General features: G+C 38.3%; 4 protein-coding genes and 1 long non-coding RNA gene across 9 annotated transcripts; 3 read left to right on the top strand and 2 right to left on the bottom strand.

The window, feature by feature from the left end:
• The first annotated feature begins 31,477 nt into the window (after nt 1-31,477).
• Nucleotides 31,478-68,039, top strand: LOC131702154 (uncharacterized). The gene is made up of 3 exons (XR_009309313.1): nt 31,478-31,541; nt 66,113-66,184; nt 67,892-68,039. It is a non-coding gene; the product is annotated as an uncharacterized LOC131702154 (long non-coding RNA).
• Nucleotides 68,040-74,461: 6,422 nt separating this feature from the next.
• On the bottom strand, nt 74,462-105,091 carry LOC117432297 (junctophilin-2). 2 transcript variants are annotated; one of them, XM_034905761.2, is made up of 6 exons: nt 104,006-105,091; nt 97,847-98,660; nt 85,533-85,651; nt 82,038-83,062; nt 79,269-79,364; nt 74,462-77,653 (listed from the first exon to the last, which is right to left on the bottom strand). In XM_034905761.2, the coding sequence occupies exons 1-5, from the start codon at nt 104,382-104,384 to the stop codon at nt 79,284-79,286; spliced, it is 2,418 nt and encodes an 805-aa protein (XP_034761652.2). In that variant the 5' UTR covers nt 104,385-105,091; the 3' UTR covers nt 74,462-77,653; nt 79,269-79,283. The 2 variants fall into 2 exon arrangements, 1 of the variants encoding a protein (XP_034761652.2); XR_009309282.1 differs by lacking the exons at nt 74,462-77,653; nt 79,269-79,364 and having other exon boundaries at nt 82,931-83,062; nt 85,533-85,646.
• Nucleotides 105,092-109,370: 4,279 nt separating this feature from the next.
• Nucleotides 109,371-127,122, top strand: LOC131702077 (ganglioside-induced differentiation-associated protein 1-like 1). The gene is made up of 6 exons (XM_059003763.1): nt 109,371-109,726; nt 115,324-115,516; nt 118,997-119,170; nt 121,742-121,836; nt 123,018-123,132; nt 123,438-127,122. The coding sequence occupies exons 1-6, from the start codon at nt 109,547-109,549 to the stop codon at nt 123,779-123,781; spliced, it is 1,101 nt and encodes a 366-aa protein (XP_058859746.1). The 5' UTR covers nt 109,371-109,546; the 3' UTR covers nt 123,782-127,122.
• Nucleotides 127,123-128,218: 1,096 nt separating this feature from the next.
• On the bottom strand, nt 128,219-130,616 carry LOC117433253 (acyl-coenzyme A diphosphatase FITM2-like). Its single transcript, XM_034055359.3, has 2 exons — nt 130,326-130,616; nt 128,219-129,474 (listed from the first exon to the last, which is right to left on the bottom strand). The coding sequence occupies exons 1-2, from the start codon at nt 130,496-130,498 to the stop codon at nt 128,835-128,837; spliced, it is 813 nt and encodes a 270-aa protein (XP_033911250.3). The 5' UTR covers nt 130,499-130,616; the 3' UTR covers nt 128,219-128,834.
• A 73-nt stretch (nt 130,617-130,689) lies between these two features.
• Nucleotides 130,690-137,994, top strand: LOC117429729 (uncharacterized). Of its 4 annotated transcripts, none has more exons than XM_034049566.3 (6): nt 130,690-130,795; nt 133,522-133,640; nt 134,112-134,299; nt 134,943-135,014; nt 135,634-135,739; nt 136,626-137,994. In XM_034049566.3, the coding sequence occupies exons 2-6, from the start codon at nt 133,523-133,525 to the stop codon at nt 137,417-137,419; spliced, it is 1,278 nt and encodes a 425-aa protein (XP_033905457.1). In that variant the 5' UTR covers nt 130,690-130,795; nt 133,522; the 3' UTR covers nt 137,420-137,994. The 4 variants fall into 4 exon arrangements, with proteins under 4 accessions (XP_033905457.1, XP_033905473.1, XP_033905464.1 ...); XM_034049582.3 differs by lacking the exon at nt 130,690-130,795 and adding an exon at nt 130,802-131,417 and having other exon boundaries at nt 136,692-137,994; XM_034049573.3 differs by lacking the exon at nt 130,690-130,795 and adding an exon at nt 130,802-131,417 and having other exon boundaries at nt 136,677-137,994.
• Nucleotides 137,995-138,196: the final 202 nt, after the last annotated feature.

The raw sequence follows: 138,196 nt of genomic DNA, 5'->3' as shown, positions 1-138,196 counted from the left end.
TAGCTGTCCTGTGTGAGTTAGGGACTTCAATATAGTGAAGTTAGTATCTTCAAGTGAAGATAGGCTTTTGGTTTGTTCTGTTTGTAAAAGGGTTTATAGTATTTTGGTTCAAATATTTACTTTGTTCCTGTGTTTTGTTTTATTTGGTGAGAATAAAAGTGCGCCAAGGCGCTGAACAATAACTCTGTCTGTGGGTGTTTGCTGTTCCTGCCGCTAGTCAGTCTTGACTGCCCGCCACGCTACCACATATGGTGGCAGCGGTGGGATTCTAGTGCCCTAGAGAGAGAAAAAAAAAAAAATACACATAAATTATGGAAGATGTTCTCAGAGCCTTGTTGCAGGCCACTGCTACTCAGCAAGAAGCAAACCAGCGTCAAAGAGAGCAGACAGAGGCACAACAAGAAACTAACCGGCTGCAAAGGGAGCAAGCAGAGACACAGCAAGAGACAACTCGGCTCCTGTTGACCCAGATCGCACGAGGGCAATCCGAAAGGCAGGAACTGGCGAATCGGCTTGCCACGGTAGAAAACAACGCACCGGGTGGGAGGCCCATGATGAGACCGAGCCACGTTCTGCAAAAGATGACAACCGGTGACGATGTAGAGGCTTACCTGCTTGCTTTTGAACGAGCTGCTGCTCGAGAGTCCTGGCCCAGGGGACAGTGGGCTGGGATAGTAGCCCCGTTCCTGATCGGGGATGCCCAGAAGGCATATCATGATCTGGAGGCAACAGCAGCGGAGAACTACGACAGCTTGAAAGCAGAGATCCTGGCCCGAGCTGGCGTAACCCCAGTAGTTCGTGCACAACGTTTCCACAACTGGAAGTTTCAGGAGAAACTTGCCCCAAGGTCTCAAATGTTCGACCTCATACATCTGGCTAGGAGGTGGCTAAATCCGGAGGTCAACACAGCGACCCGAGTTGTGGAGATTCTGGTTATGGATCATTATTTGAGAGCCATGCCTGCCTCCCTCAGGAGATATATTGGTCAAGGGGACCCAGGCACAGTGGATGAGTTTGTAGCTTTAGTTGAGCGTCACTTGGCTGCAGTAGAACTGTCTCGGTTACCCAACGAGACACTGTCAAGGAGCACCGAGCGACCCTCTACCCTGAAGGACTGGTCTCGCAATGGAACCGGTAAGAGGGAAATGGGGAAAAGGGCCTCTGAAGAGCAGCCACAGGCTGTGAAGGGACTGGGGAGTAACAGGCATATAAATCTAGAGCGGTATAAAAATGTTAAATGCTTCCGTTGCCAAGAGTATGGGCATATAAGTGTGCAGTGCCCAAACGAACACGAGCCCATGCAGTGTAACGTGGGTCTCAATGAGTATGATTGTGGGGTCGTAAATGTGGTGAACATGGCACTAGGAGTACATAAATTTCTAATGCCTTTAAAAATTAACGGGAAGGAAGCTCTGGCACTCGCAGATTCAGGTAGTGCAATTACATTGGTCTCCACAAATTTTGTGGAATCAAACCAATTGGACCATAATCTTAAAACTGGAATTACTTGCGTACATGGGGACGTGAATTTTTATGCAACCAGTATGGTTACCCTTGAATGTCAAGATTCAAAGTGCAAAATGAGAGTTGGGGTCGTGCCTAAGTTGCCGCACGCAGTAATTCTAGGAAGAGATTATCCAGGGTTTGATGCACTGGTTAAAGTTGAAGGGGAATTGGCTCCCCCGGCTGGAAATTTAGTGTCAGGCGAAATTGGCCCAGAGGAGTGCCTTGAACAGATCTTCCCGTTTCCAGACCCGACACTGTTTGTAAAACCCCAAAGAATTAGAAAAACAAGAAGGGTTAAAAGAGAAGAAAGACGCAAGGGCCCCATAGGGGAAAGAGTACCAGAAATGTTACTTGGGGAGAGGGCAACTGGTACAGAACCAGTAGAAATTCGAGACCAGGAATTACTGGGGCAATGGTCTCTGCCAGATTTACAGTTTGGAAGGGAGCAGTTAAATGATCTCTCACTAGGGAATATTAGGAAATCTGTGGTGGAAATAAATGGGGTGCCGGTGGAGGGTAAAACCAAAAATCCTGTAGAACATTACATTCTCAAGAATGATTTGCTGTATAGAGTCGTACAACAAGAGGGAAATGAGGTCACACAGTTACTGGTCCCACACCCCTATAGAAATATAGTAATGAAGTTAGCCCATAGCCACTTGTTTGGAGCACATATGGGGGTCAAGAAAACTACACAACGGGTTTTAAAGAGGTTCTTTTGGTTGGGCATATATAAAGAAATAGAGCAGTATTGTTTGGGGTGTCCAGAGTGCCAGTTAGCGAGTCCCCGGTCCCATTTTAGAGCGCCTTTAGTTCCCCTTCCAGTAATAGATGTGCCGTTTGACCGTGTAGCAATGGATTTGGTGGGGCCCTTACCTAAGTCAGCCAGGGGTCACGAATATATTTTAGTGATTCTAGACTATGCCACACGGTATCCAGAGGCTATTCCTTTGCGAAACACCGCCTCAAAAACAATAGCAAAAGAGCTAGTCCAGGTTTTTTCGAGGGTGGGAGTACCAAGGGAAATTTTGACGGATCAGGGTACTCCCTTTGTATCGAAACTTATGCGAGACCTATGTGACTTATTAAAGATTAAACCCATCCGTACGTCTGTGTACCACCCACAAACGGATGGCCTAGTTGAGAGGTTTAATCGCACCTTAAAGCACATGCTCAAGAAAGTAGTCGGGACGGACGGGAAGAACTGGGACACCCTGTTGCCGTATTTAATGTTTGCGATACGAGAGGTTCCTCAATCTTCTACTGGGTTTTCCCCATTTGAGTTACTTTATGGGAGACAGCCCAGGGGGATACTAGACATGGCAAGGGAAACTTGGGAGAGCCAAATAGACACAGGTAAGAATGTGATAGATCATGTAATGGAGATGGGGGAGAGAATTAGGAAGGTGACCCCCATAGTAAGAGAGCACATGGAGAAGGCTCAGTTAGAACAGATGGGAAACTATAATAAGAAAGCACAAGTTAGAGGGTTCCAACTTGGGGATCGTGTGCTGGTTTTAGTTCCAACACCTGAAAGTAAACTGTTTGCCAGGTGGCAGGGGCCCTATGAAATAATTGAGGTTATGGGTCCAGTAAATTATAAAGTGCGCCAGCCAGACCGCAGGAAAAAAGAGCAGATCTACCACATTAATTTGTTGAAGCCGTGGAAAGATCGTGAAACCGTCTTAATCGCAGAAGAGCCAATAGCTGAGGGTGATAGGGCACCAGCAGATATAGTTCACATAGGCCCCAATTTAGATGCGACACAAACTAGAGAGGTACGAGATTTAGTGAATAGAAATCAGGACTTATTCACCACATTACCAGGAAAGACAACGTTAGTGCACCACGATATAGTCACTGAACCAGGGGTAAAGGTAAAGCTCAGACCCTACAGGGTACCAGAAGCCAATAGGGAAGCCGTAAAAAGTGAGGTTGAAAAAATGTTACGCTTGGGGGTAATCGAGGAATCCAATAGTGAGTGGACCAGCCCCATAGTCTTGGTTCCAAAGCCGGACGGGTCTTGGCGATTTTGTAATGATTTTCGCAAAGTAAATGAGGTATCTAAATTTGACGCTTACCCAATGCCCCGGGTTGATGAGCTGATTGAGAAATTGGGCAAAGCCAAATTCTTGTCTACACTGGACCTTACCAAAGGTTACTGGCAGATCCCGTTAACAGTTCAGGCTAAGGAAAAGACAGCTTTTGTGACCCCGGAAGGTCTATTTCAATACACGGTCATGCCCTTCGGATTACACGGTGCCCCTGCGACATTTCAGAGGCTTATAGATAAAGTCTTAAGGCCTCATATTCAGTATGCCTCGGCATATCTTGATGATATCGTGGTGCATAGTGAGGACTGGGAGACTCACTTAGCTAAGGTGGAAAATGTCTTAGACAGCTTACGTCAGGCAGGGCTTACAGCTAACCCCGAAAAGTGCCATCTGGGTTTAACAGAGGCAAAATACTTGGGCTACGTTGTCGGTGGTGGGTTAATTAGGCCACAAGTGAGCAAAGTGGAAGCCATAAAAAACTGGCCGAGGCCCATAAATAAGAAGCAGGTTCGGGCCTTCCTGGGTATCGTAGGATATTATCTGAGGTTTATTCCGGACTTTGCTACAATTGCGGCGCCATTAACCGAAATGACTAAGGGTAAAACTCCAAATATGGTTAAGTGGACAGGAGAGGCTGAAAAAGCCTTTAACCAGTTGGGAAACATATTGTGTAGCGGCCCAGTATTAATAGTCCCTGATTTTAAAAAGCCATTTGTGGTGCAGACGGATGCCTCTGATGTGGGTCTCGGGGCAGTGTTGTCACAAATGATAAATGGTGAGGAACATCCGGTCATCTACCTAAGTAGAAAATTGTTACCAAGGGAGCAGCGATATGCCATAGTAGAAAAAGAATGTTTGGCAGTAAAATGGGCTGTAGAAACCCTAAAATATTATCTACTGGGTAGAGAGTTTTCTGTGGTGACAGATCACGCCCCACTCAAGTGGATGAGTCTGAACAGAGAGAAGAATGCCAGAGTGACAAGGTGGTTTTTAGCCTTGCAGCCATACCGCTTTACCATTAAACATAGAGCTGGTTCAGTAAATGGAAACGCGGATGGTCTATCCCGAGCACATTGCCTCTCGGCGGAGGCCGCTCTAACCAGAGGGTTTGAGCTGAGGGGGAGGATATGTGGGGCAGTGAGGGCTAATAAGTATGTCAGTCTGAGGCTGACAAGATCTATGTTCCCCTGTTAAGGTGAAAAACTTGTAGTTCATGATAGGCGTCATGGCCGAAGTAGCTGGGGAAACTACATTTCCCAGAAGCCTTTAGGGCTGATGGCATTCAGCCAGAAAAGGGAAACACCTGGCTAATTGGGTAGATAGGGTGTTGATTGTCTGAGTGTTTGCAATTATCTGTGCTATATAAACTGTCCTTTTGTTCTTAGTGTAAGAAGGAGGTGGCAGGAGTGTTGAATGTGGAGAACGTAAGTGCAGAGTGATTAAATTGATAAACTAGATTTAAGACAGGGAAACAGCTTAGCTGTCCTGTGTGAGTTAGGGACTTCAATATAGTGAAGTTAGTATCTTCAAGTGAAGATAGGCTTTTGGTTTGTTCTGTTTGTAAAAGGGTTTATAGTATTTTGGTTCAAATATTTACTTTGTTCCTGTGTTTTGTTTTATTTGGTGAGAATAAAAGTGCGCCAAGGCGCTGAACAATAACTCTGTCTGTGGGTGTTTGCTGTTCCTGCCGCTAGTCAGTCTTGACTGCCCGCCACGCTACCACAATATATATATATATATATATATATATATATATATATATATATATATATATATATATATATATATATATATACACATGGGTGTTTAAACAAATAAAAAATAATGACCCCATAAATCTGGGGTTATAAACCCATTGAATGGAACATTATTAAGGTGATCAGTTTGATTCAACCATAGATCAGATTTTGAAATGTTCAGTTTTCAGTTTGCCTTTCTCAAAACATCAGCCTCTGTTGTTGCTGTTATCATTTCCAGTGGGCTAAGCCTCAGAAGAGATTTGTTTTTATATAGATTTTATTTCTTCAGAGCCTTACTTCAGGAGATGAACAGGCTTTGTACCTAAATCCCTGTATTCATTCCTCTTTAAATAGGCTTTTTTTATTAATCCTGCACCGTGTACTGGTTTCAATGATTTCCGGAAGACAAAATAAAGTATTTAGAATGAATTAAGTGCAGACAGCAAGTGGAAGCAGGTAATGGTTACTTTACCAGTAGTTTGCTCTAAATCTATACCAATATGTCTAAGTCTACCACTGTGTATATATAGTAGAGTGACTGCATCCAAATTAATTAGGCATTGATTTCCTATTCAATATGCCGCCAGTTTGAAATATAAACGCATACTTTTAACAGATCTGTTTACAAAACACATATTTCAACCCAGATGTTTTTCTTTTTCTAACCAGCTTTTTCTTTTCCTCCAGCTTGTGAGCCAACAGAACTAATCTGATGCACAAAAAGGGCAAATGCTTTTTATTTATGAGCTGTTGAGCCTACAAAAAAATGCAATAATTCAGATTATTAAAATGATGCTTAAGTGCTGTTGTACAGTATTGTGTTATGATTTTAAGAATCTGGTTGTTAATGTGAAAGGATTTGTACTAGTACTGAGTATGTCACGTTGCACTTCAAAATGAAAACTCTGATGTTTCATTTATTTTATTTTGTTTCATTTCTTCAAGCTCAGCATGTGTCCAGATATAGGGATCTATTTTAATGATCTAAAGCATGGTGGATCTAAATACCGCCACTCTAACTCTGAATTAATCCAGCAAGGGTTTTCCCTCAGGAATAATTTATAGACCTGCTTATCAAAATAGCTTCTTCCATTGTTTAGATTATTGAGTCTTATGTTAGCACCCACCCCATGACAGTTTCTGTTTTTCGGGTGCTGTTTGGATCAATTTAACACTTACAATATGTGTACAGTGGATAAGTTCAAAACTGTCAATCAAAATCCTAAAATAAAACTTAAAAATGAATAGACAAACAGTTTGGCTTGTGCCTTCTTCATTGTACAAGGAGACCTTGACTTGATAAAATAATTATTACCTTAAAACATGTAATTCAGCTGTATAACTGAGAGACCTTCAGTCAATATCATCAATAAATCCAGCTCTGGTATCTCCCAGCAGGGCATAGGTTGATCAAATCAACCCCTTAGTCAAGTAATTCAGTTTGAACAAGTCTTGCATTGGCTCCACAGTTATCATGTGTTAATCATAATTTGCCCCACAGAAGTATGTGCAGCATGAGCCTGCACAGGTGAGAATGTGTCTGTGTTACAGTTTAGTGTTACAGCTAGCTGCAAACCGTGTTGCTTTGTTTCTTAATCGTTTTACGTTACAACCTATGATTGATTGTTATACAGCAGTGTGCAAATGCACTAGAACACCCCATTGCTTCTGTTGTTTTGATTTGTTGTGCATATGAAATCAAACCACTGTAACTGAAAATCTTGGAAAATTATAAAAATAAACAAATTAGTGATTGTCCAATTTAATTGAGGACTTTAATGGGCCACAAATGGTAAAATGCATGAGACTTTTTAGATACCTAATTAAAACACAAAGTGGTCGAACATGTTCACACATGAGTGTCTATTGTTTCTATAACATTACTGACCGAAAATTGAAATTCTCACACCCAGAGGTTTTTAATGCAGGTAGGTATACAAAGGCGATACATGACAAATCTTGAGGTGTTCTTATAAATGTCAACACTACTGTTGATGTGAATATTTGTGGTCCCAAAGCCAGGGTTTTTTGGGAAGCATTGACTCAAGTCTACATTCAACGTGTGAAAACACACAGGCTCACAGGTGTGTATGATTGTCTTCAAGCTGACCTTGAATATTGACTAATGAAGTGTCACCACAATCCAGAATACTGGGGATAAAGTAAATTCCCTAAATGAAACGTTTTCTTAAACTATTTGATAAACAGCTGGTTTCACAAGTTGTTCAAGGTCTGTGCTAACGGGGGTTTGTGAAACCAGAGTTTTATAGAAATGTAGATTAGTACTCTCAGCTGAATTTTTCTTGAGGGTTTTTGAAAAACCCTTAATATTGAAGGCAGAACAGCTGTAAGAAAGGTGGAGTGTCAAATTCTATAGGGAACTGTGACAGGGTTTTACGTCACGTGCGTGGATAGCCGCTGTTTACCAAGTACAGAGAGACAACTGGGGGTGGAGTTGAAACGCCGGCACAGGCGCGCAGGATTTATTAATACAAACATAAATGAAAGTAAAGGTGGTCATGTGACGTTACCAGCCATGGTAACGCACAGAGGACACATACAGAAAGCTGTACAAAAGGGAAAATAAAACACAATACAAAAACTACAAATAAAGGTGCCCCAGAGGGCGAGCGCTAGCCTTATAAACGAGGCGACCCGCTCCAGGAACCGGCTACACTACGTAACCCTCGCTATACATCACATGGGATCACTATCCCCTAACTAACCTACTCATGAGCCGGTATTTATACAACGACTCGTGCTGCTTCATACGGCCTTGGCTGGGCATTGCCTTCACAAGCACCGCTTGCAGTCTCAGGGTTGCGTAGCTGTCGTTCCTGCAGACCGGACCCTCTCCTCCCGAGTATACGCCGCTCCCCTCTGGCATGGCGTTACAGTCGCCTCAAACCATCTCCCACGGATGCTTTTAAACTGACGGACACTCGGGTCAAGACCCGCCCACCTGCTGATTGAGGTCCAGCACAGCCAATCACTTGCTGCCCTTCCCCTCAACCAAACCTAGCAGGCAGCAAGTCTCAAATCGAGCGCACGTCTGTAAACAAAAATGTAATTAAACAAATCAACTCCAAAACGACATACAACAAACCCATTTCCCCATACAACTTATATCCACACTAAATACACACATGCAGGGCAATCACCCTGCTACATGAACCTAAAGTGGATGTTTGATGGTGCATAGCCTGACAAGAATGTGTACAGAATCCTAACCAATGGACAGATTGCACATTGCAGCAATGTAGGAGGACATATTCTTCATAGGCTCGGGGAAGGGACTGCATCCTTTTACAGAATGTGGTGTGTATAAACTGTTTTTGTCAATAAAGCTTAATAAAAATTCAACATCATTTTTAAATTTGGCAGAGTTAGGAGTCAGTTCTTGTTCTCCAGCTAGGTTGAGAAGGTCCAACTGAGAGGCTACAGTAAAGATAATATATAAATAAAGACTTTTAATATTATTCATCATATATTTTGAAGGGTGGATAGTGTTTGTGGTGCGGGAAACTTTCTGTTCAAGTCTAAGGACATGGCAAATGCTTGAGCTGGATGGTTTGTAGAACGATGAGATAACAGCAGAGGTGATGTTCATTGACCTTAAAAAACCAGTCTGATCAGTAAAACCAACCTTTTTAAATTGTTTTTTATTAGCAAGTCTAATCGATAATAATAATTGATTAAACACAGCAATAATTCAGAATGAATTGAGCTCAGTCGGAATAACTTGCTATGTATTTCATGGACACAGACAGGATCAGCAAAATGATTATCTGCCTATTAACTCTAAACTGAGTTGTGATTGCACAGCATGATCATTCAAGATGATAATGAACGTGATAGGGTTTAGAACAAGTATAAATTCCCTGCCCAATCAGCTATCCTGCTATTTTGGTCACACATGATTTTAATGAATGTGACTTTCAGAGTAATTAATAAGGTAACCATCTTTAATTTTCTCAGTTTCCCAGTAATAACTTTTAATAAGGCCAACATTTGACTTGAGGCTGGGGTTAGGATAATCAAATTAAGTAAAATGAATTACTTAGTGATATATTCTAACCTTGGTATTTATCTCATCTATCTAGTAACCCTAATAACCCCACATATTTAATTTGCTGCTTATGATTGAAAGTATGTTGGCTAATGGGATACAGGACTCATAATAGATTTTGTATTGGGATAACAGGACAAGGCAACCTGATGTGTCAGTACTTAACGCTCCCGAGCCGAGTATCCAGTATCACTGCCAGCTTGTTTGCTTGAGCAGGTATAGAGCTTCTCAGCGGTCAGTCTTGCACTGGCTCACGGTCTTCCTTCTGTCCCTCTCTCCTCTTCGACTTCAAGAAGGTTTGTAATAACTGCACCCCTACACACAACAAGTCCACTTCTACTCAGAAACACCAACTTAACTAATAATAATAAATGACCTGTACTGCAAGTGGTAATTCAACAAACAGAAGAATGCAGCACTGCATAGCACTTCACAAGCCTCACCAAGAAATGTCAGCTGGCTGTATCACATGACACGTATCACGCAGGTCATTATTGGCAGGGCTCAGATTTATTGTGTGGCTTTTCAACCTCGCAACCCTACACTAAACACCACTGTCTATGGTTAGGCAGGCTGTCTCAGGGATGCAAATGTGGCGCTATGGCGCTAGATTCTATCGCCAGGGTACCTCATATAGCACCAGCAACATTTAATTCTGGGAACTGTTTACATTTATTTTATTTATATATTTTATTCCTTAGCAACCATAGATGATGATTGTTTCTCAGTGGGTCTGGACTGCTCACGTGACTCACGCACACGCATCCACATACACAGAAGAGAAGGTTTGTGGCTTGATAAGGGCAGGTTTCCTTAGCACCAGTAGGCTCTCTGGTGCTAAACTTTCAAAACAGTTTAGTACTAATTTTCAAAAAGATTTGCACCCCTGCTGTCAGTTCCAGGGCAGAAGGGGGAACTCGTTTCAGAATGGCTTTATTTGTATTTAAGAGAGTCAAACAGAGCATAGGAAACTGTCTCCAGGGGCACAGAGGTTCAGAAAACAACATGCTATTATCAAGAGGAAAGGAAGAAAGCAAGCAAAATAAAGTGTAGCTCATTATCTTCTTGGTTCTTCATGTCAAACAACATGCCTCTTAGATCATCAGTTGTCAGCCGGTCTTTGAGCAGGAACTCAATGTTCATTCAGAAACATCCTGAAGTGTCTAGTTTAATAATTCTACTTCACTTTCAGCCTCTGATATCTCAAAAAACAAAACATCTATTTTAAGCTTTCACCAGCAGCATGTAATACAAAAATCAGTATCCATTCTCTCTTACTAATAACTTAGCTCTGTGTAAGGTAGCCCAACCCATAATGAAGGCATCTAAAAACCCACAAATCAATCGCTGATGTCTTGTGGTTATTTGATAATAACATCTGCACATTTACCTAACCAGATCATTTGTTATTTACTATGTTTGCATAGTAAAAGTATTCTGAATAACTAAGTTCTTATAAGTTTACATAAAAACAAACATACAGACGTGCTCAAATTTGTTGGTACCCTTACAGCTCATTGAAATAATGCTTCATTCCTCCTGAAAAGTGATTAAATTAAAAGCTATTTTATCATGTATACTTGCATGCCTTTGGTATGTCATAGAATAAAGCAAAGAAGCTGTGAAAAGAGATGAATTATTGCTTATTCTACAAAGATATTCTAAAATGGCCTGGACACATTTGTTGGTACCCCTTAGAAAAGATCATAAATAATTGGATTATAGTGATATTTCAAACTAATTAGTTTCTTTAATTAGTATCACACATGTCTCCAATCTTGTAATCAGTCATTCAGCCTATTTAAATGGAGAAAAGTAGTCACTGTGCTGTTTGGTACCATTGTGTGCACCACACTGAACATGGACCAGAGAAAGCAAAGGAGAGAGTTGTCTGAGGAGATCAGAAAGAAAATAATAGACGAGCATGGTAAAGGTAAAGGCTACAAGACCATCTCCAAGCAGCTTGATGTTCCTGTGACAACAGTTGCAAATATTATTAAGAAGTTTAAGGTCCATGGAACTGTAGCCAACCTCCCTGGGCGTGGCCGCAAGAGGAAAATCGACCCCAAATTGAACAGAAGGATAGTGCGAATGGTAGAAAAAGAACCAAGGATAACTGCCAAAGAGATACAAGCTGAACTCCAAGGTGAAGGTACGTCAGTTTCTGATCGCACCATCCGTCGCTTTTTGAGCGAAAGTGGGCTCCATGGAAGAAGACCCAGGAGGACTCCACTTTTGACAGAAAAACATAAAAAAGCCAGACTGGAATTTGCTAAAATACATATTGACAAGCCACAATCCTTCTGGGAGAATGTCCTTTGGACAGATGAGTCAAAACTGGAGCTTTTTGGCAAGTCACATCAGCTCTATGTTCACAGACGAAAAAATGAAGCTTTCAAAGAAAAGAACACCATACCTACAGTGAAACATGGAGGAGGCTCGGTTATGTTTTGGGGCTGCTTTGCTGCGCCTGGCACAGGGTGCCTTGAATCTGTGCAGGACACAATGAAATCTCAAGACTATCAAGGAATTCTGGAGCGAAACGTACTGCCCAGTGTCAGAAAGCTCTGTCTCAGTCGCAGGTCATGGGTCCTCCAACAGGATAATGACCCAAAACACACAGCTAAAAGCACCCAAGAATGGATAAGAACAAAACATTGGACTATTTTGAAGTGGCCTTCTATGAGTGCTGATCTGAATCCTATCGAACATCTATGGAAAGAGCTGAAACTTGCAGTCTGGAGAAGGCACCCATCAAACCTGAGACAGCTGGAGCAGTTTGCTCAGGAAGAGTGGGCCAAACTACCTGTTAACAGGTGCAGAAGTCTCACTGAGAGCTACAGAAAACGCTTGATTGCAGTGATTGCCTCTAAAGGTTGTGCAACAAAATATTAGGTTAGCGGTCCCATCATTTTTGTCCATGCCATTTTCATTTGTTTTATTATTTACAATATTATGTTGAATAAAAAATCAAAAGCAAAGTCTGATTTCTATTAAATATGGAATAAACAATGGTGGATGCCAATTACTTTTGTCAGTTTCAAGTTATTTCAGAGAAAATTGTGCATTCTTCGTTTTTTGTGGAGGGGTACCAACAAATTTGAGCACGTCTGTATGTAGAATTTCATATGCATGTGTATAGAGATAGGAGAAAACAGATATTGGAATAAGATGTTTGCATGAACTGGTACTCAACAGGGGTCTATTAATTTGAACTAAACAGTGGCACTGCTAAAGGCCACTATGCAGATAGGTAAAAGAACCAACCACTGCTGAACAAGATTATGAAAGGCTTACAAACATTTAGCAGTGTATGTGTCTCTTTTCCGTCTGGTCACATGTGTAAAATGACAGGGTCATATTTTGTGATTTAAAGTACGCTGGTAATTAGACACAGCCTGTTTAGATTAATTGAATAAACTGCAATGACCTTTAATAGCAGAATCGTTGGTGTACTTTATTCTGAATACCGATTACGTTACTTTAAAAACTCTAAATATGCAGTTAATATGATGGTAGCATATTCTGAAATGTCAGTTTACTCACCTAGTTTTCAGTATTGCACCAAAGGTGAATGGAATATGAATGAATTATGTTTAGGGTTATGGTTGAACATGGCCATCATAATTTAATGAATGCACCTGACCATACCAAAATATGGTGTCAAGTTCTGGTACTATACTCTGCAAATCTACTTTTTCAGAATGATGGGATATTAGTGTGCATGTCAACATAAATATTCAAACCGAGTGTTTTCTCGGACGGTATTTCAACACATACGTCAATAAATCATACATACTGTACCAGGCTTATCCAATTCCTTCAAAATTGACTCCCATATGTTATCTTTCAAATCTACATCTTTGTGATATTCTTTGTCATAAAGCTCTGGGTATTTTTTTCAACGAAAGTATTATTGTTTTCTCTGTCATTTTGGATACTGCTTCATCCTGCTGGACGACGTGCATTAAAGCTGTTCTCTGATTGCTCAATGCCTTAGTTGACGTGTGTCAAACTGGAAAAAAACAGAATTCAATCCTATTTATTTTGCACCGCTCCAGTGCCGTCCTGGTGCCGCTCTTGCATCGCCTGTTGCGTCGCGTGTGGTGTGAAAGATACTTATCAAAAGTATAGGTTCTATTCATTTTGACGCATCGCTGCACAGTTCCGCTTGCCGCATCGCGTCTGGTATGTAGCAGCCTTAAGGTTTGTGTCGGGGTATTTCATTGTTTGTTTATTGTTGTGTTGTCTCCCTGTGGGATTAATAAATGTGGGCTTTAGCGCTTAAACTGCAGCTTTCTTGACTCTGTCTCATTATTGACACAGGGGGACTTGACGACGACTAAAATATGATTTTACAATGAATACCAGGTTACTGTACGGAATGCTATAATATGCCTACATTTACACTGTCCATATTGCCAGTTAATGCAATTCATCTCAACCATCTATTACAATTATGGGTATTTAAATGGATTGCCAATGTAATTATATCACCATGTAAGATAGTTTTACACTACCAATGCACTTTCTAATTACTTGTCCATATGGCATTCTACAGTATGTAATAAATAAAATACATGTTGGTATAAGAGTTGGTATAATTACAATTCGTAAATCTAATGGTTTCAAAACATCTACATACCCGCCTTGCTCTCTCATGACTCATAAGTGTTCTCATTTTTAGTCCCACTCCGCTTTGCTAAGCCTTTTAGTTATTAAGCTCGAAACTAGCCTAATTAACGTACAAATGACGAACAACAATAGCTGTGCTGCATGGAGGACTGACTCATTCAAACTTGAGATCAAGATGCTTATTATAAAGCACTCAGATCTCGCTCTTTTGGATAATAAGATATATGAAATGAATAATTTGCATCACTCCTACTTGGATGACGATTAGTATGAAACAGAACAGCAACGCCCAGCTTCAATTATATCAGTTATATAACAGTATGACATCTGCATAAAATGGGCAGGTGAAAACAACTAACATTTGAACATGCTTATAACTCTACATGCTTATGTATATGAATGCATATGCACTTAATCTGTTATGTGTATGTGTGCAATAACAGAATACAATAAAACATTCATTATTGAAGAGGCAGATCCTCGTTACAGAGACGTAGTGGAATGATTCATTATGATAGCAGGTGCCTGTTGTCTATCAGGTTGCTACAGAAACTGCTTCGCCATTTGATTATTGTTCTCGTCTTTTAAGCGCAGAGAGTAGAATAATAAAAAATAATAAAACAGCAAGTTCTCACTGCTTTGAATATCGTGACAGACAGCTCCTGATATAATGAGACAGCTACCATTATGTGAACTTCAGCGAGTTAGTATCTGACTGAAGAAAAAAAAAAGTCCCTTAGCTTTGGACTGACAAGCTGTTTTGTATTAGCAAGTAAAGGTTTACTCCATTATGCTGGGACAGCCCTATTCTTAACAGCTTTTATATGATATTTATATGACTGACACAATTTAAACCTTTTTTGCACATATGGTTTTGGACAGATATTATTTATTGTTTCTTTTTAATTGAACAGATAATGCCAACAGAAAAAAATATGTAATACAATTAAACAACACAAACATACTCAAACCATAAACTTTCTGGCCTTACTTAAGATAGCTGCTTACTGGGATGAAACTGATATGAATGACAAATTACAAAATACCTCATCTGAAACCGTCTGTGAGCTTTGTACCGCGGAGCAGGGTACAGCGTACAGTGTGAAAGATTTACAGCTTCTCTACCAGGCAGAGCCACATGCATAAAACAAGTTGGCAATGGGCCAACCGCTTCCTGCAGTTATTTATGTGCTGTCTATGGTGAGGAAGTACAATTTTAGGTGTGCAGGGTCATCGAAAAAGACATTTCAAAGGGAAGTCTCTTTCCAATGTATTTCTCCCATCTGAATTCTGCTCCCCTGTTTTACTTGGTATTCACCCCTAGTGAATTCTGGTTCGCTGACATGAAAAAGCTTGCTGCTTCTTCCTAGAGTGGAAAATGACACTAGTGCTTTGTGGGTTAACAAACACGCACAATACATGCAGTATCCCAAACCAGAAATAACTAGAGGTGGTAAACTAGATTAAGTCAGTCAGTTCCAGTGTCCCTGCAGAGGTAATGTGCAGAGTTAGTGAACACATATACAGTACTGAGGATCCTCATAGGCACATACTTATAGTTGCTTTGTTATTTAATGATAACAGTAAAATAATTCAAATATCATTTAGGGGTTTGTCATAAACTAGAGCACAGCAGCCTGTAATTACTTTTTAGAATACTGGCAGTAACTAAAACTACTTTAAAAGCAGGTTAAAAGTGAATGTGTAACTCCAGAGGATTAATCAATAGTACTATTTAGGCATTTGTCCACTTTGAGAAAGAGCCATAGTAATTACAAATGCTCATTAATCGAACTTCATTAGGAATAAGCCAATAGGCTAGTTTGTTTGAGTGCCTTTTACAAAGCACCTGCTAATTACTTATACTCTCATTGAAAAACTCATTTCTCATTATCTGTGCTTTCAGCATCATGGTTTGACATTTCAGTTGTTGAGGGTATTTCTAAGCCAAATGCAACAAAAGTCCATAATAATCTACAGCACAGAATGCAGGATTTATATCACAGGGTAATAATGTGGTTATCATATGCTCAATACATACTGCAGGTTAAATTTTTCCATTAACTAACAACCTCAAAGTTCTGAGTCCGAATATAGTAGTATTCATTATGCTATTACTGCAATTCTATGCATGGTAAAGCCACCCACTGTATGCACTTGGACCTTTAGTGATCCAGTCAGACTTAAACTGTAATCCGCCAAATACCAGCATATCCAGGCCCTTGACTGGCCAGCTACCCATTGAGTTATCTACTGCTGAACACCAGCAGCTGGGCTTTCTACACCTCCTGGGTAGGTAAAAGTTCCTGTTCCAGAGATTACTTAGCTTAGTGAGACACATTGTCCAGCTTTCATCATTCAGATAGCCTTCGGAGAGACAACCTTTTTATCCAAACTCCTGTGAGTCTCACTTTTTATTGGGACTCGCTGTGCTGTGTGGGTACAGTAGCACTTATTAGCGCGGTGCAAGTAGCTGTGAAAAAGGTCCATATCCTGACCTTCTCTGTGGTACAATTATTTTGTGGAATTTACTTATCTGTTTGGTGGTACATCTTTCTAAGGTTATAGATCCCAAAGCTGCACCTATTACCCCAACAAGAAAACAAAATGGGTGTATGTCATTGTGGCAATGTGCTCCACCCCTGTGTGCATTTCTGTGTTGTATGTTGCGTGCGTGTGTTAATGTTGGTGTATAGAGATGGCTGCACGCGATATAAATGGGTGTGTGCAGCACGAGTTATTGAAAATGTATAATTGTATTTAGGTACGGGATTGCACATCACTTCACGTGCATTTAAAGTATTTAATATGTGAGCACGAGGTTGCACGTAATTAATTCACGTGCTGGGATTCAAGTGAATAATTAATTAGTAATTGAATCCCAGCACAACAAAGTATATATATAGACACATTTCATTCACTCGGGGTTGGGTGTTCAGTGAGTGGAGAACGGGATTGGAGACGGAGGTAATAATAATAATAATAATAATAATAATAGTTAAAAATAGAAGCTCACCGTGTTTTGTCTGTGTAGTCCGTTTTTGTTTGTCTGTTTATTTTGGCTACCAGTGCCGTGCCCTGTGTTTTGTTTGTACAACCTTTTTATTTTCTGTTCTGTCTGTTTATTTATTAAATGCTGAGCAAGACCATTCGCTCAGCTCCACCAAACTCCACCTCTCTCTTGTTGTTTTATTTCCTGGCTCTGGTCTGACGCCACCCACTCCGGCCGTCTTTGTGACAGTCATGCATCAGATACATGTTATAGATACTACATTTTACCAAGGGCCACATTTCAATTTGATATTTGATTAATAGCTGCTAATAATAATAATAATAATAATAATTAAAAAAAACATGCAATATAGCCAACATGTACTATTTTAAATAAAGTTGAGATTATAAAGTATTTATTACTTTGCCACTAGAGTAATGTTGTTGGAAAATGTGAAAACATGAAAGACTTGATTTTTTTTTAAATGCAGACATGAAGTATATATGAACAGTCAAGAAGAACTAAATACCTTTTTGTTATTAGTTTTCTGCTGGATTTCACACTTCTGTTATTGCATGAGGGATATGCCCTTGGTCCTCAGTGGTGAGCTTGGGTTGACATCTACCTCATTCACAAAACTACACAATACAGCACACTAGCAGAATAATTAACACAAGCCCATCTTAAAGACAATTTCATACTTGAAAATGTAAACGGCTTGTTAGACCTGGTTATCTGAAGGAATAACGCTATTGAGTTCAGGTAATGTATTATACTGGGGCACTTATGGTCTTTTCTTTTTCAAATCACTGCTTCTCAATTGGTTTCACATGCAGTAAAGTAATGATTTGGGATCTTATTGAGAGTAGGGACTGCCACATTACTGGAGCTCTTTGGGAGTACCGGATGCCATACAAACAGTGCAAGCACCATTGCACTAGAGGTTTTTAAAATCCTATGTTCTACAGTTTTTGTATAACAGAAATGGAGATATTTGCCTATGTTCTGATCCAATGAGAAGTAAGACCCATGTTTGATCGTAGGATCCCCTTCTTATCTTGTTACACTTGCTTGGTAATCAAGCCATACAATAGATGTGTATTGCAGTCCCAGGCTTGAAGTAGTTTCCAGTTTGTACACAGCTTGGTACAAGATATCTTGGTCCTAGACGTGAGGCTTGGATACTCTTTCAGGGTCTGTGGCAGACTTATGATAAACTTAATTCTGTATTGCTGCCTAAATAATCGGTTTACAGATTTCTTATTCATACTGCAACACATCTTTCTCAATGAGTTTTACTACAGTATTTTTGTTGTATGTGGCGTACATCATTATTAAGAAACAAACAAAAAACACAATTTTGTTTAATATCCATTTCTCTAAGCTATTTACTCTAAATAGTCCTTGCCAAACTAGAAATAAACAACTCAGACATTTAATTTAGAGGCCTGCGAGTAGTCTAATGCAATTGTAAATGGTGTTTTTCTTTCCTTTTTGTAAAAAATATGAGCTAATGGCAATTTGTAAGTGAATAACTAGTAAAAAAAATGCCTTAAATTAAACTACCCCCCTTACGTTATGATTAAGTATTTCATTAATGTTTCTTATTTAATACTTTTTTAAGTGTCTCCCTCTCAAAGAACTATTATGCTATTTAAAATACATGATTTTACTTTGCAGCATAATAACAACACTTTATCAAAAAGATATACAATAACTGTATCTATTTCATTGAACTGCTCTGTTCATTTAAAAGTACAGTTAACCATGACGTTGCTCTCAGAATGGTAATTACTTGTCGGTATGTAGGATGCTATTGCCACTTCACAAATCTGTTCAGCTCGGAAATAAATCATTTACGATCTGCATAAATAAAATCATTTCCTTGGTAAGAAACAATTAATTTTTACACATTTTATTTTTTTATTCCAGGATCTTGTGTGTGGCCTCTTTAAAAAAAAATTTAAGTGCATGGTTGCCCTTATTATTGCTGAGTTTATTGGCTGTATGATATTGTGCCAACTGCATATATAGAGAGATTTTTATTTCCAGTCCCTCTCTGTTACGATGTGGCCAACTGAAAACTACTCGTTTGTCAATCACTGCACGAGAATTGACAAAAATTTTAAAAATAGCACTTGCTAGTCACTTTGATGCCATTACATTTTTGTAATACTCATGTATATTTTCAACAGGCAAAATATGGTAAACTGCAAAATTAAATTACATTACATTTCCCATGGCAAACGAGATAATGGGAGACAATCAAGTTTGCTTAATATATATTTCAATATATTTCCTAACCTGCTATTAGCTTTTTTAACATCATCACTGATCTACCTATTACAGTGATGTGAATCTTTTAGTTCTTAGTTTTTTTTTTAAATGCATGCTTTAATGTTAATTCAGGATATGCAAACATTTCTAATAACCATATAGCTATTTCACCCATACACAACACTCAACAGAGGTGCATTAAGAAACACTAAAAGAAACGGTGTGAATTCAAGGACTATCGTTTCAAGTATTATGTCTTTCTTAAGACATTGAAGACACCGAAAAAGACGTTTGTCATTGAAAAGTCGTCTTTTAGTGTTTCTGAGCAATATAAAGATAAACCGTTGCAACCTGGTAACTTTGCTGTTCGTCACAAGGTCAGATTGCAGCAGAACCACTGGACCGAGTTTAAACTACAATAAAGACAGACACAAGGTGCCAGGAAGCAGCAGAAGGTTTCAAGCTATAGCAATGTCTTTGACATATCTGAATATTCCTAACAAAGTAGATTTTAAAATCATGGCTAGCACTGCTTTAAAAGCATTTGTTTGAATGACGTTAGTTTAAAAGCTAATCCTATATCAGCTGGTGCAGGATGTCGATAAACTCTTTGAAGACTTCACAGAGAGTGGAGGTGAAATCAGTTAGATATTTGATAGTGGAGTCCAGAAGCCTAAAGAAATCCAAGTGAAGGGCTGAAAGTTCCAGCTGCTTTGATCTGTTAAGCATAATGATCTATCGAGAGGTATAGATACATATTGATCCTAGGGTGCTAGAATTGCACCATTTCAGCTAATCATCTTCTGAATGTTACAGTATCAAAGTGAAATGTATACCTGTAATTCTTAACATTCAGTGTACCCCTGATACTCTGCTGAGCAGATTGGATACAGGCAATTGTATTCCCACTGTATGAGCCTTATAATGTGGAAAACAGGATCTGTACCCAATATTGGGCAGTCTGATACTGGAAACTAGTATCTGGAAACTACTGCTGTTCTAGTGGTCAAATTAAATCCCAAACTCCTTCTGCTTAGTATGTGTCATATGTTCATTAAAATGATAACATTAATAATTTTGCTCCAGCGGATATTTGAAAATACCACTTTTGGGTACACTTTACATTAAGTGTCTCTAATTACTGTGTATTTACATAGTAGTTACATGTAAATACCGCAATACTTACACATAATTACAATATTATTATGCATTTATTATTATTATTTATTTCTTAGCAGAAGCGGGGAACATCTATTATGCATTGTTTTAAAAATATATAAATTAGCGTACTGGTAGTTTCACTCATATTAAAAATGAATACATGTTGCACCTGCACACATATTACAAAAAAAAATAATTGGTGACTGCTACCATAGCAACAAAAGGCAACTCTCTGATGGCTATATTGATGAATTGTATTGGTTTCCATGACATCTTTTCACAAACTTCCATTAAGCCAAGCTCTAAACACATAAATCTATAATATTCTAAATTTAGCACACCCACATCCTAAATGGCTTTCGTGCTTCCAGAGAAGTAAAGAATTAATAGCAGTTCTCAGAAAATAAAAAAGAAAACTTAGTTTTACAAGGAAATGGAGCTGAAGCATTATCATACTACACAGAAGAGCTATACTATCTTTATTTGTATATAGCACCTTTCATAGTGGACCACCATGACAAAGCGCTTTACAGAGGTAGGCTGTGAAATGTGCATTATATGCAGTCACTGGGACATTGATTTAACATCTCATCCGCAGGAAGGAGCACAAGGAGGTTAAGTGACTTGCCCAGGGTCACACAGTGAGTCAGTCAGTGGCAGAGGTGGGATTTGAACTGACCTTCTGGTTACAAGCCCTGGACTTTAACCACTGGACCACAATGCAGCAACCTGCTCTCTCAGCATAGGCCAAGTGCTCCCTGGAGCGACATCAAAATGGAACTTGATAGAACCATACTGGTTACTTCAAAATCAGAGCATACAGTAATAAACAGAATTAGAAAACAAGAGTGAAGAATGACTTCAATGCGATTGGAAAGAAACCAGCCTCCTACTCTATCTTTAGCTGAACACATTGAGAGTGTTGGCTTTCACATTCAGGGCTCTTACCAGTTGTTGTCAATGTGCTGTGGGACTAAGAATAATGCCTGAGCTACCTCCTGTTTGCTGGGGCAAGTTTAGGATGTTCAGCAACCTGTTCTTAAAAAAAAAAGAATTATAGAATCAATCCTTTTCGCAGGACACAGTACCCCAGAAATGCACTCCAGCAGAAAGCTGGAATTCAATAGTGCCGGCAGCTCGAAAGCCCACTCATCCCAACGTATTCTCAATCACAGCTTGTCCCCACCAGTATGAGACTGGGTCTTCAAGTAAGGTTCTGCTTCCTTCATTAAAAGTTTTGAGCATGTTATTATATATTTATTTATTTATTTATTAATATTTATATAGCGCTGTCACAAAGACGGCCAGAGTGGGTGGCGTCAGACCAGAAAAGGAATACACAGACAGACGGTGGTGATGATGAGCTGAGTGCAATGGCTGCACTCAGCGTTTATTAACAAATAAAAAGGTTTAACAGTACAAAAACACGGGACACGGCACTTGCGCCAAAATAAACAGACATACAAAACGACTAAACACTAACACACAGGTGAAACGGAGACAAACAAACACGGTGAGTACAAACAACTATTATATTTACGATCTTACTTTCAATTACTCCTCTCTCTCTCACCCGTTCTCCTCTTCCGAACACCTAACCCTGACTGAGTGCTACGTGTCTCTATATATACTGTTGTGCTGGGATTCAATTACTAATTAATTATTCACTTGAATCCCAGCACGTGAATTAATTCTGTGCAACCCCGTGCTCACATATTACATTTTAAATGCACGTGCGTGATGTGCAATCCCGTGCCTAAATACAAATATACACTTTTTAAATACACGTGAAACACAGACCCGTTTATATCCCGTGTACCAATCTATACACCAACATTAACACACGCAACATACAACACAACACACAAATGCACACAGGGGCGGGGCGCATTGCCACATATACCCCCCCTTGTGCGCAGCACACATGGCCTCAACGGCCACCTCCCCCCTTAAAAATCCAGCAGTCCAGGCCAAAGTCTCGGGCTGGGAAGGGAGGCTTCAGTGGGCCCATGGCTGGCCATGCTGTCAGCACCCCTGCCGGTAGTGGCACGGCTGACAGCCTGTTGGTCCCGTCCTGCAGCGAAAAAGCTGCGGGGGCAGGTGGTCCCCCGACCTCCCCCTTCTTCGTAGCCGGCAGCTCCCTCCTGTGGGGCTCCGGCCACAAGAACTCCTGCAGCGAAACTGCTGCTGGGGAAAGTGGTCTCCAGACCTCGTCCCCCTTCTTTGTAGCCTGTAGCTCCCTTTGGTGGGGCTCCGACCACAGTACTGCCGGCAGCAAAGAAGCTGCAGTGGGAGCAGGTCTCCGGACCTCCCCCACGATCTCCGGCAGCGAAACTGCTGCTGGGGTTGGTGGTCTCCAGACCTCCTCCCCCTTCGTGGCCGGCAGCTCCCCTTTCTGGGGCTCCGGCCACCGTACTCCCTGCGGAGGTACGGGCAGCAGAGGCAGCTCCTGCTCCTCTGCTCCGGGCGGTGGAGGAGGCAGAGGCAGCTCCAGCTCCTCTGCTCCTGGCGGTGGTGGAGGCAGAGGCAGCTCCAGCTCCTCTGCTCCTGGCGGTGGTGGAACCAGCAGGCATTCACCCTCTGCTGGTGGAGGTGGAACCAGCAGGCATTCACCCTCTGCTGGTGGAGGTGGGACCAGCAGGTATTCACCCTCTGCTTGTGGAGGTGGGAGGGGCAAGCAGTCCTCCCACTGCAGTGGAGGTGGAACCAGCAGGTATTCACCCTCTGCTGGTGGAGGTGGGAGGGGCAAGCAGTCCTCCCACTGCGGTGGAGGTGGCGGAGGTAGAGGCGATGGGGCTGATGCTGGCCACTCAGAGGGAGGCTGTGGCGGTGCTGGCTCCCTCTGCTGTGGCGGCTGGGCATGTGCGCGCCGTGCTGCCTTCAGCAGCATAGCTAGAGGCTGCTGGGGGACACCAGCATCCTGCCCTTCTCCCCCCCAAAAATTTTCAGGGGGTTGAGCCTGTAACTCCTCCCCTTCTGGCTCTTGGGACGGCACCAGCAGGCATTCACCCTCTGCTGGTGGAGGTGGGACCAGCAGGCATTCTCCCTCTTCTGGCAGCTTGGGTCCTACGGCTGTGGAAGCCCCGACTTCCCTCTTTTTGGGCTGTGGACGCACCGACTCCTCCCTTTTGGGCTGTGGACGCACCGACTCCTCCCTTTTGGGCTGTGGACGCACCGACTCCTCCCTTTTGGGCTGTGGACGTTCGGGCTCCCCCCACTCAGGCGTAGGACGTTCGGGCTCCTCCCACTCAGGCGTAGGACGTTCGGGCTCCTCCCACTCAGGCGTAGGACGTTCGGGCTCCTCCCACTCAGGCGTAGGACGTTCGGGCTCCTCCCGCTTGGGCTGTGGACGCTCAGGCTCCTCCCATTTGGGCTGTGGACGCTCAGGCTCCTCCCATTTGGGCTGTGGACGCTCAGGCTCCTCCCATTTGGGCTGTGGACTCTCAGGCTCCTCCCGCTTGGGCTGTGGACGCTCAGGCTCCTCCCGCTTGGGCTGTGGACGCTCAGGGTCCTCCCGCTTGGGCTGTGGACGCTCAGGCTCCTCCCGCTTGGGCTGTGGACGCTCAGACTCCTCCCCATAACTGCGGAAGGGACAGTGGGCGAACAGGTGATCCTGGTCGCAGAGGAGGCACCCCGACGATGGCTTGTTACATCGCCGTGGATGCCTGGCCCTTAGGCGGCACTCCTCCTCCCTGTCCTTCACCTCTTTATCTGTCTCCCGCTTGGGCTGTGGAGACAAAACCAGCAGGCATTCACCCTCTGCTGGTGGAGATGGGGACAGCAGGTACTCCTCTGCTGGTGGTCCTGCTACCTGGGCTGCTGTTCCGTTTATCGTTGCCTCCAGGTAGCTGAGGAGAAACTCCACACCTTCCTCCAAGGTGTTTGGGGTGTGTTCCTGCTGATAGGCCTCCCATCTCTCACTGTCCATCATCCACAGGGCCCGAACGACTATGGGCAGAGCCTGGGCCTCCAGCCCAGCATTCTCCAGGAACCAGTCCCGCCATTTTGTGGCGTCTTCTGCCATTATATATATATATATATATATATATATATATATTTTTTTTTTTAAACAAAACCCCTCCTGGTCTGACACTTGGAGGCGCGGCTATCCCACGATGACACCACGTGTCACAAAGACGGCCAGAGTGGGTGGCGTCAGACCAGAAAAGGAATACACAGACAGACGGTGGTGATGATGAGCTGAGTGCAATGGCTGCACTCAGCGTTTATTAACAAATAAAAAGGTTTAACAGTACAAAAACACGGGACACGGCACCTGCGCCAAAATAAACAGACATACAAAACGACTAAACACTAACACACAGGTGAAACGGAGACAAACAAACACGGTGAGTACAAACAACTATTATATTTACGATCTTACTTTCAATTACTCCTCTCTCTCTCACCCGTTCTCCTCTTCCGAACACCTAACCCTGACTGAGTGCTACGTGTCTCTATATATACTGTTGTGCTGGGATTCAATTACTAATTAATTATTCACTTGAATCCCAGCACGTGAATTAATTCTGTGCAACCCCGTGCTCACATATTACATTTTAAATGCACGTGCGTGATGTGCAATCCCGTGCCTAAATACAAATATACACTTTTTAAATACACGTGAAACACAGACCCATTTATATCCCGTGTACCAATCTATACACCAACATTAACACACGCAACATACAACACAACACACAAATGCACACAGGGGCGGGGCGCATTGCCACAAGCGCCTTTAACCAAGGCGCTTAACAGTTTTTAAACTAAACGGTACATATATATATATATATATATATATATATATATATTGTGACAGACCGGGGTAAGTCTGCCACTTGCAGGACCGTCTTCACTGTCTTCTTTGGTGTAAGATAGAATCACAGGACCACAGAAATGAAATAAAACAGTACGGTGCCTGTATATTTATTTGTACCAAACAAAACAAAACGAAACAATATCTATCTCCGTTTGGAGATCTGACTTCACTCCCCCCTCCCCCTTTATCTATCTTCTCCACTGGGTAGCTAAGCTACTTACCAGTTTTAAACTTGTTGCACCGTATTTCTTTTTGTCTTTTCCTTAACTTCTCCTTTCTCCACAAAGTCTAACCGCAACCACCATAAGCCTCCCCCAGCTCGACCCTGAACAAAGGAGATAATTTCCTTTTATTGCCAACCAGTCCAGCCACTTACAAAACTAACACCTCTTAAACACCTGCAGCTGTGCTGGTTTACATTTCAATTAAACCCTATGTACTCCTGGCCCTTGTAGTTTCTTTGGTGGCTGCCATTTTTGTAGGCCCTATTAACTACAACTCCCGCATTGTTTCATGGGAGATGTAGTCTTTCCCTGCTCAATCCGGCACTTTCCAGTGCCCCGGTCCTGTATACCATAATATGCTAGGACCCACATATTTACCATTCGTGACCAGCCCACGTCTATGGTCACAATATATATATATATATATATATATATATATATATATATATATATATATATATATATATATATATATCATTAAATATAGACATTTAGATTTAAAGAGCATCTGTAAAATAGACTCTTGTTGTTGATTGAGGAGCTGTTTGAGCTGGTCTAAGGAAACCTAAATCCTGTCAATCTTGTCCAGTAAAAGGCCAGTAAATTTCTGTTCCAGTTCCACACAGTATGCTGGACTTATTATCAGGACTTTTTTTCCACATTTTCCATTTTTATTTTTGACCACAATGTTAAAAATCTCACTACAAGTTAATTAAACTTTATAAGGCAGATAAATAACATATTGAGTTCAGAACACTCAGTTTCTCATGTTGGCTAAGACTGTTTTATTCATATTACATTTTTGGAGTTAAGAAGTTAAATCAAGTCACTGCAGAGATGAATGACATACATTTTCATTTTGGATGGTTTGCCAGACTTTATAAAGGAGACGAAAATGAAATTGTTTACTATTCATCAATAACAAACACAGCTTATTGGGAAGGGTTCCAATTTTACATTGGCATGAAATAAATATAATGCATTCTATTAAAACCATGAATGAGTTTGTTTAATACAGTCTACAACAATACCTTTATCTGGATACAGCCGGTATAGTACATAAGTTAATTGGTATGATTTTCAGACATTTTCTCAGGAGATGTTAGCTGTTTCAGAAATTAAATGATTTTCCAGTTACAAGTTGTTGCAGTACTCGTCACCATTGTGAAAGTCAATTCACCATTGCAATATTTTTGCAATATATATTCTCAATTCAACCACTTAATTGCTGCGAAAATAAAAATTAGAATAAAAAAAGCTAAACAGCATTAGGCCTTCTTTATAACTATAATCCTTTTGAATGGACCACTCTTTAGTATAATCGCTACTAAATGTTAGCTCCTATTAGATACAAGTTTTGGATAAAGATTAGAACCTTCTTTTTTATTTTATTTTGATCTATATCATACATGTGTGCTTGTTAAAAAGCACATGATATATACATACTTCAATGGAAAGATTCCACCCATTCTAAATACGGTTGAGCCAGAGGGATATAATCCCTGATATATGCCCTTAGAATCTTTGTAACTGCATCACAAAAACAAATCAAATAAGATCACTCCATCAGCTATTAACAAAATGTCTTTAAGTAAATGTCAACCTTTTTTAATAAGATGTCAATTGAGGAATGGCTCAATCAAAACATCCCAGAAAATAGGAGCACCTCTGAGATGTCTACAGTCGCTGTAAGTAGTAAAGAGAGAAGTACTGTCGGACAAACTGAAAAACCTACCATCAGCACTAATAAGCAGGAAACGTTCATTGGCTTCTTCATGAAGCTCTTCCGAAGGTCACGCTGCGTCTGCTGTCCAATTACAAGGCAAGCCGGAAGCATTTTTAATTACGGCTAGATATCTGGACATATTCTAATCAATTATCAAGGAAAAGTTGACTATTATTATTATTATTATTATTATTATTATTATTATTATTATTATTATTATTATTATTATTATTAAAATTGCACAATCTTTTTTTTCTGATCTTTGTCCTCAGTTTATTTTCACGGAAGCATTTTTAATAACTGTGCACTCAATAATAATAGTAGTAGTAATAATAATAATAATAATAATAATAATAATAATAATAATAATAATAATAATAATACATTTTTAACAATGTTTTGCTCTCTGTTTATTCAAATAAAAGTATACAGTTTTAAAAAAGCTGTTTTGTACACTCATTTTAGAGAAGATCATTATTATGGAGGACTATGTTTATAGAACGTTAATTTTAGAAGGATACATAAAAAAGGAAAACCTAAATAAATTCAGTTAAAATCAATACAAATTATAGTTAACTGTGCTGTAACATTGAAGTATATAAGCAATAAAACCCTCCACATCGGGCATTACCAGGCATTATACGACCGTTTGGGTAATGGGGCCCGAGACGCAACATCAAATCTGAGAGGTTCTGTTCATTTGTTGTTACAAGTTTCATTGGGGCTTGTCTCTCCAGGAATACAGGTTTGGAATGCCTCAGGTAAAGGTTCTCTTGGGGGATGTTGTGTTGTTTTAGGCAGCATGTCCTGGAGCTGTATATGACTGCCATTCTGTGTCATCTCATTATAGTGATGACTCCTGGGGGTGATTGTCACAGTGCGCACATCTGTTCTCAGTAAACATGCTCTCATAAATCAAATAACCTTTTTTGGCTGAGCACTTTCCTTTTAATCAGGTTAGGATTGTTTCAGACAAAAAACACATTGTCACGTCTTTTGAACTCTGAAAGGTAAAGGAAACAGTAGACTGCTGTTCTTTCACTTAATAAGAAAGGGTACACATCAAAGATCAGAGATTTTATCACCATGGCCACGAGGTCTGGAATATTGCTATCTTCTAGTTTGTGCAGACATAACAGTTTTCCATGTTCTATGTGTAATAGCAATACATTAGTATGCCTGGTACAAAATGCTGTAATTAAGGGGTAGTTGCCTGTGTCAGGAGAGTAAAAGCAACCATGTAGGCAAGCTTATCTTCCAAGATAATATCCAATAATAACGTTTGTTTTCTTTAAGGTTGTAAACCAGTGACATAAACAGTGCCATTATTTCTATTGTAACAAGTTTACATATTTAAATAACATGTATTTACCTTTTCAGAGTTTGGCTTATCGTGCTGTGTAAATACAGTGTAATTAAAAGACACAAGCAACTTAAGACATTTTTACTTTGTAACTAAACATGCTGTTGCATTGTAACGACACAAGACTATGTGTAATTACCTTGTTTATCACAGTGAAATTGCAGTATGATTTGAGACACAATGTAAAATGTTACCCTTTAAAAAAAAAAAAACAAACACTGAATCTATACATTTACTTACCTGAATGAATTGCAACCTGCTATGACAGTTGTGATTTAGCCATAATTCTTGTCCATTATTAGAGGTTAATCCTAAATGATGATCTTATTCGAAACAATGCCGTAAATCTTTCAAACTATTTTTTATAAGCTTTAGAAAGTGCTATGTGTAACTTTGTTCTTGAGCTAACAAGCAAAGACAGGGGAGGTGATGGATGTTCATATGCTTCATGAATGTATAATTTAAAAGTATTGTTGTTCTGTCTGCAACCTTGGGAAGCCAGATTCAGGTACCTTCAAGGAGACATGTCAGTTTTTAATTCTAATTCTATACTTGTTTATATAAACTAAGCAACCGGTCCTTGTGAGTGTTTCAAGATTTTACCCAGTTTGTTTTAGACGGAATCTCCCATTGTTTTATTGTCACACGAATGGCTATATAATTATCTTAGACAAAATACTTAGCATCAATTAGATGTAATAAGTGAAAACCCTGTTTAATTGCATTTCTCATTTTAAATACTGATTCTGTATATATATATATTTGAAGGATGGCAATTTTATGATGTGCAAATGACGCGCTTTACAGAGTTTTTAATAGGATCTCTTATAAAAGCTATGCAAAGTTTCTTCTGGCAGATTATGCTAAAAAGTTTATATAAAAACAAATAGTTCTGTCGACGAAACCTCTTGAGACTATTTCAAAGCATAGCCTGGTGGGCAACAAAGACTGTCATGCAAATTAACATTCCACTAGCATGCATAATAAAATAGTGACATTTAGTTTTATGTATTACACAGCTTTAAAATATACTTTTAATGGGCTAATTTATTTTTCAATTAAAACTGTGCAATTGAAAAATTGCCAGAAACATGTTCTAATTGTTTAAACACCTCGTGTTGACTACTGTCTGCCATAAAACATGAATAAATAAACAAACAAATGCATAAATAAACTGTTCATGACATCACAACACAATTGTATGTGAATCATGCTTCTGCTTTTAGGTCCTGGGCTTTATGATTCCTCCTACTGCTGTCGTCATTAATATTGTATGATTTTATGTCATTAGAATATAATTACTAAAACATTTTAATTTTGATTAAAGATTGACAGCATTTTGACGTGTAAAACCTTTTAATATACAGTAAATAAATCTTTGCAATCACACATCAACTACATCTGCTTAACAATTACATTTTTACAGGCAGAAAAAAGCTGACAAGTGTTTAACACTAGGCCTAAGAGAGACATAAGTTACAGTATAACTGAACACTTTGCATCGCACATATATTTTACAGACCGAAAATAAATAAATAGAAAAGAAAGTGGTGTGTGAACTCATTCCCATACGGTCTGGCAAATAAAATGACCAGATAGAAAATGTTGATTCATGTAACCTCCCCTTTAATCATATTGCTTTTTCCTCAGCCTACTAATCCCCTACGACACCGGTACTGGGTACTACCAGGACTTATTGTATTTGCTTTTCATTTCATCCAATGCGCATGCATTCTGTCCACTCCTACACAATCCACTAGCGCAGCGTTTCTCAAATTTTGTGTGGCCAAAGCAGCCCCCCAGTAGCCCCCCAGTAACTCTTCTCTTAATCAACCTTTAATTGGCACCGCTATGTGGTTTTCATTCAGCGCAGTCCATGCTGCGTGCATTTGATGCCTTATGCTGCTTCTGTTTCTGTTAGCTGCTATTGGGCACCATTAACGTTAGCTGAGCTTTCATTCGGATCAGATTTCATTTTGGCGTGCGTCACAAATCTCCGGTTTGTGCAAAAGTTTCTAAAATGGCAAGTGATGTGTGGGACAGCAGGGATTAGCATATAAAAAACTGGATCAACAAAGTGCTGCTTCTTATTTGGTAAACCCAACTTGCAAGGTACATGTTAAGTATCGTGATAAAACAAAAATAATGTTTTGTTTTGTTGTGATCCTAGTATTTTCTGTTATAAGGACTTTAATAAACAAAAATAAAATGGTGAGGTGTTTTTTTCTTTGTACAATGAGTTTATTTAATTTAAATGTGAGTTTGGAAAGTATGGGGATGAGTTCAGAGAATATTTTGGAGATTAAAATGGTGAAGTTAAGTACATCATTGCGTTCACAATTAGAGGGGTATTTTAGACCCTATTGTGCATTGTTTGACTTAGACCTTTTTGTATTATTTGTTTATTAGTTGATTTTTAAATACAATTTTGTCATCCCTTTTCTAGGATATCTTGAAACAAAACTCCCACTGTACAGCAGTTACTGCATAGTGTAATATTTATTAATGCTTGTCATTAATTTAAGTGTTATATTACAGTACATGACTGAGTGATACATGCAGAGAGTACAAAGCTTTCAGCTTCCTTGTTTATGGTGAATTGGTTATATTTGATCAGTTATTTTTTTAAAAGCTTATTTTGTATTAATAAATGTATCGTGTATCGATTTGTATACTTTTTAAAAGTATTTCTTCATTGACACTCAAATTGTCTACATTTGTTAAATGTTTACACCTAGCTGCGAGTATGGGAGAATTGTGGAGAATTTCACATGTGGTTTCACCAAAGGTCCAATGTCTTTTCCAATCTAACAGACGTACTTCAGTACCTGTGTCACGGGGTATGCTTGACTTTACACAGGTATGTATTGTATTACAGATTTTAAAAATGTTCCCTCTTTTCACCCCACAGGTTGTTTGGATCCCAGACTGACTATCGTCTAACCAAAGAGCGCACAGGAACCACACGGCTCAGTAAGTAAAAGTATTTCTTTATTATAATGAGAAATGCAGTTAACAATAGAAACCATGCATAATAAAAAAGATAAAATATATCACCACTATACAGCATCTATCAACTAATATCCTAAAAAATGTTATAAATTCCTAAACAGCACAGTACAAGACCAAACTAAAGTTCACAGATTTTCAGCAGCAAGGTAAGTATTATTGTTCCTACTGAACCAGTCTATGAAGTCCTCCAGTGTCCCGAACCATATACTTGAAAAGCAAAAGTATATGTCCACGATACCGCTGTATAATCACCTGGCCTTCCACGGCCTCAAAGTGCCCCAATTCCTGCGGTCAGAGTAAACTCCTTCACTCGTTCTGAACGTGATACAAAAACCCCTCAATCCTGGGGTTTAATCACAAATAATTCCCGGTTGCAAGCTCAATGTCTGTGGGTCCACAATCATCGTCCAAGGGGCTCCTCCTCTCTCCCGCCACTCCAACGATGTCGACTCCTGAAAAGGACAAGCAGGGAGATCCATCACTCTGCTCCCTTTTCCAGCTCGCTCTCCGAGCGGGGTTCCCTCACACACCCTGATCTCAGCCCTCCCTGCAATCAGGTCTTGGTCTTCCAAACTGGCCACTGATACTCCTGCAGAGAAGGACCTCACTTATTGGGGTATCTTAGATGATACTGCGGTCTGCCCTTCCTCCTGGTACTTCTATGACCCGGGCTGATGTTCAAACAGGGCGGAGAGAGCGGGATACCCTGGAGACAGACATAAACGAAACCCAAAGCAGCATCCCAGTATTACTTTGACTCTTGAATATCTTTAATATTTTATCCACTGCAATTTCTGCACTACACTATATCTTACTGAATAATTATAAACCACATCTACTGTACCAACAACATTCTTCACTGCAGGATTATATATAAACAACAGGGGAGCTCTAAATTAATCTTCTGTTGAATCATTCTCTTTTACTAACTTTCCTTAATGTAGTGAATACTTTGCTTTATTTAGTACTGCACAGCACTTTTCTTCTTCTCCGCCATATTTACAGTTCTCTCCTTCTTGAACAAGTGATCGAAATCTGTTTCCTTGGTCCAGGATCCTATACTTGCTTCTCCACCAACAAAAATGGCCACCTGGTCCCTTCCAGTGCTTCCCTCACCTCCTCTGCTTCCTGCACTTTCACTTCCTCCTTTATGGTGGGAATAATCAATGGGGTCTGATGACATGCACCTGGCCATCGTTTCAGGCTGAAAGCGTTGCAGCCGTGCCCGTGATAAAACAATTAAAACAAAATAAAGGCACACATATTTAACCCAGCTGTTTGGGTCTCCCTTTAGGTAATTAATATAACAGTTAAAAACCACATGTTAATATAACAATAAATAGTGTCATAAAATACAATAAAACAGTGAATAACTATTATAAAATAGTGTACTAATTATAACCCTAAAAACCACTGTGTAATAAAACTATATTATCTTTGGTCACTTGTGTGATATATTATTTTAAAGAACTGAGGGAAGATCAAACCTGCCAGTGTTCTTTAGAAAGCTAAGCCATACATGCCTGCAGGTCTTTCAAAGAAGTCTTCCAAGCCACTGCTTTTTTTCTTTATTCCAATGACAAGACTCAAGTAAAGAAAAATGAAGTGAAATGAAAGGAATAAGACACAACAATCACCTGCACAACCTCAGGCACACACTTTCAGATGAGACACCACCAGCTGCGCATCAAGAGACTTCAGTTGCTCAGTATTGTTGGCAGTAAAAATGGCTCTATTCTGAAAAATGCAAAACACAGATTTCAAAAACCCGGCAGGCTACTCATCAATAGACTTACAATTGATTTGACAGTTTGTTCAATCAAAAAGAGATGCCCACAACACAATGGGCTGCTGGCGAAGTGTTTGGAAGCTAGCACTTGCTAGGCCTTTGTAATTGAAGTTTTGAAGACAAATTAAGGTTTTGGTTATCAATCTATGAAACACTGTTTTTGTTTTGTTTTGTTTGTATTTTTTACTAATAATATAACAGCCAGACTGTACATCTCTAGTGAAGGAGTAGCACTGGAGATGTGATATGTTTCAGACTGTACTTGCACAGGCCTCACTTTTAGCATTGATGTTAAAATAATCATCATACTTGCTGAAAACATTGTTTATTTAAATGTATTTTCCATGTACCATATTACATACCAGAAATAAGCACATCATACCGCTAACGTAAGCCATCTTAGACATTAGGCACCAAAAAAAAAAAAAAAACGAAGAATGGAAATGTCCTTATGAAAAGTATTTATATTAAGGAAACAAGTTAAGCGCTATGTGGCTGTTACATATGGGAATCTTTCTATTTCTGTGATTTATTGTTTTCAGCAATACAGTATTTCCTGAAAACCTAAAAAAAGGCCCACATAACCATCATACTTGATGAAAACATGAAGTCAAATATATTTATTTTCTATATGGCACATTACACACCAGAAATAAGAATCTCAACCCACTCACGTAAGCAGTCTTAGCTGTGTGCTACCAAGAAAAAACAATGAACGGAAATGTCTCATTTGAAACTGTCTTTGAACAGTCAGGTTGAAGATAAGGAGCTCTGGCATGATTACTGCAGAGGTGACAGCCATTACAAACAGGATTGGCATCAGAACAAAATACAATGTATTCTTCAATAGAGTACAGTGGTGTTAATTCATTTGACCTAAGCAGCACAGGATATAAATACTGCCTCTGATCATATAGTTAAAATAGGGCCTTTTGTGTATCGATGAATCTCAGCCATATACTGTATGAAGATTTATAGCTGTGTGAGGAGTCCTATTAATCCTGTAATTATCTTGAAGAGTGAAAAAATTACTATACAACAGGGTGTCCAAAAAATCATGCATCACAGGCAACATTCTATATTATTCTGATTAGGATGTTGTCTATTAAAATGGTTGCACCCCGATGACTATCTTTAAGACACATGAAAATAATTAAGTTTGCTTAAAAACATTGCACACCTGAAATAAAAAGAGAGCCGACTAATAAAAACTACTGTATGTATTATGCCTGAGTCATGGGACACCCTGTATAGTCTTGCTATGCTATCTCATTACTGCTTTTCACAATGATATGCTAATATCCTACTCCTAAACTAATGAATTACCTGCTCTCTCAAACTGCTTCCCAATACAACTGTAGGCATTTCATCGATTTTCATCTGTACCCTCAACACCCCTTAATCTTCATATTCTTCGATTTCAATCAGGGCGCAGCCACCCTTACAGATGAAGTGGATATTACAGTTGTTTCAATCTTGTTCCTGCTCCATGCTGTCTGTTAATTCTGATCTTAAGAAACAAGCAGGGAACACTGAACACAAGAGAGAAAGAGGCAGCATTTTATATAATACAGATTCATTTGGTGTTAGTACTTATGGGTACCACTCTAACAGAACTACTGCTAGACCCATTTAAGATTTGCTGTAGTCTTATTCTATGCTGTTATAAGAGATGCCATCTGCTGCAGCCTTTGACTGCTCAAACTGTGCAAAATGATTAATGTTGTAAACCATATGTTTTTTATGCATGTGTTTGTGTATGTTTATTAACATTGATAGTTAGTAAAATGTTAATATGTTGTAATGTTCAAATAATATTATATAGAAAAGCATCAACTTTGCCATTTATGGAAACCTTTTGTCAAAGGCAAATCAGTACTTTAAACAGCTAAATTGTTATCATTCTGCCATTTAGTATTTGCACCACATTCAGTTTCAGTTAACCTTTCTGGCACCTTGAATGTAGGCTTTAAATGGCAGAAATTGAGTTAAAGATCATCAGCACTTCACATCTGTCACAATCAGTTACAAACCAGGAATGGACGGGGAATGCAAATACATGTTCCCATTTATTCAGTTCTAAATGCACTTACTAATTCAAGGATTATTTGAGGTGTGCGTGGTCACTGCTTTGCACCCAGCCTCTACCCATGTTACATAGATCTAAACAGCTGGAAAAAGAATGGAGACAGACTCAGGTCAGATGCTTGGAGACATCTCAGAGAGGAAAGTGTAAAGAACGTGTTATCGGCTGATTCACTGGGTTTCTTTGAAAGCCGACTAGACAAAGCTCTGTGCAGCTGGGTGGAGTAAACCTGTGGTTTATTTATTTATTTTCCTGCATGTAAACATTTTTTAAAAATTAGACAATTTGAGTGCCAATGAATACTTCTAAAATGTATAGATATCGGTACACGATACATTTTTCAATTCAAAATAAGCCTTAAAAAATAACTGATGAATTATAACCAATTCACCCATAAACAAAGAAGCTGAAAATACTGAAAGCTTTGTACCCTCTGCTGTATCACTCAGTAGTGTACTGTAATATAACACTTAAGTTAAACCTTAAATGATAAGCATTAAGAAATATTTCACTACGCAGTAGCTGCTGTAGAGAGGGAGTTTTGTTTCAAGATATCCTAAAAAAAGGTGTGATGTTATAAAACAATTGTATAAAAAACAACTGTGTTGTGAACAAATGATCCAAAAAGGTCCAAGTTAAACAATGCGTAATAGGGGCTGAAATACCCCTCCATTTTTTTTTTTTTATATAACAGGCACTACTCTTAAAAAAAATGATGTACTTCACTTGGCCATTTTAATTTCCATAGTACTCTCTGAAATCATCACCATAACTTCCAGACCCTGAGTACTCATCTACAACTGGACCTGGCCATGCTACAATGATAGCCTTGGATTAGAACATATATCCCTGTTATTTCATTTATTACTTCTCTGTAATAATACACTCTGTCTGCTTCTGTAGCGTGTTTCTGTGTAGATTAATTACTAGTAAGTATTCCAGAAAAACCAAAGGGCCCCTTCATCAATGAAATACTTTTTTAGTGCAATATCATTACACTGCAGTATTTCCTGAGGACTTAAAGAAAGACCCATACAGCCAAACTTACCCTGCCTCCTAATTATTTTACTTCTCACAGAAAACTATGGAAAACGCATTATAAAAACAGTGGTTGATTATTTGAGCTGTATTAGTCAAGAGGAGAAGGTAAAGGATGTACTCACTCAAGTGAGAACAACACCCTTTCCTTCTGAATACAAAGAAAAGAAAAGCAAGTTGTACAATATCATTGAATAGTGCATCAGCACTTCAGTTTCAGAAGCTATGTTTTACAAACTTGCTGCTAATTAAAAGTGAAGATTACAATTGAACACATTTTCTGAACAACGCCTTGGTTGTTCCTTATTAAAAGGTCTAAATGACCTGTATAACAAAGCTTACTCACGCCTTCCAGTGTGTCAGCAGGGATATGCCTATATTGCACACAACATAGAGGTGAGTAGGCTGGAGGGTAACAAAAGGTACATAAAAGAAACCCACTGTTCCATTTCTATCAGTGGCAGCCTGAGCAAAATGTATTTTCAATGGACAAATACGTACCGGTATTAATTTTCCTTCCTGCATTGACCACATGATGGTTATACCCATAAACAACCTGGTGTGGTTAGAGGTATGTCATTGTTTCTGACTGAATAACCACCACAGAAAATGTGGTCCCACAATACTTGTAGGGTTTGGATGCCTGAGGCAAAAACAAATGTGATTTCTGACTCACAGTAAATATAAAATAGCAAATCGCCTGTTATGAATTAGTTTTAATTACCGAGTTGACTGCATCTATTTTGTGTGACATTAAATTAAGTTAAGTTAATTTCAGTTGGCTGGGATAACAGTCAAGCGGGAATATTTTTAAGCAATAGTACCAGTGTCAGAGGTAATGTTATAAATCATTCAAAGGTCAGCAGATTATCTATTCCATTAAAATGTAAGAAAAAGAGTGCAAAACAGTGGAAGAAATATAAACTAGCCTCAAGCTTTAATAAGTGTATTGTGCATGTTGATTGTTGTGATGAATTCTCTTATGGAAACTGCCAAACCGCTTATAATTTGTTTGCATGTAAAACATGCAATAGTGACAACTGCTAGAAGATTAAGACAAATGTCTTTAAAAACAAACGTATTTATGAATATGTACTTCATTCAAATTTAAAATTCTCCTTACATGAAATCTCCCAAAAGCACAAGATAACAATGGCCATTATTAGTCCTGGGATTCATTTGCTTTCATGGTCATAACCTGTAGGAAAGACTGAAGGGCAACTCTTTACCCTTGGAGGCACAATATCCAAGTGGAGCAATTCCACTTTGTATTACCAAAACATCCATCGGAAAAAAGCAGCTCCATTTTTTTTATTATATTAGATTATGTGTATACAAACAAATATACACCAAATCTAATAGGAGGCTGTGTGGTCCAGTGGTTAAAGAAATGGGCTTATAACCAGGAGGTCCTCGCTTCAAATCCCACCTCAGCCACTGACTCATTGTGTGACCCTGAGCAAGTCACTTAACCTCCTTGTGCTCCGTCTTTCGGGTGAGACGTAATTGTAAGTGACTCTGCAGCTGATGCATAGTTCACACACCCTAGTCTCTGTAATTCGCCTTGGATAAAGGCGTCTGCTAAATATACAAATATAACAAATAATGTTAATAACACCTTAACAAGGACATTAAAGGCTGATAAATATTACTTTAAATTAGGATAGAATGACAACAAATGTATCCAATGGTACATCATTTTCATAGAGGAATATAATAGCTTGGTCTCAGACAGGAAGCTTCATAGTTGTATTCTGTTCAAATTGTTTCACGTCTCTCTGAAAAAGCTAGTTTTCAACAATCTTAATTGAAAGTACAAGGCTCTACTAACCATACCAGACTGAAGAACAGTGCACCCCTTTCCCAGCAGCTACCCAATACCTTCTCGCTGTGCATTATCAGGAGGGTGGTTTTACTAGCAGACCCCCATGAGGAGGTTCAACAGCTCTATTTCTGCACCATTTGTTCTTACATATTAACAGGGGTGTGGGGCTTACACTGCTCCACTATAGTGACGCCTATTCTATTAAAAAGTACCACAATATAATGTCTGTCATTCAAATGTGTTGACATTTGAACACGCTATATGTTCAAATATAATTTACTATGGAATATCTATTTGCATAACAGTTAATTATTACAACAAAGTGTATTGCCCTGCCGTATTTTTTTTTACGATAAAACGATTAGTAGGCTATCTAAAATGTTACCAGTTTAACAAAACACACATTTTTACTTACTGTTTGGAGCCACTGTATAACATATCTTACTGACGTCTCCCAGTATATAAGCAGGGATATGTTTTGCACACAAGGTAGAGGCAAGTAGGTTTGAGGGGAGATATTGGCCCCCACAACAAAAACTAATTTTGGGGAATAAAAGTCAACTGAAAGCCAATGCACTATAATTGAATATAAACTCGAAATGCTTCACCTTTAAATACAAGTAATGTAAAGTTATTTTAGATGCGTGAATCAGCCACCCATGTTCAGCTCTTTCCTGTTTCATCTGGGTTCATTCATCAATAAGAAGCCTAATTATGATGTAGAAGTACAGTACTTCACAAAAAATAAAATAAAAACACTGATTGGCAATGCAAAAAGCACTGTTAAATCAATTGTGCTTATTGGAATTATTTTGAAGTCATTTCTGACATGATCTTGCACAAGCAGTCTTCTGAACTCTGCCCTGCTGTTGTACGAAATCCCAAATCTTTCAAATGTACATGCTTTCCCTCTTAAAGCTAAAGACCTTGTTAACATACTAGTCAGTGGCAGCAGAGGAAAGGGTGGGCGGATCTTTTTTAATGTATTTATTTTGACTATGTAACTGTTCCATAGGCTCAGAATTGAGGATATTGTAAATCAGAGGGAACTAATGATAATTTTCATTGACGGCAGCTTTTACAGTTTCAAGTTATTAAACACAGTGCTTGTATATTTCTGCTGACTACAATGTAAGGCAAGTTACAACAACCCCCAAGCATTTATCCAAATGTCCTTCTACTGGGAATGCATTTCAACTTTCAAATAGGTTTGAATAATTAATACCCAATATCGCATATCCTGTATTTATTGTATTGCTATACTTCACTTCACTCTGTTGCTTTCAAGTGTGAATAGCAGACCATCCGAAAATCTCTTCCTGGCAACACATTATAAGTTTCAAGCACCTTTTGAGGCATTCCAGGGCATGAGCTGAGCACCAAATTTGAAGAGCTTTTATCATTTTCTTCAAAGGAAAATATGTGTTGACAAGTGTTAAGAAACCATCAAGGCCTTGGTTACAAAAGTCACTTGATCTCATTTAAAAGCAGAGAACGAACCCATGCTTTTAAAGCACATTCCAGTTCACGACTTCAAATTGTATTATATAAGTGCAATTCAATTCCAGTGAAGAACATATAATGCTCAATTAGACAAAAACAAAACATTTGTTCCAAGTAAAGGCTTAAATGCTGTTCAGCCAGTCCCCTTTCAGAAAATGGAGCAGAATGGTTTTAAAGGCAGCATTCATTAAAATATAACCTCTTTGTCAAAGAGAACCTTTACCTGTTATCATGTATAACCCTATTTAAATGTAACAGCATGCATGTTATAATTTGGTATGCCTCAAAGCTAAGCGGTAATGGCCCACATTTCTTTTACATGTGGTTCTTTATTGGTACCGATAACACTACATCAGGTCAAACAACTCTGTACTAGTGCATTGTGTACCCGCACACACAATTATAGTGTAATCGCAGTATAGTTATACTAGTGTAAGATTATTTTTGTTATTGTTTAGGATTATTAAGTATTTTAAAATTAGGTTAACATTTATATTTACAAAATTAATAATTAATGTAAAACAGCATTAATAAGATATTATTAATAATAAATGAAAATACTTACTGTTAAATGGCTAGCAAGTAAGTTGGTTAAACTCTCCTGGCAGCATTAAGCTTGCTGTGCAGTATTGCTTTAATAGTGTATGAGTGTTTGCCTTCTAATTGTTTGTATAAAGTTATTTAAAGGTTTTGTATTGATAAGCTTTATTGACAACACCAGGAAGAGTGGGTAAGGGGTGGCAGTTGTTGTTGACATCGTGTGAGCTGTTTTAAATAAAACTGTTGGATTGTAATCTGTCTGCATCTAATTGAGTTGTTGATATTAGAGTCATTTAGTCAGTCATTCACATTTCTGCAATTGGTATTGAGTTTGTGGGGTATGACAGGCTATCTAAAATGATATAATACGTCCACTGATGCTGCAGAACTTCATTACAACTTTGTTGTGGTTGTGTTGATTGCCAATATAATTAAGTTTTTACTATTACAAGGATACTGAAACTGCTGCTAGGTCAATAGGTACTTTAAACGATGAGGCAGTTGTTGATCCTGGAGTGTGTTCATTCCTGGCATCAATCTTTTCCTTGTTAATAACTTTTGGTCAACGCTGAAGTTCTGAAGTGGTTTTAGCAGAATCGAGTGCTTTGTTTTCAACTGAAGCAGTAACAGAGTTTCTGGATGCTAGGTTTGTCACTGCTGCTTCTAATCAATAATTCCTCTGTTGCCTAAAACAGGCAAATAAAGAAATAAATAAAAGCTGCCTGGTTTCTTCTGCTCTCACGTCACTTCAAATTAGAGGAACTGAGTCTCCCGAGTGTCGCATCCAGTAAAGGTGCTCCACGTGGAGTGCAGGATGTGCCCTATAGTCTGGACGTCACGAGTTTGAGTCCGGGCTATTCCTTTGCAGACCGAGGGCGTGAGCTTCCAGGGGGCGACGCTCAATTGGCCAGAGCGCCGCCCAGGGGGAGGGAGGGTGGGTTAGGTCGGCCAGGGTGTCCTCGGCTCACCGCGCACCAGCGACCCCTGTAGTCTGGCCGGGCACCTACGGGCTTGCCTGTAAGCTGCCCGAGAGCTGTGTTGTCCTCCAATGCTGTAGCTCTTGGGTGGCTGCATGGTGAGTCTGCGAAAAAAAGCGGTTGGCTGACGGCACACGCTACGGAGGACAGTGTGTGTTCGTCTTCGCCCTCCCGAGTCAGCGCAGGAGTGGTAGCGGTGAGCTGAGCCTAATAATAATTGGCCATTTCCAAATTGGGGAGAAAATAATAAAAAAAAATAATTGGCAACGATTAAATTTCGTTTAGGAACAAAATAATACAGGTATGAATATTACTATTATCTTAACTAATGTGTGGTGACAATCTAAAGGTCTGCCTCCTATTAAAGTCAGTGCACCATTGTTCTGTTGTGGGCTAACCACCTGGTTAATATAAAGTGTTATTTAGTATCAACATATAAACCATGTCAGTTTCTGCTATTTGCATTGCTTAAAAAAAAAGACATCTCCTCCTATTCATATGTGGATTCTGAAATATATTCTAAGGAATGCCTTAACAAAGCTCTTTTATGATGCAAACTTAAAACCTGAAATCCACAACAATGAGTGCAATAGTCTTTTGTTTCCATTAATTTTAGAATAAAGGTATCACGCAGTATCCTTTTTAACTGCTGATTAAAAATGTTAAGAAACAAAGTGTTCATTCACTAATTTTGACGTATCCACTCTATTAAAGTCTTTGTAGTTTGAATCATTTGCATTACAATGCGCTTGCGATCAGTCATTGAATATGTGAGTTTTAATAAAAGAGAGTTGCCATGAAACCCACTGAAGAGGTAAAAATAACAAACCACGCGCGTACTTTTATCCAGAGCAGCACTTGGCATTCATGATATCCTGAAGTGATCCTCCAAAGTTACCCTACATTAATCATGCACTGTCCATGTGAAGTCTAAACAGTAGGATTCCTTGTGGCCCAGGGAGATTTATAGAAGTAGGCTTCCATTAATATCTCAGGTTGACACTATCTAAGCCTGCCACTTGCATTAGCTCCTTCTGAATTCATCCTGGTTACATGTGTGCACACATATCATTACCACGGCCCATCTGTTATGTGGAATTATTAAGGGAAACATGGTTTTGTTCATCATTATGATGCAAAAAATAAAAAATACATACAAATCCTTCACTTATTTAGAAAAAAGCTGTCAAATCTAATTTTCTAAAAAAAAGATTCAGAATATACATTGTTATCTACTTAGATCCCTTTTGTATACATTTAAGATAAAGATCTATGATTTTCTCAAATGCACAAATACTTGAAAATTAATATAGCTCCATTTGCATAATACGGTCAGCGCGGGGGTGGTAGTGGTGAGCTGAGCCTTAAATAATTGGCTATCTCAAACTGGGAGAAAAACAGGGTAAAACCAATTGGAGACTACTAAATTAAAAAAAAAAAATGTGGTTCAGTGCTTCAATTTGGACAATCAGGCTGATGAGTAATATAAACCTCAAAGATTGTGCTAGACAGTCTGGTTCTGAGGACGTCAGTCATTAGCCAGTATTCAACAATAAAGGACATCCAGTGCAGAAGGCATTCCAGCTTGATAATTGACTGTGCAAATTATTGAACGGAAATCCCAGCTATTATTAGGGGTTAATCTGTGCCGGATCGCACCAGATCCCAGATCCAGTAACTTCCTGTCTCACGTGATAATTATACAGTTTGCAAATGATGGACCATATGCAGAAAAGAAAAAATGTTGCAAAAAAGAACTCTGTGTGCATGTCGTGTACAATAAAAACGTTTTCCTGTTCCATGTATTGAATGACAGTCGTTTACTGTAATGATATATTTTAGGGTGCACCATTACAAGTTTGTAATACAACCCAAAAGGCAAAATGCCAAAAAACTAGTGCTCTTAATAACAACAGTGTCGCTCCTCTTCTTCAGAATAAACATGCTATCCCTCTTCCTAAATGACAAGATATGATGCCATTCCATTTACAAATTAACCCCTGGCTATTATTAAGGGTTAATAACACTATGTAACACAATTTTTGTTCCTGGGTAGTAAGTGTTATTTCCTAATTGCGTATGTCTCAAAAGTATAGAAAATGGCTATTATTCCCCACAAACTTTGCTTTTGTGACCAGGACAGTGATATTTTGAAATTTACCTATTTCCAATGAGAAAACGGGCAAATTTGTGTCTTTTCGTTCATATAAAGTCAGAAAAAAACAACATATGAATCCTAATTAACATGTATTTATACTAAAGTAATACAAAAATGACTACAAAAGATTTAGAAGTGAGTAGTTTTTCGAGATTTACGATTATACTGTAAATCACTTTCACGAACCAGCCCCCAAATGTAGTCTCCCATCATGTTCTCGTTATACTGTCCTTGGTAGCGGCGTTCAAAGTCCAGTATATCCTGGTGGAAGCACTCGCCTTGCTCCTCCGAGTACGCTCCCATGTTCTCCTTGAATTTATCAAGATGAGCATCAAGGATATGGACTTTGAGGGACGTCCTACAGCCCATTGTGCCGTAGTTCTTCACCAGAGTCTCAACCAGCTCCACATAGTTTTCAGCCTTGTGATTGCCCAGGAAGCCCCGAACCACTGCGACAAAGCTGTTCCAAGCCGCTTTTTCCTTACTAGTGAGCTTCTTGGGGAATTCATTGCACTTCAGGATCTTCTTTATCTGTGGTCCGACGAAGACACCGGCTTTGACCTTTGCCTCAGACAGCTTAGGGAAGAAGTCTTGAAGGTACTTGAAGGCTGCCGACTCCTTATCTAGAGCTCTGACAAATTGTTTCATAAGGCCCAATTTGATGTGCAGTGGTGGCATCAGCACCTTCCAGGGGTCCACCAGTGGCTCCCACTTGACGTTGTTCCTCCCCACAGAGAACTCGGTCCGCTGTGGCCAGTCCCGCCTGTGGTAGTGCGCCTTGGTGTCCCTGCTGTCCCAAAGGCAAAGATAGCAGGGAAACTTGGTAAAACCGCCTTGGAGACCCATCAGGAATGCCACCATTTTGAAGTCTCCTATAACTTTGATGCCATCTCAGAAAAATGCAGATATGTATCCACTTAGGCAGCTGGAACTAAACTGAACTGGTGGGCTTAAGGCCCGTGTATTTATACTACTATTTATATTACTGGAAAGTTCTAGAAAGTTCTAGAAGTTACTCCAAGTTTACTCAGCACTGAATCTATCTGGAATGTTCTGGAAAATAGGTAAATTTCAAAATATCACTGTCCTGGTCACAAAAGCAAAGTTTGTGGGGAATAATAGCCATTTTCTATTCTTTTGAGGCATAAGCAATTAGGAAATAACACTTACTACCCAGGAACAAAAAAAAATAATAATTTGTTACACGGTGTAATGTTTAAGAGGTTAATGTTTTATTAATGATGGTCTCTCATGCAAGAACTGAAATGACACTATGATATTTTTAAAAGTTTTTTTTTGTTACAGAGCCTGAATTCTGCAGTGGTATTATAAGTTCAGTTGGACAACAGTTAAGAGTGCAGCTTTTTAAATGCATTACTGAAAAATACCATACACTTCCTCCTGGGGCGGATTGAATATCTACCTTTTCTCACACAAACCAATAACGGTCCTGTGTGCTTTACTGAACCATGGTCTGCATCAGTCAAGTCATTTTAATAACTCAGTGGCTTCACAGAGGCAGAGGGACTGATGCATTTGTGTGGGTATAACCACGCTAGCAACTGGGCTTATCAAGATGTATTCATTACAATTGCCTCCAACTAAATAGAATGGACAGTTAAGTTCTTTAGGCATTTGACCTTTTCTGTCTTCATTTGAGGACATTTTTTTATTTTTTTATTATTATTTTTTATAATGATAAAATTAGGCAGCAGAACAATTAAACCGAGGAGCTGCTGAAATGCCAGGAACCTCATTCAGTGAGGATCACTTATCATTATTTCAGTTTATTTGTTCTCAACAGAGCTGTCAGTTTTTAATATCTGGCATTGTGATGCTATCTTTTAGAATTCATCACTGCTGGTATGTGATTGTTTATTCAATTCAAATCTTTATTTTTATGCACCCCATGCACCCCATTAGCAGTTAATTTCAGATGTCCTAAAAGATTTACAAAGATGATGCCTCATAGCTGAAATTGATTCTTGTCTGGCCAGAATTCTCAGAATGTAAAATGCTGTGTAATGCATTCTTCAATGAATAATCTCACCAAACTCAGAGGTCACTTAAAAAATATTACACAGTTACCTTTCTAATAGCCCAGGTAAAGTTGTTGTCCCTCAGGCACAGACTGAAATCTTAAAGACACTTATTGGAAATTGATATTGATAACATGCTGTGTGGTCCAGTGGTTAAAGAAAAAGGACTTGTAACCAGAAGGTCCCCGGTTCAAATCCCAGCTCACTCACTATGTGACTCTGAGCAGTAAGATGGGGACCAGAGATCAATAATGTCTGTAAATGTATTTCAAAGCCAACGTTAGTATTTCTTTCACCCACCACAAAATACAAAACCTTGTGTACTGCTAAGTAACAAAGACACCATTATAAGCATTTCTCTATCATTCACTTCATGTACAGCACATTCAGAAATGACATAGCTGACGGTTGACCTCCTTGAGAATGGGTAATGTTTAAAAGGCAAGGGTGGGGTTCAGTTGATCTCAATTGTACTTCTTTGTGTTTGCTACCTTGTATCTCAATTGCATGTTCAGATTAAGGTTGGAATGAAACACTGAACCAATACGATCCAGATTTCTGTATTTCTGCTTCAATTCACAGCTAGTGCCAAGGTCCTGATGTTGCATTCATAGCCCCTTAATATTAATTGACCTCTGTAATTTGTCAGTGAAAATCCCTGTTTGCCCAATATAGCTCCCTGTATTAAAATATATTTTGTTCACTTTTCCTGTTAAAATGATATTGCTCTTCTACTCAAATACAAATTAGAAAGTTAAAATATCAATCTCCTGAACCAGGCTCAGATGGTGTTTATTTAGAAAAGAATTTATGGAAGCCTGAAATTGAGGTTAGTCATATGACTTTTGAGTAAAAGCAATAGCTGGATATTGTCAAATATGCAATATCTCCTACTCTGCTGAAGTCGTCATTCACCTCCAGTTTTGAAGATAAGGTCTGCAATATTGCTGCATAGCAATATCCTTTCCAAAATATTAAAACCTTTACTGTTTGGCAGGACTCCAAGCCTTGCTTAAATGCATGCATGCCTGCTTTAAATGCTAACCTCTTTTTCATGGTCATCCCTGTTCTGCCTGTGATCTGTATACTAATTACATCATTTATCCATGGTTTGTTGATCGTTGGACATAACAGTCACTGTCAACAGTGCTGGGCCCTGCATAAACCCAAATCCTGGTACTTTTGTTTTAGTTAGGGGTTAGTTATTATTAACGAGTGGAATTCCTCTGTCATTCACTTTCATTGGGATTTTAAATCCTGTTATCCTGTGATATTACATTGTGGTACAGTTCAGATAAACAAGTGTCAAATGGAGTTCATTGCCAGCATAGCGACAGCCTGTTGCAGAGATTAATGACTGATTAGTTTGCAGTCAAATTCACTCACCTGACATTTAATTAAAAACCAGGACTTTCAAACAAGACCAAAGTCATAAAATAGTAGTCTATTTTAACCATCCCTATTTCAGCCTGCTACTTCGTTTAATTTTTAATTCATGTATCTGCATTAATCCAGCTATTTTCCACCACCAGTAATCTGTTTAACCTCTTATTAACTTTACTATATACAGTAAAAGTAGGGAGGGAAAAACATTAACTGCAGTTACTTCATATCATTGAAAAGGCATTACATTTACTTAAAGGCACTTTGAAATAAGGCATTGTAGTAATTAAATGAGATCAAGTTTTGTTATAACAAAATATTGTATCAGTTTATTGATAGGTTAGTGTATATAAACTAAACACAAAATGAAAAACAGTTGTTATTATATTAGTAAGCTAGTTGTTAATATTCAATAAACTAAAAAAGTACCCCTTAAAATGAAGCAGGATCGATTCTACAAATAAAACCGCAAGCTTGTTCACTTGCTATGGTTTCTCCATGGTAATTCAGTGGCATTATAGTGGTATAAATCCCACATGGTGATATTAATGGGTAGAATCAATCTTTTTTTAACCTGAGAACAGTGGCATTGTGGCTTGCTTGTCTGTATTTTTGCTACTTGTCTTGCAGCTAATAGCAGCTGGGATTGGAGAACGCCATTCATCCTCTGCTTTCACTGTTTGAATTAATAAAGCAGAGAAATGCATATATTAACAAAAGAGTTCCAGGAATACTTGTTTGATGTGCAATTGTGGGAATAGGAAATTCCATTTTTAAAGCTAGTTTGTTTTTTTCTCTCCTGGTGATGGACTGAAGAATTTTAAGTTGTTTCTGTATTTTCAACTGATCAAAGCCAATCTCGGAAGCTGTGTCTGCTACTGTTTTTTATTATTTATTTATTTTATTATCTAGTATGCATTTAATATTATAAATCCAGAATCAAAGATTATACAACAAGTAAACCACGATATATTTTGAACAAAACAAATAAGAGACAAGTGTTCACGCTGCTCATGCTAATAAGTGGGAAACAAGATGATTTTAAAACCTTGGGGTATATTAATATCCTTACTAATAATAGTAATGGCAATTGAATTCATATTACGTTAATGATGATGTTTCGCAAACCTGAATTCATTCATTCATACTGACATCAGCAGGAGATACCTATTTACCTCCCGACTACAGAGCTTGCTCTTTAGTTGAATGGTAAGACGTTCATCAATGAACCGTAGGTTTGTGGTTTGCCTTTCGTTTCAATTCAATGACCTGAGAGGCCAATTCATTACACAGTCACAGTTGGAAGTTGAGCCTTGTTTGGTGCTTAGAGGAGACGATATTATGTTCTTATAAACCTTTTATTTTCAGTTGAATGCAGTAGTTCAGTTCTAAGCTGATCTTCAATGGCGCTTGAAATGCACATGTGTTGCCATTTCTCGGGGGTTAGTGGAGTTGTGTTATGGTTGCTTGTGGTTTCGTTCAGCCCAGACAGAGCTATTGTGCCTTGTTTTAAAAAAGTTTTGGTGAGTCACCTAGCACAAGTCATTCCATAGCAAGCTATCCTTTATGAATAACGAGAGTTATCCTCAGAGTTACTTAGCCACACGTTGAATATAATAATGGTTACTTCATATACATTCAATATTAATTCAATCATCTTGTAGGAAACAATGGCTCTTTCTTTGCATGTGATGTCAGTAGCATGGCTTGGCTCTGCAGTGGAAAAACAACGCAGTTATCGAATATATTAATAAATATCTGGGTGCTTGTTCTGCTGATTGCTCTGCTGATGTTCTGCAGTGTATTCAAATAGTTCAAGGAAATCGGTGGAACATGTAGAAGTTCAGGGGAAACATTGAAAAAGACGGAAAACTGACCAATGGGTATTACAATGAGCAATGGGAGTCTTGTTTCCAGCACTGGAAGGTATTACATACTTTTGTAGTATTCAGCACTGGCAGTAACCTTGGTTCAAATGGAACACACTGACAGAGCTTTCACATTAGATCAGCACCTGATAATCAGCAACAGCGTATGTATGGAGCTGGACAGATTTAGCATGCTGCTCCTCACTTCTTAGGTAGCGATTTGGAATTGTAAAGAACAAACAGTTTTGTAATTATGTGAATCTGTGTGTGTGTGTGTGTGTGTGTGTGTGTGTGTGTGTGTGTGTGTGTGTTTGCTATTGTATTTTGTTTTGTTTTAATGCAATGCAAACTGTGTAAGGTAAAGGATTAATTGACTTGGATTGAAGAGTAAACAGAGCTGAGGCTAGGAGAAGGGAGGTGGGGTGACACGTCCAAACCCACCAGGGACTGACGCTGCCGTCTCGGGAAGCCAGTAGTGATTCATGTGCTGCTGTGCTCTCCCCGTGATGAGGCTGGGATATTAATGTCTTGCTCAAGCTGATATAAGAAAGTCTTATATTCCACACAAATAAGATCACTTTTTGTTTTCCATATTTACACCTTCCATAGTCAATGTGTTACATGGGTAATTTGCCCATAAACCCCAAACTCCCCTCAGCTTAAAAGCCAGACTGTTGGAAATGGAACATGACTGTAACACAGTCCCCAGTTTTGTAGCGTGCTACCACAGTGATCAGGGTATGTATTTCAATTCAAAGATACTGTAACTGACTATGCTAGTATGCAGTGGTTATAATTGTTAGTTAAGTAGACCATTGTTTGGCTAGTGCATTGGTAAAGGTGCCTTTTAAGTTTCAAAAAATATCATAAATAGTTTAGCAACCAACGAAAATGACATGTTTTATGGATACTAAAGCAAATCCACAGTGTTTTTATTTTAATCGCATTTCCAGCATTTTGAATATAAGTAAATTTCATTACAACTGAAGCTACCAAGGCAACTATCTGATACATCTACTTAAAAAAATAAATCTGAGAAAATAGGTTCCTTCCCTGACTGTGTCCTCTATCATAAATACTGCTTGGGGAGTTTAAAACCTTGACAAATGATACTTCAGCAATTCTTTACTATTAAAGCCACTTTTTTACAGACTTGGATAACTTGAGAAGACAAACACTTGCACTTAGGGTTTAAAAGACAAACATTGTAATCCAATTCCTGTATTTACATGTAAACATTTCCCATAGTAATTATACTGTACTATAATATTGTAGTTTCATACTTTCCAATAGTTCACCATTGCTGATTTAGCTTTACCATACTTTACTATACGTTCCTATCTTTTTACCGTTGCATAACACAGTATAACTATTATAAGGGACATCCTCGATGAAATATTACTAGGATCCTACAGAATTCGGAACCTAAATAGATAAAAGTGAAGAAATAGATGGCAACGATCAGAAAACAAATATTCTTGACAGTGTTTGTTTGATTCATATGCCATATACAGTATTTATAAGAAGATGCGTTTCTATAGTCTTGCTTCAGGATTTATGGGCTAAAAGGATGAAGAAACATCTCTCTTGAGGCTGTGTGAAATATTCTAGTTTGCAGCCACTGTCTTAAAATGAAGGCAGTTGTGACAATTGGAAACTGGTCTTGAAAAACATGTTGTTGAGGTTATATAGCAGGTTATATGCTCAATCTTCCACTCATTAAAAAGTTGTTTTTTTCCTTTTATGTTGCACGTAGAAGCTAAAAGCACTTTTTTTACTATTAAAGTAATAGATTCTATGATACGTAATTATGAAGACTGGATGAGACTGGCTTTCTCGATAGAATAGCGTCTTTGTTGAGGATTTATATCCAAACATAATTGGAAGGGAAGACATTATCTTCATTGAAAATGGCTCAATTTGATTTTTAAAAGAGCCATACAATATATTCTAGCTTTTGTGATTCTGTAGCTTCAAGCATTTTAGAAATTATACAGATTTTGATTGGTATCTTGCTTGTTATTGTGAGACCCAGGAGTAGATGATAGGTTTCACATAAAGGTGTTACAGGGAATTGATTCTGTCTTTAGTGGACAATACACACACTGCACTAATAGCTTGGGTACCTTAGCAAAAGAAAACTCAAACTCAAATGTCAGCCTGAGAAAAAAAAAATAGCTGGGATTTTTATTTATTTTTTTAATAAAAAAATGTATCATGATTATTATATGTGGTAGACTATAATTTTCTTATAAACTCCTGAGTTTCACGCTGTATTATATATGATTCAGGTTGTACCTCACTACATGTATTCCCTGGCAGTAATTCAACTGCAAACATTCAATTGTCTGATGTCAGCTTTTCAAAAATAATTCTGTAACTGCCAGTACAGGTACAGGACAAAACAACGTCACTGCCTAAACAAACGACACTGATCTGTAAATTTAAAGTTGTATCTGAGAAAGACATTTTTTGGAAGAGCAGAATGATGCAAGTAAAAATTAAAAAGTCACATAAATTTAATAAGAAAGTAAGAGACGATGGTGAGCAGTGAGATATACAGTTACGTGCAATTCCTTTAGATATGTATGACACTTTTTATAACATCTAAAATACACTCGAACTCAAGCAAAGATTTAATTTTAATTTTGAAACTTATGACTTTGAACATGTCTAATATTGTCTTCATACACTCTAAGTACTACTACTACTAGTGTTTACAACCATATTCTATTCTATATCATGTACAAAGTAGTAGGCCTAGCTGGTGCATTTTTTTTTTACAGGTTATGGCAACACAGAGGCTTTTATACTAGCTCAAGCTGCTTGGGTGTTGTGCTGACAGACAGTTGCAGTATTTTCTGATGTTTTGATCTGTGTTGTCGCCTAAACTGGGCAAGTGACGATACTGCAGCAATAATCTTTAGAAACGCATAACATTTAATATCCCTGTGTTATATGATATGATATATATATATTGTAGGCTTGCTGAATGCAGGCACCACTTTTTAATGTGGAATTAATCACAGGCGAACACAGGTTTGGTGGATCCGTGTGCTTTTATTTTGGGTCTTGAAGGGCATCAAAAACGGGAAACAAACAAAAAAAAAAACAACCTATATCTTGCACAGGAGTAGGTTAAAAAAAAAAACTATTTTCAAAACAACAAGTTCCAACACGGCTCAGTCCTTCTCTCCTCAGTCACGATCCCCTGTCTAGTGACTGCTCAGCCTTTTTATATCACTGGGCTGGAGGAGATGCTTGTTAACTGCATCGGCTACAGGTGCTGGCCAATTGAGGCAATCACTAATCTATTCATTTTAATTAACGTCCCTAAATATGAGCACCTGTAGCCCATAGCCCACTTATCTCCTCCTGATCATTGCAGGCTGGTTCCAGAGCTGCCAGTGATCCCTCCTGTGCTGTTTGCTGGGTCCGGTCAGCCTCTCTCCGGCCCACCATATGCACCCCCTGCGGGTTGGCCTGTGAGATGGCTCACATACCTTCCCCCTTTGCTTCGGCATAATCCTAGAGCAGGAAGAAGAAGTCAATTCAGGGATTCTTGACAACACGTCAGCATTCATATGATCCTTACCTGCCCGGTGCTTAACCTCAAAACAGTAGGGCTGTAGAGCCAGAAACCATCGAGTGAGACGAGGGTTTGAATCCTTCTCCTTATACATCCAGCGCAGCGGGGCATGATCTGTATAAAGGGTGAAGCGGCGTCCCCACAAATAATATTTTAAGCTTTCTACAGCCCACTTGATTGCTAGACATTCCTTTTCTATCGTTGCATACCGTTGTTCTCGAGGTAACAGTTTTCGGCTTAGAAACATGATGGGATGTTCTTCCCCATCAAAGTCCTGAGCTAATACTGCCCCTAAGCCCACCCCTGAGGCATCTGTCTGCAAGATAAAATCTTTTCTAAAATCAGGGTTCTTTAAGACTGGTCTGGACAACAAGGCATGTCTCAAGTCCTGAAACGCCGCCTCACACTCTTTGGACCACTGGATGGGCCGATTTTTATGGCCTTTGGTCAAATCTGTAAGGGGTGTAGCTCTAGTGGCGAAGTGCGAAATAAATCTCCGGTAATAACCGGCTAGCCCCAAGAAAGCCCGAACCTGCCTTTGGGTAGTGGGACGAGGATAATTCCTCAGGGCATTAACTTTAGTTTCTTGAGGTTTTACCAACCCCTGCCCCATTGTGTACCCTAAATATTGGGTTTCCGAAAAGGCTAATTTGCATTTTTTTGGATTTGCTGTGAGCCCTGCCTGCCTAATGGAATTTAATACCGCCTGTAGCCTTTGTAGATGTGTCGGCCAGTCATGGCTAAAGACTACCACATCATCTAAGTAGGCTCCAGCATACTCAGCATGAGGACGGAGGACCCGATCCATCAACCGTTGAAAAGTAGCAGGCGCTCCGTGCAAGCCAAAGGGGAGAACCACAAATTCAAAGAGACCCTGAGGAGTGGAGAAGGCAGTTTTTTCGCAGGAGTCCGGTGATAAGGGTACCTGCCAGTAACCTTTGGTTAGATCTAGAGTGGAGATATACCGGGCATTTCCCACACGCTCCAGCAGTTCATCCACTCTAGGCATCGGGTATGCATCAAACTTGGAAACTGCATTTAATTTTCTGAAATCAATACAAAACCGTATTGAACCATCAGGCTTGGTAACCATTACCACCGGGCTGCACCAATCACTAAACGATTCTCTAATAACACCCAACTCCAGCATTTTTCTCACCTCCTCCTTCATGGTCACCCGTTTGGCTGCCGGGACCCGTGTATGCCGCTGACACACTTTCACTCCTGGCTCCGTTGTGATTTGGTGCTGCCCCAGGTGTGTGATCCCAGGTTCCTCAGAAAATACATCAGAGTTATCGGACAACAATTTATTAAGTTCTTTTTGTTGCTGGTTATTCAAGTGTTCCCCTTTGCATATGCTATGTCTTTGTGGTACTTTGGGCTCCCCTTGGGTTTCATCCTCCCCCTCTAACTCAGCATTTCTAAAAAACAAGCACTCTCGTTCTTTCCAAGGCTTTAGTAAGTTAACGTGGTATATCTGGTGGGTTTTTCTTTTACCTGGTTGATGAACTTTATAATTCACGGGTCCTACCTTCTCCACTATTTCCACTGGCCCCTGCCATTTTGCTACAAACTTATGGGGGTCAGATGGGACCAGCACCAATACCCGGTCCCCCTCTTTAAACTCCCGGGCCCTCGCCCCCTGATTGTACTGTCGCTCCTGTTGGGACTGCTCTTTTCTTAAATGTTCCTGCACTAGTTGGGACATTTTTCCCAACCTGTCACGGAGTTGAGTTACATACTCTGCAACACTGTCCCCTCTAGCTGGTTCTGCCTCCCATGCTTCCCGCAAGACGTCTAGTAACCCTCGGGGCTGTCTGCCAAACAGTAATTCAAATGGGGAGAACCCGGTTGATGCTTGGGGAACTTCCCTGAAAGCAAACATCAGAAAAGGCAAAGCAGTATCCCAGTTACACAAATCTTCTTGTGCTACCCTTTTAAGCATACCTTTTAGGGTTCGGTTGAACCTCTCTACCAAACCATCCGTCTGTGGGTGGTACACAGAGGTTCGAATTGTTTTTACTTTCAGGAGGCGGCATAACTCTTTAAAGACCCGGGACATAAAGGGGGTTCCCTGGTCAGTAAGCACTTCCTTTGGGAGACCCACTCTACAAAAAATATTCATTAGTTCTCTGGCTATAGTTTTGGTAGCCATGTTCCTTAAGGGGACCACCTCAGGGTATCGGCTGGCATAATCAACTAGCACTAATATATATTCGCACCCTGACTTGGTTTTTGGCAAAGGGCCAACTATATCTATCCCTACCCTATCAAAGGGCACCTCAATAATAGGTAGCGGTATCAAGGGAGCTCGAGGCGGTTTTTTACTTGCCACTTTCTGGCACTCGGGACAAGACTCACAGAAATCTGCCACCTCACGCCACACCCCAGGCCAGAAAAAACGGAGAAGGATTCTATCTCGTGTCTTGTCAGTGCCTAGATGTCCCCCCAACAAATGTGTATGCGCTAAACGCATAATGGTGTTCCTCTGTGAGTGCGGTACTAGCAACTGGTGGGTATGCTCTCCTTGGAGAGTACCCCGAATAACCCTGTATAACAGGCCGTTGTTTAACAGAAAGTGTGGGGTAGGTTTTGTGTCGCATATTTTCCAATATTCTTCACTAGCTTCCATGGCCTGTTCAAATGCATACCGTAAGTTAGGATCCTCTAACTGAGCTTGCTTAAAAACCGGACGATCAAGTTCAATCGCTCGGTTCAAAAAATCTTCATTGTCTTCAGACTCTACCGCCTGTAATGAGGGAAGATTTATAGGGCTTTCCCCAATTCTGCCAAGGTTTTTAGTTTTCTCCAGAAATTTCCTACCTTCCCGCTTCTTTTGAGAGCGGGTTTTCCTTTCTCCCTGAGGGGGCTTGATTACTTCCTCCCTAAATGGAAATAACCCTTCGTCCATATTTTCCCCCTCAAACTTAGAAGTGGAGTGCAGTGGTCCCCCCCTTTCTCCAACCAGTGTGGTTCCGGCTTTTAACAGTTGATGGAACCTTTCACAGTTCTTCCCTAAGATTACAGGGAAGGGGGGAGCTGGAATCACTCCCACCTTAACCTTAAAGGATTTACCCCCAATTTCTATATTGATTATTACAGTGGGATAGGTTTTTATATCACCATGTACACACAGTAAATTTATGTCTGCTTGCCCCTTTTTGTATTTGCTTCCTGGTACGAGATCCCGGCTAACCAGAGTCTCTGTGCTACCTGAATCTATCAGAGCGATGGTTTCCTGACCCTCAACCCTCACTGGTATGACAAAGGGATCTGCACTCACCGGGCCGGCATGACCATACGCAATGCTGCGCGCCACCCCGACTTCCATACGTTCAATCTCCTCCTGCTGACATTGCCTCGCGATGTGCCCGGGTTCTCCGCACCTGAAACAAATGATGGGGCCTGGGGATGTCCGTGGTTTGTCCCGCCAGAATTCCTCTGGTGGGCTAGTTTTTTCTGTTACCCACCGAGGAGCTAACCGTGGAACCCATAAAGGGGGTTTCCGGTTACCCTCTTTGGGGTTTACCTTTTTTTGTATGTCCTTAGGAGATGTATTTGTCCTCTTTCCTGAGCTTCCTTCCGATGGGGCTGCAGCCGCTTCAGCATCCTGGTAGGCCTCTGCCAGGCAAACAGCTTCCTCCAAGCTCTGTGGTTGATTTCTTCGGACCCAGGCTGCCACTCCAGCTGGTATTACTTGTAACAGCTGCTCGACCACCAGACAGTCTGTGATTTGCTCAACATTCCTGCTCTCTGTTTTCAGCCACCGTTTGCAGAAGTGGCGGAGGGTTTGAGCTGCCACACGGGGTTTAGTCCCCAAGGGGATGGTATATCCCCTGAAGCGCAGTCTATAGCTTTCCTCTGTGATGCCCAAGCGTTGCAGGATAGCGGTTTTTACTTTCTGGTAATCTTGCGCGTCTGCCGTGTCCAGTGCTCTGTAAGCGGCTTGAGCTTCTCCGGAGAGACATGGGGCCAGTTTCAATGCCCACAGCTCTTTTGGCCAAGCTGCTGCCTCCGCCATTCTTTCAAACGTTACTAAAAACGCTTCAGGGTCATCTTCAGTCGTCATTTTCAGGAGCTTGGGCTGGACTGCAAACATCCTGGCCACCGTGGCCTCCGTACTCCCTGGTGCCATCATCTTAGTCACCAGTGTGCCGAAAAACTGAGCCAGTTGTTCCTGTCTCTGCACCTCTCTGGCTTCTCGTTTCCCCTCCTGCTCTTGCATCCACCGTATCAGCTTGTCCACCTCCATATCCACACAATAAGTTTAGCTGTTGCCGTCAGAGGGGCCCCACTTCTGGTACCACTTGTAGGCTTGCTGAATGCAGGCACCACTTTTTAATGTGGAATTAATCACAGGCGAACACAGGTTTGGTGGATCCGTGTGCTTTTATTTTGGGTCTTGAAGGGCATCAAAAACGGGAAACAAACAAAAAAAAAAAACAACCTATATCTTGCACAGGAGTAGGTTAAAAAAAAAAACTATTTTCAAAACAACAAGTTCCAACACGGCTCAGTCCTTCTCTCCTCAGTCACGATCCCCTGTCTAGTGACTGCTCAGCCTTTTTATATCACTGGGCTGGAGGAGATGCTTGTTAACTGCATCGGCTACAGGTGCTGGCCAATTGAGGCAATCACTAATCTATTCATTTTAATTAACGTCCCTAAATATGAGCACCTGTAGCCCATAGCCCACTTATCTCCTCCTGATCATTGCAGGCTGGTTCCAGAGCTGCCAGTGATCCCTCCTGTGCTGTTTGCTGGGTCCGGTCAGCCTCTCTCCGGCCCACCATATGCACCCCCTGCGGGTTGGCCTGTGAGATGGCTCACAATATATATATATATATATATATATATATATATATATATATATATATATATATATATATATATGCAAACCTTTCGTACCACATAAATAAAATCAGACTGGCAGATTAAATTGTTTCACCGCCATTAAAAAAAACCCCGTCAAGGCCAGCTAGCAGCTGAGCGAGTCATGTGATGTGCACGTGGAGGCGGATTGCTGCATTGCTGCTGCTTGCATCTCTCATGCACGAAAGGACTTTCAGAATGGATACTGTGTTGAAAATTTTAATAAAAGATTGTGGCGCGCCAAGAGGTGTCACGGCTATGAACTGCTAAGTCTAGAGGTGTTGGGGCTGAGCCCCGGCTAGCCCCTGCACAAATTAAACACCGTTTATATGTCACCCCAAACCCTCAAAGGAATTACAGCCTTACTATGTACAGTTTGGTGTACATTATTACTTATACTATTTTTATTATTATGCATGCTGTTAACTACCTGCTTTATTTTAATGTGAGTGTTTGAAATATCTAATGTTACTTTTGTGGTTGAAATCTAAGAACAGCACTATAATCAGGGTATGAAGTCATCCATAATAGTTTTAAATTGAATGGCTTCACGAATCTGATTATTACTAATCTTGGACTGCCTAATGCTACCTAGATGCAGTGTCCTATTTATAAAAAGATAAGGAGTGTTTTGTTGAGAAACCCTTTTTGATTTTGCAGTTCAAGGAACCTAACTGTTTTAGAGAGAGTTCACTCCTTAACATGGACACTCTTCAGATGGGGTCTGCTGTGTAGACACTTCCAGTGATTTACTTACCAAACCCTTCCTGTGCTTCTCTAGGCCTGAATTAAATATGTTTATGAACTACACTTTATAATGGAGATGGCGCCACCATCATTTTGATTTGTTCCACATCTAGGTCTTTCTTCATGAATCAGGAAGAAATTGAGAGTGAGAGGAGAGGTATTAAGTAAACACATGTAAAATGGAGAAATGAAAGAAAAATTGATTAGGGATGCATTGAGAAAGGTTAAAATCTGTTAAAATCCACCCTAAATGCATTGAGGCTGCAGTGTGACAGGTGAACAAGACTGAAACCTTCAGTAGACAATTTATTAACATCCAACAATGTAATTTAATGTTACCTGCTGTTTATTAATGTCTGCGCTAACAGTATGTCACACTTGGTTATAAGTAGTGGTTTTTAAAATAGATAAAAACAACAGAACGCAGTTAAAGACTTTTCCTAACAGTGTGACAACTGGTTATTATTACTATTAATATTATTAAATATTCTGTTGAAGGCTTTTTATAACCCTTCAGAATACATTACAAGTTCATAATTGCTTTACAAAAGGGATCAATTGGTTAGGGTACTCATGTGTAGCAGAAAGAAAATTCAGTTTTAAAAGGTTTTCATTTTCACAACAGAATATTCTTTATATGCCAGCTGACTTACCACATGTGCTTCTAAGGTTTCTTAGAAATGTTCTTTTCCTGTTTATACCATTCTTTAAAATATGTTGGCTGATGCATTATTGACTTGTTTAGAACAAATCCTCAAATTAACGTTACCCCTTTTTCTTAAGAAGGTTGCATGTGCAAACAAAAAAAAAAAACATTATTTTATTTTACTGGGTGGAGGGGGGAGGAGGGGAGTAATGAAGGTAGAATTTGTAGTCACAGTAGAGTCTGATTACAGTCCTGTACATTTAGCATTCAGCTCGATCAAAAAAAAAAAAGAAAATGCACTCAGCAAATTATATAGCGAAGGATTTATAGTGATGGTTGGAGCTGATTATTCCAGTGCATCTAAAATGCACCTTTTCTGAATGTCAAGTGGCACACTTCTCTTCTGCAAACCAGAGGAGCCAAATGGAGCAAACCACATGCAGTAGTTTGTTATGGAATAATGCAGCAATTGAATTCACTGCAGCAAAGTACACTTCCACTGTGTTCCATGAATAGCGTTTTAAAGAGATTTCTTTCATGCCCCATGACTGAGGTCCTGCACATACCTGTATATATGTATATGTTATCATCAAAGCTTTGTAAAAAAAAAGAGGTATAAGGTACATTGTACAACAAAGAAAATCATGAAACTTAGTAAAGGTGAACTAACCATCCATGCGTACCTCTATTAATTGTTGATATTTGTGGAGTCAGGATGGGTCGCATACTCAAAAAACTCTTCTGTATTCTTTAAGACATGACCACTCATGTTGTGCAGCCAAACGGTCTTACATTTTTTGGTTTTGATTCAAATAGAACAAAGTAAGTTTACCACATCAACACACCATATCATTGATGTGGTAAACTTACTTTCTAATCATGCTTAATAGTAATAATAATAATAATAATAATAATAATAATTATTATTATTATTATTATTATTATTATTATTATTATTATTATTATTTATGTCTGCTAAGAAATATATATGTATAGTGAAACATTTCACTAATTTTAAGGTTCATAGCCCCTTAAAATCAGACCCAGATACAGGAATTTGAAGTTTTTAATAGCACTTTTGTGCCGTTTTATTAATTACAGAAATAACAGACAAATGAACAAACCAAACCAAAACCTCACTCCGTTTTGGAGAGCTAACTAAACTTTTCAGGAATATACAGTATATATATATATATATATATATATATATATATATATATATATATATTGTGATGCAAGACTCCTGCTAGGTTAGCCAAAGGAGATTGTCAGCATCCAAACTCTTAATTGCAGAGTTGGGGAAAATGACCAAGAACATCAGGAATGATAGTAAAATTGCTATAATATACATTTTTAAGATATGCTTTTTTGAAGGTTAACTAGTGTTTTGAATCATGCAAATACTTCAACAGGAGGACCTGTAGAGGGCTGGCCTTTGTCCTCCAGGGCCAGTAGCTTACCAGCGTCAGCTGTGGAGCTCCTAGGTGTAAAGAGATAACTGGATTAGCAGTGTGATCGGAGGGCATCCATCCTTGCACTTGTATTCAATATATAGGTCTCACATGTGTAGTTTTGAAATGCACATATATAACCTGTATTTGATTTTAAAAAAGAGCAATAATCTGATACTGTACTGGGTTAAATATATCTCTGTTTGGAAGTCTGGATTCAGGTGGTTTTAAACTTCCTTGGACATTTCACCCGGAGAGTAAAGTTGTCCCCTCCAGTATTCCTCCCTGTCATTAATCAACCAGCTGCTTCCACTTAATCCAGTAAATACTGCAACCTGAGAACTTCTACTAACTTAGTAAAGTAACAAATATTTTTCAAAACGAAAATGCATGTTGGCCATAACATCTTTCTTTCAAAACTGCACATGGGGCACCTATTTAGCTAATTGAAGCACATAACAAGATTTATGGAGTGATTTCATAGCTATAATCAATTAAATAAAATACCGGTATTGGTTTGCTGCATTGAGATCTGGTTAATGAACCTTTACGAACAGTAACCATTTGGGATTGACACAAATTATTTTCAGTGGGGGGGATTATATTTTATCACCTTGGAATCATCTGGTGTGTCTTGCATTATAAGCAGCACATTACTGACGACAAGGGGATGAACAACACTCTTGTATAATCAGCAAGGAAATTAACAAATCACAGCGCCCATGCTTCCCTCGGTACAGGAAAAGTGTTTCAACCCTATTCACATCACAGCTGGCGAAGGGGGCGAAATGATCCCTTGATAGGGTGTCCTTGTAGGACAACAGAAGCTCAAGTTGAAAGAAACAAAGATACAAGCCGGCTTTTCATCCATTTATTATAGAAAAGAGCAATCTCTTTTATTATTCCAGCTGCTCAGCTCGCCACCTACAGCATGGCTGGCTCTCTTCAACAATCATTGTGTTCTCTGCTTATTTATTAAAATTCCCCAAAATAATGTAACTCTACTCTGCAACCATTAATCTACTACTCTATAACACAGCATATCACAAACACAATCTGAAATTCCTAACATCATCCTGATTTTCTGAATCTTAACCTACTCTCATTTTACAATTTACATTTTGACCTTCAAAAGTGCATTTTTGTTTTTATTTTTGTACTTGTTATTTGTGTTTTCTTTAACTGGTCCTGAATTTCAAGTTCAGTGGGGGTCATGTATCAAGCGTTTGTGACAGCATTAAGGCCATAGCGACAAGTTAAAGGCAGCCTTAAAAGTGCCCTGCATGTATCATGACACTTTTGGCAAGTTAAGGCCGTGTTAGCACCACCAAAATGTGCTCCGGCGTGCAGTGTGCTCCGACGCTCATTAGCCATGCACTTTAAGGTGTGTCAAATCTTAAATATATGCATGGGCAAATTGTAGGTGGGGCTTATTTGAAAATGAAGTCTGTGATATTAAAATGAAATTTCTGAAGCAGCAGTCTTATTTGGACGCAAAGAAAAAGTGAGAAAGCAGCTGGTAGGAAAGAGCATTATGGCAGCAGTCAGAATGTATTTCTTACGATGGAGAGAGCAGGCGCCTAAACTTGAACAACCCAGGAACAGAGCGAGAGTACTGAGAAGAAGGGAGAGTATTTAGGGTCCGCACAACCCTTTTTGAGCTCCCTGAGGATGAAATTATAACTTGATACTGGCTATTTCATGATGTACAATTGTTTGTATTTGTCGTATAATAAACTTGGTTCATTAAGTTATCCTTTTCATTATGTGTATTTGGTTTTATCCATCATATAATGATAATATAATACAAAGTCAAGAGACTTAGTCAACACCAGTCATTTCTGCCTCTCCAGATGAGCTACCCGGGATTAAAACCTGTACATTTTATTTAAAACACAAGTTTGCTCATTTTGAATGAAATAAAAAAAATAAAAAAATAACATATTTCTTCATGTCTGAAGGGTGAGCGAAGATTGATAGCTTACAACTAATTTTGCTGTCGCGCTGCAATTTCTCCATACCACTTATTGATTTCTATTATTACTCCTGTGAGATATAGGATCAGTTGCAGATGATATGTTAATAAATTCAGCCGCAGAACCATGTGTCAAAATAGTTATCGAACAGCTTTAATCAAACACACATAGTCTGATGATCAACCTTTCGTTGACCTCCTTTTGAGGTGTCATTCCAGCACAAATCAGTTCAGCTTCTACTCATCAGGTGTGAGGATTTATAAGCTGCATTTGTAATAGCCTTCAGCTGATACAATTTCATACATCCATTCTAGATAAATGAGACGATCAACCCTGGGACTGCGACATCAGCAGAAGATGAAATACTGTCTGCTGCCAATTAAAACAGACTGAAAATGATTGAGCCAGTTCAGCCAGCTGTTAGAAATACAGGACCAGGGCCTCGGGAAGACAGTCCTTTAGCTTGTGTTTTTCTTGTTTCGATTTCTCTGAATGCCATGAGATGACTCTCTTTGTGCTCTTCTCTTGTACTGCTTTTTCTGACAAATGTTCCTACTGTGAAATCTGTAACACGTCAATGAGATCAATGGCTTATAGGTTTATACTATTTGATTGTAAGCACCATTCTCTAGTATTCATACATGCTTTTTAATTTTTTTTTTAAAGCTGAATAGATGGTATCTGAGATCAAGCAATTCACATTCCATTTACAGAGGTTTTGAAATTGAAGACTGTAGTGTTGAGGGATCCGGGGATTGCAAAGAAACATACGTACACCTTAGAGATTTGTCAGTCAGCTTGTATTTGTTCTTGTGTTTGTTCTGCTTCTGTTACACATGTTGAACTAACCTCTACGTCCTATATAGGGTAACCTTTGGCTCTCTCCCTGGCAGTCTGTCTGTGTATTCTATAAACTCTGGACTGTGCAGCAACCAATGGAACGGAGCTACTACACTGTCATTCTGGGTCTGTGATCGGGTCTCCACGGTAAAAAAGCGCACTTTGTTTCCTTGACTTACTGGGGCAGCTAGTTAGAGCATACCATTGGTATGGGGAAGAGATTGAATTTCTCTACCTGAAGTTTTTATAGGAAGAGTCAACTACAGCCAAAAACACCCAGGTCCTGGGGGAGCAACCCACTGAAAAACATGTGGTCCTTAAAGGTTTAAATGAATTAAATAAAGGTTCTGAAACTTTTTTTCAACTGTGGGTTTATTATTCTCATTTTTTTAAATAATAGTACCCAGTGTTGCAAGACATGAATCTAAAATATTAAGCATAAGAAAAAAAATGTTAATGGGCAAGTTGCATGAATTAAGTGCCTCTATGAATAATGCAGCAATACCTTAAACAAGGAACTGTCTGTTGATATGAGGATGAAATTGGAAATCAGTAATCCACCTGATTATAAACAGTATGAGTTAGAAGATACATCAAATATTATTTTAGCATTTAAGTACTATGTCTGGCTCCAGGATGATATTTTAAACCTGGTACACAAAAATCATATTATGGTAAAGCAAGTCCTTCACTATGAATAGGTCGTATTACTGGAGAATCATACATATTAATGAATCAGATGAACAAAAACAAACGCGGGGTTCCAACAGACAGGCTGACCCTTTCCTATGACACTGAAGTGGAACTCATTACAATATAATATGATATTGATGTATGTGCAACACCCAAATTGATTCATAATGCTAGCATTTATTTATTTGGCAGACACCTTTATCCAAGGCGACTTACAGGTGTTACAGGGCAGTACAGGGTTACAATGCAAGCTTAATATTTAAATACAGTGTAGTTTACAGTAAGTGCAAATAATACTACTAAAATACAATATGAACTAGGCTGCAACAAGTTAGGATTACAACAAGTTATAGCTACAGTGACATATTAGTAGAGCAATAGTGCAAGGATAGTGTATTTACAGACGTAGAGTTGAAGATGAACATATTTAGGTAGCGAGTTCTCCGAGAGATGTAATGCATTATGGAGAATTGTGGAGCATTTTATTATTATTATTATTATTATAGGTTCAGGAGGCAGAGCAATTGCTACCCTCATCAGCCACGTATAGGCCCTCCTTCTACTCCCCTCCGCAACAACGGCGCCCTCTATGGGTGGTGTCCCATCCCCTCACCTTGGAGGCTCAAACTCCAGCCTCACTACTATGCCAGGACTGCATAGCCTGGACAGACCGTGACTCCTAATATCTTTATAATCAATCATCCTACATCCACCAGACAAAACGTATTCCCTCTGACCTCAGGGAGGATTTTCTGTAAGCCTCATATATTTTACAAGCTTAGAAAATATCAAGCTGGGAAAAAATGTCAAAGACATACTTCATTATATCTCATTACACATGGTATTGTGGAGATCTTGTTTTTCCAAGTAATTGATCTATTGAGTTATTGATTCCTTTGCATTTTTTAATGTATTCTTCCCTAATGGACCATTTGACCTACAGTAATTCAATAGCTGCTAGTCATTTAGACCATTTTGCTGTGCTGTATTTACCTGTACTTTTGAGGTACAGGTATTCCACAATGAGAATTCCACAATGAGAATAAAGAACTAAGACTTCTTAAGTAAAACTACATTTTTATCTTCCCTGGTAACTACTGCAAGTTTGATATGATAAATTAACCACTACTCTAGTTACAGTCAATTCTTGTAGCTGAATTATCGATGCTTGTTTCTGTAGAAACACAAACAGGAACATGCTTGGTTTCAGCCAATCTAGTCTCCAGTTCTTTGCTGACAGTGCAATAAGAGGGGATAACCAGCCATAAATACCCACAGCTAACAAGGCGATTGATTGATTGATTGATGAAAATCTCTGGCACATTCTCACAGAGAATTTGATGAATCAGTCTTTCACTTGCTATCAGACAGATTTATACTGGGAAAATCAGCAGACTGAAACACACACCTATTGGTGCACAGCCAGCCAGACAGGGGCTCCAGACAGTAAATCCAAAAGTGGATTCCATCCTCTCTGACTAGTTTCAGCGCCAGCTGCTCCTGTAGATAAATAGCACATCCTGTACATCCTGCTCCCAGTCCTACAGAAAGTACAGCAGGAGGCTGTGTAGTCCAGTGGTTAAAGAAATGGGCTTGTAACCAGGAGGTCCCTGGTTCAAATTCCCCCTCAGCCACTGACTTATTATGTAACCTTGAGCAAGTCACTTAACCTCATTGTGCTCCGTCTTTCGGGTGAGATGTAGTTTTAAGTGACTCTGCAGCTGATGCATAGTTCACACACCCTAGTCTCTGTAAGTCGCCTTGGATAAAGGCGTCTGCTAAACAAACAAATAATAATATAAATTAAGTTTGAGGCCAATGCAGGTGCTCTTACTGTGTAGTAAAGCGCATAAACACTTTTTTCAAGTTAGACAGCACTGTTTTTGCAAGCAATAATGATAACATGACACACATGTTAATTCTGCTAATTCCTATTTGCATGCCTTGGATTGTGCGGACCATAGACACGGACTCTGGTTAAAGTAGTTTTACACAAACGACTTCGACATTCGGAGATGAAAACTTCATCAGGACATGCTTTTGGTTTTAGCTCATCAGAAAATCATCTCCAGTGTTCATGATGTCAACACCTTTCTAAAAACTGAAGGAAACGAATACTCTCAAAATATGCTATCTGAGTACTTCAAATTAAGACTTAAGACTTAAGAACTATCTACACTCATCAATGGGACAAATGAGGCTGAATCATGTTGCTGTCCTTATTGTTCATCAAGACCTTACTAAAGAATGTATTTAAAATGGGACAGTAATGAAGACCATGTGTTGGTGAGTACATTATATAATTAGTTGCTCCACAAACCACTACACCCCCCCCCCCCCATTTCACAAAGCACCCACTGGCAAACTAATAAATATCAAATGATCGAAATTAACGTGTCCATCTTTGGTGTAGTGTCGGTTTTGTTGACAAATTGATAACCATTACTTCAAAGCTGAAATGCTGATGGATTAAAATGTTAAAAAACATCAACTTGTCTCTTTTCTAACTCAGCTGGGATGTGTGTGAACAGAATGCAGAGACGGTTTAAGCTGGTCGGAGATGGATCTTGCTATTCTTTCAAAGGTATGAAAGGTTCTCCACGATATCATGTGTAATGTAATTTTCTTCAAAGTCCAGTTTATTAAATTCATTGACGTTTTATTTAATAACTTGGTAATGGTACGCTGCCCTTTCTTAGAGAATATTAATGGTTTTCCTGTTCTGAATTTTGAATATGCAAAGTCCCATAAATGGAATTCTAAATGGCTGCACTCTAGCTCATACGATGGTGCACTGTGTTCCCACTCACATACCAGAATGTCATGAAATTGTTAAACTATCCCCCATGAGACTCAATAATAAAGGCACAGCCACTTCTCTCGACTTCTGCAGTCAAGTGATAACAGACCCTTCTAGGCAGTGCAGTGCACTTCTTAATATTTCTCAGTGTCATTTCATTGGACACATCAAATTATATCTGCGTTTCATGCAAGTTATTGTGCCTATTTGACATTTGACAAAAACAAAACAAAAGTGTCAAGGCTTTCATTTTTGTTAGACAAATAAGTTACTTTGTATTTGAATTGGGCATTATGTAGCTTTCATAACATAAAAGTTACATAACCAGAATATGTGCTTACATACTGAAAAAGAACATTTAAAATGGTATTCTGGCAAAGACGACTCTGCAAGTCAGTTTCAGTCAATATGAGCAGGGTAGCCGAAGTGAAGGGTTTTGATGCAGGACTCGCTGTTTCTGCTGATCTGACGGAACTCAAGGTTGATGATTGTAAAGATTTGGGGGAACAGACCTTGCTGCAAATTCCTCTGAAGTAATTTGAAGTAGTAATCCTGAACTGTCACGCATCCCTACAGAACAATGTAAGAACCATATACTGTAGGCTTGTCTCATTAACTCAGCACTGTCCTGGATGCCTATGCTGGGCTTGTACAGTGTTGTGGCAAGTGTATATATTTTCCTCTGTGAATTAGAGAACAAGCAGGATCTATAGAAGTGTAAAAACCATGAGCAGGGAATTGGAATGGGGGGGGGCTTCAAACCATAAGCCTAACCATTGTCCTTTCTGTCTTCATTTCTTTCTTTCTTTCTTTCTTTGTATGTATGTATGATGGGGCATTAGTCATCTGTCAATGGAAGTATACCGTATCTCAAGTGAATCTCAGTTTAAAAAAGGACAGCTTTGGAGGGCAAGACTACAGTAAGCCTGTGGTATTATAGCGATAGCATTGATATCTGTGTTCATATTTCACATCACAGAACAATGCTTCTTAAGGTCTAGTTGTTGTAGAATTCTTAGGTTAAGTAGCACCTCGAAAAATGAAAATACATTTTGATCCCTCTCTAAAACATCTGACAAGAGTGCTCAGACTGTTCAATTTATTCAGACTGCAATGAGTCTACAAGGAGAGAAGAGTCTTCTGAGTGCAAGAAATCCTAGATGGAATTCAGTTTTGTGTTCTGGCGAGGGAGTACACTTGATGCATCCTCTAGGCATAGCTAGCTTTCTCTTTTTATGGACTGAATTATTAGTATGCTTCCACTCTGAGTCTGTGAATCATTCAATGTCAGGATGCTGTGCTAAGCTATCAATGGGAACCTTTATGAAGTTTGCAATACTGAATACTGACATTGTTTAAAGATTAAACTAAATGATGCATAGGAAAAATTACTATAAAATGAGCAAAATTGCAGCTGGGCATACATAGGATTCAATACACAAGAGATCAAAATGTGGCAAAAGACAAGTTGTCCTTTTCCTTTATTCGCAGGTCTTTGCCCTGAATCTTGAAGGTGGCTCTTCTCTGCTCGGGTTGACACAGTAAAACAGCTTCCAGAGCATTAGACACTGCCTGACAGGAATAATCTCCCAGAACTTCATAGCACTGGTCTGGCCTTCACCCTCACAACCAGTATGAGAAAAATGATTAGGGTCAGTCACTTCATCTTCTTTATGTGTCCAAGTGTGGGGCAATAAACACTGTAATGGTGAGTGTGTGATATAGAGTGTTGACCTCAAGTGGCTCCACAATCAGGATTGCTGGACATCAAAGAACGCAGGCCTGTATTTTACACACAAACACAATGATTATCAAAAAGACATGAACAGAGATAGGGTTCGGTTTTAATGATCTAAACCATGGCCAATCTTTAACCCAGCTGGTGTTTTCCCTGAGGGGTGATTTATTGACCCACTTATTAACATACACACAATAAAAATACAGGGACATCAGAAAATCGGGTTTTAACTTTACGAATGAAACCTGCTGAATAATGTTACATTAACATATTGAATTACATACCACTTTGTAGTTTTCCATATACTACAGACAATGAAAAAAATTGAAAAATGTGACATTTCAGAATTCAACATGAAATACTGCACTACTATTCCGGTCAACTTTAGCAAGATAATTTTGTAGTTTCTTTCTTTTAATTATGTCTCGATCCTAAAATTCTTGATGATGCCAAACTTTTGGCCATAGCTGTAACAATATAAAACACACATGGATTATGTATTTAAGGCTGGGGGTCAGAAACAACAGTATGCCACTTTAACTGCTGCTTGGGAAAAAGCATTCCTGGTACAGCGTTATCAGTTCTTTACTAGAAATAACAATGTGTCGTTTATTTTGTATGACCTGTTTACATTTTAATCTTTTGATTTGTGTGGACTGACAGGAGATTTCTTCTCTGAGTTTCACTCTGAGGAGGGGAAATACTGTTCTATTTTTTAGCATCACAATAAGAAAGACTCAACTCTTAATTGTGTGTAATAAAAACAAATTTGCATCCACTTGTAAAATTTAACAACAACAGAGCGAATGTAAACTTTACATCCACTATGTACCGAGACATTGAAATAAGCTACTACCTTCAAGTTCAATAAACACAATGCCCACGAAGTGGAGTTAAACTGCGTCAAAATACTGGTGTGGCAAGTCAGGACTGTGGAGCCACCTTGTGGCTGCAGTTACAAACAGCACTTTATAACAATTACCTCAGATAAAGTGTCTTACTGAATTTCATTGAAATATAACTCTGCAGATTTGAATTCATTATGAACAGGAAACAGACAGCTCTTACATAAAGAAAGCAGTCTGTATAGACTACACCTCAAGGGCATCGATCAGTTTGGACACTGCCTAAAACTGGTGACAATTCCTTGGTAAAAAATCAACTGAATGCTTTAACAGTTGCCTCATATAAGGCTTAATCCTGTTAAACTGTGCACTAGAATGTAATCCTGAGTAAATGTTAACTAAATCCATGCAGCTTTTGTGTAAATGTCCCTTACACAAATAATGCATTGTTCTTCAAATGGGTTCTTTAATATATACAAGTTGCATCTCCCTGTTGTCAATTTCAGTCACGATGGGCAGATCTGTTCTCCAGGAGCGCACCAATAACTGTTTCACAGGGAACAGAAATGAAGGTGGGAGAGCAATGGCGTCATACCCTTTCCGAACATACCGGGCTGCAGATATTGACAGTGTCAGGCAGTTGTTTTGTGTGCGCTTGCATAACAGGTCCTTACGAGTTGGCATATTAAAAAGAGTTGGGCATTGTCAAGAGCCAGCCTCTTTCACAAGCAAACCTTTCGCATGAGCAAAAGACTTGGAGTACATGTAGGAAAATATTGCAGGGGCTCTTTGTGAGCAAGACCTGGCTGGTAGCTAATGCCAATGGTTTATTGGGAGACCAAGCCACACTATAAAAATCAGACTGGATGATATTGTAACTGTATGAAGTGGGAAAGGCTGGCTTTCTTATTTACTTTTGCTTACATAAGCTTTTAGTGTTCTCAGGTTAAAGTTAAAGGGACATATTTTGAATGTGTTTATGCCAGTCTTAAATGAACTCCTATTTTTTGAAAGAGGTAAAACACCTGTTAATTTTACAAAACTACAACCAAACAATTAGTAAGAGTCAGATGTTAGTATACTGTCTAACAGTTATGTTTGGATATCACGTCCTTTCCATTGTCAGTGGTTTGGGACTATTGAAACTACCTACCATGGTAACAATTTAATATTTCAATGCTATCATTATCCAGATATGAACCAATACACCCTGATAATCCATTGAAGTACCAGTATTAGTATCAATGTGCTTCTGTATCAGGATCACAATGCAATAATCTTTATTCCAAATCCATCGTATTAAAATTGCTGGTAAAACTGTGGTTTGTTGGTCTTCAATGCTACACAACGATATTTTGTTTCAGTATTAAATGCTGACCCCTGCTGGTAAGATAAGGTAATACAAATAATGCTTTTGTATTACCTTTGACATTGTAGCTGTGTGTGATATTGTATTGGTTTTTGACATCTTTTTGTCATACAAATTCTGGTGATAAGTCAATAAATAGTAAGAACTAGAATATACAACTGATGAAACCACAAGACGTCAGGATTAACAGCCAGCTGCCTGCTGCCTGAATATTATTACACACTGTGTTGACAAGTTTGTTTACATTCCCCAATGGAGACTTTAAGTGACATTGACATTTTGCAACTGCTAGCAGCTGTAGAAGATAATACATGTACAGACATTTAAACAGTGTTTTTTCACTCACATTCTTTTTGTTATACCAGAACTAAACTTTTAAATACCATTACTAAAATGTATGACATAAAGTTACCTCAGAAATCAGTGGGAAATTCTTTTTTCAACATTTATTCCATGATGTTTATTTTCTGATACCTTGATAATTTAAGTGTCAAAAAACAAGCATTTGGGACTGTCCTTTGGCAAGGTGGAAATGAAATTTGAAGAAGCCTATGTGCCCTGGCCCCTATGTTCAAACTGTACTGTGAGTGTGAATCTGAAGTGTATACAATTGCTCTGAGGATAGCTCCACCCGTAAGCCAGGTCTAAAATTGGGCCTGGCATTTATAGACTGTCATTCAGTGATCTGTGAAGCTGGCAGACAGGTGTGGTTTAAAAATATCCCCTTTGTTGGTACCTTTTGGCACGCCTGACATTTGTTAAAACAGTCCCTTAAAACAAACATGGATGCCGTTCCATAGATCTGATTTCAAACAATATATTTTTAAAATGGCGTGGACATTTTCTTCATTTAACCCTCGAACAGACGGTGTTGCCCACTCTCCTCAATCATGCATTCTGTAGCATTCAATACCTCGCCTCCTTCCCCCCCCACCCCTGTCCTCTGCTCACTCACTCCCCATCACCCTCTGCAACCCCTACTAATTTACCCTCCTTCTCCTCCTCACCCCTCTCGGATTGATCTTTGCTCCAAGCTCCAGGGCCACAAACCCACCACGTGTGCTCTGGATCCCTCCCCACTCACCATTTCCAGGCTGCTGCCCCTGCTCAATTCCCTTTCATTTCCTGTCTTCTCAACATCTCTCTGCTCTCTGGCTCATTCCCCTCTGCTTTCAAACAGGTCTGCATCACCCCATCTTAAACAAACCCTCCCTTGATCCCTCCAGAGCTACTGTCCTGCCCATCTTTCTCTCTAGAACCCTCGAGCAAGTGGTACACCAGCTGTCTGCTTTCTGTGCTCGACCCCCTCCAATCTGGTTTTCACTCAGCACACTCCACTGAAACTGCTCTTCTCTCTGTCACTGACGCTATACTGTATTCACTTTTTTTTGTAATTGCTCTTATTTGAAATCGTTCTTAACCATTTATTGGACTTACAACTTGTTCTTAATGGAATGTACTCTTATAAGCAAATATTTTCAAGTTTAACTGCTCTTAGTCAAAATCGATCTCAAACATAATTATTTACTGTATTTTTTTATTTTCTCTCATTTGATTTTGCTCTTATTTACTACCGACTTTATTGTGTTGGTTTCTTTCTCAATAAATTTGGAAAACTTTTAGGAGTATGTTTGAGTGTGTGGCTTCCCTTTTTCTTTGTTGAATTCTTTGTTGAATTGCCCTGCAATTTGACTATGCTGCCTGGGTGTGCGTCTACTTTTTGTTTCCCTGTATAAAGGCTGGAACATTTTCCCACTGTCTTAAGGTTTAACCTAAGTTTGTGAATCTACATTTTAATAGTTAAAAGGCAGGTTCACAGGGCTCTCGAGTGGCGCATCCAGTAAAGGCACTCCGCGCGGAGTGCAGGATGTGCCCTATAGCCTGGAGATCACAGGTTCGAATCCAGGTTATGTCAGGTTATGAGCCCCTAGGGGGCGGCGCACAATTGGCTGAGTGTTGCCCGGGTAGGGAGGGCTTAGGTCGGCAGGGGAATCCACGGCTCACCGTGCATCAGCGACCCCTGTGGCCGATAGGGCACCTGTGGTTCTGCAGTGGAGCCGCCAGATCTGTGTTGTCCTCCGGCACTATAGGTCTGGTGGCATTGCTGTGGATCTGCAGTGAGAAAAATGACGGCTTGGCAGGAGCACGTTTCGGAGGACGCGTGTTCCAGCCGCCATTTCCCGAGTCGGCGGGGGGGCTGCGAACGGTGAGCCGAGGATACAGATAATAATTGGGCATACTAAATTGGGGAGAAGGGGTCTGTGAAACCAGCCATCTAATTACAATAATTTACAATGCAACAAAATCCTATAAATTAATATACTTTTTGAAAATATGAAAATCATGCAAGATCCTCCTAAACAAAATATTTATGCAAACATTTTTTATCTTCAATTATTATTATTATTATTATTATTATTATTATTATTATTATTATTGATTTACTATGCAAGTATTTAAGGACATAACTCGCATTCAATAGATTCTAAACACATTTTAGTATTTATATACAATATAATGTTTATTTGTGTAAAGCTTTGACCTCAAATGTATAGTCTAAAACAATTAAGATAAGCAATTAAATCTGTTCCGTAACATTTATGCTTAATTTTCATACATTTGATTCATATTGTATGCTGTGCTGTTATAGTTTGGAAATGTAAGTCTGTCTGTTGAGTTTAATCCGATTCTGAACTCAAATCTGTTTCTGTTACCCAAATTACACAGTAATATGATTTTAGCTGGTAAATTACTTAACAGAAGCATATGGGAATATATAGGTCATGAAGTCCATTGCTGTGTATTTGTTCCTCAGCCAAGATTTCTTATGCATTTAGTTTCTCTTAGGTAATAGCTAATATAAAATAGCACACTGTGGTACTGTGAAAAAAAATGCATTGGCTCCTCCTGAGATTACATTACAATACCGCCTTAAAACAATTAGAAAAATATGTATTTTTCTCTTTCTTCAGCCCTGATGTTAATCAGTATTAGCTTGCCAAACTAATGTACATATCCTCAACTCCTGGGGAGCAGTGACTCAGGAGACAGACATACAGACAGCAGCAGGTGGAGCAGGGGCTGTAATCCAGCCTCTGGGTGGACTGGCGCTGTCAGCAAAATTGAAATCCCTGCCTAATCTCCCCCGAATGTAAAAGACCAGGTTCAAAGTGCAACCAGAGCCCTTTAAAACTAAAATCAACACATCAAGCGCCAAGGTAATGTGGCTGAAATGTATTTGCAGGTAACATTAGTCGACATTAAAAACATTATTTGCTGGTGCTGTGTTCCCAACAGGGTGAAGGCTGGGTGTTAGAATACCCATCCTGCCAGTCAAGCTGCCATGTGAAGCACACAGTGGAAAGTGGTGACTGCATCTTGGTATGCATGGCTCAGTCGTTCCTCAAGCAAAAGCCACAACGAGAAAATGGTTGTGTTCTCATACCAGTACTTCACTTTTACTTGGTCGCTGTTCCAATGTCCTTCACAAGCTGAACTATCCTGTAGTAGCCTTAACAAAATCAAAGATTCAGCTACCACTGGTTTTAAAGAGTCGCTTCAAGCCCTATATCTTAGTTGTTGTCATTTTTACTTTTTTATGATGTTTGCAATCCTTTTGCATTTACTCAAATAGTTTTATTTCTATTTTTTAAGTAGGTGTGAAGGTGTGTTGACCTTGAGTTCAGCTGCTTATCGGTTCTTGTTGCCTAGATACTGCAATGTAGGCTAGATCATTTTGCAACTTGGAGAAGTTATAATATGATAATATGGTGGAGTCCTACTTGAGCACAGGTCAATTGTAATAAGTTACAAGGATTGAGTTTTCCGGTATTTGTGGAGAAGTCTTCTCTTGTTATCCAGTGAAGTGTCATTAACAGCAGAACTATAATCTCGCTGACATTTATGCTTTATAAAAAAGTCAAGACAAGAGATCATAATGAAGGCATGTAGTAGTTGAAAGTTTAAAACATGAAATCATTCTGTTAATTCATCACCTTAATGGCAAAAAGCTGCTGCATTAATTTGAGATGCTTCATTCCACCTCACTCCTATAAAGATAAACAAGAACAGTTTCTCAATATGGTTCTCAGAAAGACATGACACAAGTGTTTATTATGGAAATTAGTACAACCACTTCTTTATTTGCAAAATGGCTCCGTTGTGCGGGATCAGTTTTTACAGCATACAGATTTCAGACATGTCTCCACAATGTACCCTTATTCCTCTTAAATAGTGTCAAAAATATAATTTTGTTGATGGGTGATACAATTATGAATTGTAAATAATACCACAAATACAGTCACAAGTCAAGGCTTTTTAAAATGTATTCTGATAGTTCATTGCACCCAGTCTCTAGCCAATCTTGTCTTTGAAAACACACACTACGCAGCAATACATTTTTTTAAATTGAGAGCAAGGTGGCAAAGGCATTGAGCAAAGGGGCTGCAAGCACACAGTGTTTTGTGGATGTCATTTGAATTGCCTACCTGTGAAACAACCACTTCCTCACATGCTCACATTCAACCACATTAATACAGAATAGTTCCCAATGGTGCCCGAAAAACCCTAACATTTTCCTAACCTTCTCTTTTTATAGACCTTTACCTTTAGTTGATTCACAGTGACAGTTATTATATATATATATAACAGTTTTAAGGCTGTAACCTTAACTTTTAACAATTTGGAGTAAAAAAAAAAAGAGAGAGAATCTAGTCCATGATCTGAGATTTATCAAGTTCTTTACATGAAAATGTGTTTTTTTAAAAGAATACAATGAATATTACAAAACAAGTAATAAAAAATGTGTATGAATAATTTAAGTTGCATGTTGCTATAGTTATGTAACTAACTGTTTATTTTTTTTTTAGATGGTACAAATTGGTTCCAAATAGTCTGAAGCTTAGTCTGAAAAATGATCATTATAAGATGGTGTTTTATTTTCCTTACAGAAAGAACTGTCACTAATGATAATTAGGAGTATACAGCTTGAGAAGCCCATTGTAAAACTGACACTTGGGACGTTAGTCACTCTGACTGACTGCTTCTTTTATGATGGACTTTCTTGGAAGCTGTTTGGGTACAACCATGAAAAATTACATTTTACATATAGAAAGCGGTGCCAGCTTTGTACTGAAGCAAAACCATTGTGAGTTCTGATGTACACATACAGGTCATCCTGTGGCGCGCATGACTCTAATACTGGAGCAGTTTGTCACTTCATATACTGTAGTTTATAAGACCTGGAGCTCGAAACATACTAATGATCACTGCTAACAACATGCAAGACTGAGGTAACTTCACATCTCTTCTTATAGCAAAAACAATCCGTTTTATTACTATTTCCATTCACAGAAAAGCCATCTGAATACTAGCCTCATGTTAAATAAAGCTAAACCCTTTCAAAAGATACAGAAACACACGCTACAAAGTGCATACATGCATACAAAATCTGGAAGAAACCAACCAGGCAGATACAGTGGAAGACCTCTTTATGAATTTAAAAACCGATACAGTTTGAGCTTTCGCTTTAAAATAAAGGTTTCTTCTGAAAAAAAAAAGAATCAGTGAAAAAAACTAAAACTGAACAAAACGACAGGCATAAACCGTTGCATAGTAACAGTACAAAACATAGTTTTCAGCATATAACCATTAAAACACAATGATCTGGTAAAAACAATCTTGAGTATTTCTTTCTTTTTCTACTTTAATACATACAGTTAAAAACATTATTAATTACTGTTTTGTGACATGTATATAAAATACACTTTGGGGTCTATTCTAACAATATAGACAGCAATGCATCTAAATATTGCCAGTTAAAGAAAGCTCTATATGCCTTATTACAGGTAGTGTTGCGCCTCCTTGGTCATTTCACCTGAAGAGTAAAATTGTCCCCACCTCTTCCACCTGTCTTCTTTCCTGTCCTTAAGTGACAATCTGCTTCCCCTACTGAGGTGAAATAACCTAGGAAGTGAAACAGACTATCTGAAAAGAAGGCATGCAAACTAAGAACTTTTTTGTCTAGTATTTTACCAGACTTTAAATTAAAATACAATGGTGCATGACATGTTTTAATTGTTTCATTAGATGTAACCCCTTAGTCTCTAAGTACAATTTAAAAAAACACTGGAATAAATAAAGCAGGGGTGACAATACATAAAGATTTAACACTGTTTAGATAATTAAAATAGACCCTTTCATTGTCTTATTTAAATTGTTATTTTGAATACAAGCCAATCAAATACACTTGACCGTTTGAAGCTGTACCGCTATTGCAATTTCTGGGTGCTATGCAGGTAAGAATTGGATGTATAAGGACGCCCCTCTTGTTGTATTTAACCCTTTAATGACTGCATGTACAATACACAACCTTTACAATGTGTCTATGTTGCTTCCCGGGAACCATTATTGTGCATCAGCAGCAGCAAGTTAGCAATTTTATGTGGATTAGTTCAAGATGACATGCATACAGAATGCCATGAACTGGCTTTGTTATGACTTAAAAACCAAAATAAACATACATACATACATACAGTATATACAAGTGTACTCAGTTCAATCAGAGTAACACCAATGTAGCACACAGACTATATAAATCAGTGTTTAGAATTCAAGCCAACCTGAGCCATTATCTAATTACAGTACAGAGGTGTTACAGATGTGTATTGCATTTCAGCAGAAATGTTTTGTCCACTTGGCCTAAAGGTTTTTTAGTTTTTATAGTGTTTTGGATGAATGGTACCTCTGGTACTCTTAAGAACACCTAATTTAAATGAAATAATTATATATTAATTGACCATGCAAATACTCTAAAGCAATAAATAACAACTAAAATCTATAATTGTTTGCTTTTGATTGTAAACCCTGTTTTATAGAATATGCATTCTGTCTTTCTCCTTTTCACATACACAATTACCCATTCTTAGTAGAAACCTAACCAGTCATTAAAGGGTTTTTCATATGCAAGAAATACGTTTTCAACCCATTTTTGTTTGTTTGTTTGTCTGTCTGTTGTGTTGCATCCAGTCTCACTGGCAGACAAGTGTCTATAAACTTTGGTTGTCACAATGGAAAGGCAGCTGTTAGTTTTAAACGACTTACAATGTTTCTAAGATCTCCAATTCAATCTTCTCGGATGAACAAATTCACCACACAGGCTACTGAAGTAAAAAAAAAAAAAAAAATCCCGAAGTATCAGTCTTAAAGTGCAGTCAGATGAGTGACTTTCTAAGGTTCTCTTCTCCTCATGTGCTTTCTTAAAGGGGAAGGCACACAACTGCGGGAAGACATCATTCATCTCTCTGAGAAAAGCACAGAAAGAAGCAGTCAGAGCAGCATAATATAAAACATACACATGAACACGCATGACAGAAGAACATACATGACTGTTTTATTATTTCTGTATACAGTGTGCAAATGTATTAGAACACACCATTGCTTCTGTTTGGATTTGTTGTGCATATGAAATCTTGGAAAACTGTCATAAGAGGAAATTAGTGATTGTCTAATTTAATGGATTACTTTAACAGGCCACACATGCAATTAATTTAAATTAGTAACAGAAAATGAACACATACCCGCATATAGTAAAATGTATTTTTAGAAGCTGTTTAAGATGCCTAATTAAAGCATAAAGTGGTCTAACATTTTCACACATGATGCCTACTGTTTCTGTATCACTGATTACTGATTACTGACCAAAAATTGAAATTTTCACAACCAGAGGTTTTGATGCAGGTAGGTATATAAAGGATATAAATGACAAATCTTGAGGTGAAAATGTAGGAATCACGGTCAGTGGTATCCACAACTTTTAAAATGTATTTTCTCCTCTCCTATTTGAATTTTCAGCATTATCAACGGTCCTCCTTATGTTGTCCTGAGACTAATGGTTCTTTGTCTGCTTGTTTGTAGATTTTTTAATAGGCTTTATTATAATGGACTTAACATTGGCAGATCTAAATCCCACCACCCTTTAACTCAACATTAAACCTTCTGGTATTTTCCATGAGGAGGGATTTATTGACTTATTAATGCCACTAAAGACAATAAAGAAACAGTAGAATGGAGGTGAAGATCCACCACTGTTTAGAACATTAAAATAGTCTCCTATGCCCTGGAAGTTTAAACTACTTCTTTCTCATACATAATCATTTCCTGTTCTGTAATGCCCATAGTTTTATTGCACTGTTGAGCTGAGGAAAAAAAATGAATTAGCGATACTGAGGCTATAAAGTGGAATTTAAAACTGTATTAGTCATTCTTCAATGGCCATCATTTTGAAAATGGAAACCAATAAATAGCAAGGAAGAGTTCCAGTGACTGAGCCTGCCCCAGTGGGGTTCGTATTCTGCTGATTTTACCAGTAAACAGCTGGAACTTACTGACAGTAATACATGGGGAAACACGAATACCAGTCCTGAATGATTGCAGGGAAGAAAACCCTAATATGGACTTTTCATCTGCTCCATGATTCTCATAACTTGACAAACATTCAGACACCGAAACGAGAGTGTGAGCAGAAACAGACCTACCTTCTGTTTCTAACATGGAGGGAATGTTGCCTCTGTTGAGCTCTGAGAATTATTACTATTTAGCTACAATTTCTAATAGGTGTTCCAAAATTAACTAAAACCATATAATAACTGTGTTTAACGGTTGATGGCATAGTTATTAAATATTGTAATACTTCTAAATGAACATTTCCTTGCTCAAGATATGCATGTTTAATAAAAGTGTTGATTCACTACAACTGGGACACACCGGTGGTAGATGAAGTGAATTTACAGTATGCTGTATATTTGGTATATAGTACATGTTTACCTGCATGTACATGTGGAATTTATATGACAATAATACTTTAAAGAATTGAATGAGTAAGTTATTACCTATGTGCCTTTCTGTGCCAGCGCTTACCTGATTCCCTGTGTCTCAAGTTAGGAATTGTACAAAGAGAATGGCCAAACCGATGTTCAGCAGTATAACCATGCAGATCACAATAGTGTTGGGTCCCTTGAAAAGAAAAGCAAACAGACATTAAACACACACACACACACACACAGTATCTGATTCTTATTGTGTGGTTGCTGTATTCAAAATACTGTACTGCAAATGAATAACATTTTCTAAACAGCAGAATGCACAGAAGCTGGAACTTGTGGAAATTGATTACTTGTTGCCAAAGAATTTAGGGAAATAACACTGAGGCTGTATTTTTTTTTTTTTTTTTTGTATTCAATCCTAACCTCCCAGTAAGCAAGCAATCGTTCTAGCAGCTTCTGCAGTTTGTTGCTCTTAGCAACTGGTCAGTTCTTTTTGTAGTGACGATTCCAAAGTGACATTCAGCTGAAGTCTCTTGAGAAAAGACTGAAGGTTACTTATAGATGAGCTGGGAAAATTGCTGGGCTGTGACCTTTAGTCATCATGTCTCACAGGTCAAACCTAAAATTAAACTGGGCTTGAAATGGATGCCAGTCAATAGGATGTATTATTTTAGTGTATTGTCTTAATTAAATGTTATCTAACACCCAAAATAGTCCAAACAGTCTTGAGGTGACTAACAATTCAGAAGTTTGGAATACTGAAAAATAAAAATATAAGGTATGTGACATATACATTACGCAGTATGCACAATAGGGTGTACTTTATTTGTAATAAATAGTTGTAAACAATTTCTCTAGTATTCAATTTACATATATGCTGTTTCACTGTTGCAGTATTTTCCTTTAGATGTATTCCTCAGAAATTAAAATAATAAAAAATGTGGATGTCCTTTTATCTAATTTTGCTGGTGGTTTTTGTAGTTTTGTGCAGTGAACACGTGTGTGTTTCTTTTAGTGCCGTCTTATTATCTTACAGCGGTCACACTACACTTTAATAATAAAGCTGTAAACTCCTTTAGTTTATGCAAATGTAACCATTTACAATTTACTGCATACCAATAATTTACTTGCAATTCAGTATATTTCAAAACTACCTTTATTACAATCTGTACTTGTGCTTTAGGGATTTATATCAGAACTGTATCAACTTGCAAAAGTCTTTAAATACATCCACCAACAATTTTCTTCATAAGACTATTTTGTGTAGTAATTACAGAACCTTTTTTAATTTCTCAAGACTTCATTATCCCATGGCATAAACGAGTCAAAATGTGCCTTTAACAAGCAGACAGTACTAAAAGCAAATTTTAAAATGACCTTGGGCAGTATTAATAAAAATGTAGGTTATTGTCGATTTATTGTCTCCAGACTGTAAAGCATTAGCACGTACAAACACTTTAAAAACTGTAAAAAAAAAAAAAAAAACCTTGGCTTTCCTGCTTCCCATGTCTATGTGACTACCTTATCCAAGAATGTTCCGTAGTTCACATACAGTAATTAGTCCCCCAGACGAACAGCACATAGCTGAAGCATGAAATAGCACGCTGTCAAACTACAACTTTAAGAGATGTGGAAAAGACATTACCTATTCGTAATAGAAATGTGATATACTTTCTGTTATTTAAAATGAATGTCTATTTAGTTTAATCTGTACTGTGTCTTCACTATTCTGTTTATTATTTACTACCAAAGGAAAAGGGAGAAGTCTTGATAATGCTGTAATGGTGGATACAATCACAGTATACACAACCATTACAGTACCAAAAGGAAACAAAAACAAGATTGCAGGACAGACTGAATCTTTTGGATTTACTCTTATAGAAGTCTATTGCAGTACACCAACTGATGTGAATTGTCAAAAATAAGCGTGTCAAATATAGATGCCAGCCTTAGAGTATTTACAGTCTGCTAAGAATCAGCCCACTACTTATTGTACACTAGTGTAAATAGTTTTTTTTTGGTTTGTTTTTACATGGGTTGAAGTGCTTTTAAAATATTCTGTTTAAAATAACAGCACTCTAGAGGGCTTTGTATGTTGAGGTTTGTTAAAACCTTATCAGTTACTACACATATATGCGTGTGTGTGTTTTAAGAAAATGAAACATAATCAAACACCCTCGACACCGAAATCATATTGTAGTGAAGCGTGTAAAAAGGTAAACATAAAAAAGAAACACTCAGCAGGACTGGGGCCTTTGAAGTCGAATCCAGCTAAGAGCGGTCTGGTCCTGAAGCTCTACATTATTTATGACAGTCTTTGAATCTCAAAGTGTTCCCCAGCACCCTTCCCAGCATTGCCTTTTATACCTGTGAGAGTTACATAAAAGTGTAGAAAATAACCACCGTGCATCGGTACAGCATACAGACTGGGAGTCACGGTAGTCACTCCAGTCAGTTCAAACTAATAACAGAGGACAACTACCTATTCAGTCCCTATTGAGCTCCTGAGATCATAGGTGCTAAGGTTGGACTTTACTAGCACAGGGATGAAAGACATCCATGACACGAGGGGTTGAGACAAAGTCCAGCCTAACTTCTAGATTATAATGGCTGGTTTCACAGACCTCGATTATCATTCATTTTGGACTAATATCTTAACGGAATAATAAAATTAGAGAAGAAAAACAAAAATCACGGATAGGCACTTTTTTTTTTTTTGTACTTAATAACCTAAACCCTGATGAGGTCACCAACACTCTTGCCACCTAATCATGAACACCATGATGCCATCCCTCCACACTTCACCATATTTGCACCAGTTAAACTGGTAAAGAAAATCAAGTCTGATGAAACTCTGACAAACCTGATCGATATCCTTCGCTTCAGAATGGGTCTTGGCGACAGTCTTAGATTTGTGTTCAGCCTTTGACTGAGACTCAGTCTTTGCAGCTGGCTTGGCCATTGGCTTTGCTTCAGACTTGGCTACAGCCTTGGATTCTGGTTTTGCCACTGGCTTTGCTTCTGGTTTAGCCACTAGCTTAGGTTCTGGTTTAACCACTGGCTTGGGTTCAGGCTTAGCTGCCGGTTTTGGCTCGGGTTTGGCCAGGGGAGTAAGTTCTGCTTTAGCCAGAGGTAGATGTTTGGGTTCCACCTTGAGCGCTGGCTTGCGGTCTTCCTTTGGCACCAGTTTGGCTTCAGGCTCTGGTTCTGACTCTGCTGCCTGCTGTGGTTCAGCCACTGGTTTGTGAATCTCCAATTTTGTCTCTCTGGCTTTAATTTCGATTTTTGGTTCGGGGGTTGCAGGCTTTGAAGGCACTTTAGGGGAAGGGATTGGCTCGTCGTCTTGCTCGGATGGATATATAATTGTGGTCCTTACTGGATAACTGTGGAAGCTCTGAACAGGCTCTGGAGCGCCAAACTTCTGAAGAGGTTTGAGCTCCGTCTCGTAGTTGCTGTTGCTGTGCCTGCTTGAGGTCCGGGAGGGAGTTCTGCTACTGGAGGCTGACCTCTCGTCTCCCGGAAGGATAAGCATGTTAGAGGGAGTGTTTGGACGACTGCTCGGCCTGCTATTTGGACGGCTACCTGCCCGGCTTCCACCTCTGCTGCTCTGATCACCGTTCCAGTTCCCGGGGCTCAGGAGGCTGGTCCCCTCCTTCAGGATGCCCTGCCTCGACCTCCTGCCCTCCGGGGGGGTTCCTGTGGGGCTGGGTGAAGGGGTGGGGGCTGGGGATGAGCCTCGTTCGATACTATCCTTCTCGTGAAGCTGCGGGCTGTCTGGGGGGGTAGGTGGGGGCTCCTCTCCAGATGGTGCCTCCTGTTCAGGATTCTCCGCATTCCCTGTGTTCTCAATAATCTCCTGCAGTATTCTTCTCTTCATATACTCAGGACCTATAATAACACCAAACGATATTTAAAGTTAACCTAACTTCTCACATATGCAGTTCCATCTTGGAACACATTGCCCAGTGACCCAAGAGATGTACATACTGTTTTTCAAAGCAAGTAATAATACACCTAAAATCTGAATGCAAACAGTATATCAATAAGCATGTCAACTTAATGTCTGCAATGAAGAACCCCTCCAGCTGCACTCTAAATCAGTCTTTATAAAAATAACTTTTCACCAGCTGTTTGCCCTTCCCATACTGTAACATCAGCCTCTCTATCTTTCAGCCATCTCAAAGAATCTACACAGTCTCCTTTCATAGTTAAAAACAAAAGCAGCTTTCATATTCCACACCTATTTGGAAATCTTCTCGATTGATTAAGTGATGAATAGGAAGAAAGTGCAGCCCTGCGGATGACCGCCTGTTTTTTATATCAAGGAGAAAGCCGTGGTGCCATTCTGTCTGCCAGGGGACAAGCTTTGGCAATACTACCAGGATGGAAATAATACATCTGCAGAGTTTAAATTAATAATGAAAATGACCTGGAATTGAGCACATTCAAGATGATATTGGGTCACCCTTCTGTGAATGCTTACACTTTTTACCAAAGGAGGTGGCACTCATTTTCTGTCATACCAAATAGTTCACTTAAAGCTGCAATGTCCCACAAACGTCATTTTAAACTGTGTTATATGACAAATGACATCTCTCTGCCAGTCACTTTCAATGGGATTCCAAATCCTGTCCAGTGATAAACAGAGAGTCCACAGCGACTGTAGTCGAGCCGTGGGACTGATTTGGTGGAAGTCGACACATACTTGACTTTTTTATTAAAGATCCCTGAAAAAACAAAGAGTCAATCGCTCATATAACAGATGATATATAGCTACAAGGTGCACATAGTGTGCTTGGAGACAAGTCTACAGCTGTGGCCAAAAGTTTTGCATCACCTAAAATTTTAGAATTTAAAAAAAAAAGAACTATACAAACACAATTCAGATATTTAATTGAACATCATATAATCAAAGCTACAAAATGATATCGCAAAAGTTTACCAGAAGCCATAATAGTAGTACAGTATTTCATGTTAGATTTCGAAATGTCACATTTTAAAATGTGTCAGTTTTTTGTTAAGTATACGGAAAACTACAAAGCGGTATGTAATTCAATATGTTAAAGTAGCATTATTCAACAGGTTTAATTTGACTTTATGAAGCAAAATTAGGTCATTCTATAGGGTGATGCTAAACATAGCTGTAGTATAACACCCTTGACTTTGTGTTAGGTTGTATCCACTCAGGAGATTATCCACTTGATACAACTATTCTTCCATAGTTTAGCATGTGTTCATCAGAAAGCAGACTTTGTTGTCTTTCTATTTTGTTTACATTCTCTACAGGTATCATCTATTCATAGGCACACAAACATCTTTCCTCCTTGAAGCCTTCTAGGAAGTCTTCTAAAAACTATTATCATCCAACTAACTTTCTAACTTCAAGAGCTTCTGTGAAACGAAATGGTATTCAGAGCTGTCGCTTTTTCCTTTTTTAGACAGAACTCCACTTTGCTCTGGAGGATGTGCAAATCTGCCAATTTAGAGATGATACATTGGATTAGAACTGCATTCTGGAGAGAAATGAGAGGGGTGTGGGTGACTTATAGAGTTCCTGAGGAAGTTTATTCTAAAGAGAAATGGGCTGAAACCAGAAAGACTTATCACTGGACATGCACACAACTCAATTGCATTCTAGTGACTTTTTATGTTGTGTTTCTCTCATATCCAGCAGTGTCTGGAGCCCTTTGTCAGTTTCAATTACAGAGGATTGCTGGTGGCAGCTGCTCTTCCATCTGCGGCTTGAGAGATCCTGGGGTGGGCATGGTTCCTCTGTAGCACTCAGGTCACGCTTTGGCAGCCTGACGGAGCTCATCATGAAGAGACTCTGTCCATTTCTTTATTGTATGCTTTCTTTGTACCTATTTATCCAATGACTAAACTGCTCATGCGGGTTATTTTAAAAATGTGGTAAGCAGATTTTGATTAAATTTACTCGCTATTACAATTAAAGTATATCAATCTGCTTATTTTTTGTTTTTATTTGAACGTGCTATTATATTCCATTGTTTAGGTAAGCACCAACGTGATTGGTTGTTTTAGTTTCAGAATTTTATAGAGTTTTACTTAAGACAAGTTAGAAAGCACCTGTGTAGTGTTATAGTATTTGTTCATTATTCCCACTTTAAACATTAGGACAACAATTCTGGAGTTTTGAAATCCAATCTATTTGTTTTATCTCAATAATGACAATTGAAATCATTAAAATCAGTAACGTGTGCAAACAGCGGCTGGGACTATCTTAGGTTGAACAACAGAGGAGTTTCCTATCTTGGTCATAAAGTTTTTGTATGATCTATGCTGGTATACCTCACTTCTGATGGCCTGCTTTTATATTTCATGCATGAGTCTGTGGTACCTGGCTGGTAGAATGATGGAGACAGCTCTTTGGACACTACCCTGGCGATGCTCGACTCATTGTTGGCAGCCATGGCCGACTGATCTGCTGCTTCCGACTTAGCTTTGGCGTGAGCTGTCCTGTGGAAATAAGAAATCCTTTAGAACAAAGCAAGGCATCGTAAATTCCCATTTGAAAGAAAAAGAAGTTTCAAGCCCAGTGTATTACCCTGACAAGCCCTAGCAGAACCAATAGCACACCACCCCATCATCAGCAATTACGGTACAGTGGTCTTGATGAGGTAGCACTCTTGCTGTGCTACCATTGTGATAGCTTTACACCATTATACATCCCATCAGTCTACTTGTTATTCTTTAGTGCACTGCATTTCTGATATACAGAGAATTTGGAAAGGGTTAGGCATGAAAAACACTGAAGATTGAAGAAGCCTGGGCAAGTAATCAAACTTACGGCCTTTTATATTTTTAATTGGACTGTGTGTATATATATATATACAGTCAAACCCATATAAAGTTATAAAGAACCAGTATCATGGAACCGAATAAAATCGTATTAAATCCTGTTTAAATTCTCCTTATAGTACGATAGTCTGATAGTGCATACTTCCTGTTATTACGCACGCACCCCAGTGGCATGCAGTGGTCTGTGCTGCGCATATTGTGTACTCAAAGGCCTACTTCTTGCTGTTTGAACTTGACCTTGCTCTCTGTAATTTATGCAGTATTATCATGGCCAGCACTAAACGATCGTCAATTTCACTTAAGGACAAACTGTACATTATTGAAGAAATCTTAAAGGGATGAAAGCAGTCAGAATTATGTTGTCAAAGAGGTCAAGTTTAAAAAGCAGCAGTCGCTGAGGCAGACGAGCAAAAAAATCGACAACTGAGTTCAAAACCGATTTTGGCAACGTACTATCGCAAAGCACTAGAGGATATCAGAGGATACTGTGTAACCAGACTAGAACACGGTTCACGTCCACATTACAGTTAAACCAGATTATCTAACCCAGTTATGCCGACAACTGAGTTTGAGACGACCTCCTGAGTAAGTTTCAAACTTGGTCGTTGAACTCAGTTATGAACCGTAGTGTGGATGCAAATCAATTTATTTCTTATTTATTTATTTCTCAGCAGACGCCCTTATCCAGGGCAACTTACAATTGTTACACAAGAGATCACATTATTTTTTTTACATACAATTACCCATTTATACAGTTGGGTTTTTACTGGAGCAATCTAGGTAAAGTACCTTGCTCAAGGGTACAGCAGCAGTGTCCCCCACTGGGGATTGAACCCACGACCCTCCAGTCAAGAGTCCAGAGCCCTAACCACTACTCCACACTGCTGCCCTACGGTTCAATTTAAGTACTATTAAACAGGTTCTGAACCCTTAACTCAGTTCTAAAACGATAATGTGGCCAGGGCCTAAAAGACTTCTTAAAATAGTGTAGAGGCAATGATTACAGCTGTACTGTACCTGAACTGACAGTTTGTATGCTAATGTTTATTGACTTGTATATTATTATTATTATTATTATTATTATTATTATTATTGTTTCTATAATTTATTACTACTGTACTGTATTTTTTTATTAATTCATTTATTTTATTAATTACAGTACAGTATTATTTAGTACATTAATTACATGTTTTTTGTTATTTTATATAATTCATTTAGCTGACCATCTTTATCCAAGGCAACATAGAATTACTGTATTAAATAATTAAAATACAGAACGTTACATACTGCACTGTAATGTACAGTACTAGTTACATTGTTTTATATTGTTTCTTCTGTAATAAACCTTTATACTACATACATTGTATATGTACATTAATCAATTAGTACTGTACTAGGTTTTGATTTCTGTGCTGATTTGGCAGGAATGTACATGTATCTGGTTATAACATACTGTTTTTACGGTCCCAAGGCAGTATGTTGTATCAGTTTCACTGTATATATATATATATATATATATATATATATATATATATATATATATATATATATATATATATTGGCATAGGTTAAGCTTCAGCATGGATTTCAGAAAAGCTATTATATATTCAAAACTCAGAGGCAAAATGATTGTGTTCTTGTCTGGAATGAAAAAGGATCTGATCTTCGTGGATTGAAAAATTTCATTTTGGTACCTTGCCCTGGTTGAGAATGTGACAGGCATAATGTATTAGACATTCTGTAACTGGAAGCACCAGATACTGACTTACAGTGTAATGATACTGAACAATCAGTCCATGCAAATGAAATAACTAAATACATATTTTTCACTGCTGTTTTGCATGTCCCAGACACACTTGTGTAATGTTCTCAGAAAGTTACTGTACGTATTGTTTGATAAAACAAAAACTATTTGTATCTGTGGTTTACTGTCCTATTTGCACCACTGACTGCTTTTTTTCAGTTATGGAGAAAAGATTTGGGAAAACTACCTACAAAAACATATTTAATATATATGATAACTAATAATCATAGATGTAGGCTTCCTATCCTGACCATTGCTCAATTCAGCTGTTCCATACAAAAACCATATAAACTATAGTGTCAATACTTTCTGATATATGATCCCAGTAGTTTTAAACCCCTCTGTATTAAGTCAAAGACCCACTGAAGAATTTACATGTGGTAATTTTACCTGGGGTAATTTCACGCTCAACTGACTTACAACTATAAAGTACATTAATACAGCATGTTTAGGTATCTCCTGAAGTTTTTTAGAAATACAGATTTCTTATAACAATGTACATACAGTACATTTGAATAAATCATGTGTGTAAATACTACAGTACTGTCGCAAAACACTGTAGTTACATACAATATTTGACAGTAAGTACTGCAGTATGTATTACAGTATACTACAGGACATTTCTGTGTTTCTGAACACTACTACAGTATTTTTGCATTATCTGTAAGACTTTATTGCTTTATATTTTTTACACAGATACTGAAACATGTCACCTGCAGGCATAGCTGAGACACACACACACACACACACACACACACACACACACATATTGCTCAGACATAAATGTTTGGTTCATTGTCTCGGAATGTTACGGCCCAGTTCCATCTACAAAGAGTCAATGTTTAGATTAGCTGTCTCACTGCAGAACAAGCAAGTGACACATGTCTGCGAAACACAATGTCCATATGGGGGATATAAAAACATGCCATGATTCAAGATATATCAGGCAAAGAAAAACAGGCTAGTTTACCAAATGGCTACATATCACACAACTTGCTACATATGCTTTTGTGCCCAAAACTAATTTTATAGTGACTGAGTGTTAAACATATTGGATGAGCAAAAAGGAGTAGTTTCAGTAGTCTCTTGCTATTTTTATGCTGTTACAATTGTTTTATTAATTTCCAGAGAAACAGTTTTTGCCATTGCAATTTCTTTAAAATATGTCTTAGTAAGCTCATCTGAGAACCAGTGGCACTAAGCCAGATGAGATTTAATGACTCATGTCTTGTATGTTTATTTTTTTATTAGTATTTATTTATTTTTGGTAACAGAAAATGCTAGGGAAACGGGGTGGTGTATTGCATTTTGAAAAGATTTTGCAAGGAGTAACGCAGTCAAAGTAAACTGTTCTTCTGTCTTTGTAATATATTGTATTGCATACATCTTAAATAAACGCTAATTTGATTTGCATCACTAGTTTCTGTATTTTATTCATGCATTCTAGTCACATGCAATGACATCTCATATATCCACGGATCTCACACATCGGTGGACCTGTCTCAACAACCACACGGATACAAATTGTACCTGTACTTGCATCATCTTGTACTTGCACTGAACTGCTCCATATTTTGCCGTATTGCACTACTCCTCTTAATTATAACTTCTATGTATCTTGTACTTGATTTTACTCTTAAAGGTATCTCTATTCACTCTTTTTGTAATTGCTCTGATTTGAAATCGTTCTTATCCATTTATCGTACTTACTATGTGCTCCGAATGGAATTTACTCTTTTATAAGCAAATATTTTTACTGTAAGTTTAACTGCTCTTCGTTCTTAAATGTAAATGTGAAATTTTGCAATGTGGTATTTTGTAACAACTGTAAGTCGCCCTGGATAAGGACGTCGGCTAAGAAATAAAATGAAAAAAATAAACCATTATTGAAGATTATCAGAAAGGTTAATTCAGTTATTTCAAAGTTGTGAACGTTTGGGGGTATAAAACGTAGAATCTTGCCATTCTCACTGTATTGTTAATCGATCTATTTATTGCAAACACAGTAAATGCTCACATTTACTTTATGGTCTCCCTAAGTTTATGATCTCCCCAAACACTGCACTTTACTGGGGGTGACTTTTATAAGTAAATCTGTGCATTTACAGATTGGCCTATTTTACCCCAGGTATGACCAATTTTCAATTTGAAAAACCAAATTGTGCTTTATATATTACACCTGGGATCCATTGAGCACCTCTAATAAATCATTAGTCTTGAAATATCATAGTCTTCATAACAAGAATATCTGAATTGAGGAGCTGCTTTCCAGGAAGTGCTGCTTCTAAATTCCATGGCTCTTTATTGCAAAGGGTCATTCTGCACTTTAGAGACTATTAAAAGACTTTTGGATATTCACGGTATTCAGAGGGTCACCGATGCAGGGAAACCATGCACATCATACACTGTCATGCCTGGACTGAATGACAAGCTGTCTAATACCAACATGCTGAAAACAGCAGTTCCTTGAGGACCAACTAAATACACGTTACCGGCAGTACAGTTTGAAAGCACTGCAAAAACTATTCACAAAGACAAGAAGGTAAGAGGTAGTAAGACTTCATTCGGATTGATTATTTATACAATCTATTTATTTCTCAACAATTCCAAGTTTAAATGGGTAAACAAGCATGTCAGTAAAATACACCCCCGCCACAGCTGTACATTCAAAATGAAGAGCTACACTATGATTTATATCAACAGTATGCATAGAATAGTAGAGAATAAGAAATGCCAGTGGAAATTGGATAAGTAGTATTTAAGACCTAGATGTCATTAGGGAAGAACATGTGGTGATAGTATCATTTAACTGGCAACTTTCACGCAATTTGATTGGCTGTGAAGAAGCACTAAGTTTATTGGTATCAGAACCTTCCCTAGGCATCAGTGAGATCAGCCGTTTATAAGTGCAATTATCCTGTCTGGGATACCGTATGGTAACTCCAGGTTTCCCTGTAGAATTTTGGGTAAAGTTCACTGCTACCAATATTTCAACAGCTCTGGGAGTCTTGGTAGTTGTGATTACTCTGTGAATATTTGAAATACTGTAACTTTACACCGATCCAGAAATAGCTGTCCCTTACAGGAGTAGTCGGCAAGTGGGGGACAGTTCCCCATGGAACAATTAAACTGACACTAATCCCTGGGACGGACAGTCCAACCAGCTGTCTTTTACAAGTCATCATACCAGCACTTTTATTTTAGATTTGGATGCTAACAGTGTCTTAGCCCAAGTAACTCAAGCATACTGTAGTTCTTCATATCTTATATGTGATAGTACAGGCATTCTTAGTATTGAAGTGCTATGATATGAGATACTCAGTGATTGCAAATATTTTAGATGCACTACAACCAAAAAAAGTATTTGGACGAAAATTCCCTAACCCTACCCCCAGCAAATACATGTACAGTATACTGACATGTATACTGTAATACATAAAAGCTGCTTTTAGTCATGAGACAAGACAACTAATATATATATATATATATATATATATATATATATATATATATATATATATATATATATATATATATATATATATATATATATATTGGCCTGTATTCATTTGAATGGCAAAATATCCCCCCCTGTAATTCTTCTCTAAATAAACAAGAGTTTTATATTACAAACACCTTACCAGTCACACTGAATGAAAAACTGTTATGTTTAATTTGGCTTTAGTATCACACATGATCTAAAAAAAAAAATCTTACATCATCATCCCACAACTTTCTTCACAAGGGATTCCCTTGTTACGACTGCTTCCTGATGATCTCATTACAAACTAGTGTACAGTACAAACCGCTTTCTTAACAGATACTACTCTGAGTCTCAGCAACACTACAAAGCTGTATCTATATATATATATATATATATATATATATATATATATATATATATATATATATATATATATATATACACACACAAAATAATTACACACATGCATTAGATTTGTCATTTATACCTGGACATGTTAGATCAACTGTGCTTTTAATTAGGCATCTTAAACAGTCTCATGCATTTTACCATTTGCGGCTGTGTGTTCCCTTTCTCTTACTATTTTTTAATAATTGCATGTGTGGCCTATTAAAGTTATATATATATATATATATATATATATATTTTTTTTTTTTTTTTGATGGGATACTAAAAACCCAATGTGCTTAGACAATCTGATAAGTTTTTATTATTATTATTATTATTATTATTATTATTATTATTATTATTATTATTCCTATACTGTATGGAACCTTTCTCGCTCACGCAGCGGGCACATCCTTCCTGATGCGGGAGTTAAAGGCTCGAGCAGATGGCTATTTCACAGCAAACCTTCTGCTACACACCATTTCTCTCTAGCCAGGGTGGGTGTCAGTTCATGGGCACCGGTGCATTTCTAGGAAAATAACCTTTTCATGCTCAAAGAGAGGAGGTTTCAGGGATAAGTAACTACTGTTTCATAACTACTTACCCCAAAATTACTGAAACAGACACTCCCCAGCAATATTAGTACACTGCCTTATTTAGATGAAGTAACTCAATGTTGTGCCTATATGTCTATGACAAGCAAGCCGTGTATATAGTCAAAGAATGCCACCATTTGGTCTCTTGGTATACTCTTAAAGCCACGATAGATATTGAACTTGGAAGCTTTTTCAGGTACGTGATGTATGCCGACCACAGTTAGGAATGCCCACCAGTCCACCAATGACCATAATATGTCTCTCATTGTGACCCAAGAAAAAATGACTTTTGTGTCTTTTAGCCCCATTTTGAATATTTTGTATGTGCAAATATTTGATGTAGACAACATTTTGAAGAAGGTAAAGAATAGTTTTGTAGGAGCTTGCTTCAGTACCATAGCCAAATTACCTGGCATGTCAAATGCCCTGGAATATAACCTTGAAACACATCTAGTACAGGTATTGTATATGTTTTCTAAACTGCACTACAATACTGTCTAGATTTATTTGTGTACCTTACATGTAGTTATTGCCACCACTGTATACAGACCCCACTATTGGCCATTGAAGTTGGCAATCCAAGCCAGTGGGTTGCAAAGTCATGGTGGCAGTAGTGAACAGGCTCTACCTCACCCAACCCTACCGTCTACTGGCACCCTACAACAAATCACACGCAAATGCTTTTGTTTCTTATCAACTTGGCAAAGTCTTGGTTTTGAAACATGAGGACGCAAGCAATGAGGACGCAAGCAACAGGATACAATACCCAACCCAGTCAATGCACCCCTTAATAGGCAAAGGAATCATATACTCGCATGTACAACTACTGTATTAAAGCTTTTCAGCAAAACAAAAAACTGTTAAATATAAAAGAGCTATACCCTTACCAATTGGTCTTCTATCAAAATCATAACGGCAATACAATGTTTCTGTACAACAGGGGCAACAGTAGCTGCAATAGTATGAGCCCATGTTTTGCTGTACCTGCAGAAGTTAAGATATGGACCATAACACACTGGCAACGCACCACAGTAACACAGTGCTGTATTAGATCAGTATAAGTGTGCAGGAGTTCTAAATGCAATCTGTGGTACCACTGCTGAGAATGTTGAGGTCCTGAAGTAGAACACCAGGATGATGAGAGCTCTGTTCTATGTATAAGATGGTGTGCAGCGGTTCTAAATGCAATCTGTGGTACCACTGCTGAGAATGCTGAGCTCCTGAAGTAGAACACCGGGATGATGACAGCTCTGTTCTATGTATAAGATGCTGTGCAGCAGTTCTAAATGCAATCTGTGGTACCACTGCTGAGAATGCTGAGGTCCTGAAGTAGAACACCAGGATGATGACAGCTCTGTTCTATGTATAAGATGCTGTGCAGCAGTTCTAAATGCAATCTGTGGTACCACTGCTGAGAATGCTGAGGTCCTGAAGTAGAAAACCAGGATGATGACAGCTCTGTTCTATGTATAAGATGGTGTGCAGCAGTTCTAAATGCAATCTGTGGTACCACTGCTGAGAATGCTGAGGTCCTGAAGTAGAAAACCAGGATAATGACAGCTCTGTTCGATTTCACAGATCACTGTGAAAGATCACTTTTCAATATCGTATTACCAATGCAAACAGATATATACGTTCTGCAGTCTGAGTTTCTCTCAAACGTTTGGGGGATCGTTTTTGAATCTCAGAGCTGATGAAAGTTAATGGACAGCAACAGCACCAGATTGTGAGACTGTTAATTAATGTGAAATACTTCACAAGTAGACACCCAATAAGAAGGAGGAACATCTTTGTTTCATCATTCTGGAAGGGCTGGCTTTGCACATTCAGAGGTTTCAGAATTGACAACCCTATTTTTAGATTAGGGTTATTTATAACAAGAACATACAGTTTTTAGATCCAGCTCTATTGAACAGATGCTTTGCTGACCATTAAGGCAGGTCATGCTAACCATGGTATTTACAGGAAAGAGGGTTTTTGTTTTTTTTCAATGACCAAGGCTACCTGAGGAATCTAACAACTGTTGATTCAGATACGGGCTATTATTGTGTACATGGTACAAACACCAAACTCACAACCAAAGTCCCTTTTTCTTAAACGGATAAAAATATGTTTGATGTTTCTGGCAGGATCTGATTGTAATAGGACTGAACACGTTCTTACTCTAAATAGATACAAAAAAATGTATGGAAACATAGCATGTGTAAACTAAAGTATGACTGACTTGTATTTACACCAGAAAATTGGTTGAACCCGGAAAGCAATTGTAGAGTAGTGGTTAGGGCTCTGGACTCTTGACCGGAGGGTCGTGGGTTCAATCCCAGGTGGGGAACACTGCTGCTGTACCCTTGAGCAAGGTACTTTACCTAGATTGCTCCAGTAAAAACCCAACTGTATAAATGGGTAATTGTGTGTAAAAATAATGTGACATCTTGTAACAATTGTAAGTCGCCCTGGATAAGGGTGTCTGCTAAGAAATAAATAATAATAATTGTGAGTGTGTTAAAAAATAAGTTTGCCACAGTATGCAGTGCACAGCAGGCAGCAGCTACTGCAGTGAGAAACTTCTAAAAGTTGCAGTTGTGTTTGTGCTGGCAGGCTCCTCTTTTTTGGAAACCCAAGAACCTTAATCATAAAGCAGGCTGCTGTAGCAGAAGCAGCAGATCCATCTGGCTTGTGGAGGTCTAAGTGAGAGCTGGGGAAGGGAGCTGTCAGCTGTTGCATTCCCCTGTGATTGTGATACAGCAACCCTGTGCGTTTCCTTATTTAGTCAGGGCGCTGTGCTCACTCTGGCCCTGTGTGCGTCATTTACACTCTGCCCCAATGGAGTTTCTCATTCCTCATTCTGCAAAGCGCAAGTCGAAATACTGAATGTCAAAAGGGAGCATTAGGTAACACTGATTTGAGTACTGAATGGGCAGCATGTATTTATATTCTCTTACCTCACTACAGTGGTTGGCCCCTGTAGACAAGGCCCTTATAGACACATCAACAACACGCCCACAGTCCAGGAATTATGAAACATCATTCAACACTTCAATTTCAGGAGATATATACAGATCGTACAGTTCTATTAACAGTCATATTGGGTGTGTGTATTTTGTGTTGACATTAAAAAATGTATTGTATAAAATATTTTTATCACCCTTGTGTTTTGCACAAGTCTTACAAAGACATTATATATATATATTGTATATATATATATATATATATATATATATATATATATATATATATATATATATATATATATATATATATATATATAAAAAATGTTACATACTCAGAACCAGGCTGAAACACCATTGGCTGAAAATTATTATTTTTACTATTATTTAACAACAGTTAGTTTGCGATGGCCAGCAAAACAGCTTTTTAAAAAGTTTTTTTTACAGGCATTGAAAGTATACACAATGGTGAGAAAATCCTGCACATTTGGCTGATTATAATGGCTGGTTCCACATGGAGTGTCTAATGTTACCCTTGGTGAAGTGGTCCAAGAATGCTAATCCGTGTCTGTGAAACAAGCTGACAACATTCATTCCCATAAATCCCCACATGAGAATGTGTGGAATTCTATCAATGACTGCGTCTTCAATCAATCAATTAATCAATGACCTTGCCACCCCATTATAAATACAGGTGAATGGATGTGATTAGTGTGTGTTTGACTGGGACCGACACAGCATTGTGTTGGGGACAGAGAAGCAGGGAGTGAAGTACAGTCTTCCAGCTACAAAGCCTGACAGAAGGAGATTTTTGCTTATGTTGAAGTCTTTGCTCTTTGGCAATTTTAGCCACTGTAAAAAATAAAAGAGTAGTATTTAGTGCTTTATCGTATTTTGGGTCTCCTGAGTTCCTTTAGTATCTGACCAGGGATGATTTTCAAAGTGTAAGATAAAAGGTAACACAACAACTTTGCAGGGTACAAAAATGAGAAATAAACAACGAAACTGGTTCATATTAAATACAGAATGTATTTATTTTCTGTTTTTGATACTTCAACTGGTGTTTTTCTCCTTTTGAGAATGAAAAGCTTTGGAATTCAGCCCAAATATCTTTGTGAGTGAATCTGTTTTAAAGTATTTTTAAGCAAAAAGTGATCTATAAAGATGGACGACCTGATTTGAATAGATTCAGTTCTGACAATTGCATAATAGTCCCCTGAACAGTATTTACAGGATTTCTCCAGCTTTAGGTTTTCCAGTGCTTAATACCATAATCTTCAACATAAAGAGACCCGACTATAAAACTATGCATTGGTATTCCTGTTGTGGTTCGGTTGCAGACGCTGTTGGAAAGGTCAGGTAGAGGTATGTTCACTTGGTCTCCATGGCTTTTTCTGTTTGTAACTGAAATCTTTTCTCATTGCTGTGTTAAGAGATTCTGCACCATAGAATTCAATGCCCATCTTCGTCACAACGGTAATATTTACTTGTATTACATAAAGAGCCTTATTTAATTTTTTTGTACCTGTATATTTTAACAACTTCAGAAAGTCAACCACAGTCTAAAACCCCAAACACATGTTTTATGGGCACTAATTATACTTTCCATTTGTCCACAGATCTCCATACAAGGCAGTGGTCCAACTTCACAGCAACTACCAAACTCAATTTATTACAAAGTGAATATTGATGAGATCCAGAACATCGACTGGCTGGCATTCAAACATAAATATTATCCTATTGAGACAAACTGTATAACAGGTCATACGCTCTCTTGTTTCATCCATGAAGGTAAACAGCATACAGATCCGTCCATTATGGAGCGTTTGGATATTCACGAGCATCATTTATATTAATCCAAAATATGACATGCACTGGTAACACTCATAAGTGTCTTTAATTAAAATGTAATTACATATGAACATTCATATGATTTCACTATTAAATTCAATTGAAGTAATCAACACTAACCTTAATCAATCAATAGGAAATGTATAGTTCATACATGTAATGGGAATTATTGACACTTATTTTAAAGTGTAATCCAGGCATTTTAATCACTTATTGCTAATTATAATTATAGTCTGTTGAAACGCTCCTTCATTTAACAAGCACTGTCCCTATGGTGTTTCCCATTTTGTTCTGCATGTGATTTGCTGTCTAAAAATGTCCTTGTATTCTTTTTATTTAGTACATGTATAACAGTGATGTTAATAGTTCTATTTAATCACTGAACTTCATCGAAATAAAAATGCATTCAGAAAAAAAGGCCCCTACATAACTTCAAACACTCAGGGGTAGATTAAATCAGAAAATATGGCAACGTTATTTACCTGCTCTAAAGTGCCATTTATTAAAACGATCAGATATACTATTACCCTACATTAGCGAATGATGATTTTATTTTAACCATAAAACACTACCCACTGTTATTTTAAGTAAAACTGGAATATAAAAAATCTCACACATTTACAGTATATACTGATATATTGTTCCTTACAGAGCAACAAAAAAGGCTAAAGAGCAACCCATTAGAATAGCACCACGCAGAACATAATGTCAAACATAATACACTTCATAAGGGGGGGGAGGATCGGTCTATTCAAGCATGTTGCATCGTGTTCCAGTACCTACCTTGAGGCTGAAATCTCTGCTTTCTGCCTGGCAATAGCTGCTGCTCTCTGAGCTCCTTCCACACTCCTGTCCACCTTCTGTCGTATCTTTGTGCTCTTCAGGGGTATTACCCTCTTCTTCATCCCTTTCACAAGCATGTTATTCCTGTACTTGCCTTCTTCTTTCCTCCCTTCCGGGAGCGTTGTGCAGCCGTATCCATGCCTCTGATTATCCAGCCACTCCCCTTCGTACTTGAGCCCACTGGATCGCTCGCTGATCCCGTACCCTGACCGCTTGTCGTTCTTCCACTCCCCAGTGTAGACCTCTGTGGTGGTGGCGTCGATGTCCGACTCCACAGGCGGGAAGTCTTCTCCTCCCTCGGTCCCCTCCCCAAAGCTTATAGTGGAGTTGGCGTCGCTGGCAGCAGAGCTGAGGCCAGACTCGCTCTTTAGGAAGCTAATTTTGCTCTTCTGGCTGGAGAGAGAGGTCCTGGACTCGGATTTCTTCAGCTTCCCCAGTAGGGAGCCTCTACGAAAAAGCCCCTTCTTCTTGGGTTTGGTGGTCTCTGGATCCACGTGGAGGGTCAGGGCGAATCCCCCACGGGTGGGGATCGCATAGACAGGGACTTGGGGGGCGTCCTGGCTGGGGGAGGCGGGGGTCGTGGTGATGATAGGGATGTCCTGCTGCAGAAGGGTGCCGTTGCTGTGCTCGCTACGCAGGGAGGTGAGAGAGGTGCGGAGAGGGGAGCGGACCACAGCCGCCATCCCATAAGGAACGCTCTGCCGGACACCATAGCCATGACGCATCCCACCTGTGAACTGGCCTTGAAAAGTTCCTGGAAAACAAAAGAGGCAGGAGAAGCTTATATGTGTTACAGTGGTAAAGAACTCTTGATAATACCATGAACTTCCAAATAATCCCATGGAATAGTAAAATACTCATATCATATTTCCAATTCCATAGGGTACATGAATATGAGTGTGGTATCAATCTATGTGACCAAAAGATAAGGGGAATTTTCCAAGGGAAAAGTAAATGGGAACAGTCTAGAAGTCTAGACTAGTGGTACTCTTCGTTCCAGTCTAGCACTTGTTCCAACCAAGTGCTTCAGTGTTGAATATAGTAGTGTGGAGCCTTGTAAGGTGTTCAGATAAGTAATTAAAATCCTGGATTATCAGTTGAATCAGAAAATGTATAAGTAGGATTAACAACAACTAATAAGTTATTTTCACTGATTCGACACCTTTAGTGCAGTCAAAACATTTTTTTTTTCTAAATTTAAAAAGTAAATACAATATTGCCATTCATACAATGCTGTTATGGTTGGCAAAATAACTTTGAGTTCTTTATGCTGGCAAGACGGGTTAACGACATGCTGCCTTCCACTGCATCACACTGCTAATGCCCGATGCTGGGGGTAAAGAGGAGAGGAAATATTCATGCATTATTAAAAAAAAAAAAATGTAACCAATAAAAGCTTGATTCTAAGAGTGTCCTTGCATACACTTCTAGAATGCAATGTAACCAATAAAATCTTGATTCTAAGAGTGTCCTTGCATACACTTCTAGAATGCAATGTAATCAATAAAAGCTTGATTCTAAGAGTGTCCTTGCATACACTTCTAGAATGCAATGTAACCAATAAAATCTTGATTCTAAGAGTGTCCTTGCATACACTTCTAGAATGCAATGTAACCAATAAAATCTTGATTCTAAGAGTGTCCTTGCATACACTTCTATAATCTTACATACAAACATACAGACATACAGATTGATTTTTTTTTAAATAAACTGAGTCTAGGTGCCTCCCATATAGAAATATTATTAAAATCACAGACTTTGTGACACCACAGTATTTAGAAATCCCAAAATAAATGTAATAAATTAAATGACAAACATTTTGACCACACGTATATTTCAGTGTCTTTTCAATTAAAGATACTTAAGACATTGAAAAACACCTCTAGTCAATACTCTGTGGTTGAATTAATTACGTTGCTTTAAGTATTTCTAAATGAAGCATTGCTGAGTGTTTTATAATGAAGTTCAGGATGACCCAACTACTGTAGTAATAGCAACTTTAAAGCAATACAAAACTAAACTTGAACCTCTTGACAATTATTTATTCATTTTTGTTTTTACAAAGAAAGACATATTAACATAGATTCATTTCTTATTAAAACCATACATGAAATCTGACACAATGCCAATTCTATAACAACATGAACAAAAAATCTAATGTAAAATAGCACTTTTAAAGAACATAGGCTTTTTATATATTTTGCATATACTGTATTGCTGAATATACAGTGGACGCTTACTTTTAGAGAGTAGCCTGGAATAAATACCATTTTCTTAATGCTATGAATACAACACCTGCATCCCATCAACACCTGCATCCCATCTTCAAGGAACAGTGGGATCTATCTATTTCTATTATTTCCTGACACATAGTTTAACACTATCTTAAGAATCCACAAGCAGCAAGATTCAATTTAGTCCATTTCTATGAAGTGCTTTACTAACGATGGGTTACTGTGTGTATAATAGATCAAATAGTTGATGAAACACAAGGCTTCCTTTAAAGGTAAAAGACAATTCATACACTGACTAGTATTGATTACAATAAATTAGCTGGCCATGCATAGCTTTAAGAGAAAGGAAAGCACCGATGAGCACATTTTGCAAGTTTCAGTCTTTTTGTCTTCATTCTGAGACCTTGTATGGTATTCATTGTAAGATATTGTGAAATATCGGGTATACCTTCCAGTTGTCCTTTTGCCAAGGTCTTTAGACGTCCCCTCCACCATTTTACAAGATTTCTTTTTCACGCACCGTTTTTTTAAATACCGCACACAGGTAGACAAGAATAATCGATCAATTACTTTTAATCAATCAAAGCCCACAGGTGTGGTTAATCGATTAATCATTAATCGATTAAAACCCTGAATATAAATATATATTTCAACCAAAAAGCTTGGTGTCTGTTTTCAACTCATAACGTGCTGCTCTAGTCTAAATTTAGCGGGATGTTATTGCAGTCAGCAGGGCTTCATTCTCATCACTTCACTGGCATGCAAGTATAATTAAAGAAAGATTCTTGTGACATGATTTTAAATACTGCCACTCTTTCACATTGTGTATTGCTTCTATTTTCCTAAAAGGCCCTTTCCCAGGTAAAAGTGAATTGAATTGAGCATGTATACTGCTTGTCAATATTAGACAGCTGTATCAGTCCTGATAACGTTTTTCCAGATAAAATAGATAAATACATTCTGGCTCAGGCAATGGCTGCACTGTGTGACCTTAGGCAAGTGCCTTGACCTTCTGTTCCCTTCATTGCCTGGGAAGTAAAACTCATTGGCGGTGCAGCCTAGCTGGAAATCAGATGCGTCTCAGAGGGCTTTCCCAGCAACACAAAAAAAAAACAACAACCTGTGCATTAGTTAAAGCTTGGATACAGCACACTAATACTTTAAAAAATACCACTAGAAACATACAGCCTGCAATGAATCATCTCTCTAATAATACATGTGCTATTTTACCACTTGTTTCATTTGACTTGTGCATAAAAAAATGAGGAGTAGCCTACATACTGTTACCAATGCCTTATTAAGTAATACTAGTGTGGGTGTGCGTTTATGGGGTCGTGTAATTTATGCTTGGCTTCTTGGCCCATATTGTATTGCTTGTTTTTAATTTGAAGACTGATATTACCAGCTTAAAACCATAAGGACATAAGGACACTCGTTTTACAGAACTTTGAGGTTCAACTGAACCACAAATCCACTGAATAAACTACATGTGTTTGACACTCAGTGTGTGTTCTATTCAACCCAGAAGTTCACTGAGAATACTAATCATAGTCACTTTTAGACTGTCCCATATTTCTTTGTTAGGTGGTTACCTTGGCAATGGGCATTATACCAAAACTCATCTGTGGTAACACGTTGCTTCTCGTTTAACTATTTCACAGCCAACTTGCCTTCAGAATTCTAAGGGTATATGCCAATGTGTTACAACTCTGCTTGACACAAAAATACAAATAAATAAAGAATCCTATTGGTTCTCTCACAAGCAATGTAAAATGTGATTGGCCTTTTCTAAAAGAATGTTCAGACTACAGAGCTAGGCATATCTATCAGTTATGGTGTCAGTTAACCAGCCATACCATCACAGCAGTTAGACCTAGTCAGTTGTTAACGACTATTGCAATCACAGCCTGTCGGAAACTATCAAAAATAGAACTTTCAAAGAAATGACCCTGACTTCAAATTAGCAACATCTATAAGTCATTATTTTCTAAGCAGATTGACAGCTTTTGAAGTCTTTCTCTTTGTCTTCCCCTGCCCCTGTTGGAACTAATGCTTCATCACAATGAGTGCTCCTAAGCTTTCCATTTGTCAATTAACAAATTACAGCTTTTTATTTTATAGGTTTACTTCAATACAGGTTGACAGCTTTTGAAGTCTTCCAATGGCTATACTCTCCCCTGCCCCCTGTTGGATAAAGTACTGTATCACACAGTGAGTGCTCTTCTTCCACCTGCTGGTCATTTAACACATTACCTTCACGTCACATTAATTTGTGTCCAGCCAGCTTTATTTTAGGTTCTGGGTATAAACTAAGAAAAAGTGTCCTATCAAAACATGTTGCCAAAGTACATTTCTATTGTAATTGTACCAGTTAATAATGGTTCAAATGGTTCATTTGTATTTAAAATTTGAGACACCTCTGCTAGTTTGACTTGTGAGGCTACTCTTTTGAGCCATTCTGGGTAATAGAAAATAAAATCTTAAACAAACAACACATTATTTACTTCTGTGTCGACTCCAAACCAAATATGCCGTGGAGGAACTGGAAGTGAATATCAATTCTGTTATTGATTATACAGTGTCTGCCTCAAGAAATATTACAGAAGCCTTGGGTAAAATATTCCTTCTGACAAGCAACATGAATTAAAATGCTCTAACGTAGTCCAGTGCCGAGTAATATCACCCAGGAGATTACAATGTGGGCCGCTAGGCAATGTCCATCTTGGTTCATTAAGTCTTTGCCCTCACTGATTCCTAAAAATTATTTAGGAAGTTTCATTAACAGTTGTTGTGATGGTCTTATTAATTCCTTATGGAAAAAAAAATAACAGGTGTTATAAATTAAACAAAAAATGTATGATTCTGTCCTGTATAACAGTTTCCTGTAAAAGCATAGCACTGTACTTTAAAGCATAGTAAAATCACGGTGTCACTGTATATTACTGCAAATGTACCACACCTAACGAGCAAGTAGTTTCAAATGTAGTTGTATTTATTTGATACCCCTTTCTCTTGTCTTTGTGTGATGTTTGCATTCACTGGGAGTGATTCTGGGTTCTGTTGCTCCACAATGCACGTATTATCATTTTCTCTCTCTCTGTCTTTGAACTTGCTTTGAGGTTCTTTGTATAATCTGACAGTGTGACCTTTCAACTCTGCTGCTGGCCCAACCAGTACAACGATCTTAAGGCTATTCGGTCACATGGTTCAAATGGAATTGGGAAGTCTGTTGAGTCACAGAAAGGTCAAGAAAGATAGAGATACATGATAATTACTCAACATTAGACCAACAGAACCCAGAGCCACACAGCATAACTGCACATATCATATAACCAAAGTTTTTAAAATAATTGTTCTTACGTATTATTATTATTATTATTATTATTATTATTATTATTATTATTATTATTGGTGCATGTTCACCACGTTTCTCTATATGTTGGTATTCTGTAGAGTTTATCAATAGGCAGGCCTTGTTGATAGCCCACTTCACAGTCCCAATCTTCTAATTCATTCATAATTATACACTCAGTTCATAGTTCATAGTATTCCCCCTTCTCTTTCTATTAAAGTCGGTTGTTTAATGTGCAAAATAGGATCCGGCGTCTGGTCCGTGTTTCCTATCATCCACTGGCATGCGCCTGCTCCTACTTGCAGAACTAATGGATTATAAATGACCACTTCAAGGTCTGTTACAGCTCAGGAAACAACACAGGAATAAGAGATTAGGATGCATTGTAGGTATTGTCAATGCTGGTTTACTACATAAAAAATTCCGAAATTATGTTTTAACTAATTTATTTTATTTTTTTACAGCAAGAAACGCTTGCAACACTTTTTCATAGGTCAGTCAAGTTGCGCTTACCTCCATCTGCATATGTCTCTGTACCATATCCATCCTGTAGCCCGTTATTCCAGGTTCCTTCATACTTTGCACCACTGCCTTGGCTTAGCCTGGTTCCGTATCTTCCCTTAAACCCATGGGTCCATTCACCTTTATAAACCCACCGTCCTTTTGTCTCAACACCCAGGCCGTGCCGCTTGCCCTGAGACCAGTAGCCCTCGTAAGTATTTCCACTGGGCCAAGTGTACACTCCGACTACCTCAAAGCCATAGTTCCAGGAGCCGGAAAACTCGCCTTGCCCCTTGGGTCCGGTGCAGATACCGTGTCCGTGAGCTTTACCCCCTTCCCAGCCCCCGCAGTAAGCGCCACCGTCATCGAACTCAAAGCGACCTCCACTCATGGCTTCTATTTTTCACTGCGTTAATTCTAACTGAATGCAAATTTAAAGACCAAAATTAATAATTCCAATATACAGTGGTTTCCTATCTCAGCATAATTCGGTAGCCAACAGGACAGAACCATTGACTTGTTGAATTGTTTTACTTTTTGGTTTGTGTGTTTGTTTCTTTTTATGACATCATTAAACTGCGGTTTATCTAAATAATAATCAAAATGTTATAAACAAATAGCCAATTTTTCACAACCCTAGAAAATGTTACATTTAAAAAGTAGTTGCTTTTAGGCACTCAAAATGAGTGTTTGTTTAGTTTAGTTTTACTGTTTACAGTCTCTGGCTGCTATCTTTCCAAAGCTCTCAAAAAGTTCAAACAACGCGACTTCACTTATGCCATTTAAACACCAAAAAAGAACTGCGCCTTTAAGAGAAAAATATATATATTGTGGGTCTTCTTCAACTATTTTCCTTCTTCGGTTTGATTTTTGGATTCTGGTGGGAAACAAAGTTGATCTTGGCTACGTGGTTTTTGGAGAATCCGATTGTAATCTCTCAGCCGACATGCCAGGCATTATTGTAATGATTTAAGGGAGGAAAGTCACTTTTCCTCAGTCCCTGCCTCCCTCTCTCCCTCTCTCCTTTTAGACGGGGGTGTTGGAAATGTTATAACAGACCTAACAAGGCGATCAGATCCCACTCGGTTCCAAAAATAAAACCCAATCCCCACACTGCTCCATGGCCTTTTTAAAAGCCCTGCCAATGCACTCGTCAGGGAGAGGGAGAGGGGGAGAGGGGGAGAGGGAGAGAGGGGGCGGGGTGGGGGTGCGGGGGGCTGTGCATACTATGAGCTCATTAAAAGATCGCTACAAAGATTTACTATCGAAGTTTATTCCTGACTCGCTGACCTCTTCAAATACTTTTACAGTACACACGCGTATTTTTTATTTATAGATAGATAGATAGATAGATAGATAGATAGATAGATAGATAGATAGATAGATAGATAGATAGATAGATAGATAGATAGATAGATAGATAGATAGATATAGCGCCTACCAATCCTGTTTGAAAGCAACAGGAGCACATTCATTTCTATACGGTTTCTATGAAGCTGGCTGGCACCTGCTAATAGCTTTTAAAAACGTCAAGTTGGATTTTAAGCATTTTTAAAGAACGTGTTCTATTTCTTTTAAAGTCGTTTATTGTTTAAAAATACATGACTGGTAAATCCGAACTCGATTTATTTAACCATTGGAATAATTAGAAATTACACTTCGAACTGTATTAAGGTGGTGGTAACTGGTTTATCTGTTAAGACTATCCTAAAAGCCCTTAGAACGAACAAACAAACCAAAAACATAAAACATGCATGCATACATTAATGGATCACAATAGTGTATGGGTGTATGTTTTATGGTTATATAATAACCAGCCTATAGACTCTTTATTATAACCGATTCATTTGTTTGTGAATGTCGACACAATTGTTTGACACTGCTGCTATCGCAGGGATGTGTTTGCAAATCTGATTGAATTGAGAAGTATTGAATGTATCCCTACCTAGCTGTTCAGGCTAGAAGAATGGAGGAACACGATATTGTAATTTGTTAATAACTTTGAGATGTTTTTGCATTTTGCTTACTTAAAACATCGGGTACTTCCAGCAAAGCAGTCACCAATGAATAACAGGATGGTATGCCATCAGTGTCATCCCATAACAGGGATACAACTGTGATGTCACAGGTATGCAAAGCACCTGAACCATGTGACCCTGTAATGTTTGAACGGGAAATTTTATCAGCGTTTGAGAGTTGTGTGATTGTGCGCCCCCGTGTATCCCACACTGCAGAACAAATAGGAACCATGGACTGTCTTGTTTGTCTTTATGGAAAGGCAATTATCTCAACAACTGGGGACTTTTAAGAGAAGACCATGGCTGCAGAGGATTGTGCAAACACTGAATGCAGCTAGTGAGCACCGAAGTATCCAGGGAGGGTGAAAGATTCTTAACAGATAAAGCAGCTACCACCTTAATACTGTACTTTTCTAATTATTCCAATGTTTAAATACATTGTGTTCGGACTTACCAGTTAATAGGATCAGGACAGCCTATGCAGGGTCCAGACTTTCATGAAGGGGGGATACCTGATATGAAACATACCGTTAAAGGAAACAATATTTAGACATTTTTAACTAAAGTCCCCCAGGAACAACCCCCCCCCCCCCTCCCCCCCGGATCCATGCGTGCCTATGTTTATTTATTTTTTTTCTCAAACAAGGTTATTCCTCATCAGGGTGCCTTTCTCTGGTATGGGCTCTCTTGTGTTTGATAACTTAGAAGCAGATACCAAGTTGGCAGAAACATGTCTGCAGGTCAAAACAAATGCCCTTCACCGTGTAATATTCTGCCATAGATAGAACTGAACATACCCCATGAACGGAACTGTAAAATACCTCAGTAAGTGACATCCGGACATTTACCTTGATGTGCCGTCAGTGATGGTGTCTCATCCAGTTCAGAATCTGCTCTTCAGTTCTAAGAGCCAGTCATGTCATATTTAACACAGGCTAACCTAGTCTGTCTTTATAGTGGTACAAGCCTTCTAGAGACTGTGGACTTGCTTTTCTATTGCTGGAAATACACAGTAGCTGTGCAATAGAGGATGCTGACTCTGACTTCTATAAAGACACTGACTGATCTAACCTATGTTATAGATGTGTATGGTTGGCATTAAAACATAAGAACTGATGAATTCAGGACACGGTATTTGAGTGATTGCATAAGAATCGCTCAGAATAATTGCAAACATCATACAAAGGTAAAGAGACAGCAAACAATATGAAAATGTAATATGAAGCCACTTGGAATGGATTACTTCTTGCTAAATATGTTGTTTATCGGTTAAAAGCCAGCCATACACATGACACATAAGGAGGCTGTGTGGTCCAGTGGTTAAAGAAAAGGGCTTGTAACCAGGAGGTCCCCGGTTCAAATCCCACCTCAGCCAGTGACTCATTGTGTGACCCTGAGCAAGTCACTTAACCTCCTTGTGCTCCGTCTTTCGGGTGAGATGTAATTGTAAGTGACTCTGCAGCTGATGCATTGTTCACACACCCTAGTCTCTGTAAGTCGCCTTGGATAAAGGCGTCTGCTAAATAAACAAATAATAATAATAATAATAATAATAATAATAATAATAATAATAATAATAATAATAGTCAATTAGCTTTACTTGCAGTGTACAGACATTTCATATCTGTTATTATTGTTATCATTCAGATACCTGTAAAGCAAGCTTGTTAAAAATATGTCTCATCGTTTAGCCTACTGTACACAGTTAGCAAAGATGGTTGTATTAAAAACGTTTTAAATTAAATATTCAAGTTAAAGGGACTTATAATATGAAAACAAATGTAATTTAATATTAACAGTAACATTTGAGTTTCAGTACAGAAAGTGTGATACCTCACTAAATGGAATGTTATTAGGTTCTGCAGAATAATAAACACAAGTTTGTATACTTAGCAAAAGAGCATTGTAAACAATATTAATCAACCAAAGTTAATGAATACTTTATAGCGGTGTGTTTTTTCTGACCTGGATCAGAGATTTAACTCCATGGCACCCTCTAATGGTAAGAAGAGGATGTATCTGGAAACTTATATTTAATAAAGTGATCTGTTATTTTAGTTTCTCCTTGTGGTAAAGGGTCACTTCCTGCTGATTGGTGGTACTTGAAGTGCTTAACAAGCGCCAATGGGAAACAGCACCCTTAAACTACAAAGCAAACAGCAACTTTGAACTGCTTCAATAAATCACCAATGTGGTCAATTTAGAAAGCACAAATCACCTATGTGGAAAATAGTCAGAAAGACATTAACATTTGAAAGCCCATTGGGTCCTATACAGCAACTGCTTTTAAAAACATGCGGTGCCTAGGCAGCGCAGTCCGTACTGGGACAGGGGATTTGTTCTGTTTATTGCTGTGATTAAATATGTTTATTTTCGCTAAGAAACATATGCCGAATTACATTGCATGTTTATACTGTTAAACCACTAAATATTTAAGAATTAAAAATACGTTATGCATCTTAGTGTTTATTTGTATTGCTTAGAAGCAAACAAAAAAAAATACTAAGATATGTTTGTTTTTGTTTTGTAATCCCTAAACATTTGGTTTACCTGAAAGTGTATTGATATACTTAACTAGTTTATTAGACGGCATTTTCTTGTGAGGGATACAGGAATACAAAGGCGATGGGTCGCGATGAAACCACAGTATAAAAAGATTATAACAACATAATATAGGGGCAACAGAACCCAGAACCTCTCAAAACAATTACAAACACCATTAAAGGGCAAGAGAAAGATGGAACAAACAAATGCAATTTGAAGCTCTTTCATTTATGTCTGCATTTAAGCATTTTATATATAATTTGTATAAAACATTGTACTTTGCGTGTTGCAATAGACCGCCAACCCAAGGCACATCATTGATACGGTATGGTTGCTATGAAGTCGCACCCCTGTTGGGTCCCCCTTATACAGCGCAGAAAGTCAATGTTGGAATTACCGGCACTGAGCACTGAGGGTATGATTCCAGGGATGCCTGAACAAAGCTTCAGCTCTCTGGGTACCATTTGTGTTCAGTGCAGGGTGGGAGAAAGGAAGTTGTCATGGCAATTGTGCTCTATTTGTGTGTGCATGTTTGTGGTATCTCCAGATACAGGCTTAGTGGGTAGTCTATGCATTTAATTTATTTTTATTTGAGCCCCCATGACCGGTTAACTTGAACAGCTACCAGCTCTAAAGATGAAAAACCAGCGCTGCGTGACCTTGTTCTCCGACCTACCATGATGCTGTTCTAATGCTATTCAGCGTATCACTTTGCTGTGATGACACACACATACCACATTATATTGATCTATATGTATATTTTCCATGACGTTTTCAGTTACCTTGTGCTCTTTTCACGGTGGTATAACGTAAGGTGGTTGAACGTTGAGGACGTCAGCAGTACACACCGCCCTGTTTTTAATTCCTGCCCTACTGCTTTCTTCTGTGTGGGGTGGTAAGATCGCGCTGGTGTGCTGTAGTGATGATGCTTTGCTCGTGGTGCTGAGTTTTCTTCCTGCTCGCCCGCTTTCTCTCCCTGTAACACTCTGTCATGGCGTCCTCCAATAATGTAACCCCCACTAACTGTACCTGGTGGCCAATTTCTGCCATAGACGAAGACGGGAAAACCGCAGACGAGGAGGGAAGTCAAGAACCAGCAATAGACTGCAAACCCATTTCAAAAGACAGGCTCGTTTTGTATCACTGGACGCAATCTTTTAGCTCACAAAAGGTACATTCTTGTGTGAAATGCATGGCTTTGTCACTCCAGTTTGTACACATTTAATTTTGGCGTGTGTTTGTATATATCAATATTATATATATGCATATATATAATTGTGTATTATTAGTGCAGGGTGATGGGTTCCTATTACAATCACGATGCAGTAGTCATTTAATAAATGCGTACATATATCTATTCCAGCAGGTGTATACAAATGTAGTTGCAGGGTCGTGGTCAATACCAGTGTTTCCGTTATTGCAACAGCATTTCAAGGATTTAATGGGTGTAATGTATTTCTTTCTAAAGACTGTTTTTTTTCACCTTTTATTTGTAATCCTGAATTTGCACGCCCTTGAATTTCAGTTGGAGGTGCTCCTAAAATATGACACACGTTATAAATAATTCCTATTAAAACGAAAGTGGAAAGCAAACACCCGAATATGGCATTGTATATGATTTGAATAAATTGCACGCCAATAGGAGATCATTATTGTTTAGTTTCCTTTGCTAAATATATTTGAGCATATAAAATCACTAAATGTGACTTTTTTTGCAAAAAAAAAATCCTAAATGTGACTTTATATTGCATGCTTTTGTGTGGTAAATGAGTTTCAACTGTTCTTATTATAACTGTCTTTACATAAGAATTTTCACATAATGTGATTGTATTTGCAGACTGACAAGACAAAAACACAGGAGATGCAGCCTATAGGATAGTGCAGTTATACAAAATATAGGCCCACCCTTAAAGTGGCAGTGCCCCATAATCATGTTCAGTTCCTTGGTGTGTGTTTCCTTCATTGTTCCACATTTTAGACACCTCTGTCTGATATGTTGACCGTCCAGTTTGTTTGCGTATGGACGTATGCGCCTTGCAACCTTGCTAGCTTGCCATTACGTCATTCCGTGGGGACAGTGGTACTGCTGTTACTTGCAGCTGTAGGATGTTATACATTATATCTTCAACCTTTTAATATAGCTCAGAAAACAAAACAATGTCCACTGAACTTTGCTTTTTCTGTCAATGTTGCATTCAGTATTGCAGGCCATCTTGCATACTGTAGAACCAATGTACAGTAGCATTGAAAAGCTTGCTGAAGCATTCCTGCCAAGTCTTGCGGTTGTAATTCTGCCAGAAGGTCACAAGTACAACTGGATAAGGATTTACTGTATTCTATCAGATGCATTATCCTTACTGAATACCAGAGCATAAACTTACAAATCATTAGCAGCAACAGCAAAACAGATTGGGAAGACCTTTTGCACAGAGGTTCTGATACAGCAGCACAGTGGTGCCAACATGTTACTGCAACGGATTACCAGTGTGTGTAGGTTCATACCACTGTGCTACTATAATCCAAGGCTCATACCATTAACAGATCCCTGACAGATCTCTTAATTAATGCTGTGTAGCTTTTGTAAATCAAGTATATTATAATCTACATTTTATGATAGAATGGGAAAGATCAAACCCAAAAATCAGACCCTAAATCTGTAGCTGCCCTTGTGCTACCATTGTCTTTGTATCTGCTGCTGTGTTAAGGGCTGTTGTCACTGTTGCAGTGCCCCATAATATTGTTGCATGGATTAATGGATTCTAACAGAGTTTACCCACCTGTGCTCTGCGCTTAATAAGAAACCAGACCTCTTTGACTTTGCATTGTGACCTTTAAAGTACTACAGTAGTTATGTAGTTTCAGTTGCGTACACATAAGTTTCCCCCTCCATTGGAGTCTTCTGTGACCCAACAATGCATGTCCCTGCTACAACATGCAGCAATGGGAGGTTGTGCATGCCCTCTCTAAGCTGTGCTGTAGCTCCCTTTTTTTCTAAATGTTAATGTTATACCTAGGTAACATTTTCAGGAAACGCATGTTTTCAGCTTGGAATGTAAACTAACAACTGCAATCTTTCCTTAATACTTTTAAAAATAAACAATTTTTTTTTTTTTTTAACAAGAAGGCAGTAAGTGTGCTACATCTTTAAGTATGGATTGGTCTTTAGTTGTGGTACAACATGAATGCAATTTAGCATTAGTAACCTGAGTATGAAACCAATGCAGAGGTAGGTAATTTAATGTCTAGCTGATACTGTACATCTGTCACTTTTACATTTTGTTCACTTCTGTTTATGGCAGATTTGAGCTTAGATTTTGTGAAATACCACTGTTAGGACGATGCCTTTAATCACTTTAATTTGCTATTTCTATTTATGGTTGGCTGCATTTTATTTTTCCATAGCCTTCCCAGGGCTGCAGAATAGTTGCACACACGCAATGTGCGCCAAAGGATTTGGTCGGGACCTGAAGATTCTCTTGCTATAAGTTTTTGGGAGCTGACAGGAGCATGTCTGCCACCGGAAACCCCCTTCTTAGCTTTTTTTTGCACAGCTAATCAAATCTGTTATCAGATTCGAACAGGGACAACCATCTTACATAAGCTTTTACATAAACTGTGTGGTCTCCATCATCAGTTCTTAGAAGCAGGTTATGATAGTGTGACTTTTGAAGGTGCTTGAATGATGCTTTCTTTATATAAATCCTTATAGGCTGTCAGTGCTCCAAAAAAAAAAAAGCGACACCTGTGGTGGATTTGTAGATTGGCCTGCACACATTTAGGGCACTTAGGCAATAGGGTGATTGGGCTTTTTTGTATAGTGGTAAAGATGCTTGCTTGCAGTGGGCATGGTTGCCTGTTCACACCCAGCCTCTGCCCTGTCACTGGGGCATTGATTCTCAATGCCTGTGTGGTTGAAGGAAGCCCTTTTATTGGCAGACAGGTAGAGGATAATTGAGCACATATACCAGCCTGTCTCATTAGAAAAATAATAATCTTGTCTTACTAATTTTCAAGAGATGTCACTGTAGAATCACTATGGGAGATGGGTGGAATTTTAATGTTTGCAAAGAATGCCCTAAATCAAGAACAGTTAAAGTCAGTACAGATCCTTGTGTAATTAAATACCTTCATTTTTTTGATGCAGTCCAGGTGGATTCCCAGGTACTGTAAAATGCTCTAAAACAATTTGACTGGGTAAAACATAGCTGGATTTAATTGGAGAATGTATTATTATCTATATCTGTTTTCACAAACCCTGAGTAGAGCTAATCTTGAACTACCTAATTGTACTTTTGATAAGGCAGTCCACAATTAATTGTGACCTTAAATACCAACACAAAGCCATTTACTCCAGATCTTCATTAGCACATCCTTTCCAGAAAGGAGAAACACACCCAATACAGTTACCTAATCAGATATAAACAACCCAAACTTTTAATTTAGGAACTTGTTAATAGTCTTAAGTTGATTCTTATTAGTTTGAGAATTGTAATGCTGTTTTTTTCTTTCTTTCAGATAGGTATTGCGCTAACGATGATTTAGAGTAAATAGCTTTGTGAATCTAGCCCTATATGTTTAAAGGATGAAATGAACGCCACTGCACTTACCTGCCTAGTAGTTTGTTCAGTTGAAGACATGTGCATTTTCCCTGCTTGAATCTGGTTTTGATTTCAATCCAGTTTAACATAAAGGAACTGTCCTTCCCTGTCCTCCATTTGAAAGTAAAGCTTGAGTCATATTTCATAGCTTTGTCTAGTGTTGTGTAATTTCTAGCGCCAATATGCATTATTTGTGAATAAGGAAAGCCAGGGCGTTTGAAAAAGGGATAGTGATGTAGTATACTGACAAACAGAAGATTGTGGGGATGGAATGCACCTTCAAGAGTTCTGCCAGTAATAACATGCACAGTACAAGACTATTAAAGTATTGGAAGTTTCAGAAAAAAAAGAAATGTGTTTGATAGGAAGTATTGAGGGTGGTAATGTGAGCAAATATTTTAGTTCTTGTAGAAGACATGCAGCTGAGGTCTCGGTAAGCTGAGAAAGCCCCTTTAACTTCAAGTCTAAACACAAGACTGGATAGCAATTCTGTCAAAGTCCAAATGAGAATGAATGTTTGCAAGGCTGCGCAGGTGGTAAAATGCAATGTGTGTCTTATTACTTAAACGGTAGCCCAGAGATACGGAATAGACAGGTGTTTGACAAATGGAGAGGGTTCCAAGCATGACAAGCATAATCTTAGCAGGACGAAATACAAACTAATAAAAAAAATAAAAAACTGTTTCCCCAGTCTCCGCTTGAAAAAGGCTAAAAGTCAAGGATTCACTTAAATACTTGTAAGTGTTCCTACAGTGTGGTGTTTGTTATTATTTTGTAAAATCAACAGTATGAAGAAGACCTGTCTTAATATTAGCGAGAAGCAGCTTGATTGCAGGCACAGTGGAAGTAACTATGCTCTGAGTTATGATACAGAGCTCAGGGGGATTGGAACCGTGGCATTGCATTTGAAACCTAGTCCTGATTGTACTTAGAAAAGAAAGACATAGAACAGATTCTGTGTGCATCCGAGGAATCTTGGCAGTTTTATGGCTGGTTCTGTTGAAATGGGTTTCAAGGAGGACCCTGCTCATGATCTACTGTACGGAATCCTAGTACTGCATAGCCTAGCTGCAGGTTTTCTGAGCTGCTTGGCAGGTCTGTGTTTTTGCCTGATTGATATGGGCAGAAGTGTAGTTTTGAGGTGATGGGGTTGAAAAAGGAGGATGGATTAATAAAGCAAATGCGCTTTAAATCATGCTGTGACTACAAATGCAGTTCAGATTGGCAGGAGGTCAGTGGAAAATGATTCCTTTATTTCTTGGTTTGCACAGCAAGCTGATTCAAGTTTTCTGTTGCACCTGTGTAGGAAGGATTTTACAGTTCTCTTGAATAACAGACAAGTGGGTGCTGAACCCAGCATCAGTGTTTCAATGGACAACACTCATTGGCAGATTCCAACAAATAGTATTATTTTCTAAAAGAAAATATGCAGTTATCCTTTTTTTATAATACTAGACATGAACTGTGTAACTGTGCACCTTAGTGCGGTCTATCTAGTTTTGTATCAAAGACGTGAATAACATTTAACAGGTTCAAATTACAGCTTCATTTCACTACGTTATCCCAACAAAAGTCACCTCATAAATGTGTAGTCTGTTGGATACTGTGTATATCTTATTAAAAGTGGAAAATTGTAGCCCTATTTTGAAGGAAGTGAAAAGAAAAGACAAATGAGTGGAATAAAATTATTTTAATTTTAACTGGCAAGAAACCGCTCTGAACAATAATAACTGGTCCAGACTACCACTAGAGTTTGTTGTTTCTTATTAGTTTTATGCAATTAGTTGTTTTATTCCTCTAAGAAATGTATCACATTTGCACTTGTTCAAAATAGGCTGTATGTTTATCTGAGTGTGTGTGTGTAGCATTAAGGAAGAACCATTGCAGCTGACAGATTGACAGTGAATGATCATTAGTACTCAATATTGAGAAAGCATGAGACAACTAAGAAGCAAATTGGTCAATGTATTCAGCACAGCGTTACAATCTTTGAAGGCTGCTAATGGGGTATATAAAATCCTGTCTGGCCACCAAAACAGAATCTGTATAGTTAGACCTGAAGGTGGTAGGTGGAGGGTGGGGAATGAGAAAGCGAGAAGGTAGGCTGCTGGTCGTATTTATATTTTACTGGTGATGGTATACATTTAAAATGTTGCTTTTATCGTTGCAGGTCCGTCTGGTTATTAATGAAAAGGGCCTGGTGTGTGATGAGAGGGATGTCAGCCTGCCTCTGACAGAGCACAAAGAGCCCTGGTTTATGAGGCTCAATCTAGGGGAGGAGGTACCGGTCTTCATCCACGGCGACACCATTGTCAGTGACTACAACCAGATTATTGATTACTTAGAGAAAAACTTTGTGGGAGGTATTTAAATTCAACATAACACAGTCTTTTTATTTTTAATTTTTTTTTGCAGTTTGTGTTAAACTAAGAAAAGAAAGAGCAGAACTGTTGAAAAATGATTCCCTAAATCCAGCCTGTCCTACATTTGCTGTGGAGGTCTCAAAGGTGAAGTTTTGAAAGAAACACATGATGTCTGGTACTGCGCAAGGTTGAAGTCTTGCTCTCAGGAAGTCTGTTACTGTTCCACTTCCTTGGCTGTTTCACCTCGGCACTGACTTTGGGGTCAAGCATGTTACTTGCTACAAAGCATGTCAGTCAAAAGGGGAAGCAGGTGGAATGTTAATGACAGGAAAGAAAGTGTTCAAGGGGTGGGGACAATTTCACTCTCTGGATGAAATCACCAAGGAAGTGCAAGATAACCTGAAAACAAGGCTTGCAAACAGCTTCTTTAATCTAGTGCAGTACCAGATATCGTGTTAAAAAAAATGGTGCAAAAACTTTACGATTCAGACCTGTCTAGGAAATGACTTCATATAGCTAAAAAACACTTTAAATTAGGGGTTGTCAACTGTCAAGGCTTGGTCAATTTATCCTATGGTGTTTAAATGAATAGCACCAGTTTTCTAAAATCATTTTTAGTCCACCCAATAGTATTATTATAGCAAGTGCATTGCATGAATATTTCTTGTAGGTTTATACCACCAGCTGTTATATGCTAACCTCTTCTCTTCTCAATGATTAAGCCTGTCCTAACTGTAATTTATAATTACATCATTTGGTATTCCGCTCAGCATATGTATTTAATTAACCCAAATCCCTGGAAGAAACCCTTCAGGAGCACAGGGTTTGTGTAATTCTACACCAGCTTGGAATTCAGTTTCTGTGGGTATTGTACAGTACATTAGTGATACAGTACTAGTTTAGACCAGTGGGTGCTACTGGTGGTCCACAGGAGCAAAAATGACTTGAACCTGTTTGATAATTAAACACTAGTAAAAGATAAAGTGAAATGAACAGCCATACAGAGTTTTTGAATGACAATATGACATTAGGCTGTTTATTTTTACATGTTTAAAACTGTATACAATATGCTGGTAGTTAACCATCAATAGCACTTGTTTTTACATTCCACAGGGGGGTGCTCTACCTAATGGAGGTTATAAGCGTAGAGGTTTCGGTGAATTGTGAAAACACTGTATATTGAAAACAGATGGAATATACTTTTTTTTTTTTTTAATCTGATGTTCATGACAACATGACCTCTATATCCTATCCTAAGAGGAAAAGCAATTTAAATTTGAGGCAATGTATGTTAAGGCATGATCGTTTTTAATAAATAATAGTACACTTCCACTGGGAAACTAATTGTAGACTACTGTTTTTATTTTATTTTTACAATTGATTTGACTGCTTGAATGTGGTAGTTGAACAGGGATGCCTTTCAAATGAAGAACGACACAAACGGAATATAACTTTGAAGGGTAATGATGTATGCAGATTTTTTTTTTCAAATTTTAACTATTGGCAATGCCAGAGTTGATATGTCCGCTCAAGGCCACATTGATTTTACGAGTGCTAGACGATCCAAAGGACTGTAATCTTTAAATGATGTATATGGAATACCATTAATAAATGTAGCAAAGGCTGGCAAGGTCATGTATAATATTGGGCTACACAGATCCTGTCTGGTTTTGATATCAACTCTATTCCCTACATATTTTTTCCAATGCTGTATTATGCAAGCTGTAATTTATTTTGTAATGGGTGTATTTTAATCTGGACAGAATATTCCGCATGTCCTATTTGAAATGTGTCTGGAATTTCGCATGACTGGAATAAGAAACCGATTTTCATTTAAACATGCTGATCTTGATCAACTCATTTGTTAAACCAAAAAAAAGCTTTTTGTGTACGAGAGAAACGTGGGTCCCTTTAACAGTTAGTGTAGGTGATGGGGATAGAACCACAGACCCCTTGGGTTGTTTAACAAATGCGTTACCTGATCAGGCCTGTGCCTTTCTGTGCGAATCCAGCAGTTTTTTACATTTCTGAAAAATGTTATCATTGCTACAACAGTATGAGGAAATGTATGTGTCACACATCACTTGCAAAACAATACTTCAAATGTGTACGATGTCATCATTTGGTCCTTTTAAAAGTATTCATTGTCTAATTCAAACTGTACATTTTTAAAACAACTGTGGATTTGTCAAGGAATCAATCACATATATACGATTAACCCGGTTTAATTGCCAAGAAGTGGTGGACAATCAATGGTATTTTAAATGAGCATTAGCTGAATTAGAAATGTTGTTTATCCCTTCCGTGATGGGAAATCAATTTCAGAGCAGTACAATAGTGTTCTGTACACTCCAACGCTGGTCGATAATTATATCAGAATGGGCCCAGGCCCATGTCAAAATATTGAGGCTTGCCTTATTAACAAAAGGTTTCAAAGTGTGTATCTTCTTAGCGCTCTTTTTAAAAGGCTGACGGCTGCTCCTGAAATAGTGGATATCTTCTAAACCTGACATTTGTTGCTGTTGTCAAAACCATGATCTGAGTCCGAACACTCTCTTGTGAATGCAGAACAAACAGCACTGCAGTAAACATGATGGATGGGGGGTGAGCCATCTGAAACCTCCCATTGCATTTAGCTGCTGCTCATTTAAAAAACATTTCAAGAGGAAAGAGCTTCTAGAAGCAGGTACCTTGAGGCATCTTAAATGAATTGCTAGTAGTTTTAATCTACCGTTTGAAATGTGGAATGAACTCTTCTGATCGTGTGTTAAATTTTCTTCAGATCACACATGAATTTGGGAAGGAAACCTCTGTGGAGGGAAGAAGATTAATTTTTAGTGACACCTAAAAATAATAGCTAAAATGAATATGGATTGCATTCCACTTGAATACTTGGAAATCCGTGTCCAGTTTGTGGAAGGAATGGTGTTGTCCACAAAATTTCAATTGTATGTTCCTGGACATTTCAGTGGTTAAAATTTTACGGATCAATTCCCAAGTTAATGTTTTTTTTTACCCACAATTCTATGCTGTGACAAAAGAGTATGCATATCAAAAATATTCAGGACTTTTGAAAAGTAACATTAGGTGAATGTAATTTTGCTATGTTGTTTTTTTGGCGCTATTGTGGCAATGCCTGTGTGATATCATAGTTCTTTAATGTAACTTGACCCATACATCTCAAAGGCAGTTGCTGCTGTACTTGTATTGTACTAGATATGTTTAATCGTTATTTCTGTAACTCTAACACAGATAGATATAATCTGTCAGGCTCAGTAAATATAACTGTGGCCTGAACTGAAGCTGTTAATAACATGCAGCTAATAGCTATTTCTATTTTGAGATCAGAATGGTCCTCATTATTGATGTTAAAATGTCTTGATATATTGTGCAGTACAATATTTTAAAATACTGCATGCTAGTAAATGTTACTTGTGTCAAGTTTGTGTACCATAACATTCCCACGGGTTTGTGTTGTAGAGAATGTGGCTCAGCTGATACCTGAATCTGGGACTCCTCTTTATGCCAGAGTGCAGCAGTACCGAGAGCTTCTAGATGGTTTGCCAATGGACGCCTATACCCACGGCTGCATCCTCCATCCAGAGCTAACCACCGACTCCATGATCCCAAAGTACGCCACCACTGAAATACGTAGTAAGTGATGCTAGCTCCTTTCGGGGCTCACATACTATTACTGTGTATAGGATAATACAGGATCAACTGCAGGCTCTGGTTTATGGCTTTGTGGCTGATTAGTGCAGAACTACTGTGCACAGCAGACAAGGTTAATATGATTTATACAGCCATTAGTGCTTCTGGTTTCACATTAAGAGACTTCAAAGAAAATTGTCAGTTTTGAAGTGGAATTTCTTATTCAGGTGTCTTACTTACCATTCATGATGCCCTACAGGGGCTGCATGTCCCCAGCGAGAGGGATCTAGTGGTGGCGTCCATGCATTCGCCTCACTTACATATTTACATATCTAGAGAACACCATATCAGATTGTGATACTGTAAATATGGTTACCCCAGGAAGCTAAATGTAACTTCTAAGAATCGGTCCATTAGTGCCGGCAGCTTGTGAATCGGTTTGCTAAATTACATTTACCTCAATTTATCGCCTGCTGAGTTTGAACACAAACTTAGTGTCTTGGATCAGATTTCTTCAATAACATATTCAAATTACATTAATTGAAAATTTAATTAAGGAAAAGTCCTGTTTGGGAAGCAATGTCACTCTATGCAGAGAGCTCTCTAGTGTGCTCTGCAAACGGAAATGTGACAGGGTATTGATCTAATGAAGATGAAACCTAAACACAACACAAAGCAGAAATGCAGGGAGAAGGAGGCAAACATCTTTTAAACCTAAATCAGACAAAGAACTGTGTTAATAAACATTAGCATGTGTTTTAGCAATTTGTAAAATTATTATTCACTTTCTTACCTTACGGTAAATGTGTGAATACTGGTAAACTTTTGTTTTTTGTTTCCATCTAAGTGAATTGGATGTATAAAGCCCTGATGTTGTAATAGGTACTTTTCATAGGGTGAAAATATACAATGTATTATGAAAAATTATTGTACAGCCTCTAGGAACGAGATCTTTGGAGGTTTAAATAACAGCAGCTTGTTACTGTACTGGCTAGGGGTCAGGTTATTAAGGTTGTGCTGTGCAAGTCTGTGACTGACCTCTTTGTTTATGAATATTAATAACCACCATAACTTTAATAGAGAAAATAACAATCAGATCAATACATCCATTCAGGAAAACAAAGGTCAAGATCTTTGTTGAGTGGTAGCAGAAATAAAGAAGATAATGATAACTAGACAGTACATACTGTATATAAACCATTGCACCATCCAGAACAGTACATGGGCAGTTTCTTTAAGCACAGATGATGCAAGATTAATTATTCCAATAGCATAGCCTGCCAAGGTACAGACAGCACACAGGGGGCTCTCAGTCACTCAAAAGACCGAGGCAGAGCTACTAAGAGTTCTGAGACTTAGCAGTAAAGATCTGCAGCATGCTCAGTATCTGATTGGATGTTTAGCTTCGGGGGTTTTTAAAGTGGAGGTTGGGACCCCCTGGGAGAACGTTTTCAGTGGGTTCGTGAAGCAATCACATCACAAGCTCAAGGCACAGAAACGTCTCTATGTAATCAAATAGCCCAATCAAATCATTTCTGGACAATCGCGAGGGTCAGTGATTTCAACTTGCTTATTGGGATGCTGACACCTGTAGTTCATTGCATTAATAATGCAACACGCAACACCAGTAGTCAAAAATATGTGCTCACAAAATGATTTTGTATTTAAATTCAGGAAAGTTATAGGAAATCGAGTTCAAGCAGTGGTCATGCACTGGAGTTGACTGGATTTTATTTATTTTGCATGTTACTAAAACGAGAAGTGAAAAGAATAAACTGTGGTTGCAATGTTAAACTCTTTAAAATAAATCTTCTTAAAAGGTATTCAACAATGATATAAAAGGAGCGTGGCGAATCTCAGTTGATCTGCTGTTGTATTGGTACAGTGGTTCTCCATTACAGACTGTTTCACACCAATACACTTGCATTTTCAAAGTTTGAGCACAGAAGGACACCCACTCACTAATCCCTTGTACACTAAAACATAACATTGATTTTTGTTCAGCCTTTGGGAAATTACTGTGTAATGGTTTTAGATTAATTGCATGCAACTTCTGCTGTCAACACAGTACACACGGTGACAGATAGGGCAAGACACCAAAAAGGAAGCTTTGAAAGAGTAGCATGTTGCAAGAAATGCATTATAGTAATGTATGAGAGGACTTTTGATTTTATGAGCAAGTAAGTGGCATGATACAAATGTGCTGGCATTAGAGTTCTTACCTGCTCTGCCAAAATTGATACTTGAAAGGCTTTTTATTGTACATACTACACACTTGCATATATATATATATATATATATATATATATATATATATATATATATATATATAATGCTTATCGAATTGTAATAAAAACTTGTTTAGAACATTCCTTATCACAAGTTATTGAAAGTATCAGCATCTTTTGAGACTGCTATCCGGCCATCTGTCTGTACATAAAAGCACTGAAAAAAAGTAGTAATCCACTACAACTGATGGGTACAGCAAAGCTACAATGCTAGGGGTATCCAGGATAAAGGGTCAGTATAACTTCCGCAGAAATGGAAAGAGCTGTGCTGTTTGTCTCTATGCAGGACACTTGGCCAACGCTGCCTCAGAACTGATGAAACTGGACCACGAGGAACCTCAGCTGACAGAGCCATATCTATCAAAGCAGAAAAAACTCATGGTAATAAATCTATTCAAAATCCACCCACTGGACATTGTTACTCGTATAATTGATTGAATGTTGCTACCCTAACCTGAAGTACACCTGTGATTCAACAACACCACATCACCTGCTAACACTTTGCAGCTCTCTGAGAAATGAATTCCTGCACATTGTGGAAGCAGACGTTGGCGGCTGAGCATTGCAAATGATCTGCACCACCCAAATGAAATACAGCTTGTTTAGCACGTGGGGAGTGGAGAAAGTGTCTGTATCTTGTAATGCTACTTCTCACCATCTGGATGTGATTAGTGTATAAACAAACATGCTATAAAGGGGCTTGATCTCAACATTAAGCAGCCAGCATGTGTCTGCTTGACTATCACCTGGGGCTGGTAAACCATCTGATGCACAGTGGAGCTGCTAATCCCACAATGCACTGTGTCCACATACAGCAATGCTATTCATCTACAGAGCAGCATATGTGGGTGACTAATTTACTGCAAACCTGACAGCTTAAGCCAGTACTCTGATGAAAGTGCCTGGACAATGTAAGGACAGTGGTTATTTGCAGCTCTGCTTCAGTCAGGTTCTTTCTGGTCTCTTTTAGCACAAATAAAACATATTCATGGCATGTTATTTGAGAGTAATTGTTAAGTGGGTAATGTTTTGCTCCTGCTGGTTATATTAATATAGAACGGCATTACATTTACAGGTAACGAGATTCTCGTTTTCTGTTTGTGTGCTCATATTACAAGAGAGAGACTTTTGATTGTTCAGGGATAATCAGGATAAAATCCCCATTTCTACATATATAGCTCTGGCGAAAAGTTTTGTATCACCTAGAATTTTAGGATTGAGACATAATTTAAAAAAAAAAAAAAAAATGTATGAACATAATTTAGATATTTAATTTACCATTGTGTAATCAAAGAAACTACAGAATTATATTGCAAAAGTCTACCAGAAACCATAATGGTAGTACAGTATTTCATGTTAGATTTCAAAATGTCACAGTTTTTCGTTAAATATATGGAAAACTTCGAAGCGGTGTGTAATTCAATATGTTGACGTAACATTATTCAGTAGGTTTCATTCAACTTTATATAGCAAAATTAGTTAATTTGATAGGGCGATGCAAAGCTGTAGATGTTTTGAACAGACCACCTCGTGGGTCAGCTCATGCTGCTTGTTGTGCCTAGGCCAAGATTCTGGACCATGACAATGTGACCTACCTGAAGAAAATCCTCAGTGAACTTGGGATGGTGTTGGATCAAGTGGAGGCTGAGCTGGAGAAGAGGAAGTTGGAATATGAAGGTTGGTAACCGATTGCCTGGGGTTCGAGGTGTCATGCTTCAAAGAGCAGGGCAAATGATGTCATCACATCAGCCAGGTGCATATAGAGATACCCTAGCCTCCAGCAGGTACTGGGACAGTAAATGCAGCGCGCCTGGGTGTGGGGGTGTTGTCTTTATATATATATATATATATATATATATATATATATATATATATATATATATATATAATAAAAATACTAAGTCATCCTTACATGGTTGCCTCACCTTGTTCATCCGTCTCATCTTGACATCTATTTTTGATTTATTTATCAACGCCTCCAGGTCAGAAGTGTGAGCTGTGGCTGTGTGGACCTGATTTCACCTTAGCTGATATCTCACTGGGGGCCACTTTACACCGCCTCAAATTCCTGGGACTGTCAAAAAAATACTGGGAGGATGGAAGCCGGCCCAATTTGCAATCTTTCTTTGAGCGCGTGCTGAAACGCTTCGCCTTTCGGAAGGTCCTGGGAGACATCCACACCACGCTTCTCTCTGCAGTTTTACCAAACGCATTTCGAATGGTAAAGAGAAAGCCCCCGTCTTTCTTTGGCGCCTCGTTTCTAATGGGTTCCCTCGGCGGGATGGGATATTTTGCCTATTGGTATTTAAAAAAGAAATACATGTAGGGAACACTTTGTGTTCTGTTTGGTGTCTGTGTACTGTGTGATGTTTTAGCCTAATAACTGTAATGATGTTTGACTCAAAAATGAAAATTAAATAATATTAATACGTACCTGGGAACACATACATTCCATGACACTGAAATATCAACAGCACATTGTTATCGGAAAATAATTGCCTTATATTTATTGTTGATTTATTTATTTATTTATTTATTTTTATTTAGATTTTATCATATAAATAAACAAATGTTGTTTTTTCCATTTTATTTTACGCAATATTTTTTCCTGCAAGATAAGTTATTTATTTCATAGCTATCTAAAAAGAAATGCAAGAACAACTGGGTATAAAGCAGCGATGAAATTGTTTATAATTAAAAAAAGAAGAAAATGAGCCCTTACAGAAGGGATGTGTTTTAACAGTCAGTGCTTGAATGCTTTTGAGATCTAACAGAAAAGGCTAGGTATTAAGTTACTGATGTCACTGATTTTGAAAATGATTCCTTGGTCACTTAGTCCAGGTGAGTCAGCACAGTTTTTACCAGCAGTGTCCAATATTTGGTCGCATAAATGTCAAAACGACCTATTAAACAATGTCACTGTTACTTCTGCTATTGTAAAATCTCCTTAAGGTTAGGTACGTCAAGACCCAAATATAACCTCAGCGTTTTTGAGAGTAAGGTTTCGGTTTAATTCAACGATCATGCATCAGAATAGGGTCATCATGAATAAACTTACCAAGAAGCAACGTATAGCAAAGGCAATGCAGGCTGCTAGAATACTGTAGGTACTGCAAGGCCTAAAAGAACCACTATGACAGAACTGAAGTACGCTGCCTTGACTTTGCTTACTCCTTAGCTTTCCAAGAAAGCTGGCTACTAACTGGTTTAAATGGTCAAGATGAAAATACATCAATAAAACTAAATTTTAAATCCTGAATGGTTACTTGTGCTGGTTGGGCATTAAATACTGATGCCAGCACCTTTAAAGCTTGTTAATGCTCCAGCCATTGCTAAAGTTGTAGACAGGTAATGACTTTTCATGTGATGGGCAGACTGGGAAAGAAGCTTATTTATAACTTGCTATCATAAGCTGTTATAAATACATGTTTCATTCTAGCTCAAGTGGACCAAATTCTGAAGTGTGTCCAATTGTGGTTGATGATACATAAACCTCATGTGATGAAGAAAAGGGTTCCAGGGTGTGTGTGTGGTATCTCCTGCAGCAGAGACGGTAGGAGCTGGAGAGCGTATTTCACATGGAATGCCACCGCTACTCCCCCATAACAGAAATAGAACTGACATTGTGACACGTGACTTGTAGCTTATTGTCAGATATTGTGACTCAACGTACACGTCTTCTTGCTCAGAGCATTGTTAGGTTCATGGAGCCTGACTATGGTAGCAAATGAGGGGCTAGCTATTTAACATCTTGTTTCATACTGTGCACACATGTCTAAGCACTTGGATCTAGTGATTCACGTGCTTAGACATGTGTATAACACCCATTATTGCATGCTATAAACAGAATTATCTTAATTGGCAATACAGCCGTGACAGTGCAATTACAAGCAATGTTTCTGTACCTAGGGACAATGCAAGCACAAAGGCAGCTACAATGGTAAGAGCCATTGGCAGTATTGCACCACATGTGGCAATACATTTTGACATAGCAATGGTATAACAATAGGATGATGGTACAATATCAGTGACACATTTGTTCTATATCCGTTGTGTTACTATTGCTGGTAATAGCTGAATAGTTCTTCAGCATTATAACGGTATCACAATCATGATTTTGTTTGAAAGTAATAATAAAAATGCATTGCAATCAGAAGTAATTCTATAAAGAGTCAATGCTGCGTTGCTAAATTCATGTTTTCTTTTGCATGCAAATAAACAAGAACATTGTTTCCTTATTTTTTTTATTTTGCAAGGCTTATACATATGGCACAGATAGTAAGTGTATTTTCAGACAGGAGAAAAGCGGATAATCTGTTAATGTACATTAATTCTGCCTTTGAGTATCTGTGCCACATCTATTATTAACAACTGTTTAAGTATTGATGTATTGTTTCTGCCAACCCAAGAATAGTGTAGTCTACCAAATACGTAGATGATCACAAACATACCAAAATTCAGAAGAAAAAATAATGGCATTGAATTTGCTAACAAACATAAAATACTAGTTGTTTGTTAATATGGCTACAATATATGTATTTTTTTAATTTGTATTTTTTTATTTTTATATTTATAAATATGCATGTATTTATGGTGCTTTTTTAATGATGTTTGTTCATAAGCCTTACTTTATTAAGTTGCCATCAATAATAATAATAATAATAATAATAATAATAATAATAAAAACTTCAATTGGGTTTGTGTTATTCCATGTACAGGGATTTACAGAAATATGCGTTTCATATGCAGTTTGATGCTATAAAGGCATGCATTGATTTGTCTCACACAGGGATGTCCCACTTGCAGTTTAAGATGTGATCATCCAATCGTGACGAAACTTGGTTCTTCCGAGTATGAGAATCAAACTCGTTACAACTAACGTATTTCTGGCTTGTGATTGGTTATGGTAAATCTATGGTCCTTATTCATTAAGCATTAGCGTGCAATAAAATCCACACGATTTCAATGTAAATACTGTCAAAGCTTCATGAATAAGGCCCTAACCTATATCTTGAAAACAGCTTGCCAGTAAACAAATCTAATATACTAATATCTATATCTATGCCCAATTTTATTTTGTTTTCGGTTTGAGTCACTCAATATAATTAGTTATCTGGGGCCAGTCTTTCTGTAAACTCAGTGCTTGTGTCTTCAGAAAGAATGAGTTTATTTAAAAGCTATTTCTGATATGATAAATGAGTATTCTCCGATGCAATGACCTTGTAATACTGTCATTTTGTTAAGCTGCATAACTGTCCCTGGGGTTACTAGATCCAACCACAAGCCGGAGTCACAATGCCATCAATATCTTCTGAGTAAAGCTTTGCATTCACTTTTGATGCTGTTTATAGCTGCATTACTTAAGCTGCATTTCTTGATCCCCTAACAGTTTATTTCAGAAGTTCTTGTTAGATCGACCATGCCATACTAATGATGTAGCTGGCGTTCTTCTACTGTACTAAAAGAAAAGGGAGTTATACAATTCTGTTGACACAAAACAATAAAGCATTTCATTTGCTCTGTAGGTTTGCTAAATATGTCTGGACTGTGATGCATGCGTTTGGATTCCAGGGGGAGGGTTATGTGCCCTACATTCCTCAGTCTATGCCCTGCATAATTAATGCAGAAGGTGCAGGGTGGCACAGTTGGTTAGGCTGCTAGCTGCTTTAAGCAATTTACTGTAAGGGTTCTGCAAAACAAGACAGCTCTTCAAACTACAATGGTCATGAACATCTACTTCAGTGCACAGCTTCAATAAAACGTCTTATAGTGTGATGCTATTCTTTGTGGTATACAACACAGTAGGTTTTAAAATTGCACCACCCAGAGGACAAAATACAATTGCAATAACATTTTTTTTTTCTCCCCATAGGACAGATACTGTAGTATCTTTTGTGCAGAAGGTGGAAAATGGCCTTCACAGTAAAGCAATAGAATTGTATGCAAAATCATTTTCATTCACATTTATTCTAGGATGGTACATATTCTATCACACACAGTATGAACGCTTTAAATATACAAGACTACCTACATTCCGAAGATTTCATTCATTTACCTAGGAACCAATATAAAGCGCATTTGATCATTGACTAGTCATTAAAATGACTCAAACTTAACAGTAGTGTCAAATATTAATTACATTACTGCCACAGGTCAAACTAATAATTAAATAAACAAATAAAACAGTGCAAGAAAAATCGCATAATCGTGTAACCCTTGTAGCTGTTCTTGTTTAAAACTAAACTAAAAAAAAATACTGCTACAATACTGCCATTATTCAAGCGACCGCACCCTTAACAATTAACTGGGTAACACCCACAGTCTTAGTGATATCTTAACATAACATACTCGTCCCTGTTACACCTGAATACCATGATCCTATACAAAACAGCAAGTCATGAACCATGTTTAATTTGTACAATAAATATACACTGTTTTATTATTTTATAAATCATCATTGTTACAGTCAGGTTAGAATTTTGTATAGAAAAGCCTGTCAGGTTATATTATAGAGAACATGTTTGTACAATCAGCCGGTTATCAAAACTAGTTTAATGCCAAGTAAACAATTAAAATATATATTTAAAAAAAACAACATCCCACAGGCACTTCAAAAGGAAATGAAGACAGCTCACAATTGTTGTAATCAGTTTGTTCTGTATTTTTAATCACTTCAATAAAACAAAATTTTTACAAAAGCTTAAGCAATTATGTACCGATTTTAATTGAGTGTGAACTAAAATATAAATGGTTTCATAACACACATATATATATATATATATATATATATATATATATATATATATATATATATATATATACACACACACACACACACACATGCAGTTCAGCCTGTCAGCTCTATTCTAATCATAGTTACAACAACATTCTATATTTCAAGCATAAAATACTTTGGTATTTCTAAATGAAGGTGTTAGCATGTAGTTTATCAAGTGTTCTAGCTCAAACATTTGAACAGACAAAAAAAAACTACTACCAATTCCATGAATCAAGATCAAATGTCTCCCAAAAATCTGTGGAAGAAACTAATTCAAAATAATTTTAAATATTTTTTTTAAAAAGAAAGAGGCAGCTCCATCACTTTTTTCTTTAGTATTAGAACATACTGCAAAAGTAGATGACATAAACATTTAATTGGCAGAAAGTCGCTGTACATGAAATACACAATTTTTTGATGTTTTATAATAGACAAAACATAAATTGAGCAGATAAAATGTATAGGGCACTACTACTGAAATACTAAATAAATAGACCTATTAAATCCATTTGTTATTTGGACCCAGTAAGGCAAATAAAAAGCATGGACTACAAGTATTTTAGTGTACAAACAAACAAACTAACTTTTGACAACTTATTCATTAGTCAGAATTTTGCGAGTAGCGTCTTTGGTTAGGCATGACTTTTCTTTCTTGTCTAGTGGGGAGTCCTGGGGAAAATGGTTTCTGGTACCAAATCCGGTAAGTCACGTACCACGCCAATATTCCAAAAGATGTGCCACAGAGTTTATGAGTAAAGTCATGAAAGTATACAGAGGTACAAAAGAACATCCAGATCCAGATGACTACTAGCACGTTTAAAGCAATATAAAACACACTAACAATGGCACGCACAGACTCAGGGGGTCTTTGGCTTATGTTCTTCAAGTCACTCATCAACGCTGTTTCTTCTAGGATTATAAGAGTTGAATATGCAAGTAAGAAAGAGTGCCCAGAGATATCATACCCACGCCAGAACAAGCCACTCTTCTTACACGCTAATTTAGAAGAGTAGTCCATTTTGATAATGTCCATCGTCTCTGATTCATAACAAGCGCCTGTGAGGTCTTCTATAAAAACAAAGAAATGAGTGCAAGTGTACCAAACCACTGTTCCAACCAGAAGTGAACTCAAACGCTGCAGGACGAACACGGGATCTTTTTTAGAGATGTAAAAGTTAGAGATGGAAATGAAGGGCAGCAGCAACCACAGCGTCCAGCCCCAGGCAAGCTTGACAAAGTACCTGTCAAAAAACAAACTAACTAAATACAACGTGGCTTACAGTACAAAGCAAATTTAAATTAAAACACATGCAGTAGTTTAACCCTTCACACTTTCAACACTGCAGCCCTGTAAAGCAACTCCACTCATGATGGCTGACATGTCATTTGGCAACATTAGTTAGTGCTGAGCTAAAGATAACCCCACAATATACTGAATGTAAATTAAATATACTAGGACCACTGCAGCTCAAGTGGACTGACATCAGTGACTTGTTGTTGCAAAGCCATTGAAACAAGGTCCCATCAAAATGTACTGCCTCTTCGGATCCCACAGCCCTTCAGGTAGGCTGCTATAAAAAGCAGGACTATTTTCAAACCTAAATACATACTGGAGTTTTAATGTACTTCCTCTGAGAGGCCTATCATTTGGCAGTTTCACCCATTCCAGGTTTTACCACAAGCCTGATTAGCCACAGTGTATAGTTAACAAGCTCAGGTTTGTCTTATTAAACTCATAGTAAAACCAAGAATGGACCAAACTGCTATGCATCCCTGTTTTGACATCATAATTCTGAGAATTGTTATTCTGGCAAAATATTACTGTGTCCTCGAATGCATTTTATAATACTTTTTTTTTATTTTTTTTTTATTGAAATATACCATAAATCCATAAACAATCCAGGGAAAAAACTGATAAAAAGAGTTCCCTTCTTACATACGTTTGAAAACAGCAGAAACTTACTTCACATGTATTCTGAAAAATATGTAAATTGTGAATAACCCACATGACCTAATAAATATTGGTTTGTCATTCTCAACCGATGACAAGGTGAACATACTCCCAATTCAGAGACTACAGTACAGTACTCACACGTTCAGGACATTCCTTTTGTTGTTAAAATACCAATCAGGGAGAAGCTGCATCTCCTTCAATAGGGACCCCGTCACTGTAATAACCAGAAAGATCCATTGCATATGTTTATGGAGTACTTTATTACTCCGTAATTTTTCACACAGACTTACGTATTTATCCAAGTCTGCCATTTTCTCAGTTAGCTCAGAAGATCTACAAATCCCTCGAAGTAGGCTTCTGACGAAGCTGGATGGTGATTGGTTCAGTGCCTTAGCATGTGACAGGGACGTTGATTTGCATGGCAATTAAACGGTGTTGCTTCATGATCTCACCAAGAGTGCGACGTTGTGTCAGGACGAGTTTATAGTTTCAACTAAGAGACTGCTGTGATTGGATACAAACTGAGAGGCTACGGCTGCTGTGATTGGGCGCGGAGTTTTGAAGCAGGGAGAGATTGGAGACGAGAGAGAGTAGACGGTATAAAGCAGGTAGGATATATAATACAGTTTATTTATTTTTTTACCACAGAATCTAATGTTGAATTGTTATGGTGACATTGTAGTATTTAATTTTTATTACAGTATTTAAGTATACAAAAACCGATTGGTATTTACGTAATGTGTATCCTGAAATATTCTCTTGAGAAAGAATATTGTATATCAAAAACTACAATAACATACATATATCAGATCTATTAGACTATTATAAAAGACAATAAATAATACAATGTCACCATAACAATCCAATTTATTAGATTCTGAGGTCAAAAATGAACTGGTATTTGCATAATTAGCTAGTCTCCCTGACTTGTTAAATGCCTTCTATACTTTCCCTCCCTGCCTCAAAACGCACCCAGTCTGTAGCGTCTCGGTTTGTATCCAGTCTAAGGTGAAACCACACCATCGTCACTACCCCGTTTTTATTGGGGCGTTTCTCTTCAGGAATACGGGTAGGGAAAAAAATGACGCAAACCAGTGTTCTGCCACTTTTTGCTTCCTTCGGGAACTGCGCATGCTCTTTTGCTACATTTGTACACTGCGCATGCTCAACACATCTACTATGCCAGAAATAACTACGCAACCCAACCAAGAGACGAAAAAGATTTAGAAGGTAAGATACTTTAATTTCTGCGACTGTTAATTTATTAATAATATTATTACCTTTTAGATTGGAAAATATTGCAGCTGTATAAAAAGTCTGACAAAAACCATAAAAAAATAGAAAGTTGCTATACTTAAACTGGCTCAGATCACTCAATTAAGTTAGTAAAATATTTTACACTTTTGTGACAGTTCCTTTATTATTCACATTGCTCTTTAAAAATAGAAAAGAAAATTGAAGTTTTGTATAAACGTGTGTGGTTGCTGACTGTTTTTCTCACTGGTGTGGTGGCTAAATCACTCCCCTCACCCCATACTCCCCTCTCGTATCACGTGATGATTTGTTTTCATATTGCTCTGCATTATTTTCTGTGAAAAATGCAATATTAAAACATGTTTTTGTTATGTATGAAGTACAATGACAGAGTCAAAGAATTCGCTGTCAATGTAAAAAAAAAAAAAAAAAAAAAAAAAAAAAACCAGTGTACTTTGTTAACTAAAAAATGCAAATCTAAATATTTTAATAATCTACAGGAAAACTTCTAACTGAACAAGTAATGCCTTTAACCAGTATTTTATACAAGCTAGTAATGCATTTAATGGTAATTCTGGTATGTATGAGAAAGATGATCCACCTCAGCTCTCAAGACATTTTTCTTCTTGTAATAGACAAGAAACGTTTGGTACTGTTAAATTAGATTTTAAGAATGTGACATCATCAACTGTGTGCATTATTACAAGGTTTGAATACTTCAAAGGGGGCTGCAGCTGATCACCTGGAGCCCTTCCTTCTAAAATTGGCTAGTAATATTATTGAATGTCCTCTGGCGCATTTGTTTACTCTATCCTACTGGAACCATACCAACATTGTGGAAGCTTGCACATGTGGTACCAGTATATAAGGGAGGCTCTCAAATGGAGGTCGTCATTTACAGACCAATATCATTGTTGCCTGTTCCGACAAAATGCTTGGAGAAGGTGGTGCTGGATCAGCTGAGAGCCTTTATTGACTCAAACAACCTGCAGTCCCCAATCCAGTCTGGTTTTAGATCAGACCATGGGACAATAACAGTAGTGAATGAAGTGATGATATTTCAAGAGGCTTGGACAATAAGCAGGTGGCAGCTGCAGTCTTTATTGATCTGTGCAAGGCTTTCGATACTGTGGACCACACATTATTATGTGATAGGTTTGGGGAATTGGGCTTGTCTGATAAAGCTATTGACTGGTTTCATAGTTATTTGACAGATAGACAACAACAGGTAAAGGGAGGAGGTATATTGTCTTCTAAGAGGTAAAAACGGTGTACCACAGGGCTCTATCCTGGGTCCAACGCTGTTTTCATTGTATATTGAAAACAGTGGGCAGCAGTGTGGCGTAGTGGTTAGGGCTCTGGACTCCTGGGGTTGTGGGTTCAATCCCAGTTGGGGGACACTGCTGCTGTACCCTTGAGCAAGGTACTTTACCTAGATTGCTCCAGTAAAAACCCAACTGTATAAATGGGTAATTATATGTAAAAATAATGTGTAAAAAATAATGTGATATCTTGTATATCTTGTAAGTCGCCCTGGATAAGGGCATCTGCTAAGAAGTAAATAATAATAATATTGATGTGTGTGTCGGAATCTGAATGGTCCATGGTCACCTACATGTGGATGATACAGTGCTTTATACTGCTGGATACTCTGGCACAGGCACAATTAAACAACAACAACGTTTTTGGAATTTAAAGCTGTTGCTTAATACACTAAAAAAACCTATAGTAATGTTTTATGGACCTAAATTTAAAAGTTTGAAACAAGACTTAATCCTTCCATTCATTGACTGGAGAGCCTCTTGAGGTGGTGGATAGTTATAAATATCTTGGGATGCCATTTGGTGCTACTTGTGTTTGTACTTGATAAATGCTCAGTTAGTAAGTATTATATATTTTATGCTGGAACACCTGTCCAATTTTGTGGGTTTACTATTACAAAAACAGTAACACACACACACACACACACACACAGACACACTTTTAAACAAAGTTAGGCGCCTCTAATCGTGTAATTAACGTTAGTAAGTTATACTTTGTATTATACTGTGTTTGTGATCTGTTTAATATTTTTCTTTAGAATGGAGCAGAAGGTTGAAGCTGTTTATAACTACCTGCAAAAAAAAGATTACCCAAATCATTTTACGAAATATCAACGGCAAAATCTCAGGCGTCTCGCTTCCAGTTATTCTTTAGAAGGTTGGTGCAGTTATTATTTATTTTCTTATTTTTCTTATTTTGGTTATACCAGTGTTTCTTTCGACTAATCATTAAGGGATACTTTTCTTTCATAATGTAAAATGCTAAACTAAATCGCAAATGCTTTTTAAAGTGTTTTTGTTTTAAATGTGTGGTCCTATATTAACTTACTGTTGAAATGATTATTGCGAAATAAAATGCTATTCTCTTTTCTGTTAACATACGCGATGCCTGTGGTTTCGTTGACGGATCAACAGTTTTCTATAGGTTTACAGCACAGACGGTGGATTCATTAATCAACAATCTCCATACTACCCCGCATTCCCCTTCTCTTCAAAGCCATGCAGTCACTTTTAGTTAGACGATTGGTAGAATTAATCATTTGAAAGATCAAAGGGTGATGTCACAGAAATGTTTTAGGTAAAGCGATCGTTTCACATTAACATCACCATTTTTATTTTAATCTTACAGAAAACACGTTATACCATTATACCAAGGGTGTGAAACAGAGGGTGGTGAGAACCGTCTCCGAGGCCTTAGATTTATTCAGAGAATTCCACGACTCTGCTGCTGGAGGCCACAGTGGAATTAAAAAAACAAGACATGCTTTCACATCAAGATTTTACTGGCCAGGAATGTCAAAAGACATTGAAGACTGGGTATGTTATCAACTCTATTTTTTTTTTTAATACAACAACTTTTAAGTAATGGGCATTATGCAAACCAAAAGATCGAATTTTCCACGCGAGTGACATTTAATGTGTGATTTCTTATTCAAAGATTGTCAAACAGTTTCTTAACAAGAGAAAAATAAAATACAAATCCGACACTGCGTGAATGACACCTGATGAGGTTTAGAAATACCTTCGAATTCCCGGCTAGCAAACGAACCTTTGAACCCAGCCCTAGTAGTTTTGTTACAGGGAGATTAGTGGTAATTCTGATCGATGGGAAAGTGTACCCTGATTATTGGACAGCAACTGCCAGTATTCTGATAGTGCACTAGCAACTCTTACATATATATTATGCTGTTAACACCAACATATGCTAAATACTGCAAGTGTTTCCTTTTAACTTTGGGACAAATGATTCTGAAAATTATAGCTATTTTATAGCCAATGTCAAGGTTGTCCTCTGGTTGTGGATAATAAGATGGATTAGTGGCACTTATGATTATGCATATCATTATTCAAGAGTGTTGTCAAATTTCCTGAAATCAATTCAGTAGTTTATTTTTAAATAACAAGTACACAGCACTTTACAAGTTTGTATGTTGTCATTCTTGAAATGTCTCTAACGCAGATTTCAAAGTGCGATAAATGCCAGAAAGTGGGGAAGTTACTCCACGTTGATACCCAGTTACAGAATGTCAAGGTAATGTATGATGCAGATGCACATTATGTCTACAAGTACAATTGTAACAGGATTTGAACATTCAGAATATTTTGTAAATTACATTTTCAGTGTTGTTCATTTATTATTGATAAATATCTTAAATGTCTAATTTTATACATAAACAATTGTGGCAATTCTTACACATGCATAGAATTTTAACATCTTTTCCAGCAAATACAGAATATGAAGGCTTGTCACGGACTCATAAACCCAATTGTTATGATCTGTTAAAAATAACAGTTTTATGGCATTTAGGTATCTGCTGCATAGGAGCTCTTTGACATGGACCTTACTGGATCATTACCACAAACAAAAATGGCCACAAATACAATTGAGCTGCTACCGATTATTTTTCAAAGTGGGTAGAGGGTTTCCCTTTGAAAACTAAAACTGCTGAAGAGGTACAAATTGTAAAATGTAGGTGTGTTTGCTCTAGCAGTACGCTGGTTACTTGACATAATTAACTACCACATTCTGAAACTAAAAATACAACTTGCCACAGTGCTGCAGTGTATATATATATATATATATATATATATATATATATATATATATATATATATATATATATATATATATAATTTTCCCCGTTTTCCAGAGCCCCCTTTGGGGCATTGGGCCCGTCCTCCCTGTCCTCTCAGTGGGCCTGGCTGTGGACACAGGTTTGTTACAGCAGAGAATATCATCACCCAAAAGTAAAGAAAGTAAGTTTGTTTTTTTGTTACTTTTGAAGTTCGTTTGTATCAGGTGTCAGTTTCATATGGCACTGAGGTTGCTTTTATTTATTTTATTGCATTGAAATAAGTATTTAGCATACTTCACATTAGTATTTCCAGCAAATTCTGTTAAGTTTTTGGTAATGCAATTTAATATTCACAAAGTTGTTCCAAACTGTTGGTGGCTTCTTAACCCCACTCTAGTACAATTTATAAATATCCAGAACTGTTTTGTTCTGTAATTGCTATGAAAAAAATACTACTAACAATAAATCAAGTCTACTGTACATTTAAAATATGTCCATCTTTTAGGAAAAGGTGAGACTTATGAAGTAATGATATTACACACCAGGGGGAGCGAATCGTTGTAGCTATCAAAACTCCATAAGTCTTACCTATTGTGCGCTTACATTTGCTATACAGGTCGCAAATGTGCAGTTTTGAAAGAAACATGTTTTACAAAACATGCATTTTCATTTTAAAAACTTGATATCTTGTACTGCGCAGTGAACGGTAATCTCTGTTGCAAGCGATGCTTTTAGGTAGTGTTGCACTTCCTTGGTAATTTCACATGGAGAGTGAAGTTGTCCCCACCCCTTCAACACTTTCTTTCTTATCAGTAAGCAGCCACCAGTTGCCCCATCCCAACTGACTGTCATGCTTTAGAGCCAGTAACATGCATTGACCCTGAAGACACTGCTGACGTGAAATCACCTGGGATGTGAAACATACCTGTTTGCTATAAAAAGTGTTTCTTTCAAAACTGCACAGTTAAGACATGTATAGCGAATGGAAATACACAGCAGATGAGATTTATGTGATATGTTGTTAGCTGCTGCAGCTCAAACCCAAGAATATTGTGTTTTCTCTGCAGTAGAAGCAGAGGCAGCAGCAATGTCACGGGTAGTTATAAAACAAGAAACAGCACCCCTGTCACCAGGTCCAGTCACAGCAATTCCCCCAGGAACGGCAGAGCTGTCGCTCGAGGAGCCCAGCACATCGGAAGACACTGCAGTGAGGTGTTTTACTGGAAGAACAGATGGAAGCAGAGAGATTCAGTTCCTAAGCAATATAGAACAAGACGAAACAATTAACAGGGGGATTACAGACCCTCAGTCACCTCCTGCATACTGGTACAAGAGAAACCCCAAAACCCCACCGCATTCCTGGGTAAATGAGCCCAACCAGGGTCAACCAAATCCAGAGAGCTATAGGATGAGTCATCAAGCTCACCCAGTCACCGAGGAGCAGCGTTTGTCGACGCCTCTGGTGTCCGGGATTGACGTTCTGGAAGGCCAGCAAAGGCAGCTGCAAGAGATCCAGGCTGTGAGGGCCGAACTAGGCCAGCTGCGAAGCGTTGTCGATGATCGACTGAAGGAGCTGACCTCCAGTGTCTTGGAAGTGGCTAATGTATTACGCCAGCTCATTCCCACCACTGCCCAGCAGGCTTGCCCAGCACAGAAAGGGGAACCCCCATGTGTGCGTTGCTTTCTTGACAGGGGGGTGCCTCCTGAGCAGCAGGGATGGGTCCGAGTGTCTTTCCCAGGCACAGAGGAGACATCTGCCCAGGGAAATGGAGAGAGAGCAAGAATCGCCACCACTCTACCAGTACCAGAAATTAACAGGTTTACTGGATCGTCTTCTAAGAAAATTAAAAGAGAAACTTAAATATCGTTTCAGAATTGAGCCTACCCTAACCTTTTTATGTATTTATTTTTGTTTGTTTGTTTTTATGTATTGTTTTCATGACCCTGAAACTCAGTATATAATGTAATATATATTTTATGATTTATTCAAAACGGATATTTATGTTTTTAAAAGACAACTTTACAAAAGTTTATTGAAGCAGTATACTTTTATGGTTTTTCCTGTATTATAGTGATATGTCTTTTGTTGTAGAATGTAATGTTGTACATTTAAATACATAACCTTTGTAAGTTATTGTTGAATAGAATGACTATCTCTTAATTTCCCTTAAGATTTTGTCTGCGTCAGTGGGGTTGATTTTGTTAATTGAATGAATTATTTTGGCCCTGATGAATGTAAAATGAAACAAGTTACTGGGTGTAACAGAAGTGTTGTGTAGCCTACAATGTGCCAGATATTTCAATTAGAAATATCGCTAGTGTCTCTCCTTTCATAAGCATTGTTCCTAAAATAAAAAAAAAGAACCTGACAATGCTGACAGTTATCAACATGTTTGTTAGACATTAAAGTGTTACACCAGTAGGTGGCAGTCTAAACTACGAGACATTCAAATCTTTTTTATTTCTCAGTTCATCTGTAAAAAAGTAAACATCCATGTGTGGTCTTGGTTATAGAACCACCTGCCAATTGAATGCAGTACAATGAAAGTGTCCATGTTGATGTTATTTGCAGTACAAATTACTGGTTATGTGAACAAGCACCGCATATAGTTAGGAGGTGTAATGTTAGGGTTAAACT

Source organism: Acipenser ruthenus, chromosome 29, assembly GCF_902713425.1.
Source record: "Acipenser ruthenus chromosome 29, fAciRut3.2 maternal haplotype, whole genome shotgun sequence".
In the NCBI taxonomy this organism is placed as follows: Eukaryota; Metazoa; Chordata; class Actinopteri; order Acipenseriformes; family Acipenseridae; genus Acipenser; species Acipenser ruthenus.
The sequence above is the reverse complement of the archived record's forward strand: the minus strand, read 5'-3'. Positions and strand labels throughout refer to the sequence as shown.

What these genes read in the sequence shown, in the direction of transcription:
- LOC117432297 (XM_034905761.2), bottom strand. Translation starts at nt 104,384, where the DNA reads ATGAGTGGAGGTCGCTTTGAGTTCGATGACGGTGGCGCTTACTGCGGG. An exon ending in AGAGACATATGCAGATGGAG is followed by an intron (nt 98,661 to 104,005) that starts GTAAGCGCAACT and finishes TTTGTTTTCCAG; the next exon opens with GAACTTTTCAAGGCCAGTTC. An exon ending in GCAGAGATTTCAGCCTCAAG is followed by an intron (nt 85,652 to 97,846) that starts GTAGGTACTGGA and finishes TTATTTCCACAG; the next exon opens with GACAGCTCACGCCAAAGCTA.
- LOC131702077 (XM_059003763.1), top strand. Translation starts at nt 109,547, where the DNA reads ATGGCGTCCTCCAATAATGTAACCCCCACTAACTGTACCTGGTGGCCA. An exon ending in CAAAGCAGAAAAAACTCATG is followed by an intron (nt 121,837 to 123,017) that starts GTAATAAATCTA and finishes TGTTGTGCCTAG; the next exon opens with GCCAAGATTCTGGACCATGA. An exon ending in GAGGAAGTTGGAATATGAAG is followed by an intron (nt 123,133 to 123,437) that starts GTTGGTAACCGA and finishes CAACGCCTCCAG; the next exon opens with GTCAGAAGTGTGAGCTGTGG.
- LOC117433253 (XM_034055359.3), bottom strand. Translation starts at nt 130,498, where the DNA reads ATGGCAGACTTGGATAAATACGTAAGTCTGTGTGAAAAATTACGGAGT. An exon ending in AAAAGGAATGTCCTGAACGT is followed by an intron (nt 129,475 to 130,325) that starts GTGAGTACTGTA and finishes GTTTTTTGACAG; the next exon opens with GTACTTTGTCAAGCTTGCCT.
- LOC117429729 (XM_034049566.3), top strand. Translation starts at nt 133,523, where the DNA reads ATGGAGCAGAAGGTTGAAGCTGTTTATAACTACCTGCAAAAAAAAGAT. An exon ending in CAAAAGACATTGAAGACTGG is followed by an intron (nt 134,300 to 134,942) that starts GTATGTTATCAA and finishes TCTCTAACGCAG; the next exon opens with ATTTCAAAGTGCGATAAATG. An exon ending in ATCACCCAAAAGTAAAGAAA is followed by an intron (nt 135,740 to 136,625) that starts GTAAGTTTGTTT and finishes TTTTCTCTGCAG; the next exon opens with TAGAAGCAGAGGCAGCAGCA.